Genomic DNA, 144,179 nt, shown 5'->3' with positions numbered 1-144,179 from the left:
TCTGAACAATCCTTTTAGCTTCTAGATTCTTGCCTTCCTCCGGCTTCTGTTCCCCCTTTAGCTCGTGTGACAGACTCATGCTCCAGTCCCAACCAGCCCCTCACAGTTCCCCAGGGAGGCAGGGGTCCATGGGAACCGGGATAGTTTTGGGAGCTATCACAAGTACACCAGTTCACCCAGAAGTTTCCACTCACGATCCCCAGGTGAATCACCAGAAGAACCCTCCGAGCCTCTCTCTCAGCCAGTTCTCCCTCAGAGCCAAGGGAACAGGAAAGCAGCTAGAAGAGGAAGAATGGGGGGGCGGGAGGGGGTGGAGAATAAAAGGAATCCATTTTGGGTTGTGTTCCACAAAGACCCATTCGGGTGAGCAGTAACCCACGCTAACAGGCCTTAGTCATGAAAGCAGTACTTGCCCGAGGACAGGGACACTAAGAGAAAAATAAGCAGAGGTTTCCCCGGAAAGTCCGTTGGGGAGAATAGATTACGTGGATGTGGGGCAAACTGGGTCCCAGGCCCTGGTTCTTTTTTCTGGGGTGGCGGTGGGAAGGTATGTGTTTGCAGAGTCAAGCCTTGTCCCTGCCGCAGGGAGAACAGCCTCCTTTGAGGCCTCTGAAGCAGAGGGTTGGGAAGGGGAAGGGCAGCGGCCCCCAGCTGGGAGGGCGGGGCAAATTCTAACCTTGCACTCGGCGAGATGGAATCTCATCTCCCGGCCTGAAACATTCTGGAGCCGTTTTTTTGCAAAGCTGGTGGCCTTAATTGGCTGGGAGGGACAAAGGGCCTTTCTGATTCACACAAATGATGCCGGGGTTGGGTAAACTGATTGCTGAAAGAGATCGCAGCTCAGACAAATGATAAGGTTCCAAGAGTTAATCACTCACCAGGGCCCCCCAAGTGCCAGGTGGCCCGATGAGAGCACACACTGTCTTGCCCCGATGGCATGATTTGTCATAAAGCTTTGGAGCAAGAGCCGCGACAATCTGACGCGAGCCAGGAGCTCGTGAAGGAGCTTCCCACGTCAGCTGCCACCATCTCAGGACTTCAGACACGTGGCTGGGCTGTGGCCCGAGGGGTGCAATCTGTCTTGGTCTGTTTGGGCTGTAACAAAAGCACTGTGATCTGGGCGGTTTAAACGACACACATTCATTTCTCACAACTGTGGAGGCTAGGAATTCTGAGATCAGGGCACCGGCAGACCCCGCGTCTAGGGAGAACGACTCCCTGGTTCACAGACGCTGTCTTCTCACTGTGTCCTCACCTCGTGGACCAGGGAAGGAGCTCTCTGGGGTCTCTTTCATAAAGACACCAGGCCCATCCATGAGGGCTCCAACCCTCCTGACCCAGTCACCTCCCAAAGGTCCCACATCTAAGCATCACCACCTTGGGGGTTAGGATGTTAACACTGAATTTGAGGGGATCATACATTTTCAGTCCACGGTATTCAGAATATTACCTTTATTCCTGCACATTCTTTGGAGCAGGGTAGGTCATGCTTCCCCCAGATAGCCCCAGGCTCACGCCCATAAATCCCTCCCATTTTGTTCACTGAGACCTCTGGGCACTCTTTCATTAGTCTCTCTCCCCTTCTGGAACGCAAGTTCTAGAAGGGAAGAGATTTTTGTCTCTCACAGTCACTAAGTAGGATCATGCCTAGTACATAGTAAGTGTAATAAACATCTGTCATAGGGATAAATGTCCTGCTTTCATTCAATCATCGTTCCTTTAGATGACAGGGTTCTGATAAAATTTCCTCCACCTACCTTCCCAAGGACACTGCTGTTTCTCAAGAAAGGAAACGGAGTTTCTCAGATGCAGGGGGGGGGGTTTTCCCTAATTTTCTGCATGGTTATGGAGCCTTTTCTGTTTTTCGTATTTCCTCATCAATTCATTGGAGAACCAGAAAGTCCGTGCTTGAGGATATCATTTCACTCAGAAAAAGGGTCTTTTATCTTTGACCAAAATTCCTCTCCTGACTGTTCACATCTACGTAGAACTCAAACATAGCCTTTATATGGTTCCTGATATGCCAAGTATATGAGCAATCTACTAGCTGATTGATTCTGAGTTTCAGCCATTGCTTGTTAGAAGAGTAAAATCTACCTCCTTCAATATCTGATATCAAACACAGTAGGAGGAAGAGAGTGTGTGTAAGGACCAAACCCTGAGTTAAAACTGAAACAAATCCACAGTTAAATGTTCATCACATGATCTCTGAAACCATAGCTTTCTTACTAGGAAACACGAAATGTAACCGGTCAAGGAAGTCTTAAAAGTGAGATAGTTCTATAACGTCACATGTTAGTACAAGGGAATCTTTGAAAAATAATTATTGTGTCACATTGAATAGTTATTTTTTTTTCTTTTTGTCATGAAAACCACCTACCCACCTTCTTTCTACCGGAACAAAAAGGAACATGCCAGAGGGACAGCTAAGAGGGGAGAAGTCTCTTGACTAGCTTCCCAGCGTCCTCGAGTAAAAGGATCTGCTACCCAGTAATGACCGTGTCCCTGTGGACATTTCGTTTCAAATCCGTGGGCCTCAGTTTCCTCATTTGTAAAATCTGGGGACTGGGTCTCTAAGGTGCTCTTGTGCCTACAAGTTTTTATTCTGAACTTCTCTCTATAAGTGATACTAGCAAAACCTCCTCCCACCTCAACACACACACGCACACACACACGTGCAACTTGCAACAAACACTCCTTGTCCCGCCCCCCCACCCCCCAGGATCCCGAGTCACCCTGCAGAATGTGAGGACATCGCTGGCTGTGACGTGTTTAATGCACATCGGTGTCCCAGGTACGAACGCCACCAGGCGTCCAGCTCTGCCTCAGCGGAGTAAGTTTGTCACTACAGTTTATATAGTTTAAGTCCTTCTTCGTATCGCACTAACATTCGCGCCCCAATTTGGCCGCAATCCAAATAGCCGTCCCCACCTTGGTAGGTACGGAGGTGCAAGCAGTGAAACTTGTCCCAGGAGGAGGGCCGTCAGGTTGCCCTCTCTGAGGGCCCAGGCGAGCGTGGCGTATACAGTGGCCAGTCAACACCGCAGGACTCCAGCCCAACCAGCTTCCGGCACCTTGGCAGGGACTCTGCTGGAGCCTCCTTGAGGGTGGGTCTCAATGTTTTAGGAGAAGGTGCCGGACTAGGCTTCTAGGGAAGCCACCTTGGAGACATGGCCTAAGATCTGCACCCCAAAGTGTATTCTAATCACAGAAGCAGGTGTCGTATGGCCTAAGATGCAAAGAACACCCTGGTGTAGGCCAAACTGGTCAGGCAGATCAGAGACATCCAGAGGAGACTTCCACTCCAAGGCTCAATGGAAGCGCATCTGAGAACCACCCTTGTATTTCCAGTTTTGCTCATTCCCAAATCAAGGCCAAGGGCAGGCAGCCCCGAGCAGGGCCACATTGGCATGATCATTATTTGGAGCTAAAAGCAATCAAGATGCGGGCGCCTGGGTGGCTCAGTCCGTTGAGCTTCCCACTTCGGCTCAGGTCACAATCTCGAGGTTTGTGAGTTTAAGCCCCGCATCGGGCTCGCGGCTGTCAGTGCAGAGTCAGTTTCAGATCCTCTACCTTCCCCCACTCTCATTTTCTCTCTTTCTCTCTCTCTTTCAAAACAAAAAAACTGAAAAACCATCAAGACCCAGAAGATTCAGGAATAGCTCTTTACCTCCCCAACTGCCTGCTTATACCAAGAAGAGAACTATTAACACAGATTTTTCTTTACCTAAGAAACCTATTGGCACCATACGTAGGGCAAACTTTGTTTCCCAAACATCTCTTCTCACCTTCCGGCTAACGGTCTGTTTCTCCTTTGTATCCTTAGACTCAACCCCTCTCCTTAGCTCATATAAGCATCACATCACCTCATTACCTCATTGTCTTTGCAATTTCCGTGTCTGTGTGGATTCCTCGTACATACGCATTAAACGTGATTTCCTCCTGTTAATCTGTCTCATGGCAATTCGATTCTTAGTCCAGCTAAAAGGACCTTGCAGGGTAGAGGAAATTCTTCCTCCCCGACTACCTTAAAAATGCTTGGAAACCTAAAGTCATTCCTGTACCAACATAGCAACACTCTGACTAAAACTCACATAACATAAGAAACATAAACACTCAGTTACATTTTCCAGAACCGCTTATAGTCACATAACATTGAGGCAATTTCAGGAAGGGATACATTTTTCTCCTGTGGCAGTTATATGAATCCTAATCCCACAGGCCTTCGCGAACAAGATTTTATTTGGTTTTGTAGGAATGTATTTCAGGAAAACAAACTGCCCGGCACCTTGTATACGCCCAAGCCACATCCATTCCCCGTTTACATCTGCAGCACCAGGTTGGTCTATTACAACTGGGTTTCTCCAACCTTAACTAGGTATCACCCGTGATCATGTTAAAATGTGGATTCTTTTCTTTTTTTTTTAGTATTTATTTTTGAGAGAGAGAGAAAGTGTGGGAGAGGGGTAGAGAGCGCGGAGGTAGAGAGGATCTGAAGCAGACTCTGTGCTGCCAGCAAAGAGCCCGTCGTGGGGCTCGAACTCACAGGCTGTGAGATCATGTCCTGAGCCGAAGTCGGACGCTTAACCGGCCGAATCTCCCAGGCGCCCCTTAAAATGTGGACTCTGATTCCACAGGCGTGGGGTACGGCCCGAGATCCTGCATTTCTACCAAGCTCCCAGGCGATGCTGATGCTCTTGGTCTGTGCACTGCCTGTAGAGTAACAAGGAGTCAGGTTGTGCGTGTGCAATTTGATGTGATTTTAGGTGCGAAAAGGAAACCACAGGCCCGAAATGGAATCACGTAGGCCAAGTCACCAAGGGCTTCATATGTAACAAAAGTGCAGTTGCAGCCTGTCCGGGAGATGTAGTCTCAGTTTTCTGATCAGGCACCAGTGAGACAATCGGCCATGTGGTACCCCCAGTCCCCATAGGAAGATGGAGCATGGGCTGATCTGTCTGATGAGTCCCCCTGAAGGAAGTGACCTTGCTTGAAACAATCTTTTCTTGCTTCTGCTACTAACTCCCTTGCCCCATCCTCCTTCTGATAAAAGCCTTTCATTTTGTACAGCTCCTCAGAGCTTCTTGGCTTGCAAGACAGGCTGCTGCCCCATTCTGGAATCACTTATAAAAGCCAATCAGATCTTCAAATGTACTCAGCTGAATTTTGTTTTCTACCATTGGCCCTGCCCAGCTCCTGGCAGTTTCGCTTAAGATCTCAGCACTCAGCTTTCTTGCTTTGAGGGCTCCCCACTAACACAGTCTACTTGGCCAATTAGCTAGACATTGCTAATAGAGTCCTGTCATGGAGGTCTATCTTTCTAGTCATGTAACTTTGTCCAAAATCCCAAGAGGAGAATAGGTTCAGCTCCAGCTGGGTGGGGCCACTTTGTTCACAGAGACGTTCTGTGGTTGGAAGTGGTGACGGAGGCCCCATCAGGAAGTACAGGATGAGACACACTTGACTTTCCCCAAATTCGTCCCTGATCCCCTCTCCAGCCCCCGATTTTTCCTGAGACTTGCAGTCCCCAAGAAACACAAGCTCTTTTACCCCCAACCCACAGTAGCCAGAATTCAGAAATCCCTCGGGAGCCTGAGATGTGTGGGTTTATTTGATACATTACGGGTTTTGAAAGTTAAAATAATTCCAAGTTCATTTCCCAGACAAGATGGGAACACTCTGTGCCAGGAAGTAAAGAAAACTCAAAGAATGATGGGAATATCATCCAGTTTGGGGGTCCCTGTAATAACCCCATTTTCTAGTTTCTAGTTTTAATGGTTTGACATCTGGGGCCTTGTTGACCCTGGAGGAACTGTCCCTCAGGGGGTACCTAATTCCTAAACATAGTCAGTGACTCATCTTTTCATACGCAGACCAATCATTGCAGAGCCCACACTCCAACCTCTTCCTCCATCAGGCTTTCGTGCTCAGGGTCACTGTTCCCCTGCCCTAATCACCCCAGGCCCTGGTACTAGGCAACTAAGGACAGCCCCTTTGACCCAGAGCCTGCTGAAATTATTCGAACTAGCCACTCTTACCCCTGCCTACCTTGCCTGGCCCATTCTTGCCCATGGAAACTACAGGAAAGGCCTCCCCCATTTTCCCCTCACTTCGTCTGCCTCCTTTACTGACACTGGTGCCTCCCCATGTGGCCCCATGCTGTGTCTCCTGTTTCGAGGGATCTGTGCGTATAAAAAAAATGTCTTCCTGCAAAACAGTCATTCTTGTGTGTGATGTTTTCATATCCCGATTAAAACCATCCTGAGTATCCTTAAAACACTCCCACTGGCCAAAGTGGGGACAGTTGGAACATCAGAGTAAGGAATGCCAGCAATGGCTTAAAACCCACTGCATAGACTTCCACTAGTTACTATTGATAATAATGAATAAAGGAACAAAGAAGTTGATGGGGAAAGAGGAAAGCTCTTCCTTACAGTAGAGTGCCAACCAGTGAATGTGGAGGGGACAAGGGAATCAGAAATACGTTAATACTAAATGCTGAAGCCAGTGGGTAAAGGTCTTAGGAACAGGGTATTGACATGGTCTGAAAGGATCTCCCCGGAAATTACTTGTTCATTTGAAAATAAAACTCGGTCACTTTACCGAAGAGAAACTGACAGACACCACCCTCACTCAGAAGGGACGCTGTTCAGCATGGTAGACCCTGATAAAGCAAGTACGAGGCCACGAGAAGCTTAGAAAAATCTGTAAGAAAGGTTGCCTCAAGAAGGACTTTTAACCACACTTCTGAAAATATCAGAAAAATCAAATTAAGCAGAGGATCTTTTCCCCTGAAACTCTCACTGGTTGAATATTGCTGCTCAAGTGATAGGAACTCAGATACCCTGTCATTGGGGGTAATTCTGCCATTTCCAAAGTACTTTGCCAAATATTATCTCACTCGACGCTATTTTTCACAGTAATTCCGTGACGCGAGATATTGTTACCTCCTGTTTTACGCAGGAGCAAACTAAAGCCAGAGGCGAAGAGACTTGCCCAAGGTCACACAACGGAGCCACGACCTGACCTGACCCCGTGCTGTTGGCTCAGCGCCCGCGTCCCTCCCACGCTGCACTGTCACCTGTAGTCACTAGCACCCTCTGTATCCTTTGAAAAACTCTGGGTGACTCCGCCTTACAAAGGAAAGTGTTCTTGACGGGGTAAGAAAAGCATCTTAATATTTCTCTTGAGTCTCGTTTCATAAGTACACTTAACCTGGATCGCTGTGCTCCTTTTAGTAAAATTCCTGAACACATCAGAAAAAAAAAAAAAATATCAAGAAGTAAATTACATTAACAGAGTTGTGTGTGTGTGTGTGTGTGTGTGAATGTTGGTCAAGTGAAATGTGAAAAACCCCACGGGGATGAATTTCCATCCATCTGGAGAAGCCAAGGAGACAAATATCACCATCCCCTACCCCTCAGCACCACTTTTGTCCTGACGGGCACACAAACCTCCATCAGTGTTGTTTTCCACATCTTCTGGTACCTTGTACGTGGGAAGAGTTGGTGGGAAATCAGTCCCCAGAATGCTATCTTACTCTCTCCAGATTGCTATCACAGAATACCATAAAACTGGGTGCTTTCCAAACAACAGAAATTTGTTTCTCACAGTTATGGTGGTTGGAAAGTCCAAGACGAAGGCACCAGCAGATCTGGAAGGAGAGTCATTTGCTCATAAATGGCCATCTGCTTTGTGTCCTCACGTGGCGGAAGGGGTGAGGGAGCTCGCGAAGATCTTTTTCATAAAGGCACTAATCCCACTTGAGAGGGCTTCACCCTCGTAACTTGATCACCTCCCAGAGGCTCCCACCTCCAGATACTATCACCTTGGGGATTAGGTTTCAACATGTGAATTTGGGTGGGACACGGCCGTTCAATCCGTAGCAGATACTTTTCCTGGTTGTCCTCATGGTTCATGCCAATCACAGAGCAATCACTTGTTTTCCAGAATTAATGCCTTGACTTCTTCTCTCTTTCTTTCTACTTGTAATTTTGAGAAATTTACCAAATACCAAAAAAGTCAAAATAATCCAAATGTTAAATAATATTTAACAAATATCCTTATGCCTACTTACCCAGAACTGACTACTGTTAAATTGTTGATATTTCTTTCCATCTTCTTTTTTATTAAAAAAAAAAAAAAAAGTAAAATAAAATAACAATACTATAGATAAAACAGAAGTTCTTTTTGTTGTTCTCCACCTAAATGTATTCCCCATCCTCTACAAAAAGCAAATATTAAGGGTGCCGGTGTGGCTCAGTTGGTTAAGCATCTGACTTCAGCTCAGGTCATGATCTCACGGTTCATGAGTTCTAGCCCCGCGTTGGGCTCTGTGCTGACAGCTCAGAGCCTGAAACCTGCTTTGGATTCTGTGTCTCCTTCTCGCTCTGCCCTTCACCCGCTCACGCTCTGTGTCTCTCTCTCAAAATAAATAAACATTTTTAAAAATCTTTAAAAAAAAAAAAGCACAAACATTACAGGAATTTATTTATAAAATATTGTACATACATATGCACAAACAGCCTATACTATTCTGTTTATTATCCAATACTTTATCACAGATTTTTTTCTTCGCAAGAGAAGATAAAGATGACTACATCCTTGCAGTTTTGAAGGCTTTCTGGCTAAAATCGAATCATCGTATTTCTTCCCAACACAAATAAAACTTCATGAGGTGAGTAATGATGATAATCACATGCGTGTTTATAGAAATTGTACATTCATGTATGATGTGTATACATTTATATTTATTCATATATAATATGTTATATGTTACATATTATAATAATACATTGTATTATATATTGTATATTATGTATATAAATTCAATACCCTTATTGGCTACTCATGTTTCCTGCTCCTGGGAGCACCATTTTCTCTTGTTGTCTCCATAGATCTTTGCACTCCAGGACTCCATGGCTACCTTTTGGAACTTTCCGTCCGTTAAAGCAACTAGACTCCACTGCTCCTGACAGTTCAGTGCTGCAGCTGGCCTCTGCTGGTCACGGATCCTTTTTCCCTTTTGCTCTTGGAGACTCTAATTCTGTGACCGTATCTCCTACCAGCAGCTCTGACCCACGTCTCCCTCTGAGCAGCTCAGCAGTGCTGGTGCTCCCGTAGAAGTCTTCATAAATCAGTCTCCTCGTCCTGCTGAGGGAGAGGTGGGACAGAATCGCAGACCCATCTAACGCACTCGATTCTTCAGGGTCTGCCTTGGGAACTTCGTATATGTGTGCTTATTTCAAGAGGGTAATCACTTTTGGCAAGCTACCAAGAGTCATATTAGAACTGGACCCAAGGAACATAGAAAAGATCTTTAAAAGGTTTCAGAGAGAGGGGTGCCTGGGTGGCTCAATCGGTTAAATGTCCGACTTCAGCTCAGGTCATGGTCTCGCTGTGAGTTCGAGCCCAGCGTTGGGCTCTCTGTTGTCAGCACAGAACCTGCTTTGGATCCTTTGTCTCTCTCTCTCTCTCTCCTCCCTCTCTCTCTCTCAAAAATAAATAAACACATTTTTTTAAAAAGGTTTTCAGACAGAAAAAACAGGCTATGTGCAGAACAGGAATCTGAATGACATCAGATTTTTCAACAGCCAAACTGTGAAAGTTAGATTACAAGCAATGCCTTTAAACTTATGAGGAAAAAAAAAATTATTTTTTCAATATAGAATTCTAAACTCAGCAAAACCACCAGTTAAATGTGAAGATGGTTTCAGACATGGAAAATCCCAAAATTTGCCCCTTTTGAAGAAGCTACTACTATAAATTGAGTGTTAGTGTTCAACACCCAAAATTTGTACGCGAAGCCCTAACTCCCCAATGCACCAGTACTTAGAGGAGAGACCTTTGGGAGGTGATTAGGTTTAGACGAGATTATGAGGGTGGACTCCCCACAATGGGATCAGTGGAAGAAGAAGAAGAAGGCCAGAGTGCCCTCTCTCCCTTTTTCTCTGCCTCCTATGGAAGACACGGCAAGAAGGCAGCCATAGGCAAACCAAGGAGAGGACCCTCACCAAGAACCAAATTTGCCAGCCCCTTGATCTTGGACTTCCAACCTCCAGAATTGTGAGAAACGAATGTTTGTTGTTTAAGTCGCTCGGTCTACGGTATTTTGTTACAGCAGCCTGAACTAAAACACGACCCTGGTATGTGCTCTACCATGATGAGAGACTCCCAAGAAGGAGGAAGATGTGTTATTCGCGAAACAAGGAATCCACCCCAGGAAATGAGGCAAGGAACTCCCAAAGATCTTTGGGATCCTCCAGGAGGGACATGTGCACAGGATCTGACTATGTGAGAGGACTGATCATGTAGAAACTGTTTTTGAGAAGCATTTTGTTGAACTGCTCAAGCATACAGTAAGACTTAACCAAGGAGTCAAAGAAACACACGCAATTTTTTTTAATCGACTCAATTATTAACTCCAAGAAAAACAAAAACTACATAAAAGGTTCACTTGACTCATACAAAATTGCCATTTTCATAGGTCAGAATGAACAGATATTGAAAGGCTTAACCTGACCTACTCAGAGGAGAATACTCAGCTAATCAGTGAGCAGGATTTACTTATTTAAAACGTTGGGGGGAAAAATCAACATGTTGATTTAAACAAAAGTTGTGATATAAATGTGAAGGGGATAGAAGGGAATAGAAATAGAAAAGGACTAAAATCTTCAACTATCATGATAAGAAGTCAAAGCAATGCATAATGTCTAAAATGTATGAATGAGGAAGGAAAGAGCAGAAAATAAATTCAGAGGACTCAATGTTTAAACACTATTTGACTTTTTTTTTAAGTTGATTTACTTATTTTGAAAGAGACAGAGACAGCACAAATTAGGGAAGGACAGAGAGAGAGGGAGATAGAGAATCCCCAGCAGGCTTCATTCTGCCAGCACAGAGCCCAATGTGGGGCTTGAAACCACAGAGCCATGAGATTAGGACCTGAACTGAAACCAAGAGTCAGACGCTTAACCAACTGAGCCACCCAGGTGTCCCTAATACTATTGGACTTTTTAACTACGTGCAGGTATTGCTGTGATAAAAATAGACTTTCTGAAAAGACATAATCATCTCATAGTTGGGCTAAGATAAACACATCAGTTACCTCCCACCACAGGACAAAGAGCTTGCATCCCATGAACCATGGGGCTCGTGCTGGAAGTTCAGAGCCAGGAAAGCACCCTGCAGCACCCCCACCCCACCCCGGGGCTCAATTCCACAACAAGGTTCGAGGCTCGGCAGCTCTGCTCCCCATGGCAGCCTGGACCCAGCAAAGTGGCTTTCTCTTGAACCGGGAGGGTTTCTCTGACACATCGGAAGGTTCGCACAAGAGCAGCATCTAACGGCAGAGGCCAAGTGATACTTAACTTTAATTCCATCTCTGAATGAAAGATGCTTCCAGCCTTTGGGGGAGACAGCTTGCTGTGGTTCTGGAGATGGAAGAAGTTGATTAACAAGGTAGATCCCACCCCCTGCTTGTTCATGGTTTCACTTTCCGCTGTTTCAGTTCCTGGTGGTCAGCCACGGTCTGGAAGAGACGATCCTCCTTCTGGGGTGTGGTCAGAAGGTCAGTGGCAGCCTAACGCTACCTCTCCGTGCCTACGTGACTCCCCTCCCTGCACCTCATCACGTGGGCATTTTATCCGCTCGCTCCGTGGTGAGAAGGGCGGGTGTCATACAATAAGATATTTTGAGAGAGAGGGAGATGACGTTCACATGACATTTATTTCAGGATATATTATAATTGCTCTATTTTAGAATTAGTTATGGCTGTTGATATCTGACGGTGACAAATTCATAAATTAAACTTGATCACGGGATATACGTATAGGTAAAAAAAAAAACCTATCTACGGGGCTTAGTATTATCTTCGGTTTCAGGCATCCACTGCGGGGGTCTTGGGATGTATCCCCCATAGATAACGCGGGACTTTGGTAATGAATGATCTTCCTTTAAATAATTCATGCAACAGCTGCCAGAGGCTTTTACCCTTGTATAGGAAGCAAAGTTTCTGCCATTTCCTTCTGCTTCTTCTCTGAGCGTTTCACTCTCCTCGGGAGAGTTTGTAACACCACGGCTTCAGGCTTTAGATTTTACCGGCCCTGAGTTTAGTTAGACCTACGAGAGCGAATCCCGTCATCTCCTGGAGCCTCAGTTTCCTCTTTGGTAAAAGAGGATAAAGAAGTCGAGCTACATTTGGTTATTTCTGTTGAGCGATGTAAGTACTGTATCCAGGAAGCGCTCCATAAACAGCAGCTGCTTTTTGTTAAAGTTTCTTCGCTTATTTTGAGAGAAAGAGAGAGACCGTGCGAGTGGGAAAGGGGCAGAGAGAGAAGGAGAGAGAGAGAATCCCACACAGGTTCTGCACTGTCAGTGCAGAGCCCGACGCGGGGCTCAAACTCACAAACTGAGATCAGGACCTGAGCCGAAACCAAGAGTCATCCGCTTAACTGGCTGAGCCACCTGGGAGCCCCACGGCAGCGGCTTTTAAACAAGTCGTACTTTATAGAATGTTGAGGGTGAGAACAAACCTTAGGGAGGCCAACCTTCCTTTTGTAGATGAAGAAATTGAGGCCCAGAGGTTTAAATGATTATGGGCCCAGCACAGCCGGCCCAATGGCACCCAGGGCAGCCTCTGCTTCTCACCAGGCTTGCAGTGCTGCTCCTTCTCCATGAAGAAGGCTCTATTCCCTTCATGTCACAGGAGCATCCCTCCACTGAAATCCGAGGGTACCGACTACTCCGTTCCGAGTAACTGAATTATTCTTCGTGTACACGTACGCATCTTCCCAGATGGATCCAAGTTCCTTAAGACTATGATACGGCATCACGTGCTCGTCTGATGTACTTTAGCATCCTCGCACAGTGCCTAGGTAAGGCTGGCAGTTAAAAGGAATTCAGTAAGTTCTTCCTGCTTCTGAGAAAGCAACACTGTGAAGTCACTCTCAAGTTGGCCCGAGGTCAAGTCTAGGCCAACTTCTCTGTAACGGCGTGTGCCGTTTTGAAAGGTCTCTGTTCCCTCAGCACATGGAAGCAACGTGGAGATAGTGCCTTTCTTTGGAAACTAATCTTGGTGGTTCTCTTACACGCTTTGTATTTACATTTTATGGAAGATACCTCCGCCGCCATGATTCCTGTGTCTTTCTTCTGGCAATCGCAGTGCCGGTTCTAATATTAAATCTTGCAGAGCTCGGTTTTTAGAAACTTACTGAATTCTAGTGCTACTTGTATGAAACTTCTGCACTGTCTCCTTATACCCACATCTTAAATTAAAAGAAGGTTAGAAGCCTCAGTAGGCATTTCCACATCTGTGCAGGAAGATAAAGCTTCAAAGGTAGGTTTATGCCAAACACGTGCGGGCCCCATGAACAGAAATACTGTCATGGGATGCTAGATAAGCTGTAGGTAATAAGCACATGTATGCATTAGCTCCAGGTTTTACGTACTCTGTTAAAAGACAATTTTTCGGGGCGCCTGGGTGGCTCGGTCGGTTAAGCGTCCGACTTCGGCTCAGGTCACGATCTCGCAGTCCGTGAGTTCGAGCCCCGCGTTGGGCTCTGTGCTGACAGCTCAGAGCCTGGAGCCTGTTTCAGATTCTGTGTCTCCCTCTCTCTCTGCCCCTCCCCTGTTCATTCTCTGTCTCTCTCTGTCTCAAAAATAAATAAACGTTAAAAGAAAAAAGACAATTTTTCGATAAAAATATTGAACCATACAAAATATCCATTCCCTTGATCCACACCTATAAATTTAGTCTAAAGAGAGCATTACAAAGAAAATAGTTGAATGCATAAAACTATTCCCAGCCGGAGCATTTATAATCATGAAGAATTTGTAAGCAACACATAAACCCAACAATCGAAGAAGATTCAGGAAATTACAGAATATTATCCAATGGAATTGTATACAACCATGAAAATGATAAATATGAAGACTGCATACAGGGTCACCTGGGTGGCTCAGTTGGTTAAGCATCCAACTCTTGATTTCTGTTCAGGTCATGATCTTATGGTCATAGGTTTGAGCCCGACGTTGGGCTCTGCACTGACAGCATGGAGCCTGTTTAGGATTCTCTTTCTCTCTCTCTCTCTCTCTCTCTCTCTCTCTCTCTCTCTCTCTCTCTCAAAATAAATAAATAAACTTAAAAAAAAAGACTCCATATAAAATGCAATAGTTAGGATGCAAGATCAAGATACAAAAATCAATTGTATTTCTATACACTTGCAATGAACAATCCAAAAATGAAACTTAAAAAAAGTAACCCCATTAGCAACAAAGAAAAAATGTCCCTTCTCACCACTCCTTTTCAACATCATATTGGAAGTCTGAGCTAAAGCAGTAAGATAAAAAAGAGAAATACAAGGTATACAGGTTAAGCAGGAAGAAATAAAACTTCGTTTGTAAATGACATGACAGTGTATATAGAAAATCCAGAAGAATCAATAGCCAAAACTCCTGAAACTCATAAATAATTATAGCAAGGTCGTAAGATATAAAAGTCAATTGCTTTCCTTTATACCAGCAATGAACAAATGGAATTTGAAATTTAAAACAATACCATTTACATTAGCTTCCTAGAAATGAAATAATGAGATATAAATCTAACAACATATATAAGATCTACATGAGAAAAACTAGATAACTCTGATTAAGGATGTCAAAGAATAACTAAATAAATGGAGAGATGTTCCAAGTTCACAAACAAGACTCAATGTTGTCAACACGTCTATTCTTTCCAACTTGATCTATCGAGTCAGTGCCATCTCAGTCAAAATCTCAGTGAGTTATGTTGTGGATACTGATGAGCTGATTCTCACCTTTATATGGACAGGCAAAAGATTCAGAATAGCCGACACAATACTGAAAGAGAACAAAGTTGGGAGATTGTCACTACCTGATTTCAAGGCTCACTATAAAGCTACAATAATCAAGAGAGTCTAGTATTGGTGAAGGAATAGGAAAATAGATCAAGGGAACAGAAGAGAGAACCAAGAAATAGACCCATATAAATATAGTCGACTGTTCTTTGACAAAGGAGCAAAGGCAACGCAATGGGGCAAGGATAGTCTTTTCAACAAATGATGCTGGACATTCAATGCAAAAAAAAAAAAAAAAAGAGTCTAGATCTGTGACGCATCCTCACACCCTTCACAAAAACTACCTCAAAATGGATCATAGACCTAAACATAAAATGCAAACGTGTCACACTAGGAAAAAAATCTTAGATATGGTGATGGCTTTTTAGATACAACAACAAAGCCCCAGTCCATGAAAGAAATAATTCATAAGATAGACCTCATCAAAATTAAAAACCTCTTCTCTGGGAAAGACACTGTTGAGAGAATAAAAAGACAATCCACAGACTGGGAGAAAATATCTGCAAAAGACATATATGACAAAGTATATGAAAAAGGTGCCCAACACCATAAGTCATCAACAAATTGGAAGTTCTAATAACAGTGAAACACACCTCTTAGAACAGCCAAAATTGAGAACACTAACACAGGATGTTGACAAGGATATGGAGCAACAAGCAACAGCAATTCTCATTCATCGCTGATAGAAATGCAAAACGGTGCAGACACTTTGGGAGACAGCTAGGCAATTTCTTATCGTACTCTTACCATACGATAGAGCAGTTGAACTTCTTGGTATTCATCTAAAGGAGCTGAAAACGTATGTCTACACCAAAACCTTCACATGGATATTTATACCACCTTTATTCATAATTTCCAAAACTTGCAAGAAATCAAGATGTCCTTCAGTTGCTGAATAAATAAACTGTGGTATATCCAAACAATAGAATATTATTTAGCAGTAAAAAGAAGTGAACTATCAAGCCCCGAAAAAGCGTAGAGGAACCTTAAATGTACATTACTAAGTGAAAGAAGCTAATCTGTGACAGCTACATACTGTATGATCCTAACTCTCGGACATTCTGCGAAAGGAAAAACTATGAAGACAGTAGAAATATCTATGGTTGCCAAGAAAGAGGGCTGGGGTGGGGGCGGGAGGGAATGCATAAGCAGAAAGAGGGCAGGGGGGCGGTGAAAATGCTCTGCATGATACTATAATGATGAATACAGGTCAGTATGTATCTGTCCAAACCCATAGAATGTGTAAGAGTGAGTCCTAATGTACTGGGCTTTGGATAATTGTGATGCATCGGTGTAGGTTCATAGATTGTGACAAATATACCAGTCTGATGTGAAATGTTGTTGGGGGGGGGGGTTGTGCATATGGCGGAGTGGGGGGGGTATATTAGAACTCTCTCTATTTGTTGCTCGACTTTGTTGTGAACCTAAAAGTACTCTAAAATACAAAATCTATTCAAAACAATTTCTATTCACAATAGCATCACAAAGAATAAAATATTTAGGAATAAATCTAACAAAAGAAGTTAAACACTTACACTCTGAAAACTGCAAAATGCCAGTGAAAGAAATGAAAGACAACCTAAATAAGTAGAAAGACGTTCCATGCTCGTGGATAGGGAGACAATATTGTTAAGACAGCAATACTGACCAAATTCACGTATACATTCAATGCAATTCCCAGATGCCCCCACCCCACTTTTTTTTCAGAGACTGACAAAATGATTGATATGGAAATGGAAGGAACTCAAAAGAGCCAAAACAATTTTGAAAGAAAAGAACAAACTTGGAAGACTCACACTGCCCAATTTCAAAATTTACCACAAAGTTGCAGTAATCAAGACAGCACAGGGGCGCCTGGGTGGCTCAGTCGGTTGAGCGTCTGACTTCGGCTCAGGTCATGATCTCACGGTCTGTGGGTTCGAGCCCCGCGTCGGGCTTTGTGCTGAGGCTCAGAGCCTGTGCTCAGAGGCTGGAGCCTCCTTCGGATTCTGTGTCTCCCTCTCTCTCTGACCCTCCCCTGTTCATGCTCTGTCTCTCTCTGTCTCTAAAATAAATAAACATTAAAAAAAAAAAAAAAGCACAGTACTGGAATAAGGACAGATATATAGATGACTGGAATAGAATTGAAAGTACAGGAATAAACCCAAACATCTGTGGTCAACTGCTTTTTGATAAAAGCTCCAACACAATTCAATGGGGGAAGAAACAGTCTTTTAAACAAATAGCGCTTCAAACAAAAGAATGAAATCAGACTACTTCCTTATACCGTACCCAAATTTAACTCCAATCAAATCATAAACCTGGATATGAGAGCTAGAACTCTGAGACTCTAAGAGAAAACATAGCAGCAAATCTTCATGACCTTCTATCAAACAATGATTTCTAAAATAACTACACCAAAGAGGGGAGCCTGAGTGGCTCAACGGTTAAACATCCAACTCTTGATGTTAGCTCAGGTCATGTTTTCACAGTTGTGAGAATGAGTCCCATGTGGGACTCACGTTGGGCTCAGGTAGGCTCAGGATGGGTTTGTGTTGGGCTCCATGATGAAGCCTGTTTGAGATCCTCTCCGTCTCTCTCCCTTTGCCTCTCCTCCACTTGCCTGTGCTTGCTTATACATGCATGTGCACTTGCTTTCTTTCTCTCGTTCTCTCTCACTCTCTCTCTCTCTCTCTCTGTCTCTCAAAAAAAAAAAAAGATACAGCACCAAAGAAAAAAATAGATAGATTAGACGTCATCAAAATTTTAAAATTTTGTGTTTCAAGGGATACCATCAAGAAAGTGCTAGGATAACCCAGAGAATGGGAGAAAATATTTGCAAATCCTACATCTGCTAAGGGACTTGTATCCAGAGCACTGGAAGAACTCTTAGAGCTCAATTACAAAAAAAGATAAGCCTAATAAAAAATGAACATTGGGGCGCCTGGGTGGCTCAGTTGGTTAAGCATCCGACTTTGGCTCAGGTCATGATCTCACAGTTCCTGGGTTCGAGCCCCGCATCGGCTCTGTGCTGACAGCTTAGAGCCTGGAGCCTCCTTTGGATTCTGTGTCTCCCTCTCTCTCTCTGCCCCTCCCCCACTTGCGCTCTGTCTCTCTCTCTCTCTCTCTCAAAAATAAATGAACATAAAAAAATTTTTTTAAATGAACAAAGACTCCAAACAGACATTTCTCCAAAGAAGATACACAAATGGCCAATAAGAACATAAAAAGAGACTCGACATCAGTAGCCATCAGGTAAATGCAAATCAAAACTACAGTGAAGTACCATTGCACACAGCTGGGATGACTAGACTCAAAAAGATAAGTAGTAACATGTGTTGGCAAAGATGTGGAGAAAGTGGGCCCCTCATACACTGCTGGTAGGGATAAAAATGGTGCAGTGGCTTTGGAAAACAGATTAAAAAGAGTTACTACGTGCCCCAGCAATTACATCACTAGGTGCATACCCAAGAGGAATGAAAACACACGTTCGTATAAAAACATGTGGGCCAATATTCAGAAAGACGTTATTCATATTAGCCAAAAAGCATGACGAACCCAAATGTCCATCAACTGATGAATGGACAATAAATTGTGGTATATCCATGCAGTGGAATAGTATTCAACACTAACAAGAAATGAAGCACTGATACATGCTCCAACATGGATGAGGCTTACAAACTGATGCTAGGTGAAAGAAGCCAGGCACAAAAGGCCATGGCGTGTACGACTCCATTTGTATGAAATGTCCAGAAGAGGCAAATCTATAAGGACAGAAAGTAGATTCATGGTCACCTAGACCCGGAGGAACAGGGCAAAGTGGGAATGAATGCTAACGTAATGTGTACGGGGTTTCTTTTGGAGAGATGAAAATACTCTAAAATTGATTGTGGTGATGGCTGCACAACTCTGACGGTACAAAGAAACATTTAAAGTGTACATTTAAAACCACATGAAATGGAAATGTACGCCAGTAAAGCTGTTGTTAAACGAGCTGTATCACAAGTTCAAAAAATATATAAATTATACCAACAATACAACAATTATGTATAAATTCAGCCAGGCATGTAAGATAGATAAAGAATGGAACTCATGGTCAAATCTGACCATTTTATATTATTCAAGGGGAAGATTATGGGTGTAGTTACTTTCAAGATGCTGTAGGGTTTTTTGTGGTTTTTTTTAAGGTTTATTTATTTTTGAGAGAGAGACAGAGCGCAAGTGGGGGAGGAGCCGAGAGAGAGCGGGGACAGAGGATCCAAAGCAGGCTCCACGCTAAAGTAGTCAGTCTGATGCGGGGCTCGAACTCACAAACCGAGAGATCATGACCTGATCTGGTCAGAAGCTCAACAGACTGGGCCACCCAGGCGCCCCAAGATGTTGTAGTTTTTTTTTAATAAATGCTATCTTCAGATGGTCAAGGGCTGGGGGGAGAAGGGATAATATTTCTTACTTTCTTTTTATTGGTCCAGGAAAAATGGGGAGCACCGGGGAGGCAGAAAAAGGGCCACCTGCTGACCCACTTCCTGATTACTCCTTCCCGGTACTCATAACCCACCTGGGACATCTGTATACCAGACCTTGCCCAAGTGGGCCTTCCTTCTTCCTTCGCTCCTTCTTCATTCTTTTCTTTCTGGCTGCCTGCCTGCCCTCCTTCAAAAAGCAATTATTGAGCCTCTGCCACTAGGCGGGCCCGGTGGAGTTGGACATTCCCAGACCCACACCCTCTACGTGAACCCACAGCCAAATGCTACAACTACGCAGAGTCATAACATGATCTCATTTGTGTGCTTTGGGTATGCCAGTGTCTTTGCTTGGGATACACTTTTTTTCCTTTCTCAGTCTACCAAAGTCTTTCAAGGCATGGCTTGCAACTCACCTCTTCCATGAAGTCTGCCCTGATTTCCCCGATCAAAATTACATCTTCCTGTGTTTACATTCCTCAGTCATGTTGCTGGTATCATTTGCTCTATCACTGTATTTTATTTTTTTGATGAATATGTGTTCACAAAACTTTATTAAATCACATATATTTAGGTCCTAATTTTTCTGGTTTTGATTTTACCACGGTACGCGTACCAAATACCTTAAGCGATGTACAATCTTTTGAGACCTAGTTATCAGTTTGCTGTGACATATCCAAGTTTATTTTCTCAATTTGAGTGCAGAGTTTCCATGACCCAGAATATTGTCTATCTTGGTGAGTATTCCATATACACCTTCATCTGGTTTTTATCATTTATTTTATTCTGCTTGGTATCATAATTGGTCATTGTGCAAATGCCATTGACTCTCATTAGGTATTAAGTTCCTTGAGAGCAGTTACCTCATTTAATTCATTTATTTCCCAAAACCTAGCCTAGGGCCAGACACACAGGAGCTGCCCAATAAATGTTTGTAGAATCGCCCTGCTGTTTAATCCTTAATACTTTTTGCGTGATTATTAAACATGCCTAGTGTCAGCATATTTATGCCTGTTAAAAGCTATATGAACTGTGCTCTTAGTTTTCAACTTTTCTAAAAAGTTGAGGGGTGTCTGGGTGTCTGGGTGGCTCAGTCGGTTGAGCATCTGACTCTTGATTTCAGCTGGGGTCATGATGCCAGGGCCATGGGATCAAGCCCCGTGTAGGGCTCCACACACAGCATGGAGCCTGCTTCAGATCCTCTCTCTCTCTCTTCCCCTCGGCCCCCTCTCCCGCTAGCAATCTCTCTCTTTCTTTCTCTCTAAAAAAAAAAAAAAAAAAAAAAGAACTTGACAAATTAAAATGCCAAAAGGAAATTCTGATTTCTCAAAATTGTCTGCCACATGAAAAAGAGTTATTTTCTTTAGCTCGGTAAACAATTGACAAAGACGTGTGTTTGGGAATTAGGGGGAGGGGCAGATATTTGAATAATTACGACGAAGAAACAACCTAAGATAAATGAAAATACCCTCCAAGAATTTCTTGCAGGTAATTTCAGTGTATCCTTAGCCAGGTATCCTAGTCTATAGTGAAGCATTATTACCAATTGGTTCTGATTTCCCCAGGGGAAGGAAAAAGAGCTGGAACATAGCTTTCCGTTTGGTCTTTGGACAAGTCGTTCAGCACTAGAGTAACAGAATTCTCTCTCTCCCTAGCGGTGGGCAGTCCTGGGCTAGGTCACTGGTCCCATAGATCTCCTGGGTGGCTCAGTACCCCATCACGGGTCCGCAGGGTGAAATCAGGGAAGTCCAAAGCTCCCGCTGAGTGAGCACACCGCCACCTCCTGGTCGGAAGAGATAATGCAGCCATCTGGCCCCGACCAAGGTCGCCAGGAAGAAATGCCAGAGCCCCAGGTGACTGCCTGTGGGTTAGGCCTCTTTCCAGGGCACACAGCCAGCAACCAACCAGGAAGCCTGGGTATGCAGCTCTGAGGGGAGTCTTACTAGCCACCCTTTGTGTGCTCTGAGGCACCATTCGAGACCCCGAGACTTAGCAGGGAACCAACCAGACCAAGTTTCCTGCCCCCAAGGAGCTTAAAGTGTAATGGGGAGACGGACAGCAAACAAAATATATGCAAAATATTTATAGGGAAGAAGGTACTAGTGCTTAGGGCAAAACAAAACCCGAGAGGGGGTAACAGGGGACGCTGGAGGTGCAGCAAGGAAGGCTGCAATTTTAGCAAGAGGTCAAAGGCCTCCCTGCAGCCTGCAGGAAGGTGTCCCCATCAGAGGTGCTGTGAAGAAAAGACCCTGCAGAAGAGCAAGGCCCGTGGGTGGCGTCCTCAGAGAACAGCCAGGAGCTTGGGGGGGGGGGGGGGGGGAGGGGGCTGGGGGGGGGGAGGGGCGGCACGGGGCAGACTTGGCTAGGTGAGATCGGCCTGGCATTACAGTAAGGATTTTTTACCTGACTGAGTGAGTTGGGCCTCACTCAGTTGGAGGGTCTCCTAGAGAGGGGCACGGTCTGACCTGCATTCTAAAGATTCACTCTGTGCGCTGAAAATAAACTCTGGAGGGAATTAAGAGTGCAAGCGGGAAGCGACTCTGGTAACACAGAGAAGGCATTATGGCGGCTTGGGCCTGGGTGCAGCAGCGGGTCAGGAGGAGGCCTGGAGGGTCTGGGAGCTGGTCCTCCAAGGCAGCCCCGGCTGTCTCGTGGAGCTCCAGAAAGCCGTGAGCAGGGGAATCAGGACCCAGTTTAAAGCAGCAGTCCCCCAGACTGGGACAAGAGGCCCCGCTCGTGTTCTGACAAGCACATAATCTAGACAAGTACTGGGCCTCTCTAAGCTTCATTTTCTTTATCCTCAAAAAGGGATCAGAGTTCCCATCACCATGGTGTTTTTAAGATAAGTAGGTTAAATAAAAGCACATGGATCCGTGCTCAGTAAATCATAGCTTTCTTTCGAGTGAAATCTCTTTTCACCAAGCATGCCCTCATCACGTTCTCTCTCCTTCTTCCAGGGAAGGCAGGTGAAGGCCACCTCTAGGATTCAAATCTTCAGATCGATGGGGACTCCAGAAACATCGGTTCACAGCCTTCCAGCTGCACAAGCTCGCAAGCCAGTTCCACCCGGGGAAACTTCTGTGAAGGAAAGAGCCTACTAAAAATCAAACGTCCGTGCCAACCAGAAGCAGAAAGGATGCTGAGCTCTGGCTGGTGGGTGATCACACGAGATGTCGTGTGTGACTTGTGTTTGGGGCTCAGTCTTCCCGAGTCACACTCGGGGCCCACGCTTGTGGCCTGGCGGTCTGCTACACGTTCCCCACACTTACTTCAAATCGAGTTTCGCTAACTTGAGTCTATTTTCCATTACGCGTTCTACAGACACTGACATAATTTCCTACTTCAGAGACATCGATTTTACACAGCTGGTGGCAACATTGGACTTCTTCTGTTCTGTGCTCCCTCGCACGTACCGAGCGGTATTGTGACAAGCCACTGTGCCCAACCTCCTTCAGCAGACTACTCAAATCCAGTTCAAAAGGCTCCTCTCAAGCAAGGGGTACTCTAGGTCTCACGTTTGCATTGGTAAGACATTCTGATGTCTCTTTCCTAAACAAAAAGACTCCCGCGTGGGTTTTGCTACTGTCCGCTTCACAGAAAGTTACAATGAGTTCTCACACTGAAATCGGAACTGCTGTCTCCCTGTTCGGCTGCTCCGTTACAGGAACAGGAGGCTGCATTATCTGATAATTTGGGGGAGAAAGGTCCACTCCAGGTGAATCTCCTTTAACATGAGATCAAAATGTCTCAGTGGCTCAGTCGGTTGAGCATCCAAGTCTTGACTTCGGCTCACGTCATGATCGCAGGGTTGTGGGATCAAGCCCCGCATCGGGCTCTACACTGATCGTGGAGCCTGCTTAAGATTCTCTCACTCTCTCCTGCTCCTCTCCCCAGATCATGCACTCTGTCTCTGTCTCTCTCTCTCCCTCTTAAAAAAAAAAAAAAAAAAAGTCCTGATAAAAATGGAGTAAAGCACGACAAGAGATCACTAGATCACTTAAAAAGGAATAAAACCTCAGTAGTCATTTCTTGAGGCTTCTAGGGAATGAACTCACTTTTATTTAACTACGAATAAAGGGAAATAATTGAGTATTTATTTTGTAGTCATCTATATTGTCCCCCGAGGTGACCAAACTGTTGATGAGGGAAGTTTCTCTTTCTAGAAGTATTGTGTCTATGTATGAATAAGCAATGACAACACACTGTCACATTGCAAACCCGTAATGACTCTAATGGATCTAAGCACTCAGTATCCATGGCTCACGAGAGTCACCCGGGCAGACGTGCTCACGAGGGTCTCACTCCACCTATGAAGTGTTCTTGCCGAAATATCAAACCTGAGTCTGATCAGACTTCTGGATCTGTCAATTTACAGGATACACGGGAGACAAAAAGATGTGATAACCATGTCCCCAGCAAGCAGGGAGGAAAATCAGACTCTGAGGAGTTCTGCAGGACAAATCCGATTCCTTCATCCACGGCAAGATTGCAGTGAGGGAGAGAGGGGAGGAGGAGGAGGAGGAGGAGGAGGAGGAGGAGGAGGAGGAGGAGGGCGAGGAGGTTTCCGGGGGCAGGGCGGGGGACAGGCAAAGACAGAAAGGGAGAGAGGAGAGAACGTACAGATTAAAAGAAGTTTAAGGATTCCTGTTATTTAGATCATGATTCGAACAACCTGCAAAATTTTAAACTTGTAAAACAGAGAAAGGTATGCATCAAGATATTTGCTACACTCAGGCCCTATAGCTAATTTTTAAAGTGTGATTATGGCATTATTGTTATTTTTTTCATCTCTATCTTGTAGACTTACATTCTGAAATATTTTCAGACGCAATGATAGGCTATAGAGTTGAGGGAAGGGTGGGCATGGAGAAAACAGGCTGTGTGCGTCTAGTACGTGACGTTAAAAGCCAGAACGGTCACTACTTTGGGGAAAAATAGTGGCCGCAAGGGAGCTGGTGACACGGTATCTCTTGACCCCTATGCTGACTAAATTGAATTTTTTATTTTATTTTAGTTTATTTTTTTTAGCTTATTTTGAGAGAGAGAGAGAGAGAGAGAGAGAGCAGGGAGGAGCAGAGAGAGAGGGAGAGAGAGAATCCCAGGCAGGCTCCACACCGGCAGTGTAAAATCCAATGAGGGGCTCGAAATCCACAAACCTCAAGATCGTGACCTCAGCTGCAAACAGGAGTGGGACACTTAACCGACTGAGCCACCCAAGTGCCCCCAATTGATTTTTTAAATTTGAGAAAATTTACAGGCCGTACGTCTTATGACTTATGCACTCTCCTATATATGTTTCTGTGTTTATTCAAAAAAGCTTGGCCAAAGTTAAAAAAAAAAAAGTTGGCAAAAACTGACCCCAAAAATTGGCCATGAGTTAAGAAATTGTTCAAGCCTGGTAACAGATACAGAGGAGTTGATCAAAGAATTACCTCTGTTTATGTTTTGGATTTCCCATCATAAACCAAAATCGTTATAGTCAAGAGTCCAAACATAAGATTCAACTCAAGCTTTGTCTTGAGAAACCACACTAAGCAAGCCAAAGACAACTTTGTCCGAAGTTTGACAGGATGCAGGTTAAAACTGTATCCACGCGCCAATTCTTAGAAGGAACAAAGTGAATCCTGGGCAATGACTTGATCGAGCGTGTGGCATCATTCTCGACGAGTTTCTCTCCTCGCGTGGACTGCTTGAGTTCTGTCAGATCCTCACCCGTCCGTGACTCTGCAGATGTTCTGAGCCGTTCTCAAGCACCTATTTCAACACTTGCATGAAATCCCAACTCTTTTGCAAGATCTGAAACTCACTGCTCAGTAATATGCAGTCTTGTTTGGGCTGTGGCTATTCAGAGGCCTACAGGTCAGTCAACACAGACAGGGTGACCAAGAAAACAATGGCCGGAGACCAATTCTGCTTCTTTGTGTCCCCCCCACCCCCCCCGCCCCCCGCCCACGAAAGCGAGTGAGAGTGAGGGAGGGGCAGAGGTAGAGAGAGAATCTTAAGCAGACTCCACATCAGTGTGGCTTGATCTCATGACATTGAGATCATGGCCTGAGCTGAAGTCAGGAGTCGGACGCTCAACCGACTGAGATACCCCAAGGCACCCCTTCATTTTAGATAAAGAGAAAAAGTCTACTTGAAACACAATACATAATATACTATAATTTAGGAGGAGGAAATAGAGATGATTTAGCACTGGCTGAGTTTGCATGTGGTCGGTGCATTCATGAATGTTTTCCTGCCGGTTGGCTTGGGCTTCCCTCAATTGGTTCCCTCAATAAATTCCTTCCTCAAATAAATAAATTCCCTCAATAAAACCGAGGGCAGGTGGGGGCTATCAGATAAGGAGTAGTCCGGCAGCAAGGACTTCTATGGCTAACGGGTGAGAATCTATCGCTCCTGACATTAGTGAGTGTTGAAAAATGTCCTGACAGTTTCTGAAGCATGCCAGAAGAGGCTTACCTCCATCACATACCCCCTCATTAAACAGAGTAAGAGGTCCTTCCCAGACCCTGCAGCCCCGAGAGTTATTATCACCCCCCTGTCCCTCATGCCATGTCCGCCTCTCTTGATCCCTTCCCCCATCCCCGGCTTGGCATCTCGCCTCTCCCCCAAATGAAACTCAAAACCCTCTCCCCTCTTTTATATAGAGGGGTTCAGCTTGGCCCCAGCCCTGGTCTTCAAACTGCCTTCCCATTTCTCACAACTCAAAGCACAAGAGGACTTCACAGCCACCGACGTGTCTCTCCTTCGAGGGTCATTCAGCAGACTGGACTTTTTATCTGAGTTTATCTTCTGGGGTCTCCACTGACCAAACATCCATACATTCCTTCCAGACGCAGAGAGTGCTCTGCTCATGACAGACTGGCCAATACCGTTCTCTTCACCCTGGATGTAAGGAGAGAAAACGGAAAAGCTATTTTAACATGAGTTCTCTCAGAATGGTGTCATTGTGAGACCCTTGTACTTTATTCTCTTTTTGCTTATCTGTATTGTTAAGTGATCTGTAGTATAAACATCTATTTAAAACATTTCACCTTTTGTAAAAGATTGTATCGAGCATGAAAGGTTATCATGTGTGTAATGTCAGTGAAACTGACTTTTTACCTAAAAGTTATAGCTTATAGAGAAAGACGTATACTTTTTCTCTTTATCTCAAAGGGAAGAAGCATAAATGGTTTGATATTTATTTTGTTTTTCCCTATCTATCAACTATTGTGGCTCCATTGTTTGATTTTCTCACGTCATTTATGGGAAAATGTGATTGAACAAGAATTCTGGTAAATGTAGCAGGATTGGCCAAGGGGCAGTTTGTAATCAGCCCATTGCTTATATAATCAGCAGGGTTTTAACCACTCAGGAAGGAACTTCCTGCCCTTTGTTTAATTAAAACAAGTTCTCTTGAAAAAAAAATTCCCTTTCCTGACTAGTATTTACATGAAGAATTGCCCACATTAAAAGCGGCCGCAGTCTATGAAGAGGCATCGTTAAGCCAGCTATGAGTTTTCACGGTGCCAATGACCACTGTCAACAGGGGGCATGAGAGATATCTTAACCTTGAAAAAAATAGAAAAGCCTGTCTTGGCTACGATGATAAGGAAGTGAGGCTTAGATCTCCCCACAGTGTGATAACAGCTTCTGGGAAATTTACTCTGTGCTGTGTATCTATCGCTTGTTCCCGATCCACACATTTGCAAACGATCGTGTCACATTGCTGCTGTACCCGGCAAGGTTTGATTCTCTTCCTCATCCTCCAGCCCAAATCCTCACCTGGCACAAAGGGTTAAGAGGATAGGGCAAAGAAGGCAAGTTCTCATGAGATTAATTTCACCAGTCATAGGGGCACCTAGATGGCTCAGTGAGTTAAGCGTCCAGCTTCGGCTCAGGTCGTGATCTCGTGGTCCGTGAGTTCGAGCCCTGCACGGGGCTCTGTGCTGACAGCTCAGAGCCTGGTTCCTGTTTTGGGTTCTGTGTCTCCCTCTCTCTCTGTCCCTCCCCCACCCACACTCAGTTTCTCTCTGTCTCTCAAAAATGAATAAACATTAAAAAAAAATTTTTTTTAAGTTTAACCAGTCATCTGTCCAGCAAACCTAGCCAAGGACTAATGGTTCTACCAATGGAAGTCCCTTCTACTGCTGGTGGTTACCTGTGTCTCTTCCTGAGCCCCAGCGTCAGGGCTCCACCAACCACTCTCTCACCAAACCAGATGCCCAGAAGTTACCCTTAACTCTTTCTCCTTTACCTCCCACACCCAATTAATTGTAAGTCCTGCCAGCTTAGCCTTCTAAACTTTTCTTAGGTGGTCTCTTCCTCTTGTCCTTGCCCTTGGACATTACAACGCTTCAGTTTTTACTTATGGATAGTCCATTCTTTGCAGCTAGGTAAGCTGAAGAAACCTGGGAATAAAGTTTGAAACAAAGGTTAACCAAGTTCTTTGCCCAGTAACAAAACCAGAAAACTGGCATGCCCTATTTTAGTCCCTCATTCTCTACTAGGCACATCCTCCACTGGTATTACGCTTTCAAATCCGCCATCAGATCTTCAGCATTATCCCCTTAATGAAATCTGCCGCTGGCTCACTGTGCATGACAAGACGAAATCGGCTCCTCGGTGGGGGGCTCGGGGGCCACCTGCCACTGGCCAGGCACTCTGGCCGCCCCTCTTCTCCTCTCTGCCTCACACCGCATGCTCCCTGTGTGCAACTGCCCGGGGAGCTGTGTCTCAGCCCATGTGCCCCCATCCAACTCCCCATCCACATCCCACACGCTTCTCATGTGATTTACATGAGAACTCCTACCTGCAACTGACAACCAAACCCCAGTCTCTTCTCCTTTCTTTATTGCACACCTCCAAACACACTCACAGGCCTATAAATCCCTATATGGCCTATGTGTGTCTACTATTATACTTAGCATATTGAATTCATATTATTCTTCAGTCCTCATGCTTTTCCTTATGGGGTATTTAGTGATTAAGTTCACAAGGGTCGAAGAAGAGCCACAGTGGTGTTAAAGTTTTGGCCAACAGGTTCAAGATCTTTCAGGTAGAAAAGATGAATCAGGGAGACACTTCAAGACGGCAGCTTAGGGAGATCCTAAACTTACCTCCTCCCAAGACAAATCTATGGCCACATACGGAATAGTTTCCTCTGAAGCAGTCCTGAAAATTAGGTGAACAGTGCCTCCACAACAAGGAATAAAGAGTCACACTGAGATGACTAAAAGGAGCAAAAATGGTCTCCTCTGTACGGTGACCCACAATTGGAGGTATCCTGAAACTATGAAGCTTTTCCCTAAGGAGCAAGGAGTTTGTGCCCCACATCAGGCACCCTAGCCTTGAGCCACCAAGATGGGCCCCCAAAATGTAAAACCAATGAGGATTAGGTCCAGAGGAACCGTAGAACTGTAGGGAACAGAGAACCCGTCCTGAAAGGGCTCGAGCACAGACTCAGAGCACTGCCCTGGGACCCAAGTTTGGAAAGCACGCAAACCATTTGTGAAGAAGACTCACTTACTGATTACGGTGATTGCCAGAGAGGCAGGAACCTGCTAGGACTCCCTGCAGAGAAGGAAGTGTTACGAGGAGCCCCTTTTGCGATCTCACTCTACCCTGCTAATGTTGGGGATGGTAGGTGTCACTTGGAAATCTTCCTCTAACCTGCTAGTGCGGGTGGGCGTGCCTCACTTCTCCCACAGCCTGTGGCCACAGCCACAGCCGCACCACAGCCAGCCAGGCACCCGCCTCCCCTCCAATGCACTACAGTCGCGCCACAGCCCGGCAATCGGCCTGTTCCTACACACACACACCACAGCTCTGGACCCACCACAGGCAGCAGGCATGTCCAGCCCACACGGGGGACACCTTTGCAGTGCCTGGTGGCCAGGGGATTGTGACTCTGAGCCCCATGGGTCATTTTCTATACAAGGCACTCTTTCAATCCAGGGAGAGGCAGCTGTTTCACTTAACACAGAGACTCGGGCAAAATGAGGACCCAGTGGAATATGTTCCTAACTAAAGATTAAGACAAAAACCTCAGAAAAAGACCTTAAGGGAATCAAGATAAGTAATCTACTTCATAGAGAGTTCAAAGTAATAATGCTGAGCTATGGAGAAGAGTGGAGGAAAACACAGTAAGAACTCCAAGAAAAGGATAGAAAACATAAGAAAGTGCCCGACAGAAGTCACAGAGCTGAAGAATACAATCACTGAACTAAAAAATACACTAGAGGCTTTCAACAGCAGAATGGACAAAGCAGAACAGACCAATAAGCTGGAAGACAAAGCAAGGGAACTCCTCAAAGGAGAGCAGAAAAAATGAAAAAATTTAAAAAAAAGAAAGATTTTAAAGTGCAGCTATCTTAAGGGACTTGTAGGACAACATCAAGCTGAATACCATCCGCATTGTGGGGGCTGCAGAAGAAGAGAGAAAGAAGAGGCCGGAAAACTTATTTGAAGAAATAATGGTTGAACACCTCCCTCATCTGGGCAAGGAAACAGACAAGCAGATCGAGGAATCCCAAAACACTCCAAACAAGATGAACCAAAAGGGACTCTCACCAACACACATTATAATTAAAATGTCAAAAGCTACAGACAGAATCTTAAAAGCAGCAAGAAAACAACCTGGTACTTACAAAGGAAGCCCCATAAGGCTATCAGCAGATTTTTTGGCAGAAACTTTGTAGGCCAGAGGGAGTGGCATGGTGCATTCAAAGTGCTGAAAGGAAAGAAAAAAAAAAAAAAAACTTCCAACCAAGAACATTCTCCCCAGCAACATGAGCACTCAAAATAGGAGAGATTAAAACAAATTTTTTTTGGATAAGCCAAAGCTAACGGACTTTATCACAACACTGACCTTACAAAAAAATGTTAAAGGGGCTCCTTTAAGCTGAAAAGAAATGGCTGTAATTAATGATGAGAAAACAGGGGCGCCTGGTTGGCTCAGTCAGTTAAGCATCTGACTCTTGGTTTCCACTCAGGTCATAATCTCAAGGTTCATGAGTTCAAGCCCCACATGGGACTCTGCACTGATAGTGCACAGCCTGCTTGGGATTCTGCCCCTCCCACACACTCTCTCTCAAAATAAATAAATAAACTTAAGAAAATGATGAGAACATATGCATTAGTAAAAAAAAATCTCACTGGGAAAGGTAAATATATGGTACAGTTCATGGATGAATCACTTATAAAGCTAGTATAAAGATTAAAAGACAAAAGTAATAAAATTAAAACTGCAATAATCTGTTAAAAGAGACATAAAATAAAAAGATGTAAGATGTGACATCAAAAACCTAAGACATGGCAGAGGATTAATTTTTTAAAAAAAAAGAAAAGTTGAATCTTCACTGAGGGATCCATTCTTATGATGACATTTAAAGGCTAATCAGGGGTTCCTGGGTCCTCAGTAGGTTAAGTGTCTGACTCTTGATTTCAGCTCAGGTCACGCTTTCACGGTTCATGGGATCGAGCCCCATGTCAGGCTGTATGTTGACAGCATGGAGGCTGCTTGGGATTCTCTCTCTCTCTCTCTCTCTCTCCCTCTACCCCTCCCCTACTTGTGCTCTCTCTCTCTCTCTCTCTGTCTCTCTCTCTCTATCAAAGAAAAGGCTAATCAATGAGCAAGTTATAGCTAGCGAATTTTCCTATCAGACACTTCTGGTTTTTTTTTTTTTTTTCATATTGCCAATTCCTGTTATACAGAAGACAGGGATCGATGCAGAGATTTATATAAATGGTATTTATAATTTCAGACAATTATGATAAATATTATATATTTAATTCTTGGGAGGAAATCGGGATAAATATTAAGAAATCTAGAGAAGGTTCTTCTTTCCTAATTAAGGGATATCTTTAAGAAATTAAAAAGAAGAAGTCATAGAGATACATATGGAAGAACTACAAGAGTGTCCACAAAGCAAAGGAAATTTCAACATTCTGGTATTACCCCACGTGAAGAGAAGAAATTGTGCAGAGTTAAAATATCTAAGAAGTAGAAGTCACTGAAAGAGGAACTAAAAAGAAGACAAGGGACAAAATGGAAGGACAAGAAATGTTGGAAACCACACTGGAGGGACTAAAGTCCAAGCTCATCCAGTTTTATAAAAAAACAAATCCATGTGTTCAAACAGGATATTAGCATCTGCTCTGTTGAGTCTTTGAACGTTCTGAGTGGATGGGGGGGTTGGTTCTGATTCTACTGCTGATTTCTTCCACACGGGCACCAACTGTGCTCTTCTCAACAGCAAGTTGCCCCATTAGTCATATCATGTATCTAGTGTCATGCAACAAAATACCCCAGAATTTAGTCAGTTATTGTCCAAGATTCTCTGGTTGTCAGTTTGGGCTGGGCTCAACGAGGCAGGTCTTCTGTTGGTCCCACATGGGGTCACGCATGAGAGAGAATCCCAGGCAGGTTCCATGCTGTCAGTGCAGAGCCTGACTCAGGGCTCCAACTCAGGAACCATGAGATCATGACCTGAGCCGAAATCAAGAGCTGGTCACTTAACTGACTGAGCCACCCAGGTGCCCCAAGTGGGTGTATTATTAAAAGTACCGATTAACTACACTTAGATCATAAGGTCGTCCCAGGTAGGTGGATGCAATATTCACCATCGTACAGGGAATGCACAGCTTAGCGTCTAGATAAAGTACAAAATTGTTGAGTGAATGAATGTAGCTGTAGTTTCCAATGCAGGTCTTCAGGAAAATCATAACAGCTCCTCCTTTGGCTATGTTCCCAGTCAATGCTCTTCCAGACTATCCTGAGTCACCCTGTGGAGTGATCACGGAAGGAGTGAAACTACCATTTCTGCATGATGGCAAAATTATACCCGACACCTTTTCTTCATGCTCTTTCATATCCGACAGACCCTAAAGATCTAGAAGAGAAGGGGAACTCTGTAATAGCCACACCATGGTTCAGTAGTGAGCCTGAAACCAGAGAGCCACTTGAATTGTGCTCATTCCCCCATCAAAAAAGAAGCAAAAATGGGGCACCTAGGTGGATCTGTCAGTTAGGCGTCCAACTCTTGGTTTCAACTCAGGTCACGATCTCACAGTTTCATGGGTTCAAGCCCCGCATTGTGCTCTGCGCTGACAGTGGGAGCCCACCTGGAATTCTCTCTCTCTACCTCTCTCCCTGCCCCTCCCCTGCTCACGTGGTCTCTGTCTCTCTCAAAATGAATAAATACTTTAAAAAAAATTTTTTTTAAAGAAGCAAAAATATGTACCTTCACTGATCTTGGATGAGACCTTGCAACAGAAGAGACATCGGGTAAAAACTAGGAACATATGAACGAAGCACAACCTTTAGCGAATAATAATGTGTCAATGTTCATTCATTAATTATAACAAATGTACCATATTAATGTAGGATGCTCACAACAGGGAAGATTTTGTACAGGGTGTATGGGAACTCTCGGTACTACCCTCTCAATTTTTCTGTAAATCTAAGACTGTTCTAAAGAATAAAGTGTAGAGGTATCTCGTTGGTTAAGCGTCAGACTCTTGGTTTTGGCTCAGGTCATGATCTCGCGATTGTGAAATCAAGTCCCACATCTGGCTGACATTAGGGAGCCTGCTTGGGATTCTCTCTCTCCCTCTCTCTCTGCCCCTCCCCCACTCCCATTCTGTTTCTCTCTCTCAAAATAAATAAATAAACACTAAAATATTGTTATGTTTATTTATTTTTGAAAGAGAGAGAGAGAGACAGAACACGAGGGAGGAGGGGCAGAGAGAGAGGGAGACACAGGATCCGAAGCAGCTCCAGACTCTGAGCTGTCAGCACAGAGCCTGACACGGAGCTGGAACTCACAAGCCACGAGGTCATGACCTGAGCTGAAATCGAACACGTAACTCCCTGAGCCACCCAGACGCCCCTCAAAATAAATAAATAAACTTAAAAAAATAAGGAGTAAAGTCTATCTTTAAAAATGTATTGAGGTGCCTGGGTGGCTCAGTCGACTGAACGTCTGACTTCGGCTCAGGTCATGATCTCACGGTTTGTGAGTTCAAGCCCCGCATCGGGCTCTGTGCCGACAGCCCAGAACCTGGAGCCTGCTTCGGATTCTGTGTCTCCTTCTCTCTCTGCCCCTCTCCCCCCTCAAAAATAAATAAACGTTACAACTACATTTTAATAGAAATTCTAAAAATGTATTACAAACACGCAGAATGGCGCATAATTAATATGCAGTCTAATGTGTGGACTAAGGTCACATCTCTTTTAGTATTCAAACTCAGTGACTCCTAGTGTCCGTGGGGTTAGCACAAAATGATCTTTTCCTTTCTTCTCTTCTCCTCCTAGAAAGAAACACTGGCAAAATCTGAGCAGCTCAGAGGGCCACGTCAGCTGAAGGGTCCTGCCGCAGCCACACGGGATCTTTGCTGGTGGGGGCTGGTGCCACGGCCCAGTGCCCTAAGCAATGTTGTCCTGGGCACCACCACCAGCAGCCCGGTGTGTGTGGATGTTACAGTTCCTGGGCTGCCTTCCTTGTGTGTGAAGAGGTTGTGGTGCAGCCGAGTAACGTTGGTAATGACAGTAATGATCATTGCTAACATGTCTTCAGTGCCAGGCACTGTTTTAAGCACTTTGTGTATATTAACTCACTTAATCCTCACAACCCTCCCGAGTAAAGTCCCGTTTTACTGCATGCCTGTTATGACGTTTGGCAGTTTCTAATAACATTAAACCTACACCGTTGGACCCGGCAATCCTGCTCCGACTTGTCTCCCCAAGGGAAATGAACATTTACGTTGACATCGAAACACGTGCGTGAATGCTTAAAACAGAATCATCCATCCTAGTGAGAAACCGGAGACAACCAAATTTCCTTCCAATTGGACAGATGGAAGGACATCACACAACGGAATACGCTCGGCAATACAGAGAAACCAACGAGATTTCACGTACCGTTTGCCCGTGATGTTGTTTCACGTGCTCCTCCGTGCCCCGTGTTTCCCAGAAACAGGTACTTCAATTAGTTGTTGAGACTTCGAAGAGATTCAAGTTCACTTTTTTAACAAGACTACTTCAGAAGTTCTTCTGTTAGGAACATAACGTCCAGTGGTCTCTCTTTTGTGAGGTTAACGCCATCGACGATCGTTGCTTAGATATATTAATTCACTAAGGATTTGCAAAATGAGGACATTCTAATTCTGTCATCCCTTCTGGCAGCCTTCTGCAAAGAGAAACTTCCCTTCATCCATGTCTGATTAACCACAGGCGTCTAACCTCCTCCAAAGGTAATTGACAAAAAAATGTTTCGTGTCGCTATGAACTTGTAAATGGGAATATAGTTGCTGTGTTTCGGTGCCCTGCTATTGGTATTCTCACTGATGCTCAAATCGTGTGGTATTTGACCACAGGGAACCTCCTCGAGCTGTTTCCAAGGTCACTGTGACATGCCCATTGTGTGTGTGTGTGTGTGTGTGTGTGTGTGTGTGTTTCATTAAGAAATAATTGGTGTATAACCTCATGTTGGTTTCAGGTGTACAATATAATGATTTGATATTTGGAGATTTTGTAAAATGATCACCACAATCAGTCTAGTTCCAGCGGTTTTCACTGCCTCCTTCCCTCAGTTAGAACAAGATGTCCCAGATTCATCGTGTGGATTTCCTGTTCCAGACTTGGGTTCCCTCATTTCTCCAAGGAGCTGTTATTCCTTTTAGTGGGAAAGAATATTCAGAGACCACAATCTGGGTGCTAAAAGTCATGTTTTATTTCTTAATATGACAGGGGTCTCAAAAAACTGATGTGGCCTGGGCCTCTCAGTGCATTTAAGAGACCCTCTGCTGAGTGCTATACGCATGCACACACACACACACACACACACACACACACACACCACAGAATAGAGATCTAGGACCTGCAGTTTGGGGAAAAATTCTTTCTCTCATCCACTCAAGGCCTGTACTATTTTGTCTTACCTTGTCATAAGAATATTATGCAATCACACACACAAATTGCTTTTAAGAAAATTGAAGAGCAAACTGTATATGGTGTAATCCCATTAACATAATATATAAATATGTGTGTGTCATTAAGTGAATATACAGAATACAAGACTAAAAATATGTTACCATTTGAAACTCTGAGCTTTAGTCCTATGAAGCCACATGTTGTCCACCTTCTCCCCACCATTCCACTTTCATTTTCCTCATTTTCTTCTCTCTTGCCTGAGAACCTTGAGCCACGCGGACTTTCTTCCGGTTCCCAGAATGCACTATGTCTCCATGCTTTGGTCTCCCTTCCTGGATGCTGTTTCTCCTTCCGGTCTAATCCTTCCAGTTCCTGCTCCTGTGCCATGTCCCTCCCAGTGATGCCCTGAGAAGGTAGGTGGTTCTTTTCTGCCAAAGCACCTTGTTTCTTCGTAGAGCTCAACATTTTATAATTATGTATTTGTTCATCTATTTATCACCTGATTCCCCCATTAATCCCTTAGCTTCTTGAGGGCAGAGGCCATGTTCCCTCACTATTCTATACTCTGCAAGTATTTTTTGATACATGAAATAGTGAATATATATATATATATATATATATATATATATATATATAGTATATACATAGTGTATTGTATCTAGAAAGAGCTATCAAACTACTAGTAGTAATTCTGTCTGAACTGGGATAACATTTGTCTTCTGTTTGCTTTCTAGTACTTTTCAAAATAAATTTGAGCGCAAATATACATTGCTTTCGTAGTAAGAGGAACAACGCATATTTTTTTGACTTTTGCTTTTTGAGAGAGAGAGCGAGTGCGCACGTGTGTGCACTCAAGTTGGGGAGGGGCAGAGGGAGAGGGAGAGAGAGAATCTCAAGCGGATTCCACGTCCAGCGCCGAGCCCAACTGTAACACCGTGAGATCGTGACCTTGGTACCAGTGGCCGTGAGATCATGACCTGAGCTGAAATCGAGAGTGGGACGCTTAACCAACTAACTCATTCAGGAGCCCTAATAAATGCATATATGTTTAAACTCTGAAGGCAGAAATGATACTTCAATACTTTCTTGAAGGTAAGGCCTTACGCCAGGCTGGGTATCCCAGCCTCCACCCTGGGCCCCTAGCATAATGTGAACTGCTACATCACCAGGCCGGGTCTCCAGGCTGACACGTGTGACAAAGTGCCTCATTGTTTATGATGGACGCTTGGTCCCATTTGCGGTCCAGGAGGAATATCAGGCAGGGCTGCTCAAGGCACGACATTCAGCCGCCATCATCCCTGCTGTCCCTCCCAAGCCCCCGATCATTAAAAGCCTGTGGACTTCTCCACCAGGCTCCCGGTCTTTTTCAGAGGACCAAGCTCTCCTGCCTATCCCAGAAGCCTGACCACCTGGAGGCCTACTGTTTCTGGAGCCACACGTCTGAATAAAGGGGGAGTATTCTGTAGGTGGTCCCACTTCCACGAGTAGGACGTGGCAGTTGAGATTCTTTTCCACAGAAGGAATAGAGAAGAGGCTGGTGAGTTTTCCAGACGTCCATGCTGGTCACAGCAGGCTTGCACCAGGAGGGTCACTAAATTCTGGTGCTCATTCTGGGAGCTGGGGCATGCTGCTTCCTGCCCACGCAGAGCTGGCAACAAACTCAGGAAAGGGCCCACACTCGTGAAGCTTCGTAAAACCCCCAACTAGGGCTCTATGAGGTGATGTGTTTTCCCAAACAGTCCATGAGAGACACCCAGAAGTGGAGAGGAGAGCCATCCCTGGGAAGGACTACAAAGAGTTTCATTCTGAGTTCCAGTTGGAAGACTCAAAAGGCAATGAAGTCACCCGTGAAACTCCTGGGATTTTTTTCTAGAACTGGAGACACAGATGTTTCACCTGAAACTATCTGTGTGTTTTCCTTAGTTCACAATTTCAAAATGCCTTGGAGAACTCAAAGGGGAAGTTCCTGCAGCTCTCTGGGTCAGAAATGGAAATGTGCTAGGGGTGACTAATAACTCTCCGTGGCCTGACCTCTGGGACACGAAAATGTCTAAAAATTGTGGAAAGGCAGCAACAGGGAAAGTGTCCGTAGGCTGACTGCAGTCTAGGGCAAAGGCCACAGCTCGCTCCAAAACTGCACCAAGGGAACATTCATGTTGGCTTGCCAGAGAGAAGACAGTGACTCACCAGCTTTTCAGATGAGCACAGACACTTCCTAAGCTGATGCAGTTCGAACTTACTCACCAGGCTGACCCTAGCAGTCCATGCCGTGGCATCTGACGTAATACTCAAGACACGGAGAAGCACAGAACTGCAGAGAGCTGACAGAGCATCGCTTCTGTCTGGGGCTGTTTGTTCAGCTGGCAATGGGTACATACAATGACCGATGTCACGGGTGGGTCAGGTAGCAAGCAAACGAAAAAGCAATGAAATGACTGTGGCAGAACATGAGGATGTCGTGTACAGCGAGGCCTGGCAAACACACACAGGCACACCAAAAGGTGGGAATGGAGGGGAACAGTATATTTTTGTGCGTGTGGTTTGGACCTGAACTGGTCCTAGGACACCCAGAACTAGATTCTCTTTGTGTCCAAAGGAAAATGAGCGGTAGGCCAGGGCTTGAAATGCCAAGAAGGATGAGACCAATGTTCAGTCTGGAGAAAAGAAGACTGAGAAAGACAGAAGTCCTCAAGTGTTTGAAGAGCCATCGCAAGAAAGAGAATTTGACTGTGCTCAGAGGAGGAAGCAGGGACCACTGTGAAATGAGGCAGGGAGATTTTAGCTCCCTAAATGTTCTAATAATTAGATCTCTCTGAAGTGGAAGGAGCTGCCTGGAGAATAGAGCTTTTCTGCCAGTGGGTGTGTGTAGCAGAAGTTGCACGCATGTTACGATGACTGCAAAGGCCCCATTCAACCCCATCTGAAGTCTGGATCGAGAATTCGGCCTCGTGCCTTCCTGGATGCCAGATGTCAGACTAAGGCCTTTGGTTACATAAATTGAACCCTCACAGAGCAGGTGTCATCATTCCCCCCATATTACAGATGAAGAAACCGAGGTTCAGAGAGGCAGAATAGTCTGCCTAAAGTTGCCCAGCTATTACTCAAATATCGCATGCTCCCCATCACACTAAATGAGCCATTCGTCTCTAGGCCCTTAAGGCAGAAAAGGTATTCTTTTTAAATGTTACCAAAATCCTACATTCCTAAAGTCATAAATGAAATTCTCTCAAGTGTAGAACCTAATGATTCCCCAAGCGTCTGATGGCATGCCAATGGACCCCTCTGCTGGAAGTCCTTTGGTTTCATAATTAACAAGAAGAAATAGAATGAACAGGCCCCTTCTGAAACTTCTACTAGGAATCTCAGAAATTAAGTTTGTGTTCTTCATACCATAAAATCAATGCAACACTATTTCTTAAACTAGTGGTTCATATGTTTTTGTTATCACCATGCTTGTTTTGTCTTGTGACTGCGGGGGCTCTATGTCAGTCGTTTTCAAAGTGTGGTCTAGGGACCCTTGGGGGTCCTCAAGATCCTCTTAGAGGGTCCACAAGCTCAAAGCTATTTTCAAACAAATGTAAGTACATTGTTTACCCTTTGTGACTCTCGTTCTTTTCTCTCTGTGATGGTTTTTGCAGAGGTTATGTGACCTAAGACACCACAACAGATTGCATAGAGAAGCAGATATGAAAATCCACGTGTCTTCAATGAAGCCAGATATTAAAGAGATCTGCAAAATCATAAAGCAATACTATTTTATGCAGTAGTTTTTTTGTTTTGGAAAATAGTTATTTTCTGAAAAGTTACTTATGCTAACATGCAATTGTTTTATTATTTTAAATAAGTTAATAATTTTTTTTTAATTTCTCAGTTTTAAGTTCTAATATCATGAGTATCAATAGACACAACGGCCATACACAAGAGCTTTCTGTGATCCTCAACAAATTTTTAAGAGCATAAATGTATATGTGACATGGTTTATAAACTAAGAATTAGTTTAATTAATAGCAATTTGACTTACTTTGCTTTGAATTTCACACACCATAAAAGGTGTTTACCTGGCCTCCATTTCTAACTATTGATATCCACCCTATTGTCATGCCTCTAGTGGCTTCCAGGAATCTGAATTCTCCCTGTCTCCTGCCAGATAGGCTCAGCCAAGGCACCCCAACAGAGTGACAAACCAAAGGTCTGGTGGTCTAGTAACTGTACTTGTACTTCTGTTTTACAGATGATGCTAACATTTGAAGGTTGTAAGGTTGTAAGTTTATTACTTGAGAATGTATCCATTTCATCTCATTGGTGCCTCCCTCTGACTTAACTTCTTGGCCATCTGAAAAATATGTCATTTGAATCACCATGTCACTGAGTCCCTGATGTTTCTTGTTATTCTATACGCTATATTCAAGAACTTGAACACTTTGAGATTTTACCCTATTTGCAAACTAACAGTTTCGTATGACCCAATTTCATGGATACTGACAGAAGACATGAAACTCCTGAATCAGAAACAAATGACTTTATTACTCACAGTAATAGCAATAGTCTTAGTGTCACCATTTGGGCAACTTCTCCATGTCCAAATTCCCACAAGGCAATGAAAAAGGGCCAGGTGATGCCTGCACACACACTGAGTTGAGATACAGGAGAGGAACACTGAGCTGAAGGAACCCAAATCTTTTATAATGGGCAGTAAACCAGGCTGATTTTTGTCCCAGAAGAAGACATTATCTTTATTATACTGGATACACCCTCAATCATCTGACACTGTTCACTATATAAACATCCTTGAATAGATAATATAAAACAGAAGCCGTTAGTACCTCTGCAGATAAGACATAGAGAAACACATGAGGAAGTGGAGAATTGTCTCTAACAACCACTGCTTCCATTAACACACAGTGACCAGTTCTGAGCCCAAATTTGCATCATTTTCATTTTTATTTTTTTCTTTTCCCCAGTCTTATGAACAGGCCATAAGTCCTTCTTCCCCTGTACTTATTCAGGTATAATTATCCTTCTGAAGAGTTTTCTGGGTTTTTTTTTTTTTTCCATTTCCAACCAATTCAAGGTAGATATTTGGACACCTTCTCCATGCCCACAACAAAATTCAGAAACAAATCTATAGAGATATCCAAATAAGAACTAAAAAGGGGAGGGGAGATTGCAAAGTAAACACCAAATGAGAAACTCATTCTAGAGGGGCTTGGAAGGATGTGGATAAAATGATTCCCTGCCCTTTTCAAAATGGGCATTCTTAATTTTGCGTAAAGAAACTTTCTCCTACACCAAAAAAATACGATGTTCACTCCAACATTCACCTTTTAAAATCTGCTTACATTTCTGGTAGCGTACCCAAGGAACTGTCAATAACAACTTCTTCTGGAAAGAACAACTCCGGCCCGAGAAGGAGAGAGCACTTTCACTTTATTGCATTCTACTCTGTTGACTTATATGATAATAATTTAACATTTTTATTTGGCGTTTGCTTTATTGACCCCATTGCATAGACTATCTGGCCATGGGCTTCCCAAACTGAAGCTGTTCTTTCTGTGCATCTTGACCCAGCAACCTGTTTCACATCTTCTACCTAGCTTAGCAATAAGCAAAGGAGATATCATAAATGTTTAATATGAAGAACCCTAACACAACAAATCCATTGGAGCAAGCCTGCTACTCAAAGTAAGCTGAGAATTGTTTCAAACCAATTTGTCCTGGATACTTTTCTTAAACCATCTCAAAAATGCAGACAGACCTCACCAAGACCAGGGGAATGGAAGGTGACAACACTGGACAAAAGTCTTTGTATTCAAGACAGAAATACTATGAATTTCACATTACCTCTTAGAACAAAGACAACAGGTACTCTAACAATCCTTGAAAGTTTAAGGAGACACTTCTCATGAAAGTCAAGACTTATCTATCTTTGTTATCTCCTGGAAATTAGCAATACATTATCATGGAAAGAAGCTAAAGTGAGGGATCATTAACAGCTGGATTTGCAACCCCAATTCACCGTTAATCAGTTGTGTAACCATGAGCAAGTTACCTGAACTCTCTGAGTTTCTATTTCTGTTCTGCAAAAATGGGAATAAACACTTCCACCTTTAGATAAAGAGCTTGGCACAGAGCCTGGCACACAGTGGGCGTTCAGTAAGGTGTTGTTGTGTTGACTGGCGAGGATTACAACTCATTTGTTCTCCACAGTGTCAGTCACATTGTGAGTCATCAGCTCATGTTTGCTGATGACAGTTTGTGCCCTGAATCAGAGCTCAGTGTCCACTTAGAACAGGAAGCAAAGTTGGGTGTTAAGAATGTAGATTCTGAAAAAAAAAAAAAAAAAAAAAGAATGTGGATTCTGCAGTCACGCCGCCCAGGGTCAAATCCCAAGTCCACCATTTCCTAGTTGATAATCCTGAACACATCCGTAACTTCTCTCTGCTTTAGTTTCCTTGTCTGCGAAGCAGGGGAAAACCAGCCTCACACAGTAAAATGTTGGCTTGCTTGCTACTCAGACAACACTAAATAATAATACAAATAACACTACTAATTTGTATTATTAGAAGGGCAAGTCCAGGAGTAAAGCAGAATCATTCCCCAAACCTGAAATTCAAAATGAATCAGGAAATGCAGAGGTCACTTTTGGAAACAGAAGAGTCTCGATGACTCGGGTATTTAGAACTTTCTGAGAAGAGGCAGCTGCCGGAACGGAAGGGTTGAACTCCAAAAATTTCCTGTGTTCTTTTTGTGTGTGTGGGAGAAGAAACTGATTATCTTTACAGTACGTTTTCTAATAGTCCCGCATATGAGCCTCACATTTATATAGCAGGTCCTAAACAATCAAATTTGTTGATCTGCTTTTCGCAACACATCACGAGAAGAGTTTAAACCATTACCTGCTAATGCAAAGAAGCCCTTGGAAGACCTCAGTAACTTCAATTGAATCTTTCATAAAAATACTCCAGGACACCCTTGCCATTCATGAGTAATATAAGGACCCACAAATCCTCAAACTGTTAACAACACAAGCGACACTGGAGCAGACGATGAGCTTTTTCATGCATCACGTTTCTTTGAGGGTCACGTTTTCTTTGCAGATCCCCAAACCACTTGTTAACTGTAATTTAACTTGAAGTAAGTCTTGCCACGTTCAGTGGAGATTTTTCACAAAGGAACACATCCTTTTTCAACTCATAGAGCTACTGAATGCACCGTGAACCTGCAGCCACGCTCCCCGCGTTCAATTCCTGCTCATACCTCTGCCGGAGGGACTGTGGGCATGCCACTCAGAGTCTCAGGACCTCAGGTCCCACATCCCACCATAAAATAACAGCCCCTACTTCTCACGCTGGTTGTGGGATCAAAGCACATAGACCTGTGGTCACAGCCCCACCTGTGTAAAACCTGAGCCTTGGACTTAGTTTACTACATGATGTGAATCTTCTGTCAGCTCATAAAAATAAAAAGGTATCGTAAATCTGCAAATGTCATGGTCTAACCAATAGCTAGTGGAGTAGCTCACATGTTCCAGGTGCTATGTTATTAGTTCTAATCTCTGCAGCGCTGCCCTAAGATTATTACCTTCATGTCACAGAAAAGGCAATTGAGGTGCAGAAAGATTAATTACCTGCAAAAGGTCGCCCAACCAGAAACAGCTGAAGCAGTACCACCCCACTTCCGCAGCCTGATGCCCTTTGGTTAGACCAGGTGGTCTTTCCATTAACCCTCATTCCGCAACCTGCATGGAATACCTACTTTGTAAGCAGACCCCGGTACCACACAGCTGCACAGACCCGGGCCCTGACCCGAAGGAGCCCCGTCCCCTCGGTCACCGTTTACTTCTCTTTCCTAATAATTCACGGAGGGCGCAGGTGACAGAGTTTTTCATACCCTTGATTCGTATGCTCTACAATTTGTTTGCCTCGCTCGCTGTTGCCCTGCAAGATACGTCGCCACCCGCCAGGATGAATTCACAATGGCGTAGGGTGTCTGATAAGGAATAAGCTTTATTGGGGAAAGGGAAAATTAAATAGGTCAAGGGTCAACAAGAGAGAAGGCATGACAGTTTGCTTCAAGAAATAGGCACCAAACAAAAATAGAACAAATGCAAGCAGATTTCACAGAGAATATAAGAAAGCCAAGGGTTTTGGAGGTTGGGAGTTCCAAGAGCTTGTTAAACAATACAGATTATTAAATCCAGTCACCTCCACATCAAGTCTCTTCCCCAGAAGTGCTCCAAATCAGTGATTTTTACCAAGGGATCCAAGAACAAACAATTCACACTGGCAGGGTTTGATATTCGCAAAACAATCAACATGACACGTCACATCAATAAGAGAAAGGACAAGAACATAAGATCATTCCAATAGATGCAGAAAAAGCATCTGACAAGGTACAACATTCATTCATGATAAAAAAAAAAAAAACCCTCTGCAAAGTAGGTCTAGAGGGAGCACACCTGAAGATAGTGGAAGCCTTCTATAAAAAACCCACAGCCAGCATCATCCTCAATGGGGAAAAGCTGAGAACTTTCTCCCTCAGGTCAGGACCATGACAGGAATGACCACTCTCACCACTCTTATTCAACATGGTATTGTAAGTCCGGGACACAACAATCAGACAACAAAAAGAAATAGAAGGCATCCAAATCAGTAAGACATCGGGCTCTGTGCGGACAGTGCGGAGCCTGCTTGGGATTCTCTCTCTCCCTCTCTCTCTGCCCCTCCCCTGCTTGTGCTCTGCCTTTCTCTCTCTCGCTCTCACAAATAAATGAATAAGTCAAAGTGAAGGCAAATTTCACCTCTACGTGGATCAAAACTGGGCTTTGGGGGCAAATTCTTTTTTGTTTCATCCGGTACAGTAAAAATGAAGAAATAAAACTCGATGTTGGTCTTCCACTCTCCATTACCTTCCCATTCGCCCACTTCCCCAAAAGAGTTTTGGGTGGAGAATTAGGATACTCAAGGCTAATAATCACAACATTCACCCATCTCAAAACAGAGTATATCGATCAACTTGTTAAGGTGCCAAGTGGAACACAAAACAAATTAAGACTTCCAAGTAAAACTATCACGGATGCTCTGTGCGTGGGTTGGTTACGACGCGCTCAGGCCATGAGATAGAGGGGAGTGCGCCGCATGGCTTCTTCAGAAGCTTCTGGTTCTATGAGGTTCTGTAGCACAAGTTCTGCCTGGCCAGGGTGGCTCCTTATATTCCTAGCCTTTCCAGGATTGTGTTGGAGAGAAAGACCTGGAAAGTCTGACAGTGAGCCTGAATTTTGAACACTCAGCACTAGATGGCACCAAATATTTGTCGAGGACCTGGTTTTTCTATGTTTGTAACTCCTCTCTAACTAGCAAAATGCCATTGAACTTTTTGGCGCAGTATTTTTTTTAACTCGTTGCTATCCCATCGTGACTTTTTTAAAGGGTAATTCTATCATCGGCACCATCTAAGCCTGAAGCGGGTGCAGGAGCAGGCCGTGAGAGCCCAGTGTGGAAATATGATCTCCAGGTATGTGACCTGGCTGAGGAGCAGCTCTCCGTAAACCCTGGTTATCAAATGTATAAATAACCCAGTTTCATACTTCAGACTTCAAAGGCCAAGAGCAGAAGGATGTACACAAGTAAAAGAAGCAGCACAATTCAGTTCAGAGTAACACCGTTCTGTGTTCAGAATTTGTGAAATTTCCAAGGTTGAGTCTACGCCTTTCTGACGATAGAAGAAAGTCAGGTTTTAACTGGATCGCAATGTGATGCACAGGTTATTGCTTCTCTTGTGTTTTCTCCTCCTCCTCCCCAAAGACCTTTTCTGAACGGCCAGTTACAAGGGCATGAGTCAAGCCTAAACACATGGGTCTCTGGCGGCCAACGAAACCTGGCCTCTTTCATTTACTTTGGGTGCTAAGAATGACACTCGCCAAATAAGTGCGCGGCCAAAACTATCTATAACTCTCCAAGTCTCTTGCCTGAGCCCAAATGCCCTCCACGCGAAAAATAGTAACAGCTAACATTTCCTGAACACCTTACTGCATGCCGGGTGATGTGTTAAGTCCTCTGAACGCGCGCTTCATCCTGTAAGAAGCCTTTGAAGAAGGTAATATCACACCCATTTTATGGTAAGTGAAGAGAGGCTTATTTACATAACTTTCCCAGACTCACACAGCCAGGACGAAGAGGGTCTGGGTTCAAATCCAGGTTTAATGACCGCCCCCCCCGCCCCCACAGACCAATAAACTGCCAAGAATTTTTTAAATTCTTCATGGAATTTTCCAGCAACACAGCAAGTGAGGTTAATAAGGGCTAATGCACAGGGCTGATCTTGGACTTTTTCTATAGTCTGTCTGCTCTGTGGCCTCCAAGGGGCCCAATCATGTGGCCCTTTATAAAGACCGTTATAGTACCTTAGATAAGCTGTATCCCAGAGAGCTGGGAAATGGAATATTTGCTGTTGGGATGTAGGGCCCCTTCCACATGCGTGTGCATCACATGAAGCCTATGTGAGCATAAGTAGACTTGAGTAATGGAGTGCCTTAGTCACTGAAATGGTTGCCAATTTGCTCTTTGAATTTGCGTGTCGCGAGGGGAGTCTGGCAAGATGGTGAAACCTGTGCTCCGGTTGAAGTCTCCCCCACAGGCCTGCCCCCTGCTGGCTCCTTGCCTCCAGGTCCTTGGCTGCCACTTCTCCCTGCTGTCCCAGCCCCCCCCAACCCCACCTCCACCCCCACCCACCACCACCCCCCCCCCCCCGCTGCCGGCCACCCCCCCCCCCCCCACGGTGGAGGCCTGGCAGGGGCATAAGCGTAAGATATACATGATTTATGTGCCTAGTCACACAGCGGGGCCCTGGGCATCTGGGAGGGCCTGTGTTCACCCTGCAAGTATCCAGTGCCTGAGGGAATGAGATATTAAAGAGAAAATAAAAAGCACCATGACAGGTTGAGAGAAAGACTACAGAAGGAAGGAAACCGTCCCCCCCCCCCACATTCATTTTGTAATGTTTATTTATTTTTGAGAGGCGGGCGGTTAGAGGCAGAAAGAGAGGGAGACACAGAATCCCAAGCAGGCTCCGGGCTCTGAGCTGTCAGCACAGAGCCCAATGCGGGGCTCGAACTCACGAACCATGAGATCATGACCTGAGTTGAAGTTGGATGCTTAACCGACTGAGCCACCCAGGCCCCCCTCCCCTCCCTGCTCTTAGGCCAAGAGGCCCCGCATTTTCATTTTGCACCTCACCCCGCCTCCTTGAGTTGCTCAAGTTTCCAAAAGCAACGCAGAGCCAGATGGGCCTTTGAACAGGGCCATTGCACCAGGCCAGGAAAGAGCTGTTGTCTTACAAAAGAATTCAGTCAGGCTTCCTCAAGCAACAGCCTCCCTTGGGGCATTTAGGAACAGGGTCTGGTTAAGAAACACGTTTGTGCCCATCTAGAAGGAACGTTTCTCATGACCGGGATCTTAGCCTCTTTTAGTCACTGCTGTATCCCCAGTGCCCACAGCAGTGCCTGGCACATAGTTGGTGCTCAAAAAAATACTTGTGGAAGAAATGAATGAATGACTGCTCAGGAATCGCTCTATGGGGAGGTGTTCTTCCAGAAGGCAAGGCCCGTATCTTTGTTCCTATTCCCCTTCGAGCTGAGCGCTTGGCCGAGCACCGGGGAGGGAACCAGGTTCGTCCTCGCTGGTGGCTCAGTTGGCCCTCTGATCAAACAGGCAAAAGTCAGCCATCTTTTCACCCAGGGAAGTCTCACGCACTGGGTCTTTATGGGCACCCCCTGCACATCCGATGGGTGCAGAGGGCCCCACACAGTGCTCTGATTGTCGTGCAGATGCTCACTGATGAATGACCAGGAAATAAGTTGCGGGGGCGGGGGGGGGGGGGGGGGGGGGAGCCTCCTCCAGAAGGAACGAGAATTGCTGGCTCTTCCCTCCACCTCTGTGTGGCCAAGTTCCTATTCGCCCTGGGGGGAGGAGTTGGGGGGCCAGGCACGCCCAGCCACGTGAGGCCTCCAAGAAGAGCAGCCAGGGGCAGGAAGGGAGGAAGTTACAGCGGTGAGCCACAGGAGTCACAGATTTCACAGAACATGGACGCAGCTCTCGTCAAGGGCTGACCACAGAGCCGTAGGGGCTTGTGCTCTTTGCCCAGGTTACCTGAAATGTTGTGCCCAGAGGGCAGTGACGCACGGAGGAGTTTCAGCAAGCGTGTCTGGGGGGGCCAGCCACCTGTCAGACTAATCCATTTCTATTGGAATAACGTTCAGTTACCTAGAACTGTCAGAACAAAGCCTTAATTGTGCCACCCCCAACTTCATACAGAACTAGATTTCCCTACCGCTGGGGGGATGAGGTCGCCTGCTCTGGAAGACAGATAGTAAGGCCCCGTGCTAATGCCATTTAGTGTCTACAAACTTAATCATTTTCCAAATGAGAACATGTCCATCAATTGTTCTCCATATTCACTGGGGGGCAAAACAGAAGGAAATAGGTTAACAATTTTGAAAAGAGACCTTGAGTAGATTGAGCAGGTGCTTTTTTAACGTAAAGATGACTAATACATGGAACAGGTTTCCAAGAAAATTACAAAACACCCCTCACGAGACAGACAAGGCAAGGCGCTTGTCTATTCATTCAACAAGCCCCTAACAAGTGCATAGCGCGAAGCTAGGTGCTAGGGCAGACATAAAGGAATGTGAAACGGGGACAAAAGGAGAGATGGAATTCATAGGCGACACAGTGGAAAAAGCAATCACGCCTTTACTCAACGTACGTGTAAGTGCATGCCATGCAAAATATACATGCAAGGCTCGAGAGCAGGTTATGAAATTGAGTAAGAGTCCTGCTTCTAGGTGGACTAGAAGTCCTGAAACCCTTGTGCTACAAAACCTAAAAATTTTAGATAAAATATAAAGGCTAAAATTTTAAATGAGTGGATAAGCTCGTAAGAAAACTAAGGGAGCTCACACAAGAACAAGATAGGAGAAGCACAAGTTCAAGGAGGCAAGACAATGCCGCTGGCTGATCCAGCCTAACCTCTAAACAGTCTCGTTTCGGGACGCAGGAGACAAGCCTTGTGCACCACTGAAAAGGAGTCAAATCAATGAACACCCCCCGCCCAAACGCGAACACACGCATGCACGCACACACACACACACAGCCCACACCCAGGGAAAGGCCGGATCCTCAGGAAAGGGTGAAGTGAGAAAAAAGGAAATCTACCTCCCAGAAGCACAAAGCAAAGACTAGGTCGATCTCTGCACTGGTTCTAGGGTAAGGTTTTAAAATTCTCCCTGGGTACTCATAGCCACTGATAAGCCTTCAGGTCAGAAGGGTTTGCACAGCCTGGAAAAGCCACAGATGGAGACTTTTTTTTAATTGAAGGACAGTTGGCACGCAATCTCGTATTAGTTTCAGGTGCACAGCATAGCGATTGGGCAACTCCATTCATTACTCAATGCTCGTCACGGTAAGTGTAGTCACCATCTGTCACCATACAACATGATTACAATATTGTTGACCATATTCCCTATGCTTTTCATCTCTGTGACTTATTTATTTTATCACTGGAAGTTTGTACCCCTTAAGCCCCTTCACCTATGTCGCCCATCCCCCCCCCCCAACTCTCTGGCAACAATCAATTCTCTGTATTTAAGATTCTTTGTTTTTTAGATTTCGCATATAAGTGAAATGATATGGTATCTGTCTTTGATTGATGTATTTCGCTTAGCATAACAACCTCTAGGCCCATCCATGTTGTCAAAAATGGTGAGAGACTTCTGATTTATTTTATTTTATACTGTTTATTTATTTTTGAGAGAGAGAGAGACAGAGTGCAAGCTGGGGAGGGGCAGAGAGAGAGAGGAGACACAGAATCCGAAGCAGGCTCCAGATTCCGAGCTGTCAGCACAGAGCCCGATGTGGGGCTTGAACTCGTGAACCTTGAGATCATGACCTGAGCCCAAGTTGGATGCTCAACTGACTGAGCTACCCAGGGGCCCCAAGACTACTGATTTTAAGTGGACATAATTTGAAAAAGTCTTCAGTGCCAGGAAGATACAAACACAAATCCTTTCTGATAATGAACTTATTCAAATTAATTAGGCATTAAGTAACTCCCATAGTGCAATGACAAATATCATGGGCTCACACTCAAAAATGATGACATACACAAGGAAACAAGACACCATGAGTAAGAATGAGCAGAAAGAAGAACAGAACATCTCCAAAAGCACTTTAACATTGCAGTTAACTAAAAATACTAATTGCCATAATGAAAAATTGAACAGCAAACACCAGACTAGAAACAAATAAACTGGAAGATAGTTCTAAATAAAATACCCACCATATACCTTAGAGGGACAAAAAATGAAAAATGAAAAATATTAAACAAAGACTAAGTGACATAGCAGAGCGAAAGGGCAGTCTGTAGAATCAGGATTTAGAAAGCAAAATGAAGAAAAGAAAGAAAAGAGAAAAGAGAAAAGAAAAGAAAAGAAAAGAAAAAGAAAAAAGAAAAGAGAAAGAAAAAGAAAAAGAAAAAGAAAGCAAAAATAAAGAAAGTAGGAGTGAGGCAATCTTGGAAAAGTTAAGTCTGAGAATTTCAAAAATTGATATCACATATTCAATAAATCCAGCAAATCCCAAGCAGAATAATTTTTAAATGCATGCCTGTAGAGATTTTATGCTAAACAAAACGAAAACGAAAAGGCCTTAGAAGAAGCCAGAGAGAAAAGACAGATAATGTACAAGGGAATGAAAATAAAATGAATAGCTGTTTCTCAACAGCAAAAGTAGAAGCCAGAAACTGTACATTAATATCCTCAGTATTAATGCTGAAAAAAGTGAATATCAACTGAGAATTGCCTGACCAGTGAAACGATCTTTCAAGAAAAAGAGTAAAAAAAAAAAAAAAAGTCAAATGGAGACATTTTCAAAAAAAAACAAAACAAAAAAAAAACACACCTGAGAATGATTACCATGAACAGATCCTCAAAACCAGCTCTTAAATAGACTTTAGGAAAAAAGGTATGATTACAGAGAGAAGGTCTGATATACAAAATTTTTGTGAGTAAATAAAGTGTAGGGAAATTAAGTGGGGAAATGTTACACAAGCATAGACTATATGAACCAATACGATATTTAATATGCGAAGTCCAAAATGACTGAATAGCTTTAGCATGTGAACTAGGAGTAAATAGATTGATGTTAAAGCATGCTAAGGTTCTTTGATTTGGGAGGAGAACAAAGTTGGTTAACTAACTTTGGGTTCTGTTAAGTATTCATGTTAAATCATCAAAGGCGACCAACAAAAGCAAAGATAACTTACCAATGGAGGGGAGAAATGAATGAAAAAATGCCCTACTCCACACGGACGAGTCTCAAAAACATAATTCTGCACCAAACCAAGCTCATACAGAAGAAGCGGATTTATATAAAGTTAAAAAAATAAAGTAATACATTTCTTGTTTAGAGATACATGAAAATTGGGAAAATTACAAAGAGAGGCAAAGAAGTGGTTAACAAAAATTAAGATTATAGTTAGCTCTGGGAAAGGAATGTGGAAAGATATTTAGTAATGTTTATTTCTTGGGGTAATACATGCATGTTCTTTGTTTTATGTATTCTTAGTATTATTTAAACTGTACATAGGCATTCTAGATCTGGTTCTAAAATTCAAAATGTGTTCCCACTTCAATGAGCTTGCCAACTGCTGAAAGCCACACCACACCAAAACTCAATGGTTTTAAACACGAATCATTTATAATTGCTGTCATGCATCTGCAGATTCTAGGGGCTCAGCTAATCCCTTGGGTTTGACAAGGGACAGAGAAATACGCCCTGTTGCTCGGGAGGAACTGTAAAGTCAGATGACAAAAGTTATTAATAAAGATGGAAGTGAAAACTTGAGGTCAATAACGCACCGTATCACAGCTCTTAAGAAATTAAGAAGTTCAATAACTCAACACATTTATGTTCCTCTTTACTGTGGTAAAATACACATAAAATTACCACCGTTCACCATTTTTAAGTGTGCGGTTCAGCGTATTAAGCACACTTACACTGTTGTGTGGCCATCACCACCAACCATCTCCAGGAGTCCTTCCAACTTGAAAAACGGAAACTCTCTACCCATCATACACGAATTCCTCATTCGTCCAGCCCTCTGGTCCCTGGAGACCACCATTCCACTTTCTGTCTTCACCAACTGGATTACACCAGCAAGGCACGTCCCATAAGCGGGATCATACGTTTGTGTGAGTTTTTTGTCTTTTTGTGACTGGCTCACTTCACTTAGCATAATGTCTTCCAGATTCATCTACGTTGGAAAGTGTGTTGGCATTTACTTCATTTTTTAGGCCCACATTTCATTCTATTCACCTGTCAGTGGACATTTAGGTTGTTTCTACCTTTTGGCTACTATGCTGCTCTGAATGAGGATGTACAAATATTTCTTCAAATCCCTAATTCTATTTCTTGGGGGTATATACCCAGAAGTGGAACTGCTGGATCAGAGAGTACTTCCATTTTTAATTTTTGGAGGAATCCCCATTTTGTTTCCCATTGTAGCTGCACCATTTTACATTCCAACCAAGGGCGCACAAAGGTTCCAATTTCTCCCCATGCTCACCAACACCTGTTAACTCTTTGTTTGTTTATTGATGGTGATGTTTTTATAGTTGCCATATAATGAGTGTGAGGTAATATCTCACCGTGGCTTTCGTTTTCCCATATCCAGTGATTAGTGATTTTGAGCATTTTTTTATTTGTTTCTTGGACATTTGTATATTTTCTTTGGAGAAATGTCTATTCACGTCCTTTGTGCATTTTTAAATCAGGCGTGGGGCTTTTTGTTGTTGTTGAATGGTAAGAGTTCTTTATATATTCTGGATATTAGTCCCTTATCAAATAAATGATTCCCAAATATTGCCTCCCATTTTGTGGGTTGCCTTTTCATTGTGTTGTGTTCTTTGATGCACAGAAGTTCTTAGTTATGTGGTTAACTTGTCAAAATGATTGCCGAATCTAATGCTGTGAAGATTTTCCACTATTTTCTTCTAGGAGTTTTATAGTTTTAATTCTTACATTCAGGTCTTACGTTTAGGTTTTTATTTTTTGTATATGGCATAAAGATCCAATTTTATTCTTTTGAATGTTGATATCCAGTTTTCCCAACATCATTTGTTGAAAAGACTGTCCTTTCACCCCTTGAATGGTCTTGGCATCCTTGTCAAAAGTAATTTGACCGTATGTAAGGGTTTATTTCTAGGATCTCTATTCTATTCCATTGATCTATATAACTTTCTGTAAGCCAATGCCAAACTTTAAACGTTCTGATTCCTGTATTTTTATAGTAAGTTTTCAAATCAGGAAGTGCAGGCCTCAAACTCTGTTTTGTTTCTTTTCTTTTCCCAAGCCTGTTTTGGCTATTTAGGGATTAGCCAAAATCTCTCTTGAGATTCCATATGAAGTTTAGGATAGTTTTTTTTCTTTTTCTGCAAAAATGTCGTTAGAGTTTTGATAGAGATTGCATTGAATAAGTAGGTCTCTTTGGGTACTATTGAACTCTTAACAATATTTTGTCTTCTGATTCATGAATATAGCATGTCTTTCCATATACTGGTATCTTTCATTTCTTTCGGCAATATTTTGTAGTTTTTAGTGTACAAGCATTTCGCCTCCTTGGTTAAGTTAATTCCTAAGTATTTTATCTTTTTTGATGCTGTTGTAAATGAAACTGTTTTCTTAACTTCCTTTTTGGTTTGTTCATTGATACGTTTACTTCCTTTTTTTTTTTTTAAGCATGGTGACTTAAACATATGCCCAAGTGGGTCATTCATCCGTGTACCAATTATTTCTTAAGTAAAAACAAAATGTTAATATTGAAAGTAGATATATTGCATAGTTATACAGCCCTTGAAGAAAAATAATCTATAATTAGGTATCTTAACCACAATGAAAATTCAGGCCCCCAAATTTTACAGGCACGTTTTACCAATTATTCAATTATTCAAGGATTCAAAAGGTTGAATATACCAATTGTTTCAGAGAATATAAAATCAGGAAAACTCCCTAACATATTCTATGAGTTTAGTGTAACTTCATCATTACCAAATCACACATAAGAAAGAAAATATGACTCCTGAACACAGATGCAAATTTGTATGCAAAATATGTGCAAAATGAATACAAGAGCATATTTTTTTTTTTGAGAGAGAGAGAGGGAGAGAGAGAAGGGAGAGGGGAGAGGCAGAGGAAGAGAGAATAGTAAGTAGATTCCACACCCAGTGGGGAGCCCAATGAGGGGCTCAATTCCACAGCCACGGGATCATGAACTGAGCCCAAATCAAGAGTCAGACACTTAACTGACTGAGCCATGCAGGTGCCCATAATATATTTTTAAAACATACCATGACCACTGAGTTTATTCCAGGAATGCAGCAAGATGGCTTAATTTTTAAAAAAAACATTCATATATTTCACTACTAAATACATTAAAGGAAAAAATTGTATGTTTATCTCATAAAAAGCCTTTGATCTTATAAAAACGTTTGATAAAATTCACCAGCAATGCATTAAAAAAAAAAGTCTTAGCAAATATATTAGGATCCCTGCACACTCAAATGGGGTAATTTGAGAAAAATTTAATGACTTGCAATGGCGAGGGCATAATAAAGAAAAATCAGTCGAGATATTGTATCTTTTTTTAAGTGTATTTATTTTGAGAGAGAGAAAGAGAGCATGGAGGAGGGGCAGAGAGAGAGGGAGAGAGAGAGAAGCCCAAGCAGGCTCCACGCTGTTAGCACAGAGCCTGACGCAGGGCTCAATCTCACAAACCATGAGATCATGACCTGAGCTGAAGTCAAGAGTCGGATGCTGAACCAACCGAGCCACCCAGGTTCCCCAAGATACTGTATCTTTTAGGTCAAGTTCCCTTAAAAGGCTTGAGACAGGGGTTCAGGTACATGTATTTACTGAGAGTGTTCTCAGGATAAAAGGAGTGAGGGAAGCAAGGAAAGAAGGTAGAAAAGATGTGATTTACCTAGACTCTGGCTTCAGTCTGATCCTGTAAGAAGTTCTGCAGCATCAATTGCACTGCAGTTGGTCCCACCTTTAGGCAGCCCAGGGAGTCAGATTTTTGTGCCCCTGTTTTACTCGATCTTTGGCTATAGGCTGCTCCAGCAGGGGGAGGTGGGAGTGAGAGTTTATTACATCTCTGGCAAGGCAGTTTTTCTTAGGCCAAAAGTAATTCTACCTGTTGAGGACATAAGAGTCATTGGTTGAAGGTATATCACGCATCCTGCAGCGTAGTAATCTAGCCTCACAGAGGTCCACTCCAAGTTGGAACCTTAGCTACAGCTTCAAGAGGATAGGGTGCCTGGGTGGCTCAGTCGGTTGAGCATCCGACTTCGGCTCAGGTCATGATCTCACAGTCTGTGAGTTCGAGCCCCACATTGGGGTCTGTGCTGATGGCTCAGAGCCTGGAGCCTGCTTCTGATTCTGTGTCTCCCTCTCTCTCTGCCCCTCCCCTACTCATGCTGTCTCTCTCTGTCTCAAAAATAAATAAAAACATTAAGGAAAAAAAATTTTTTTTAATTAAAAAAAAGAGGCCATTCCATCACCCTTTTGGGCTAGCCACTTCTGAATGGTACAGAATACAGTAGGACCTAAAGTCATGTGCCCATGGTCTGTGCCCGTCATCACACCTACTTTGCTGTCAAATGAATCCCTTAGTCCAAGACAATATCAAAAAGAATCCCATATCTATAGACAAGACATTCTGTGAAATATTGGATAATGGTTCTGTTCAAAGTTCTATAGACAAGGAAGGCAACCCGATGCCACTGAAACATGACGCTCTCAGTCAGGGAGAATTATTGTCCTTTCTGGGATTAAAGGGGGTTGATTAATCAACTTGCCGCCAGGGATTGGTGGTCTCTCCAAAGGCTGTTAGTATATGAGAGGCTCAGCACTGGTCTCTGTCTCTGTGAATGGCAGATCAGACACTCACCAGTGGTAGTGGCTGGGTCATCCTTGGTGACAGGGAGTCTAGGATGCTGTACTAACGTGTAGCCTGCATCTGTCTACAAGCTGTACTCTGAGCCTATTTCACCACATCATTATATTGAGGACAGGAACTAGGTGGCATTTACTGGCCAGGCAATTCTGTTCACTTGGTAATTTAGTGCCTCTTCTATGGTGAATGCTCTTTTGAGACCATTAACAAATGATGCAAAGATTCTCACATTTGGTGCCCCCGACCACACAGTCATCCACATTCCTCCTCTCCAGACCTGCATATCTTCAGTCTTGTAACCATGCTTCTCCAAAGCCCCTGACCAATCGGCAAAGCGCTTCAGTTCATATACATCGTTTCCTCTTCGTTTTGCTCTCCTCACAGCATAGATGCCCGGGTGGACTGCTTGAAGCTCTGTCTATTCAGAGGATTTTTCTTCACCATTCTTCAGCTCCACTCCTGAGTGCTACTCCAGCACAGCAGCGGCCCACTCTCCGAGTGCCCCATCCTACTGTGCCAATCCATCTATGAACTGAACCTAAGCCTTTTACTATAAGTTGAGCACAGGGAACGTCCACCCTGTGGACCACTCCCAGTGAATGCCACAGGTGTGAGCTGAGAAGACGGTGTTTGGACCAGCCCTTAGAAAGAATGAGTATCTTTCAATTGCAATGATTAATAATAAACATGTTTCCTATAAAAAAATTTTTGAGTGGTAGATGACATGAAACTTACATGTGCCTCTGGACTTTCTCCACCTCAATACCAGATGTACCTTCGCCATTTTACAAAGGATTCCTGCTGGCCTATCTGATGTTAAGACTTGGTGGGTCTGACCATGCCCAACTCGGGATGGAAAGTTTTGGCTTCACGATCATTTGGGGTCACATTGTTGGACTCTGTCTTTACCAGGACCCAGAAGCACATCAGGGAGCCCCTTTTCAAATAAGTAGAAATGTCCTCTGCTCTAGATAGTGTGTGCTTGCTGCAGAATCTTAGGAATCTCTAACCTCCTTCTAAGACTTGTTAAAGGCTCCAAAAGATATCTTTATCAGTGACAAAGACTTCTGGCATACTGAAGATCTTCTGAGTCATATGTCCTAAATTTCAGGGCTGCTTCTAATGCATCCTAGACCCGCTACAGATTGCTTTTTGAATCTGGACTCTATTCAAAACCAGCAACATCCCACATCATGTGGGTCAGAACAGTTTTCTCAAACGTGGAAGATGCTGACTCTAAAATTGAAGAGAACTACCAAGCACCATGCTTCTTCTCAGTGGTAGGAAGCACAAGGCACAACAGCCTGTCCTGTCATGTTCTGGACCACAGAACCACTGAAAACTGCACCAATGTGGCCGGTCCTTGAATTTTTTGTAGGATTTTTCTTCCACCCTCTGGAGCCCATATGCCTTACCAAAGCACCCTGATTATCTACCACTCCTTGCTCATCTGATTAGCATGATGTCATCGAAGCAATGAACCAGTGAGGTTTTCTGTGCATTGTCCAAATGGTCCGGTTTCCTTGGGACAGAAAGCAGAGAAATTGATGTAGCCCTAAGGCAAGACCATGAATGAATGTATCCTGTTGTCCATTCTTAAATGGATGCAAAGTATCTCTGATCCTATTTTCCAACAAATATCAGGAAGGATTTGCCAGATCAATAGCTGGTATACCAGAATCTGTCCATCTGGTTTAATAGATTCCACATCTGGCCCAACAACTGCAGCTGGGATTTAAACTTGGTGACGTTTGCATTAGGTCACCGTCATCCGTGCTGACCCAACTATTTTTGTAGGGACTAGAGTGGCAAAGGAGAGGATATGATGAGGATCACTATTCCTGCATTCTCTGTATCTGAGGATGACAGGGGTCGTCATTCCCCTCATGATTTTAGGGGATACTAATTAGCTTTTTCGGCTACAATAACTCTTCCTCTAAAATTCAAGAGACAAGTGTGAGTTCCAAATACTAGCAGGTGCTTCGTTCCTATCATACATTCAGGAATCCAGGAAGTAACCACTAGGTGAGTCTGTGCACTTTGTGGACCCACTGTGAGATGGACCTAAACTAGGACTCCATTTACCACCTAATCTCAATGTGCCCCTACTCTAACCCAGGTCCAGGAAGGCAGGAAACAACTCAACTCGGTCTTGTCTCCAATAGTCTCCCAAAGAGGTGAGTGTGCCACTTTCCTCAGCATACGATTACCCAAGTAAATGCTTTAAGGGAAGGACTAGGCAAATCATTACTTTATTCAGATACCATGATGTTTCGGGATCCTTTAAGGAAACGTGGCCTCCCTGTCAGCTGATATTTTTTTAAGTCTAAGGGCATTTCAAGTCCAGAAACAGAGAAAGGGGCTCTGACTTTCCATTGTGGCGACTGACCTCAGCCTTCTTTTCACTTATTGTTGAGGTCCTTTGATTTTATATATTGAATAACATCTATCTCTCTTGTCCTAGGACCAACATCCTCTATTAAACATCTTTATAGACCTCTGTGGATGAAGGCCATTCCAACTCTGCTCCCTTCTGGTCATTACATTCACCTGGCTTTGGAGAGTTAAATGTTGTCAGCTGGCATCACTTTGGCTCCTAGGGACCCCTATTCTAGAACAACATCTCCTCCCATCAGCCCTGGCCCAAGAAGATAACCTCCACTGAGCTTCTCAGCCATGTCTGTGCTCCCCTAACCAGCACATTCCTTATTATCTTGGTAAACAGGGTCTCCTACAGGGCCCCTCAAGAAACAGCATCAGCTGGTGGTTTCCCTGTCTTAGCAAATCTCAGCAAGAGGGCCCATCTCTCCAGGCCTTTTGGTCCCCTTCCTTCATAGTCTCTACTTCAGTTATCATGACCCAACACTTTTCCTGAGCAAAGTCATCCAGGCAAGTCTTTGCTTTTGGGCCCTCAGCAGTGTTTTCACTCCTATATAACAGGAGAGTGTCTTCATATTGGCAAACACTCCCTTTTCCAGTCTTACACTGATCCACCTTGACCCTGCACCCTCAAGAACTCTTCCACAGGTGCACCGAGAAACATGAAAAGACATAAAAGCAAAAAGACCAGAGGCAACCCAACTGTCCCTGAATGGGGGAATAGATAATGAAATGACAGTCTTTTCTTTTTCTTTTTTTTTTAAAGACAGTATTTTCTTATAATGAACTGCTTACCCATTACCAAGACCAATAAGGAAAATGAACGGGGGCGCCTGGGTGGCTCAGTCGGTTAGGTGTCCGACTTCGGCCCAGGTCACGATCTCGCGGTCCGTGAATTCGAGCCCCGCGTCGGGCTCTGGGCTGATGGCTCGGAGCCCGGAGCCTGCTTCCGATTCTGTGTCTCCCTCTCTCTCTGCCCCTCCCCCGTTCATGCTCTGTCTCTCTCTGTCTCAAAAAAAAAATAAATAAACATTAAAAAAAAAAAAAAAAAAGAAAATGAACGAAGTGCAGATACGTCAGTATGAATGAATCCTCAAAGCTTTAAAAGCAAATCGCTGAAGAATACATACAGTATGACCTTGTTTTTATAAAGTTCAAAATCAAGCAAAAGAAACAATGCTTACAGTTTGACGTAAACATGATGAAATCTAGAAGGAAGCAAGGAAATTCAGGAAGATAGCGCTGGTAGAGGGAAGGACTTGGGGTCAGAGAGGAGCCTCATTAATAATATCAACCTCATTAGGGGCGCCTGGGTGGCTCAATAGGTTGAGCATCCGACTTCGGTTCGGGTCATGATCTCGCGGTTTGTGAGTTCGAGTCCCGCATCGGGCTCTGTGCTGATGGCTCAGAGCCTGCAGGCTGCTTCGAATTCTGTGTCTCCCCTTCTCTCTGTCCCGCCCCCGCTCATACTCTGCCTCTCTCTGTCTCTCAAAAATAATTAAATGTTAAAAAAATATTTAAATAATATCAACCTCATTAATAACATGTGTATTAGATTTTTTCTACATATATATTAGTTCATAATTTTGAAATAAAAAATAAGACTTATTAGACACAATCCTTTGCCTCAAGCTGCTCACAGTCTCGGAAGAGAAGTCAGACTTATAAAAACAAACCCTAATACAAAATATAGAAGAAAATTGCATCAGGGAAAAAAAGTAACTAATTATAACTGGGAAGATCAGGAGAAACTGGCGGCATTTGAGGTAAGCTTTGAGTACATTTCTAAGGAGTAGAGGGAGAGAAGAAAGTTCTCTCCGAGGTATGAGCATATGAGGATAACCTGCAGAGAATGCTGGGAAATGAGGGACATGGTCCACGTTTCCATCTATTTGCTATTCCACCTTCACCCCTTAGAATAACTTCTACAATCCCCAGGGTGTACTCATTTTCTCCAGTGAAACAGAAAAAGCACAACTTTGAGCACAGAGAAAGGTGGTTTGAATTACCTTCCCACCATTCACCAACTCTTGGACGCTCCCCCGTTCTCCTGTGCAAAATGGAGACATCATAGTTACCGAAGAGTTATCTCGAGGGATGAAAAACGTAAGGAAAGGTTGGCTCCTATTCTCAAGACACATTTCTGTCAGCGGCTTGATTTCTATCATTAGCTGGATTTTATCTTTCAATTCTATGCAGAACAGACATTGTTTCCCTGACCTCAGAGAGAAGGTGGCCTCAAAGCCCACCCAGCCATGACGTATAGCACCGGAGGAGAGTTTATTTGACCTCCCTGAGCCTCGGTCTCCTTCCTTGAAAAGCAGGAGGAAAACTGAACCAGGGGTAGATAAATCAATTTCATCCCACTCAGGGGTAGATAAAGCGATCACGTCTCACTTGCCATCGGTAGGCGGTGGCTCTCTGGTCTGAGCGAGGAAGGCTTCTGAATCTGCCTTTAGCTTCTGTGAAAGAGAAAGTGGCGGCCAATTCACATCTGATCAACGGGCCTTGAGCAAGAAGGACAGCAAGTCTGCCCTCCTTCTAAATTGCTGTGGAGTCAGACGCAAAGTGAAACCGCTAGTCGGCTGGCCAGACAGTCCGAGTGATAAAGGTTATGATGAATTCCCTGCTGCCCCGGCATTTCTCGAATCTAAGTAAACAAGTCAATTTATGGTGTAGGCTGATTTCATCCCCAAAATGAGTGTCACAAAAAAGCTGAGTGTACTTTTAGGAAACGGCCCCTTTTTAGAGAGTTCCTATCTAAGGTGATGTCATGCCGAGGCTTCCAGATGAAGAGGAATCTTTTCTGGAGGAAACTTCTGACCTTTAACCAGGGGTATTCGATAGCCGATCCTCATTTCAACCGGGGCCTCTGGGTTCCAGCTTTGATAATCAATGCCCATAACAGTTCGATGTGAAACTCTGATTTGGTATATGAGTCACCATAGGCCAGTGTGGGGCAGGGGAATACCCTGTCCACTAGAAAGAAAAGTCACTGCGGCACGGGGGGGAGGCGGGTGTGGGGTGAGTCAGACCACAGCTACTCTTGAGAACCTTCATGCTGATAATTCACCCACTTATCTCAAGGAACCGAGGGGCTTTTTCCTTTAAAACAAAACAAAACAAGAAAAGTTGCCAACACCCCAACTGGGATTTCAGAAGCTAATTTCCAAATTGCTCCATTCCACATTACTTTGAGGGAATCTTTGGTTTCTTGGTATTAACATCTTGTTACGGGACAGTTTTAAGTGCTATGGAATCAGAGGGAATAAGAACACAAACTGCCTGTACTGATCCCTCAGCTTTGGCCGTTTTGAATCCATGGACGGTCTGGCTTTATCTCTTCCCCCACCTGCTGCCCACCCCATCCTCTGGGTTCTTTCAAAGTAAATCCAGCATATATCATTTTATCGGTAAATTCAGTGGGGTTTTTATACTTGTGCTTCACAAGTTGAAAAAGCCCTACCAAAACTTATCCCCCATCTGTTACCACACCCTCTTACAGACCTGGCTGCAACCTGTCCCAGGTCACAGGGATAGTAAGTGACAGAGCCAGAGGTTAAACCCGGGAAGCTCCAGCTCAGACCAGCAGATAAATTATTTAAACTCAGAGCCCTCATCTAATTACAAGCGACTCTTTAATAAAAAATACTGAGGGGCGCCTGGGTGGCTCAGTCGGTCGAGCTTCTGACGACGGCTCGTGTCATGATCTCGCAGTTCATGAGTTCAAGCCCCGCGTGGGGCTCTGTGCCGACAGCTCGGAGCCCTGAACCTCCTTCAGATTCTGTGTCTCCCTCTCTCTCTACCCCTGCTCCGCTCTCTCTCTCTCTCTCAAAAATAAATAAAACATTTAAAAAAATAAATAGTGAATGTGGAGAGTAGCTGCTAGCTTGCATAATACAGTCAACCAATATTTCTAAGCACCTACTATGTTCACAATAAACACTTATACATAAATAGTGTTTTGCAATGTACAAAGCCATTTATTTTTTTAATGTTTATTTTTGAGAGAGAGAGAGACAGAGAGACAGAGAGGATGCATGAGCGGGGGAGGGGCAGAGAGAGAGGGAGACACAGGATCTGAAGCAGGCTCTAGGCTCTGAGCTGTCAGCACAGAATCCAATCCGGGGCTCGAACTCATGACCCATGAGATCATGACCTGAGCCAAAGCTGGACGCTTAACCGACTAAGCCATCCCGGCGCCCCCGTTAAAAGCCCTTCAAACTTCCAGATGGCCCCTGAGAACTATTACAGTGTGTATCTTATGAGGTAATAAAGTTCTGAACAGCCAGCTCAAGCTCTCTAAGTTTTGCTGGTAAGCGGTCTCAAACTCTGACTTCAAGGGCAACTCCCCTTCCAATATATAGGTCATGTGTTGCTGTCAGCAAAAGTAAAGCCTGGAAAAGCAAAAAGCATTGTACAAATGTAAGTGACGTGCCTCCTTCGCTACCAACAACGATCTACTGAACAGAATAGTGAACAGTGAGCAGTGTTCCCCAAAGGAGGGCAAACAGAGTATCAACTCCTGAACTCACTACAAATTATTTGTGAGTATCTATCTGAAGGCCTCATCTTGTGGCTGACTACACCAGCAATCAGACTGTGGTAACACGCTGAAGTCTGAAAAGACGAGATGTGCTCTAGCGAAAATGAGAGCCCCCACAGGAAATTCTGCATTACTGAAAACCACTCATCTCCAGCGTGGCTCTGCCCCCCACCCCCCAAGCCCCACGGCCTGGTCCCTCCCCTGGGAGGAATGGGTTGATTGGGAAGTTAGACATTACACCAAGCCACACGGACAAAGCCTGTCTGAGAAGCAGCCTCAAGAGGGAAGAAAAAAATGCATTAGATAAAGGAAACTCAAGAGGCCACAGGGAAAAAAAAAAAAAATACAAGCACTGAAATGGCATTTCCTGTAGTTTCAGGGAAACATGCACTGTCGTCATTCTGTGAAACCTCATCCACTATTCTGCTTGCGGGCAGGGAATACGAGGAGAAGCCTGCCGGTGTTTCCTGCCTCCTCCACTCCCGCGAGCTCACAAAACCACCCATCAGAATCTTCTACCATGAGGCCTCTTGACCCAAACATTCAAGCTACTCTTTCAACAGAGTGCTCTTTCTGCACACCAAAAAACAATGCGTGCGTTAATTGTTCAGTGGACCCAAAGGAAAAAAATGTTTGCTTCACTGATGTACTTGAGACGTGTTGCCTTGAATTACTTTTGCATGGAATACTTAAAATATATTTCCAAACGGTCAAACGTCAACCATGCGCACATTTTCAAGCAATTTAGGGTTTAGTATGTTCTAGTGAACGAATTCCTATCTTGCAGATTTAACCAAAAAGAGCCCTTTGAAAAGTCTTAGTTATTTTTTCAAATAAGAGCTAAATAGTCAGTCCACTTGGTAAGTATCTTTGGCTGTGATTTTTAATTTTTTTTTTATTTTGACCTAATTTTCCCCCAGATACAAGCCAGAAAAATCTGCTTACATGAAGATAGTTTTAAGGTGACAGTAAAATTACCAATTCCAATGAGGCAGATAGGACATCGTGTCTCCTATGAGAAGGGTCTAAGTTATGGTATGTATCTTCCAGGAAGAGACCATGAGGTGGACGGGGTGATCAAAGCAAAAGACATTGCCGGAAAGTCTACACTGATAATGAATCTTGTTTATGAGTGGCATGACCTTGTTTGCATCATTGATTTTTGCTTCCAGTCCTTAGTGGTCATTTCCTGCTGGTTTCTTAAAATGAAATGACCAAACCATCCCAACCTCATTCCTGCCCCCCAAAAACTAACAGCCTCAATTCAGTTTTGTGGTTACTGTTATCCCATAGGTTCTAATTAGACATTTTTTCCCCCCTCACCTGAGCTTAGCAAACTTGCTCATTCCTGAGCTGTGGAACCAGCTGGGGACCTCTTGCCTCATGGATACATGAAGGACCAATAAATATTTAATGAGTATTTGGAGTTTAGGCTCTATCCTGAAGTTGATTTTTTTTTTTTTTATGGTGGAAAAAAAATGTATATTTAGATTTAGCCAGCTGGACTCCATCTCAATGAAGCCAATTTTGTTGGCGGAATCCAAAGTGTCATAGTCGGGACTCAGCCGAACGTATGCCTTCTTCTCTCCGTTGGGCCCGACCCGGGTGTTGACCTTGGCCACGTCAATGTCATAGAGCTTCTGCACAGCCTATCTGATCAGGTGTTTGCTGGCCTTGGCATTGGCAATGGATACAAGTGTGTTGTTGTCTTCTATTTTCTTCAGGGCTGACTCGGTGGTCACAGAGAACTCGACGATGGCACAGGCAACTTGTTTCTCTGGAGGCACTCTTTTAAGGATATTTGGGCTGCCTTTGGAGACGCCATCAGAATGGCCATCAGAATGGCCATCAGAATGTAGGTGATAGGCTGCTCTTCCTTTTTTGTGACTGTGGATGCCTTTCAGCACCACTTTCTTGGCCTTCAAAGCCTTTGCTTTGGCTTCAGCTTTGGGAGGGGTAGGGGCTTCCTTCTTTGCCTTCGGCGTCATCTTTGCGAAAGGTATCCTGAAGTTTAAACGCTGCTGACCACAAATTTATTTTTTAAATGCACTCTTCAGTAACAATCTAGATCTTGTTTGTTTTGAAGAACAGAGCTCTAGTGACTAAACAAAAATACATATACCAGATGCGCTTCTCTGTTCCAAAGGAACCAGAATGAATTTTCCAACCACATCTCCTTAAATCTCCAAACAAGGGAATGAGTGGATGACCTGGTATCTTCATTTTCCATGTAAGAGTCTGATGATCCAAGTTGGCTCAGAGAGTTCAGTCAATTTCTGAAGCCACATCTATCCCTTTATAAAACCTGGCTCTTAACCAAAATGTAGATGGCTACACACTTACACTGAGTTTGTGTACTTTATGCATTTGGGTAACTTAACATCATGCACATAGAATCTGATACTGACATTGGTCCCATATACACTTACAAATAAAAACAAGAACAGACAGCATACGATGAAGTATGGAACTTTTGCTTTTTCACAGCCATTAAGAAGGATTCCAGGCTGCGGATTAAACTGTCACGAAGAATTATCTGCTGAATTACCTGTGTGTTCAGCAACGCTTATCATGAGGAGTAATCATTCAGTGGCAGAGCACAGATAGTAAATATAGCACATTCTACTTACTATAATTCAGTAGTTCTCCACCTTCCACCAAATGCCTCCTTTACTGTTACGAAGTGAACCTGATAGAAAATAAAACCTACACGCATTAAAAAAAAAAAAAAAATTAATGTAGAGGGGCGCCTGGGTGGCTCAGTCGGTTGAGCGCCCGACTTCAGCTCCAGTCATGACCTCATAGCTCGTGAGGTCGAGCCCCCCTGTCGGGCTCTGTGCTGACAGATAGGAGCCTGGAACATGCTTTGGATTTTGTGTCTCCCTCTCTCTCTGCCCCTAAGAGACTGTCCCTCCTTTCCCTGGTGCAAGGTTTATTCTCTGGACAGAGTAGAACAGAGGGCATCTGGGCTGGGGGAGACCAAGCATAATTTAAGGTGATGCTTAGGTTTCAAGAAAAGAAGGATTAAGTGAAGACATACTGAAAGTTGAGACCCTGAGCACCCTCCACACTCGGCTCCCAGAGGCTGACAGCCAGACTTAAATCACCCACCAGCAGACCAGACAATGCAGAATCCACTTCAAAAGGAAAGATCTAGAGACACAAATACTGATACTAATAGTGACTTTTTCCCGATGAAACAGCATGTCCAGATCATGCTAAAGTGCACCCCACAGGTAGAAATCAGGCCCCTATGTCCAGCACCATTAATCAGCTCTGAGCTCTGGATTGTTAACTATGAATGGATAGCCAAGGAGCAGCAGACATTTGGAGAAACCTTTGCATAGGAAGAAGAAAAGTCAAAGCAAAATTAATCAACAATAAAAATGTTGGGGGGGGGGGGAAGTAAGAAAAAAAGAGAAGAAAACTTTAAAAAGAAACGATCATCAATTTCTTGAGAATAAAATAAGACAAGATATTCTTTCCATGAAATAAGAACAATGTTTTCAAAGAGGTTTTCCTGAGAACAACAATGTGCTTTAAAGTTAAAATATCGGGATGCCTGGGTGGCTTAGCCAATTAAGTATCCGACTCTGGATTTCGGCTTAGGTGATGATTTCACGGTTCATGAGATCAAGACCTCCATCAGGCTCTGAGCTGACAGCATGGAGCCTGCTTGGGATTCTCTCTGTCTCTGACTCTGTCTCTCTCTCTCTCTCTGCTCCTCCCCTGCTTACACTCTCTCTCTGTCTGTCTCTCTCTCAAAATAAATAAACATTGAAAAATAAAATTAAGTAAAATTAAAAGATAATCAGAGAAAAAATTTAATCTCTGGAAATTTTTGAAGTTAAAATTGAGGAAATATCCCAGAAATGAAAAAGGAAAAATAGAAGGAAATACACACACACACACACACACACAAATTATAAGATCTAATTAAGAGTCCAGAAAAAGCTAACTGAAAAAAATGAATACGAGAATAACATTAAAGAAATTATGTGTATAAATTTCCTAAATCTGAACATTAGTTTCCAAATTAAGAGTCTAGAACTCCAGAATAATGTGCTAAGGGTCATTGCCCTGAAGTTTCAGAATACTGCAGTCAAGGATCAGGAATCTGAATGACTTTAACATTGTCAAGAAGCACACCAGAAGCTAGAATAAAATAGAACAAAATACTTGCAACACGTTGAATGGAAATTACCTCTTATCTAGGCTTCTGTACTCAGCCAACTATCAATGAAGCACAAGAATGGAATAAAGACATTTTCCAAAATACAGGTTCTTAAAACTTTGCTTCCCGTGCACTGTCTCTCAAGAAGCAATGACGAAAGTACTCTAATGAAATGAAAAAGTCAGTGGGTCAGCAAGCGGCATGGAAGCCTCTTGATGGTGAAAGGAACTCCCAAGATCTCCAGCCTCATGTCATGGCTCCGTGGAGCAGAAGGTTCCAAGTTGAGCAGAGGACCTCGAGATCAACAGTCTGGGATGACAAGGGTGAGCCCCTTAGCAATTCCTTCAGCAGAGCACCTGTTGGAAAAGGGAGCTGTCAGGGACAGCCTCCAGCTACCGTGCCTGGTCATGCTGTCACCAGGCTGTTCCCGGCCAACACCCCAGCACTTCTGTCCAACATGCGATTCCTCCAGTGAGGCTCTCAGCTAGCCATGTGGAGAATTCCTCAGAGCTGTACTGCAGTTGACCCTCTTTCTTCCCCCTTCCCGTATCAGCCCCACATCCTGGTCCGAAGGCTCTCCCTGCCTCTCCTGCTTTCACCCTATATCTTTCCACAGGACTTTCCCCCCCAAATTCTCTCACCCTTCAGATATCATTTTCATGTCTACTTCCTGGAGGACCCAAACCAACCCAAATCCAGAACACAGGTTAGAAACTCCTGGAAAAGAGCCTTCAAGAAGACACAATTGGGGCGCCGGGGCGACTCTGTTAGTTAAGCGCCTGACTCTTGATTTAGGCTCAGGTCATGATCTCAGGGTCCTGAGTTGGAGGCCCGAGTTGGACTCTGCACTGGGTATGGAGCCTGCTTAGGATTCTCTCTCTCCCTCTCTCCCCCACCCGGCTCACTGTCTCTCACGCTCACTCTCTCTCTCTCTCTCAAAAAAAGAGATCAAAGTATTAGAATACTCAATATATTTTATTTCAGTGAACAACGTTAATACAAACAGAGATCTGGGAATAATCAATGATAAGTACATCGACGATGAGCCTCTTTCCCACCCGACAAAAAGCAGTAGTTACCTCCACTGAGTAAAAGCCTAGTTGGCTGCATGACACAGCTCAGAACAGAATAAGAATGTAAGCACCACACAGTAATCTACCTGAAGTTACAACTTACGTTGGAAAAACAGAGCGACAGGAAATTTCCAAAAATGCGGTAGGGATTAGTTGTGAAAGAGAACTAAATCTTCAGCTTGAATATTAAGAAATCAATAGCTAATGCCTACGACAGGAAAATGAAGAAGCAACAAGTATGTTACACAATGAAATGAGGTGAACAGTACCAAAAGAATCAGAATTGTTGGAGGTAGTTGCCCCTGGAAAACGGATAATGAAAGGGGGCAGTTTAGGAGACTGGGGTTTTTTTGTTTGTTTGTTTGTTGCATTAAAAAGCATAAAGAACAATTTAACTCTTAAACTCTGCCCAACTATAACTTCCATGAAAAAAATGCATTGCTGGGGCACCTGGGTGGCTCAGTCAGTTGACCATCCGGCTCTTGATTTTGGCTCAGACCATGATCTCATAGCTCATGAGATTGAGCCCTGTGCTAGCCCCACTAACTTGGGGCTCACAGCCTGGGATTCTTGGGATTCTCTCTCTCTCTCTCTCTCTCTCTCTCTCTCTCTCTCTCTCTCCAAAAAAATAAATAAATAAATATTAAAGAAATAATACATTGCAAAACAAAAGAATGCATTGCAGGGAAGCTCAGTGTGAAGTAAGAGGAAGGCCCTAAGCAGACCGTAAAAGAGAGGGAAGGATCAGCCATGACGAGGTGGGTGAGAGAGGCCTGGGATCCAGAACCAACAGCTTATGCTGTGTCCGAAATAGAGCGAACAATAGGTCGGCGTGGCTGGGTGTGGTGAGCAGTGAGGAGAACAGCACACGATGACCCTGGACACACAGGTGGGGACACACAGGGCCTTGTCAGCCACATTATCACAGGACCTTATCTTAGGAGCCACGGGAAGACTTTTGAAAAGATTTCTGTGGGAGGCTGTCTCACATTACTGTTTAAGATCACCAATGAGGGGGGCGCCTGGGTGGGTTCTTGGTTAAGCGTCCGACTTCAGCTCAGGTCATGATCTCATGGTTAGTGGGTTTAAGACCACTAAGTCTGGCTCTGTGCTGATAGCTAAGAGCCTGGAGCCTGCCTCAGACTCTGTGTCTCCCTCTCTCTGCCTCTCCCTTACTCGCTCTCTCTCTCTCTCTCAAAAAAAAAAAAAAAAAAAAAAACCTAAACATTAAAAAAAAAAAAATCACTGTCAAGAGTGCTGAGAATGTGTTGGAGGGACATTCCGGGAGGGTGAGGAAGAGGGGGCTGTCCCAAATGATGGCCGGTTGTCTTCTTTGAGGCCCTGGGGGGATTGGCGGTGAATTACTGGTAAAGCACACGAGGCCTATGCTGAGGAGCAGCAGATGTGGGACCAAAGATAAATTCAGTTTTAGTTACGATGGGTTGAAGGTATCTGAATCTAAGTCAAGAGGTCAAGTAAGCAATTGGAATCACAGGTCATGGGCTTAACGAAAGATCTGGCCTACACATGCAGATTTGAAGGTCATCGACCTACAGAGTGGTGGTGATTAAAATCCGTGGGAGAGGGGAAATGCTTAAGGAAGAAAGCTGGGAGTGAAACCCTGAGTGGAGCCCTGTGTTGTGCCGTGATAGAAAGGTTGAGTGCTGGAGGAGCTGCCAAAGGAGACAGAGAAAGAATAACTGGCCGGGAAGAAGGGAACCATTGGAGGGTTCGCTGGAAGCATGGGAAGATCCTCTGGGTCCACCACACACACAATTCAGACATCCAGATGGAACTCTCAGGGCTGGAGTTCAGCCACGGAGAGAGAACAGCCTCAGGAGTAGACAAACATTGAAAAAAAAAATGGCGAGAGGACAGAGTCCCCCACCAGTTGTGTGTCCCAAAAGCGTCATACTGGTCACAAAGGCTGGGGCACAAGAAGAAGGTTCAAATGCTGCAGAAAAATACAAAGAATGAGAGAGAGAGAAAAAAAAAGAGGTTGTGACCAACTAGAAACTCACTCGACTTCTGAGCGTTTCGACACCCAACTTCATAGGTGAAAAACTGTGGTAGCCAACGGGTTTATAAGAAACGGTTTGATGCACAGAAACTAATTTGTGTGTGAGTTCTCTGGCTCTTTGTCATTCATTTGGTCAGAGTGATGCAAATTCTCACATTGCTTTACCCTTGCCACTGACGTGTGTCATTTCTGGAGAGTTCCTCCCACCAGTGGGTGGCCTGGCGTAAGTATTGTCAGAGCCTCCGGTTCTGCCCCCCATGTGCCTTATCACACTCGGTGACTGAGGTCTTTCCAACTGCTGAAACCACTTCCTAAGGCTGAGAAATGACATGTTTTTCTACTCAGGTAAAAACATAAACACAAGCCCTCTTGAAAGGGTAACCGAATAATATTATGCCCCATTGGAATACCTACTTGAAAGGTGTGAAAATAATAAGCTCTTTGTTGAAAAAGTCTGATCAACTGCTGTTTTTTCTACACACTGTCTTAATAAAACAACATCAAAAAACCTGATTGGAAGGTATGATAATATTTTCCTTTAGGAAAAAAAAAATCAGCACAGCTCAGTGCGCACAAACTTCTGCTCTCTGGAAGGACTGTAGGGATATATTCTGCATATTGTCTTGATTGTTGTGTATCATAAATGAAGAGTAAATGCCTCAGGGGAAGGCTGCTTCATACTAACTCGTATGCTAACTCGTAGAAGTAAAAATAGGGTATCAGAAAAATCAGAGAACAGTGGTTTTGACCACATTGGCCACAATTTCTATGGTCGTGTGCTGCAATTCAAAGGAAATGCTTCCTTCTTTTCTTTTTCCTTCCCAAAACAATGCTTGTTAAATAACGCTTTGGGGAAAAAAAAGAAAGCAATATATATTGTTCTCTTCTCATCGATTTCTTGGCTTCTTCATTTGCATTTCATTATTTCCATGGCTTGAAAATGTAGGCTGAGGGAATGGGTGAATCACATCCAAAGTTCAGCTCCCTGGAAAGAACTGTGTGTTTTGATCACAGTTCTTGGTGGCAAACGATGAAAAGTGATTCCGGTAAATTTATGCAAAACTTATTGGAAACATAGCGAATGGCTCTCAGCATCAGAAAACAGCTAGCAGCCAAAGGAGGCCAGGCAGCTGAGCAAACCACAGGGTCAGGCTGCTTAGAATTCTGCCATTGGCCTTTGCTACCAGATCCTGGTCACTTTCCATCTTTGACTGGCCATCCTCCCACCACTCAACCGCATCCTGCCACTCTAGTAATCTCCAACTGCCCTGAGTCTCCGCTTCAACCCCTCAAGATCCCAAGTTTCAGGTAAGAACATCCACTTGTGCTAACCTTGCTAATGAGATCATACCCTGGACTCCAGGAAGAGAGGCTATAGAATATTCTCTTCCATTTTGGATTTTGTAGTTTTGGATTCTAATTGTTCCTCAACACCAGAAAGGGTTTTCCAACGTTGGGCGACCAAAAAATGACGTGATCACCATAACATGTTTCAAAGTTTTCTGACTATGATTCCTAAGAAGAAACACATTTATAGCACACATCAGCACTCACACACACACTCATACCCATGCATATAAATGAAAGTTTCATATGACATTTATCATTCTTTATCAGACCACCACCTTATGACCTTTGGGTGATACACAAAAAACACAGGGGGTGTCATCCACATGAACTAAAATGCAAATGACATTCTTAAAATGTGCAGTGCACAACCTACAAAACCGTACCTAGCTGCCTTATCTACAGTGTACCTTATTGTCTTTTTTTAATTTAAATTTTTGCAAATACGAATCGCAAACCACTAAATGGACCTCATAACTCACGCAATGAACTGAATTGTGTCCCCCACCACCACCACCAGAATTCAGATGTCGAAGCCCTAACCCCCAATGTGACTGTATTCAGACATAGGGTACTTGGGTGGTAATTAAGGTTAAATGAGGTCATCAGAGTGGGGCCTGAATTCAATAGGACTGTTGGCCTTACAAGAAGCAGAGATCTCTCCCCCACCTCTCACCCAACAGACACACACATAGGAAAGGCCATGTGACCATACAGCTAGAAGGTGAGAAGGCACACTTCTGCAAGTCAGGAAGAAAACTCTCACCAGCTACCAACCCCTGCCGGCACCCTGACCTCGCCTCCAACCTCCAAAACAGCGAGAAAATAAATTTCTGCTGTTTAAACCAGCCCGTCTATGGTATTTTGCTACAGTTGCCCTGGCCGACTAAGACAACCCTGCAGTATGAAAAACACGACATTACGCAGTACTTAGGGCAATGTATCAGAAACACGCAGACTCCCTCAGCAGTCCATTTCTAGCTTCAAAGACTCCTTGATAATTCCAGGCTGCAGTTGTTCCAGAAGAAAGCCTTCCTATTCTGCGCTCCCATGTCCCTTTTCTCTCCCTCTGGGTCTTTTCTTCCATTTGGTTCCCATTTGACCCCTCCGTTAACTCTCTATATGCGCAAATTACACAGATCTTCCTTCTTTCCTTGTTTGCTTATTTCTTTTCCTTCTTCCTTTCTTTTCTTTACTCCCTCCTCCGCCTTTGCTTCCTTTGATGAACAGATCCTTTGAGATCTCAACACTTCCTTAAGCTACAATATCTGTTGGGAGCACTTTCATGAACTCAGTCCATGGATTTCACGTGCATAAGGATCACTATTGGATACCTGGCTTTGAAAGCTTTGTCAAACTTCTCGTCATTAGCATTCTCTTATCATGACGAGCAGAATTATAGCTTCTACCAATGAAGAGTAGAAAGGCCAACTTTTTTTTCCCATCTTGAAAGCAAGCCTGGTCGCACCCCCCCGTATCGAATCAAATCTAACGTGGTCTCAATTAGAACATAGCCGAGACTGGTCTCTATCAAAGGCAATAACAAATTAAGGGAAACTACCCTAAAAATTGTGTTATCTCCCCGGACTCTGTTCGTGCTTGTCTTATTTCAACTCCTTTCAGCACTCAGTATTGGCTTGCATTCCAGAAAGAAGGTGTTTTCAATTGTCTCCTTCATTCAGTCTCTCCCTTGATGGCTTCTACGCCTTAAGATGTTAAAAGGTTGGCGAATGATCTCACCTTGACATGTACTGTGTCTCAGTTACTTTGTACGCATCATCTCACCTGATCTTCACATGCATGGGGTAAATACTCTTAACATCACCTTTTCAGGTAAGGACCTGGGGAGTCAGACCATTCGGGTTCACACTGGTGTAAGTTACGGATCCGTGTTTGTCCGATTCCAAAGTTCACAATCCTTTGCTGTATACAACATTGTCTTCCGATTGCATCATTTTATTCAGATTCAACCAGAGTACTGTCTTTCAAAAAGTCTGTATTTGGACATCGGAGTGTCTGAGGTGGGGACACCACACCTTGCTTGATCTTAGCCAAAAGGCCGAGAAGCAAACGCCTACTTCTCTTCCAGAGCTCACAAGTCCAAGTTCTGATGGTGGATACTGCACGCAACACCCTTGGATGACAGGGTTTGTCCCCTAAGAATCTCTCCAGCCAAATGGGCTTCCATTGAAGATTCTATTAAATTTTTTAAGAAAAACTCACCAGGCTGAAAGCTTTGTGGTTTTCCTATCACTGATCCAATTACATTTCTTATATCTCACTTTCAAAAATATCTATAATTTGAATCCATCCGGCCTCATCCTCCCATTGTAAACTATGACATAAGAGGCTTCTCTTCAGTGTCTTTTGGACCATGTGGCTGTACAAATAGGACAGAACCAGTCAGAAAAACCTAAGCCTTCATTCTGGTTTTGACTCCTGGCAGCTGATGGTCTTTTAGACCATCTTGGAAGATTGTCCCAGCAGCTCTGAATTAACAGAATTCTACTAAATCCTTCCTAAGGTCTCTTTTTTGCTTTGAAAGTCAGTGATCTTTTCCCCCTTATTTGCTTTTCAAGGGTTTTGTAGCCTTAGACTTTTTTCAAAATGGTGCTAAAGGGGCGCCTGGGTGGCGCAGTCGGTTAAGCGTCCGACTTCAGCCAGGTCACGATCTCGCGGTCCGTGAGTTCGAGCCCCGCGTCAGGCTCTGGGCTGATGGCTCGGAGCCTGGAGCCTGTTTCCGATTCTGTGTCTCCCTCTCTCTCTGCCCCTCCCCCGTTCATGCTCTGTCTCTCTCTGTCCCAAAAATAGATAAAAACGTTGAAAAAAAAATTAAAAAAAAAAAAATGGTGCTAAAGCGTTCTCTTTAGTTCTGAATCCCGCTATTAGTCCTGACTAGCTAATTCTAAATGCAGCAGTTTAGAATCAACACTGTTTTTCAGACTAGGAAAACTCATTTCTCCAAAGACTTAGATGCCAATGCTATCATGTTTCTAGATGGGCAGGGAAAGAAAGAAAAGGCGTGGGAAGGAAGTGGTGAGGGCAAGTTACCGGTAGTATACTCGACAAGGTAAACAGTGGTCAGTGAAGTCCAGGGGAATTTCTCTCTCGGGCCCTGCAAACAGGACAGCACGCTAGAGTGATTCCCCTAGACACCTCTTCCAGAAGTGTCCCCGGTGCCCTCCACTGAGACCTGGCTGTGGGCCTTGACTGACCAACTGGTTCCCATCAAGTGGCCAGGGGAGTGGCTCTCACTCTTTCTCCCCTACTCTCCTTTTGAAACGGAATTTCAGCTTTGCGAGCAGTAAGGCTTTGAATGAAATTTGGTACAAATCCAGAAGCTCGTGTACTTACAAACCTGCAACTTCATAAAAATGCAAGCAGATCAGTCGTCCAGAGCAACAGGGCATCGATGTGCTTGCAAGTCTTGGCGTAGCAGAGCCACTCAGAGTTCAGCTGCTTCAGGGACCTTTTTATGTGCTTGGCTAATCAAACAAACTATTTCCAAGGTACACCCAAGCTCAATATTTAACATTTTAGGGAAACTTGAAGACATAGACCAGTGAGGAAGACGAAGACAGGGGAAAGCCACAGAACTCTGGGCAGCGGCATGGACCCAGCAGAGTCCTGGACCCCGATGGAAGCCTAGAGTTGCCTAGAATCCTATAGGTGCCCGGTGGAGATCTGAGACCCCCCCCCCAACACCTCCTTCAGCGTGGACCGAACTTGCAGATGCGTGGGGGTACGGTTGCCAACCTAGTGTGCTGCGAAGGGCTTGAGAAGGATAATTATTCCTCTGTCCTTCCTACAGGACAGTCTTCCTTACAATGCCTGCAATTTTGCTACCTGTCATTTGTTCTCCTTCGTCAAGCATTGCCCTCTCTCCAATTTTCATTCGAATTATAAATACTCTCGGAAAATAGATCACACTCACTCCCTGGTACTTTACTATGAATAAGTCTACCACGTGGTACCAAAAAGCAGGGAAGGCTGTGGGGACACAGATCAGATAGAAGGGGCAGGCGGTGTCTCACTAGGAGCAAGCCTTCTGCCCACATCACAGATTTGCCCGGAACCAGCCCCATCCCTATGCCGCACACTTTACTCCCACTGCGAAGGAAAGCCTGAGATCGTGGGTGTGTTTTCTTGAATCATTAAAGCATCTCCCAAAGATGGCCTCGATCTGGAAACAATCTGGCAAAGGAAAGACACCAAGTAGAAAAACAGAGGAGCATCTCGCGTGGTACCTGTGGCTTCACGGGCGTTCAGTGACTACATGTTCCTTCCTTCTTTCTTTGGTGCTTCAGTGTCTCTGCTGTATTAATTCCTTCTCACAGAGTTAGATTCCTTCTGAGTGTAGCTTTCATGTCAGAAATGACCAGAAATTCCAAATAAGGCTCATAAGAAATTGATCTTTGGGAAGGAACCGTCGCCATGAAAATCAGGAACTCACACCTGTTCAATGTAGGCTTGGCTGCTTCCAGCTTCCAGTTTCACTGGAGGTGGGAGTGAAAGCCACCAAAACAAGGAGGTCAAAACATTCTCGAGTCACGGGGAAGGCACTGCGATGGAGCTCGCTCCTCTCTACGTTATTTATTCCTGCAGATGTCTCTATTGCCCTTTCGTTTATAAGCGCTCTCACCATACAAGGCTGATTACATAACTCAATGTGATCCTAGCTCCTCGGCTTTCCATAGTAGTTGGTACATTTAAAGGAAACAGATCTTTCTTGTTTCCTTTCATGCATGTGGAATGGAGATCCCATCTTCACTAACCCCGCGAAGGTCTTCTCCAACTGATTCATTCCAATTCCCGTGACCGAATACATGACCATGCTCAGTCTTTCCCGTCTCACATCTCCATCCCTGCAGCCTGTGCCTCTAGCCTTCACAGTGCATTTACAGCCCTCTTTCCTCTTTCACCATTTCTTTGCAGTTAATTTTTTTTAGGCCCTTGCTTGATTTTTCTGTTCTCTCTTTTCCCCGCTTTCATGCCACTTCCTGTGTTTCTACTCCTTACCCTTGCTTTTCTCCCTTAGTACGGAGACATTCATTTCTTAATGAATTCCCAGAACACACAGTAGTACATTCAGGGGAAACAGAAATGAAAGGCGCAGCCTTCCTCTAAGGGACTCACAGTTCAGGGTAACGGATGGGTGGACCACTCTTTGTCACACAGCACAAAGAACACAAGCCACAGAGGAGAGACAGAAGGTGGCAGGGACCCTTCCTAGAGAAGTTGACGCTTGAGCGGTTTCCTAAGAACCCAAATGCGTGGTGGTTAACCAGGCAGAGGAGGGGCTGGCGGGTGGGAAGGACATTCAGCGCAGAGAAATGAGTCTTGGTCAAGGCAGGACACAAGAGAAAGCATGCACAGAGCTGGTTGCCATGAGTCTCGCTGGAATGGGAAGGGCACGAGGGGGAGGGTGTTAGGAAACAAGCCTGGAGAAGTGCCAAGGCAAGGTCATTGTGCACTACGTGCAGGGTTAAGGAATTTTAATTTTATGTGGAAAGGATGGAGAGCCGTCATGCTTAAGTACAGAGAGGCTCGCTGAGAAGGACCATGGCCGGCAAGGCCTGCCAGGAGTCCCCAGACGGGAGGAGGGAAGCAGAGGGGAGTCTGATACAGGTTCAAAGGCGGCAGTGCAGGGGTGGGTGACACAAGTCAGACACAGAAGATACAGCATTTGTGGGAGGAGCTGTGGCCAAGGAGAAAAGAAGAAAAGTTTCCTTCTGATCCATCCGTGACTCACACACGATGATCCGGGTGGGGGTGAACAGAGCTTGGAAGGGAGTCTGGGCTGGAGGGACCCAGTTAGGTCTCCGAGATGGGGTGGTGGCAGGTGGGTGCAGAAAAGGTAAACCAAGGGCTCTTCTCCCCAGAGCTGGCGGCCCTCTGTGACCTGGCCCCCACCCACCCTAACTCCCCCGAGCAGGACCGCCCCAGGAGCCGCTGCCATTTCTCACCAGCCCAGGGTGGCCAACAGTACCAGGCCCTGATGCGCCCCAACTCACCCAGCACATGTTTGCCACCAGGAGCGTGATGGCTGCCTATGACCCCGGCCCCCTGGCTGCCGCCTGACCGTGGCCTTTGTGTCAGGGGCCACATGCCCGTGAGGGAGGTAGATGAGCAGATGCTTAACATCCAAAACAGGAACAGCAGCTATTTTGCTGAGTGAGTCCCCAGTAAAGTGAAAACAACTGTCTGTGACATCCTGCCCCTGGGGGCTAAAAATGTCCCCCACCTTCATGAGCAATAGCGCGGGCATCCAGGAGCCGTTCCCGTGCATCTGGAGCACTGGCACGTGGGCAGGGGCGTGGACCACATGGACTTCACGAGGCCAAGAGCCGCACGGGCCTCTGGTGGCCGAGTCCCAGTAGGACAGGACTCCCCGCGGAGGAGGGAGAGCGTGCGGAGGAGGCCGGGGAGGAGGTGGCCTGGAGCCTCCTGGTACCCGGTAAAGCACGGAAGCCACGCGAAGCCACTCACAACCTGTTCCTGACGGCCACGTGACACGTGTGGACACTCGCTCCCCTTCCCTCTGGGCCTCACACGCTGGACAGATCCACCATGCAAGCATCTGTTTAGCGAAAACAAAACAAAACAACACGTCAAACACACCAAGCTCTGTCCCACCCGAGGCCCCGCTGATCGCTATTCCGTCCGCCTGGAAAATTCTCCGGCTTGCCACCTACTTCGTTCTTCTGGTCTTTGCAGAGAGGACTTCCCCGCCCTTCCTGACAAGATAGGGGTAGCTGTTATTCTCGGTGCCAGCCCCCTGCCTGTTTCCTTCCTCGTACTCAGGACGATATGCGGTTTAGTCACTGACTGACTTCTCGGTTTTCTCTCCCTCATTTCGCTTCATGCGGGCAGGGATCCGCTCTGTCTTGCTCACCAGTGTATCCCTGCGCCTAGCACAGCGCCTGGCACACTGCAGGCCTCATCTGCCATCTGCCAAAGAAACGAACGAATAATGAACCCAAAGTCTCCACGAAAGAGGACTGCAGTCGCGAGGCCCCCGCTGGAAACAATGACAAACTGACATGAAGGGAAGTTTAACGAAGTCACTGCTTTTCAAGACGTGGAAAGAGGGTAGAGAAACCAAAAGGTGTAGTGCAGTCTGTCGGGTGAGGAGAAGTGGGTACTCCATTACCGTCTGAAGGCCCAAGGGACGCGGAGGAAGTGGTCACCAGAGCCTGGAGAGAGAGCAAGCTAGGAGAAAAGGGCCATATGGCAGCACCTGGGATCTTAGTACGAGCAGAACCAAGGAACTGAGAGCCTGAGCTTATTCTTTTCCTCGTCTCCCACTGGCCCTCTTCATCCAAATGCAACTAGGAGCCAGGAAGGAGGGTGACAAGGGAGGCCACACACGCTAATGTGGTTGTACAGGTCGGTCCTCTCAGTAGAGGGCACTCACTGGAGTGGCACCTGGAGAATGCATGGTATAAGGACCATAGGACCCAAACACACACACACACACACACACACACACACACACACACCCGGGGATTCCCTACTAGAGACTCTTATTAACCAAAAGAGCATGGCTGTATGTTCACACCCCTATTGCACAGGCTTCTAGAAGCAAAGGCAAAGAGGCACCCTCAACCCCAGAGAAAGTGGGTGTGTTCTAAGCAGCCAAGGACTAGATAGATTGCATTTCCAAAGCATTTTCTTAGATGTACATCACAAAAAGTTCTGCGTCGCCTAGAAAACGGGTACCGTAGTCAAGTAAGTTCAGAAAGTCCTGGGTTACATTCATTTTTCACTTCAAGGTCTGTGAAGCCCTTTACTATCCTAGTGTACATGGTTAATTTCCAAAATAGAGGGCTTCTCAGCAGCCTTGCATGGGCCAGTGTTTTGCTTTGTTTTGTTTTGTTTTAATGTCTATTTTTGAGAGAGAGGAAGCTGGAGAGGGGGCAGAGAGAGGGAGACGGAGGATCCAAAATGGGGTCCTCACTGAGAGTGGAGAGGCCAATGCGGGGCTTGAACCCATGAACCTCGAGATCACGACCTGAGCCGAAGTGAGACGCCCAACCGACTGAGCCACCCAGGCGCCCCTGGAGCAGTGTGTTCTTTAAAATACACCTGAGCACCGCCTTGAGAATCGGGCCACTGCAGTTCTAGCTCTTGAACTCAACTCCGCGTGGACACGGCCAGCTGCTTAACTCCCTTGGATCTCCTTCGCACTGTCTGCCCAAGTTAAGGAGTGGCTCCTAGATGGTCATCTTTTCAGGATTCAATGTCTATCCCCGAGCCGAGTTGACCGGCACCCCTGGATTTCTCAGAGTAAAAAGCATGAATCCTTCAGAGAACCTCAGAGCAACAGCCCCCTTGGGTGTCTGTCTCCTCCCCTTGACCTTGGTTAGTCCTGAACTTGTTTGCCATCAGGTCTGCACAGCTCTGGTCCTTGGCAGTGATGCATGCTGATCCGACTGTTTGCAGCAAATTACTCAGCCTCGGATTCTGCCCCGTCTGGTTCTACCTCCATGACTCATTCGGCTCCATCTGTGACACTTCAGTGTCCTCCAAGGTCATCCTCGAGGTGCCCAGGATCACATGTCCTTGTGGTTCTGAGCTCATCAGACCTCCTCAGCTGCTCCACCTGTCCTGTCCTCAACAGTGTTCTGCTGGCTGCTGGCTTTTTCCCGTATCATTTCGTTTTTTTCTTTATAGCTGCCTCTTCTTTTCCCTGCCAACAGTGGGCAGCAGCTTCATTTCTTCCCCCCTCTCTTCCCATAGCTGTCACTTTCCTCCTCCTCTGCCTCTCGCTGCTCCCTTTCTGCAGAAGTTACCAACAACGGCCACGTTGGGACCTTAAACCCAACCCCCCCTTCAGCTGTGACACGGTGGTAAGTGAGCTATTCGCTAAGGCCAGCACAGAAGCTACCATTCAAACCAGGATACTTTTGAGTCAGAAAGAGGGTGCCTTCAGTCATCATGCCAAAACACTAGGTGTAAACCAGGACTGTCCCAAATGGGGTCTTATGGTCACCCCGGTGTTTGCAGACATACGACCTACCAGCTCACGCAGACTTCATATAATTTTCTTTTATGAGATGCATTTATGTCCTAATCCTGCAGATTTGATCGCTGTTCTTGACGGTATGGTTTCTTGAGTTACATGGATTGCATGTCTCAGACCGTCCCCGTCTAAATGACAAATTCCTCAGCTAAGCGACAGCAGCACGTGCCTCCTCGCCTTCTCTCCCTTCCCCCTCCCCAGGTTTCTTCGCTGCTTCCCTTACCCACCCACCCCCCAACTTTCCAGGCACCTGCAGCAACATCCACCAGGACACCAGGACACTCCCAAAGTCACATGCAAGAACTTGTGGGTCATGAATCCCCGGACCGTCCCTCTTCTTCGGCAGCTAGATCCTTTCTGGCAAGTGCCACCCGCCTCCACCGGCCTCTGCGTACTGTTTCAGGGGTAGGGGATAGACGCCCAAGTCAAGCCAGTTTAGCTCCAAAGGGGAATTCATTGATTCAAGGACCTAAGTAAATTTTTGACAGTAGGAAAGTCAGGGATGCAGCGGAGCCTGAGGGAAGACCAGAACCAGAGATCTCGAGTGGCACCCGGACTCTGTCTGTGTCTCTTGTCCTATTTGGGGACACCAGCTTCAGTGTCCATGATGGCAAGCATTATCATTTGGCAGGAAATGTGGTTTCTGAGCTTTCAAGTGTTATTCCTTAGTGGTGTGTGTGTGTGTGTGTGTGTGTGTGTATGCACACACACGCGTGCAGACAGCCACAGGTATATTTCCATCAATTCTGCATGAAGTTGGGGCATGGCAAGTTGGAGCCCTTGAGGTCACACAGGGCTAGGAGGACACAGGAGGTGTAGGCATATCCCCTCTTAAGAGTATTGGTGAGATCTCTGCTTGGATACAGGGGAGAGATCTCTCCAAGACATTTCCTGCCTTGGTTACTTAAGGCTTCTGCGAGAAATAGGTTTTCTACACTGGTACCCTGGTGGTTTCAGCTCCTTCTCAGATTCTTAGAACTTATTTTGTTTAGCTGACGTGCTTGCTGAGTGCCCGGCACACCTTAATGCTTTTGACCCCGAGGGAACTAACTTCATGGCGGTGGGTCTCCAGCCCAAAGATCCAGGCAGAGCTTGGCTCTGACTTTACATAACTAAACACACCAGCCAGAGCTGGAGGAGAAGCACAGGGGCGGTTTCCAGGAAGGCGGATTTGCCAGTCTGAGAGGGCCCGAGGCTCCTTGGACGCTGAGTGTTCTGGACCCCTGGGGAGCCAGCCACCTCAGCTGGGGGAGCCCTTCCAGCAGCCCCACGTCTCACGCCCCACCGCCTAGGGGGTGCTTTCTCCAGCCCAGCACGAAGCTTGCTGTCAGTAGAACTCCCACCAGCTTCCTTTGGTGGTGGTGTTTTATTTCATTTGTTATCGTCAGCTGCTGCGAGGTTGTTATTTTAGGAAGGTCCTTACAAGCTGTCATTACATGATTGTCCCAGCCTAGCACCAAACAAGCCAGAAGTTGTCCCTGACACTCACCTCCACCCAGTTTCTTCCAGCACAACAAACAACTTCTCACTTCCACGCCCTTGCCGGCTTCTCCAGTTCCTGCCTCCTTGGGCGGGACTGTGCCCCTCACATGCTGGGCTAGTCAACTGAGTGTCACCTCATGGTGATTTATTCATCTTTGATGAAGTCCCAAGTTTTCTTCACCTTTGACACCTTTTCTTCTGGCACCTTGCTTTTTTTTTTTTTTTTTTTTTTTTTTTTTTTATAAAACTGGATGGTCTCTTTTGTCAACTTGCATATACCTTTCTTTGAATTTCCCTGGGGCTCTTTTTTGAGGGCCTCATTGCCTGTGTTGTGATCCACACACCCACACACTCCCCACCACACATCACCACCACCACCACCGAGGACAACCTCGATTTCTTCAGACTCCCCTTCATCCCGCCTCCCTCCTTCTCTCTGTGGATCTAAACCAAGCAAGGCCATCCTTGTCCCCGTGGGGATGATCGGCTCCAGGCTGCTCCTGTGACTTCTCCACATTACCCCTAGCATCCCTTCACATTTCATCAGCATCCACTGGTATATCCCCATTTCTGCCGAAAACCTCTCCTGCAGGCTTTGCCCTCTCACCAAGTGGTCTCCTGCCTGCCCTGTAGGCAGGTGCTCTCAGGCTCTGGCTTTCATTTCCCATCTCACTCCGTGCCTACCTCTCCTGTGGCTTGCACATGGGTAGTTTATATAAATGTCACTTCCCTCCACCCAAAGGTTACCCCAGCTTTTTTTCTTCTTAATTCAAGTCACAGTTACTGGCTCTATGCTTGAAACACTAACTCTCAACTGCGTGGTTGAATTCAAAGAGTTTCCTCTCTTATGTTACATTTTAAAAATAACTAAGTGATTCTTTGCCGTTGTAAAAATAATACATGGTTGCAATAGAAATTTAGTAATTAAAATATTAGCCCTTTGTTGTAAGGTATGTCTTTCCTGTTGTTTAAAAGGTATAGTTTAAAAAAAATACTTTATATCACGCATACAGTGTGGGTCCTTCTATTTTTACTCAGGATGAAAACTGACTCATCAAATATTCATTAAGCATTTTTTATCTGTGAGGGATTGTGCAGGCTCTAGGGATACAAGTCTCCTGACCCTCACCAGCCTACTGTCTCCTGTCAAAAGTAAGGGGACAGTTATGACACTGTGCAGAAAGCAAGTGCCATGGCCCCGGTCTAGTCTCAGAGAAGGTGGTCGGGGAAGGCTTTCTGAGTGAAGTGAGGCCCAAGCCAGGATCTGAAGAATTAGCAGGAGTTGCCTGGGCAATAGGAAAGACCCTTCTAGGCAAAGAGAATAGCATGCATGCAAGACAGAAGGGAAGCGGGACAGAAGGTTTGAAGGTTGATTCTAGAGATAACAGACCATATAAACTAGGTTACTGAGTTTGAATTTTATCCTAAGATCAATGAAAACTTCCTTTTGAGCATAATCAACCTTTCTGATCAGACATCGCTAGCTACAGTAATGGAGCATAGATCAACTCTTTTGTATAATTACTAACTCTTCCTAATACATATTTCTACTGATAATACAAGACTCATAAGTAAACATCCCATATTTACTTAATCGTTTCCCTGCTGTTATTAACATTTTACAATTACGTTGCAGTGAACATATTTCTCTTTGCCTCTCTCCTACGTAAACTAAAACTCTTTTTGGATGCCTAACCGAATAACCTCTTCTATGTAATCAGCCCTATCTATCTTTTCTTTTTTCCAATTTCAGTTCATATTTTATGCATCCAATTCGAGCCCTGCCCTGGTCTACAAATTTAGCAGGGCCTATTAGGAATAGCAGCTAGAGGGGCGCCTGGGTGGCGCAGTCGGTGAAGCGTCCGACTTCAGCCAGGTCACGATCTCGCGGTCCGTGAGTTCGAGCCCCGCGTCGGGCTCTGGGCTGATGGCTCGGAGCCTGGAGCCTGTTTCCGATTCTGTGTCTCCCTCTCTCTCTGCCCCTCCCCCGTTCATGCTCTGTCTCTCTCTGTCCCAAAAATAAATAAAAAACGTTGAAAAAAAAATTAAAAAAAAAAAAAAAGGAATAGCAGCTAGATAGGCCGTCCCACCTGGCTCATGACCATCGATGCCTACCTACCCACGTCCACTACCAAACTTCCAACGGAGCACTCCCTATCACAGGAGAGACGGTGCATTTCACATCAAAAAGAAAGCCCCATGGACCAGATTGCATGTGTTTCTGAAGTGAGCTGGGAGTCCTAGTGGGGAGAAAGCACAGTGATATAAGTTGCCAGCATATACACTGTCCAAAAATGTACTGAAAATTCACACTAACCATTTTCACACACTTCCTCTTTTTTTTTTTTTTTTTTGGACCTTTTTTTAGTTATCCAAGCTTCGTTCTTAATTACCATCGTGAGTGTAGAAGGGGAAGGAAGCAAATACCACCCTTCTTGAGTAGTTCAGCTGTTTTAGGTCAGATGTGATGGATCCACAATTGAAGCTTTGAACTAAAAGTTTTATGAAGCTTTACACTAGTGTCATAAATTACTAAACCTCATTTCTCCGGTTTGGGTGTCAAAGAGCCCAAACCACGTGTTGGCTATAACTCTTTAGGTAAGGTATCCCTCTTCGCCATGTTGTTTCCTACTCATTGCAAACTTTTTTTGCTATTTGCCTCTCTTTCTTGACCACTTAGCTTCCTCTCAAATTAAGCAAACAGGCTGTTTTTATAGTTCATAATTTTTTGCTAAGTAGGCTGTGTACAACCAAGATATTAAAAGCCACACCAACGTTTATAAATCTTCTGGAAACCTTACGCTGATAGATTATCTCATCCTTGGTAGATTATTAGTATATTTTTAAAACCCTTCAAAGTCCTATTAAGATTCCACATGCTCCTTTGTGCAGAGGGGGATTGCCAGATAGAAGAGTCCCTCATTCACTTATTCGTTCACTCATCTGTTCAAGAAATGTTTATTAAAGCACCTACTATGCGTGAGCTTTGTGATACACCCTCTCCTCTACCATAATCTAGCTAAAGCAAAACAAGATTCAAGCCCCAGCCTTAGTCTCAAAATCTGATCAAGAGATGGGGCTCCTGGGTGGCTCAGTCGGTTAAGTGTCCGATTTCAGCTCAGGTCATGGTCTCACAGTTCGTGAGTGGGTTCGAGCCCCATATCGGGCTCTGTGCTGACAGCTCGGCACCTGGAGCCTGCTTCTGGATTCTGTGTTTCCCTCTCTCTCTGCCCCTCCCCTGCTCGTGCTCTGTCTCTCTCTCTCTCTCTCTCTCTCTCTCCCGCAAAAATAAATAAACATTTAAAAAAATACTTTAAAGAGTTAAGAAGCTATTCTATGTTATTCCATGAATACCTTGGCAGAAAAGGACCTCTTAGTACAACTTGCAAAGAGAAGTCTATCACAATGGCAGACCTAACATCACCCCCAGAGCAGATCACTTTTTAACACTTACTTCCTCTCTAGGACAGAATCATCTTCAGTCATGATCGTAAAATGAAGTAAATTGTAGTTGTGACCAGAAAAGAAGCGTAGACAATGAAAAGAGTTTCTTATTAAACTTCAACTATGTAACCATGCCAGTAAAAATCAATAAAAATAAATATTACATTTAAGAAAGAAAAATGTAAAACATAAATGTCTTTAATTATATGAATGTATCTTTGAAAGAAGAAAAAACTATATTCTTTTCTGTTTCAGTAAAGAATAATAAATTACAGTCTCTGTTTTCCAGCTGTAACTCATGCAAATCATCCAATGACAGATTGACCTTTCATCAATCTTCTTTGCATATTTATATGCAATATATTCTATGTTATGGTCAGATTTATACATCTTTCTTCACTCATAGTTCATTGAAGAACAAAACTTATTAATTTAACTCTGGAAAGTCTCTTTGCATGAGATAACAGATATACACCCAGTTACAAAAATATAGTTTAACAGAGATTCATATAAATGGCATTTCACAATAAATTTCAGAAATTAGAATACTGTCCATTTTTTTTTCCCTTGGGGGTTGGTCCCGGTGACTTTCAAAAGTCTTCGCATTAAAAAATTTCCATTCTCTTGCAAATATCTTCTCCAGAAAATTCATCATAGATTTTTTTCTATATGTGCTAAAAACTTTCAAAGTTTCTTCTACAAAAATCAGAGCATGAACATTGACATGATCTGATCTACTCCTTTAGAACAAGTGTCTAGTTCTTGGGGCAAACAGTTGGGACATTCAGACATTGCCCTTTGGGTTTCTTCTGGCAATGGAAGGCCAGCATCTTTTGTCATTTCTCCACATCTTCTTCAAAATTTAATTCTATTTTCTTTTTTTTAAGTTTGTGTATTTATTTTGAGAGAGAGAGAGAGAGAGAGAGTACCTGTGCATGTGGGCGCAAGATGTGGAGGGGCGGAGAGAGAGGGAGAGAGAATCCCAAGCAAGCTCTGCACTGTGAGCACAGAGCCTGATGCAGGGCTCAGACTCACGGAACCGTGAGATCATGATCTGAGCCGAAATCAAGAGTCTTGACGCTTAACCGACTGAGCCACCCAGGCGCCCCTAATTCTGTTTGTTAGGGCAACAAGACTTGGTCACATTTTGTTGCTGCAGGGTTAAAGGCCTTCTTCATACAATCTAAACTGATCCTCCCAGTGTCAAAGTTGGGATTAATTTTTCAAAATTAGTCTTTGTGATATGCACAGCTTCATACCGAGCACTTTATTTATCTGGGAAGGGCTTTGGGGATTTGTTACCTACTGTCTGCAGAGTTTTTAATCGATGGGTGAGATTACTAAGAATGAATGAAATTTCCCATAATTCCAAAAAGGATCACATGTGAAAAAAACATGTCCCAAAGTGTAAACTACAAAGGTGCAGAGGATGATGTGCAGAAGGACCCAAATAAGAACCCGATCAGTCTCTGAGGTCTTTGCTGAACCCCGAAGCCACGTTGGGTGTGTCCACCCACATCCATTGTTCCAAGATTTCTTTGATGGTAGCAATCTTCCCTGAAATACAACTGATGCTCAAAACTGGTTACTTTAGGGGCCCCTGGGTGGCTCAGTCGGTTGAGCGTCCGACTTCGGCTCAGGTCACAATGTTGCAGTATGTGAGTTCGAGCCCCGCGTCGGGCTCTGTGCTGGCAGCTCAGAGCCTGGAGCCTGTTTCAGATTCTGTGTCTCCCTCTCTCTCTCTGACCCTCCCCCATTCATGCTCTGTCTCTCTCTGTCTCAAAAATAAATAAATGTTAAAAATAAATAAATAAATAAATAAATAAATTTTTTAAAAATTTAAAAAAAAAACTGGTTGCTTTACTGTAAAGTAATTTTCCATCTCCAATAAGGACACATCTGATCACTTCAGATATTGAATAAGTGAAAAGGATCAAAATGCCAGGATATTCTGCTTTTTTTCTTAACCTTGGCCACTATTTTCAACTTGATGTCGTTTCCCAGAAGGTAAGTGAATTGATTTCGAATATTTGAGAAATGTGCGTGAAATAAAGCTCTCTTCTGAAAGAATAGTGTGCTTACTTTTCACAAAATGTTCTTTCAAAACCAGATTGCAGTTTGAGTCTGGAAATACCCACCGGAGCCAACAAATTTCTTTTGATTCAGGATGACCTATCTGCTTCTAAACCACAAGAAAAAAAAGTTTGGTTGGGCTAAAAACACAATTTGGTTCAACTGATGATATAAAATTTTTCACAAGTTTTTCTTTCTTCTTTAAAAACATTTTTTTAATGTTTTATTTTATTTCTGACAGAGAGAGGCAGAGTGTGAGAGAGGGAGGGGCAGAGAGAGAGGGAGAAATAGAACTCGAAGCAGGCTCCAAGCTGTCAGCACAGAGCCCGACGCGGGGCTCGAACCCACAAACCGTGGGATCATGACCTGAGCTGAAGTCGGATGTTCAACCGACTAAGCCACCCAGGCGCCCCAAGTTTTATTCTTTTTTTAAGTTTATTTATTTATTTTGAAAGAGAGTGAGAGAGTATGGGCACGCACACACACGTGCGTGCACACATGAGCTGAGGAGGGGGAGAGAGAGAGAGGAGAGAGAACCCCAAGTGTAGAGCTCAGCTCACGACTCCATCTTGCCGACTGTGAGATCATGACCTGAGCAGAAACCAATAGTTGGATGCTTAACCCACTGAGCCACCCAGGTGCCCCATCTATTTTTTTAGTTTTAAAACCAACAATTACTAATGTAACACTGTGTGTCCATTGTGCTTCCATTAAAAAAAAAATAAAACTAACAATTAGGAACTAGAAAATGATTTCAATTTAAAAAAAATTTTTTTTTTAACGTTTATTTTATTTTTGAGACAGACAGAGACAGAGCATGAATGGGGGAGGGTCAGAGAGAGGAGACACAGAATCTGAAACAGGCTCCAGGCTCTGAGCGGTTAGCACAGAGCCCGACGCGGGGCTCGAACTCACAGACCTCGAACTCACAGACCTCGAGATCATGACCTGAGCTGAAGTCGGCCGCTTAACCGACTGAGCCACCCAGGCGCCCCTGATTTCAATTTTAAAGATGTCATTCAAATTTAAAATATTTCATGTATGAGCCAAAGTTTACACTTACCAAACAAAACTATTTCAGCTCACAGTGGGCCCTCTATTTTACTACTTTAAAAATTTTAAACAGAAATAAGAATTCCAAATGGTCACAAAGAACGACAGAATTAAAGTGTCTCAAGTCCTCTTTCTTTTTCTCAAAAACAGTTGGGCTGTCAATCATTGTTCATTTTGATTCTCCTGTTTAAGCACAGAGCTGTGTGAGGGGTGCCTGTGTGGCTCAGTCGGCTGAGTGACCGACTTCAGCTCAGGTCATGATCTCAAGGTTTGTGAGTTCAAGCCCCATGTTGGGCTCTGTGCTGAACACTTGCTTGGAGACAGAAAGACTGAGCATGAGCGGGGGAAGGGCAGAGAGAGAGAGGGAGACACAGAATCTGAACCAGGCTCCAAACTTTGAGCTGTCAGCACAGAGACCAATGGAGGGCTCGAACTCACAAACTGCGAGATCATGACCCGAGCCGAAGTCAGACGCTTAACGGACTGAGCCACCCAGGAACCCCTAAAAATAACTAATTATTTTTAAAAAAATAAAAAAGGATAGGTGATTAAAATGTGCTAACATTAAGCTCATATGTGTTGCTAAGAGTCAATAGTAATCACAGCAGTTGTTTAGAATTTAGACCAACGAAGGAGCATTTTATCACTGACCAGAGCATAATCGTAATCAAACGCACATAGACTTTTAGTTGATTTCATGATTGTCAGTTGTCTATAGACGCACCCCATTGTCCCCTGTGCTCTGGAGCCCCCCAGCCCCCCGCCCCCCCCCCCCCCCCCCCCCCACCGCTGGCCCAGTCTTGGTGCACCATTGTTCTGTTCTTTCATGGGTGATGACCTTGGTCACACAAGTCAAGAAGAAGAGGCGATTAAGTAGTGGGTTATCCCTGGGGCGCCTGGGTGGCTCAGTCAGTTGAGCGTCCGACTTCAGCTCAGGTCACGATCTCGCGGTCCGTGAGTTCGAGCCTCGCATCAGGCTCTGGGCTGATGGCTCAGAGCCTGGAGCCTGCTTCAGATGCTATGACTCCCTTCTCTCTGCCCCTCCCCTGTTCATGCTCTGTCTCTCTCTGTCTCAAAAATAAATAAAACGTTAAAAAAAAAATTAAAAAAAAAAAAAAAGTAGTGGGTTATCCCAAAGTCAACATGTCCCAGCCATCATCACTTCTGTCCCCATGCTTGCCCTAGAGGACCATCCACGTCACCTTCCTCTCTCGGTGAAGCACAATACCTTTCCCATCACCCAGACTTAACCATTTATGTTTTACCTGTTCGTTCCTCCAGCAATATGCAACACCTACCAATTTTCCCTTTGACGCACGTCTTATGATTATATCCCCCGCCATATTCGAATCCAGCCTCACATCACTCCATTCTGTATTTATGTAACAGTTTCCCAGCCAGACACCCTGGATCCGATTCCCCTTTCTTGTAAAATGGATTCATTGTTCTGCCTCGGCTGATCTTACTGAGTCCTGCTTTCATCTCAGAACCTTCAATAGCAACCTCTTTCCTGCCACACCAAGGGGAAACGGCCCTGCCCGCTTTCGGTGCCCTTCAAAGGATGATCCCACCCATTTACCAGTATTTCTCACAATCCTTCGACTTCTGTTGGGTCAGGATGACCCCATTGGTGCTCCACAAACTTGCCTTGCCCATCCCTGCCCCTGGGCATTTGTTTCCTCTGCTTGCCTTGCCTGTGGCTAGCTTCCCTGCGCACAGCCACATCACCCTGCAAAGGTCTCTCCCAGTGCTAGAACCTCAAGCAAGCTACATCATCTCTCATCTAATTACAAAAAAAAAAAAAAAAGGCAGGAGTGAGAAAGTCCTAGACCAGTGCTCTCTGAAACCCTATGCTATAGATTTGCCAAATGTCCCTCCAGACCCAAAGTCCTCACTTCTCCACCCAGCTTTTAGCCCCAGGGCAGAGCAGGGGTGAGGGGGTGACCTGCTTGGACTACCTCCATAGACTCTCATTCTCTGGCTTCTGATTGGAGTTGATATTTTCTGACTCCTTTGTGATATCCCCCTGGGGTTGGCCATGACTTTTGACCAAAGGTCACTGATCCCTTCAAGGTGACCTCTGCTACATGTCTATCTTTCTGAGCTTAGTCATTGCTCTCTCCCCTAATTCCTTCCAGCCTGGAGTTGATAACAGAGTGAAGGAATATCCCCCGTGGTTCCCTACATTGCTATCTCTGGAAGAGTGTCACTGTGAATAAATTTTTCTCAGATTACCTTATCTCTTGAATAGGATACTCTAGAATATCCCCTCTCTTTTGTCTTTGAACTCAGTATCAGATAACAATTTACACACCTCCTCAGATTCACTTGACCCCGCTTGTCTCCAGTGCCCTTGGTTTCTTCCTCATGGAGACTCCCCCCTACCACCGCCCTGACCTTCTCCAAGTCTCCACCAAATTCCCACATGGCCTCTCTTGCTCCTGTTCCGGTGGGAGCCACAAGCAGCTCCAATGTCCACGTCGGACAGGACCCAAGAGGTTCCGGTCCCTCCCCTCCCTTATGGGTTTAGATGAAATGATCAATTGCAGCCCAGGGAAACCGGCTTCCCCGGCAACTGCCCAAAGGTGTCTGGAGCCACAACCCAGACATGCAGGGAAGCTGACTCCCATGCAGCAACCTTGACCAATGAGACGGGAGTTAAGAGGGAGAGAGAATGAGTCTCTTTCCCATCAACCCTTCAGAGGGCTGTTCTGGGAGGTGGCATTCAGGAGGGCCCCTCTGAAGATATTCCAGGAGAGTGAGCAACCAGCTGTGTCTTTTCCTAAAGCTGTGGCCGGTTCAGTGATATTACAGTTTATCGCTTCCCGGCCTTTCCCGTTTTACTGCCCTCTTCCTTCTCCCCTCACTCTCACGGCTCTAGGATTGTGTGTCCCATAAAACATCGGCACGTAGACTCTGCCTCATGCTCTGTTTCCTAGGGAGCCTGGTCCCCAAGAAAGACCCCAGCTGATGCAGACTCCTTCCCGCTCTCATTACAGCTCTTGTTACTTTAACTTTATATTCGCTGTGGGCTCGTGCAGTACTCCGTGCCACGCAGGTAAGTTCTCAAATACACGGAGTAAAGTTTTTTATGAGCTAAGACCACATTCTCTACAGTTCTACTCGTGCTGGAGACGCAGATGTGCCCCAGTAACAAATATTATAATAATTCAAGTGACTTTATTTCTAGAGGTAGCCATAATGTAGGAGTCACAGGATTTGGATTCTCACCGTAATGAGGTTTCGTAGATTAATTTCTTGCTTCTCATCCCTCCAGTGACATATGGGGAAGCAGTTGGGGTTAGTGAGAAGGGCATGACCTTTGGAACCCGAGGGACCGGGGTTCAGATCTCAGGTCTGCCATGTTCTAGCAGCATGACCTCACATTGGTCACTCAACCTCTCGGTCTCAATTCCCTAATTTACTAACATGCCTAGACGTGATCACCCAGATGTCATTCACAGTGCCAGCACTCAGTAAATGTCAGCCTACATTTCTTGTGAGGCTGTTCCCTTACTTGACAATATGAAACCTCACACAACCGTGGTTCAGTGACTTTTGGGCCACTTCGGAGTGAACAGACTTTGTAAATCCTGAGCACAGCCTTCCCCTGCCCAGGCCAGGGCTCTGGTCGGCTTCCAGGAAACAAACACGATCCACTCTGGGCTCTGCGTTCTGAGTCTCCGCCACCCAGGCACCTGACAAAAGAAACACACTCGCAACATACCTGCCAACTCGAAGCTTAAAGTGAGTTTGGAGGAGCTTTGCTTCCAGGACATTTGGCATCACTTTGCTGAATTCACTATTGATTCTGGGATTCTACTGATTCTAAACAGAAATAATAATGCTGCGGTATTGGGATTTATAGTAAGAAATATATATTTGGTCTTTGTCCCCATTTCCCATCCTAAAACCCTTGGAATTTATGAGAGTGATAAAGGTGTCTTGATAGTCACAACAAACCCTTTTCAACCACACCTGAGTTTATGTTAATGAGGTCACTTTTGAAAAGTACCTAAGGATGGAAACCAGATGCCGGGAAGTTCAACCGTGTGGTTAGAGGGTTGTCAATTGCAGTCCCTCCCTCCCTAACCTCCAGGAGGGGAGAGGGGCCAAAGGTGAACCAATCCCCAATAGCCAAAGATTTAATCAACTGAACTTGTGTAATAAAACCTCTATAAAACCCAAAAAGGATAGGATACTGAGAGCTTCCAGCTTGGTGTACGAGAACACTTTTAAAGCTTATTTTTTTTAATTTTGTGAGGAGGAAGTGCAGAGAGAAAGAATCCCAAGCAGGCTTCGTGCTATCAGCGCAGAGCCCGACTCAGAGTTCGAACTTCTGAAACTTGAGACCATGACCTGAGCCAAAATCAAGAGTCAGACGCTTCACAGACTGAGCCACTCAGGCACGAGTTGTGTCAGACGCTTTTAGGCACCACCATGCCAGGCCCTAAACTCCAGGATGACAAAAAAAAAAAAAACTCCTTTGTTCAGAATTTCACCCTATGTATCTCTTCCTCAGGCTGTTGATTCATCACCTTTAATATCCTTTGTAATACACTGCTAATCTAATAAATAAAATGTTTCTCTGAGTTTTTTGAGCCGCTGTATTAATTGAACCCACGGAGTGGGTCATGGGGACCTCTGATTTATAGCCAGTAAGTCAGCAGGCTGGGTAACCACCTGGTCTTATAACTGGCATCTGAAGCATGTTTGTATGTGGGGGGGTGGGGTGGGGGACAGTTTAGTCGGACTGAACCCTTACCCTGTAGGATTTGACGCTGTCTCCAGGAAGGATGTGTCAGAACTGAGTTGAGTTATAGGGTGCCCAGAGGGTATCTGAGAATTGTTGGTGTTGTGGGGAAACCACCTTCTACATCGGAATTGGTGACTAGAGTTTGGTTAAATGCCAAAATTACGGTATGGTTTACAGGGAAGGAGTTTGATTTCCATAGAGTTAGTTCATTGGAATATGACTATAACCACAGCTACATCCCCAGATCTTGAGCTCACAGCTGGCACTTAGCAACACGCTTTGTTATCGACATTCGTTATTGAGCAGCTCATGGCTTTTATTTCTGTACCAAACACCGTCAATGCTTCTCCTTTACCATCACCCTGAATCTGTCTCTAGACGTGGAATCTTTTCTCCCCTGCCTCCTTTATCCCAGAACCTATTCTCATCCACGTAGATCACATCTCATGACACCAGCTAGAGACAGGATCCAGCCTCTTGGTATCAGGAGAAAGGAAACTTGATCAGTCTAGACAGATAGTTCCTATCTATTCCTCATGCCCCAAAGCTAACATGGGCGTAAACTGCTGTCTTGTCCCTGCTGTGGGATTCCCCGGGCCCTTGACAGCCAGAAGGCAACAGCAGGCGGCAGACTGCAGTGTGCTCTTGGTGGCAATGTCACAACGGGGAAGTCAGGGCTTTGGTTCCCATCCCTGCTCTCTGAACAACTACATTCAGACCTCAGATCCATTAACTTTTCGCCATTCCATTTCCTTTCCCATAAACTAAATTCTACACGTTTCGATGGCCAGAAGCAGCATTGACAGGTAGTTCTGCCCCTCATTCCCAGAGGAGAGAAGAAAAGAATAAGGAGAGCCAGATTCTTGGCAGAAGTGGTCGCGAGAGGCTTTGTCTAAGACAAATGCACGACTTACGTTAAGTAAAAGTATTCTTATTAAAATACTTCCTGGGGCGCCTGGGTGGCGCAGTCGGTTAAGCGTCCGACTTCAGCCAGGTCACGATCTCGCGGTCCGTGAGTTCGAGCCCCGCGTCGGGCTCTGGGCTGATGGCTCGGAGCCTGGAGCCTGTTTCCGATTCTGTGTCTCCCTCTCTCTCTGCCCCTCCCCCGTTCATGCTCTGTCTCTCTCTGTCCCAAAAATAAATAAAAAATGTTGAAAAAAAAAAAAATTAAAAAAAAAAAAATACTTCCTTCCGTAATCTCTGGGAAATATTTTGTTTAAAAAAAAAAAACCCAAGATGTAAACTATGTGTAAACCACGCTACCAGGTGCAGATTTTATTGTTGTTGTTTTACAAAGAAGGGTATTATATAATCACATGTTTGTAGCTGCGTAGACCGTCTTTTGCGAGCAGCAATTGCTTCTGGAGAGCAGAACCCGGCAACTGGGAGGCGCGGAGGTGTCAGGGGCGAGAGGCAAGGCTGAAATGGTGAATGAGGAAGACACCTGCCAAATCTTTCTGTTCGCTCTTGCCCGCCGGCCAGACGAAAAAAGGAACTCTGGGTTTCAGTGAGAAACTCTGAATCAATTACCACGTTTGTTCTCCTTCTTTCCTATGTAACTGAATTAAGATAGAAACAATTGGGCCTTTTGGCTCGCTGGCCCTTGGCATAGACACACGTGTTAAGTCCACACAGGGAAGTTGTAAGAGTGACAGAGAGTCCCCTCGGTCCCGAGTCCCCACCCAGCCTTCTGTCTTATTGGGACCCAAACTTGGGCAAGACCCGAATTTCCGATCAGAAGAAATGCCTGGGCCGAAAGGGGGGCAGTTGTGCCAGTGGGGGTAATGCCAATGCCTTTTCACACAAGCCCAGAAGTTGTCAGAAGACCTTGATGGCCTCCCTGTTATCCCGTAACCTATCCGTTACCCCCACTGCCCGGGGGCTCACAGCTACCCAGTCCCCACAGGCGCTTTCGGAAAAAGCGATACTGAATGGGAAGTCAACACCACTCCTAGCTCCAAGCAGGCTTTTGAAATTTACAAATGGTCCTCTACTTGTTTCCTGTGCCAACGAAATAAGCAAGACAGTCCCTGCTCTTTGAAGTTCTACGTGCCCGTGTGGGAAAGGTAGGCCCGAGGTATGTTAAGCTTCATCGAGAGAAAATTCAGCATGAGTTACAGCCAACGTTTGTACGGGAATTCTGTGACTCCTCTAATCCTTAGTGTTACTTGTGTGATGACACAATTACCAGGCCGACTCCGGGCACCTCCCTGTAGACACAGAACTGTAATAAGAGGACGCTGTGCTCTCTGGCGGATGCCTCAGTGATTTGTATTTCCAGTCGGCTTCCCCCTTCCTGGGTCTGTTCACCGGAAAGAGCAGGACCTCACGGGATCAGCTATTGCGCTCTGGGCAGCCAGATAAGCAGCTCTTATCTCTCTGTCATTTGTGATTCAACAGATATGTCTGAATTGGTTAAGCACCCAGAACTTAAACCAGCACTGATCTCACATGGGATTGCTCCCGTCTAACTCTGATTTGAAGGGAGATGGGACAGATGACCCGCAGCGAGGTTAAATGTGGGTCACATGGGAGGGCACTGTAGTCCGTGTGGAGGGATGAGCTAAACTCCAGTTGCCTGCTCCCAGGCTGAGGGCCCTTGAGCAGTGGAGTCCAGAGCATTGATTGCTGACCACACCAAGCTCTCTCCCTCTTCACTCCTCCCTGCACACCCTTTCCAGGGAGCCCAGCAAAAATCCTGGGGAGGGCGCATACAGATGAGTACAAAAAGTGCTTTGTGCGCAGCTAGTTTGCATCTCTCCTCTCCCTGGCCCAAAGTGGGCTTTTGAAACCATGTTATTGTAATCATCGCTTTCTGGTGCATTTGAGATTACATCGACATTTAAAAATCTAGCTCGCAGGAAGTAGGTAAAACAGCAAGTGAATGCTTGGCCAAAACAGTCTTTGTTGACACGGCAGGGCCCGTATGTCAAAACAAAGAATGTTCGAACAGTTGCAAGGTGGAATGCGCTTCTTTTCAGCAGGGACTGGATTCGTGAGGGGCTGGGCCCTCACTTACTTACGCTCCTTGCAGGGACCAGCACAGTTCTTTGCCCAGCGTGGATCCCCAGTAAGGCTTCAGCTCTCCACCAGAGTCGGCCTGTCCTCCACTAGATAGGTCTGCTCTCCCCCCGGTGCCTTCCCTCTTGGATACTCTGGAGGGCCTGGCCCTGGACCCGTGGCATCGAGCAATCTTTACTCCAAACCACACTGCAGAGCTACACAAAAAATTCCCCCCGGGCCCTCTAGAAAAACACTGGAGTTTTGTTCAGGGCAAATTAAGCTCAGAGACTGAGATTCTTTGCCAATGGTTTATTGGACACAGGCTCATTACGGGAATTACTATACTATTTCACAAGCCAATAGCACACCAGATAACGCCTCTTAAGAAGGCAATAAAGAAAGAACGTACTCCAAACCAGTGATAAATTAATTACACTATGGTTCCAGGCAAAGGGGAGGTGACAGAAAGAAAGGCCAAATTTCATTGAGGTGTACCTTTCTACAAGCTGGTTCTCAGTGGACTCAGTCCTTCCAATCAGGGGATCAGCTGGGGATCCCCAAGCTGGGGATCAGCTGCCAGATGAGGTCCCTCATCGTTGGGGCGTGTAGCTGGTGGGTGATGGCACCATCACTGGAAGGCAAGGGGGGGCGCTGTCCCAGTGGTTACAACTCCAGCGACTGCTACGCAGCTTGTACTACTGCCTACAAGGAACAGACTCACCAAGACGGGAATAGACGTCCCGTTTCTTCCTGAGATTGTTGCATGGTTCAACAGCACTGCTGACCAGGAATACTCTGGCCACAGTAGGAGCAAGTGTCTCAAGATCTTTGGAGAGCTAATCAGATCAGGGAACAGTACTCTCGTCAAGGCCAAACGCTCTCAAATAGCTGGTCCAACCTCTTGGCTTTTGCGGTTTAAAAGTCCCTCAAGTGACAGACGCCACTGCTGTCACTCTGGTGTCAATGACATAACGGTCCCTCCCACTCCAAGTGTGAGAGTTTGAGAACAAAGTCCTAATATCTAATCTCAAAACAATTTCACCAAAACAAGTGACTCAAAACAAGTTCAAACCACAAACAACTTTGTCCATAAAGAGCTTTCAAAACATGGAGTTGAAATCATAACACGTCTGTACACAGCAAATTGCTTTCATGTTAAGTTACACCGTGGAGATTTGCTCTTGATAAAAGATGGATTGGCTTCAGTCTGTCAGATAGTAGGCATGCACTAGGGAGGAACACGGGAGCTGACAGAAGTCAGTGTCACTGATTTCAAGTCCTACCATGGTGCTTAGCGCCATGATGGATATCTGGTGACGACTTAGCTCCAGAGGTATCGATGTAGTCACTGGCTGACCCCAGATGGGAACGATCTGTTCAAGGATGGGCAAATCCCCATGAGGTCCAGCAAATTCCTGGTAGGCAGTCTTCATCATCATGTTTCAGGTCATTTTACAGACCTCAAGGCAAGTACAAGGTGGGGGGGGGGGGGGGGGCGGGGTTGGTGATAATCAGAAGACATGGCTTTAGCTTTTGCCATGTGATGACAAGCAAGTGTAGCTATATACTAACCTATCCAACGGGGGGCTGAGGCAAGGTGATCTCCAGGACCCGAACTGGAGAGGTCCCCATCTGTCTTCCATGAAGCATTCCAATGACCCCGCACAATTAGAAAGCTTTGCTGCCTGAAACAGGAATTCTCGGGGGCAGGGCGGGGTGGGGAGAGGGAAGGACAGAAGCTTTCAGGATATGATCATTCTGTCCCCGCTACATCCAAGCCCGAAAGCCCCACTGCTTGCCTTCTCAGGAAGCAAACGGTGGATTTCCTCAGAACCAACTCAGGGCCTCCTTCTCTCAAGCTGACTCTGGTGGCCCATCCCAGGCTGCAACTCTTTGCTTCCTAGGTCAACAGCTCTTTGGGTGCTCAGCGCACAGGTCTCAGCCCTGAACCTGCCCTGCTAGCCCTCATGACCACTTTTTCGGCCACCACTGCCTATGGCCATCTTTTGGCAAACATTCCCAGATCTTTCCATGAGAGCTCCAATTTACTTAGCATGTTTTCCCTCCGAGTCGAATTTGTTAACTGGAACTCAATTCATACGGACTGTTTTAGTTTTTCATAAAAATCATCCAAAATTACACACCTTGCCCCAGGGATGGGTCCAGGTTTTGTTGGACGTGATCTAGGTAGTATAAAAGCAGGCGCAGGGCCATGGGGCGGCATGCAAGTGACGGGCCCCGAGGCTGAAGCTTCATTAGCTTGGTGGTGAGTCCACTTTTGCCCTTATTTGGAGAACTGAATTCCAGTGAGAGCATCGTGCTTTCTCTGCAGCAAGATGATCTATCTCTTGTGATGGTCTATCACTTGTGAGCAGCACAGTATGAGGAAGAAAATACACACTGGGGACAGAAAGGCCTGGGTTCTGGCTCTTAACTCGCTCTGGGATCTTAAGCATAAAGTTGTCTAACCTCACAGTGTTTCGGGTCCCCCAAAATGGAGGTAACGGTGCATCTTTCATCCACGAGTTTGTGAGGGTTACGGAGATGGCTTTAGTAAAACCTAACACACATAACACACGTAAAAGTATGTCACGCGGGTCACTCGGTGAATGACAAATCAGACTCCTATCTGACACTTGTCATTAGAATTTGTGTCCTTGACTGAAATCTACCTCACACGGCAAGGTTAGTTAATAACTAACACAAGGCAAGTTAGTTATTTACCCAACAAACGACAGACATAGAACATGCAAGCATATATTCAAAGGTAGTATAAATGTATAAAAACAAGATGCAAAATAGAACCAGGCTTGGCCTGCACCGGGGGCTAACAAGTATTTTTCTGCACCACTGTGCCGAAGGCATGCGGTGTAACCCAAGTGACAACAATGGCTTAATGCAGCAGTGATAGACGAGGAGCATACGAACCGTTTGCAAAACGCTCAGGTGTTCTTTGTTTCCTCGTGATACATGTTCTCCTCCCACCTCTATCCCAACCCCCATAACCCACCCCCAGTCCCAGCTGAGAATCGCACTCTCCACAAGAATTAAGGCAAAATACTGAGTTTATTCAGTTGATTTGACCAATCACGCTGGATAAAAGTGCCGGTTTCATTTGCCTGGTGTAAAAACGTACTTTAGGTAGGAATACTGACGTAATTACAATGTTAAAAATATGTGTACGTGTAAGAAAGATTCATGAAGGCATTTGATATAAAACATACACAGTATGCTATTTTAATATACAAATGCTTACGAGGAAGTGTTCAGGAGAGTTACAAAAGTAGCATCATTAAGAATTTAGAAAAGTTCATTTTCCTTAAAGGTCACGTTCTCATCCTTTGGGATGTACAGAAATTATGTGGTTTAACACAGTTTTATCCACATTCAAAACACCATGTTTTAAATGTTTTAAGCATAGCATATACAGTACAAAATGTTTCCATAGGAACATAACAGAACCTGTCACTAGTGGCTTCTGTCAGATGGCTCCTGAACAAGGAGCCATTTTTGAGACACCAGTTCAGCTTATTGCTAGAAGATTCAAGTTGTTCTATTCACCCAAAATATGACGACTTTAATTTATACTAGAATCTACCCACAAAGGCTCGAGGAGTTATAATATACACCCATATATACAAGCCAACTGTTCTGAGTTAAATGAAGTTCCCGTACTTAAATCAGAACCAAGAATGGTAATTTCAGGCTAACACATTATCCTTGTGGTTGGTATTTTGTAAATGGTGAGCAAAGTGCACAGTGAATGGAATCAGTCACTAGAAACGATCCTGCCATGAACCCTCAGCTCCCTTTGAGTCATGCCATCTGAGAAATGAGAACCTTTAGACCTGGCAGCTACCAGGGCGGCTTCACACATCAAACCCATGGGAGCCATGTGGAGTCACATTCATGAGTCACGGGAGCCCACAGGGCCAAGCTAACAAATGGCACAGTTCGTGATCCAGAGCCCCAGTGTAGACTCAGCAGGACCAGCTTCCAGGAGACCAACGCTGAGTCTTGATTATTTAGAGAAAATGATAACATCAGTCAGCCATATTCTAGTGTTGGCGGACCCCGTACAAAGTTGAAATAGCCAGCCAGGGCCCCAAGGTCTATGTAGAGGGAACGCTGTCTCTTTAGCATCTCTGATTCCTCAGTGCTTCCTGTGCATGAAGAATCTGAAAAGGAAAACATTGAAAAAAATAGAATAAATGATCAGGTGACATGTTCAATAATAAATACCTGTTCCTTCCGGCTGGGTAGTGGGGGGAGTGCAGGGCTGGGGGGGGGCGGGGGGTGGTACGAGGAAACTTTGGTCTTAGTGAAATAAGTGTTTGAGCTATGGTTTTATTAAAAAATGACAGACTTAGAGTTGAACATTATGGGCTAGTTTCTGTAATATGACACAGACAAAAGGGTTCGAAAAAAAGTCACCGATGACAAGAAATTAGCTAGAAATTCTGGCGTATTTTCCAATGCCCCAGATGGTTCTCTTTAAATACAGTAAAGTCAGACAAGAAGACAATGAAATGCAAATAAACATTCCAGGCTTAATATCTGGGTTTGGACCTAAATGGATTAAGAATGCCACAGATTTTAATAATAAAAATAGAAACACTCTCCGTGCATGTTCAGTGTTCCTGGAATGCATACTGACTTTCCTAAGTGGGAAAGATTCATAGCTGGCAAAGAGGTTTTAGGCAGAGGAAGACAAAAATGCAAGTTGACTTCAGACTCAGTATTTTATCTTGATGTTTCCAACCAAGGACTGATGCGGCTTTACCGTAACCGAATTAAATAAAAGTCTGTTCAGAACCAACAGCAAAACTGCCCTGCTCGATCCGTTTTTAAAGGCACATGATACTCCCTATTGCAAAAAAGCAAGTCAGAGGCAGTTCTCAAGGACTGCGGCTACCTGCATTTGTACTGAACCATGCCCAGATTTGCTGGTCGATTAGCCAATTTTTGTTTTTTTAAATGCTTTTGCTAAACTTCTTGCTTAAATTTCTCAAACAACTCTATGGCACTCGAGAAGTCACTCCAGTTTTTTGTTTCTGAGTGCTTTTGTGCACTCCATCAGAAGTCTGATGCAGACAGAAAAAGAAGGGAAGCAGGGGGGCGTCGGGCACAGGAGGGTGTCCATACCAGCAATGTTCTCTGGAAGTTCCAACTCCTTCCTGCTCAGCAGCCTCTTCCGCTCAAGGAGGGCGGAGTCCAGACTCTGACAGCGCGGCTGATCCTCTCTGGGGGGGTTCAGGGCGTCATGTTTTAACAGGTCTGCTGCCCTCGGGCGGTGATTGGGGTTCCTCTCCAAGGCGGCCTCTATCAACTCTCTCATGCTGGGACTGCAATCATCTGCAATATCTTCCAGCGGAGGCGCCTGCTTGTGGATCTAGCAAAAACAAGCTCTCTTAAGCACCAGTGGTACGAAAATACACCCTCAACAGGAAAAGCGTTCCAGTTACCAGGACCTGGAAAGTCATTTTGCCTCCCACCGCACGCCCCGCACCATTATGGTCCTGTCTTAATCACGTTTGCCCGGCATGTCTTAAGAGCCCCCAAATTAAACGAATTCTGTGGGTTAACGATGTTCAAGGGTCACCGTGCCATAACGGGGACGTATCTGCTCTCTCTCGATGGTAAAATGGAAGTTGCAGGGTTCGCTATGTGCCAGGCTGGCTTGGGGATCTATAATCTAACATGTCTTTTCTGAAAGTGGACAAAGAACAGACACAGCTTCTTTGGCTCGGAGATGTATGCTACTCGGACGGTGCTAAGTGGCACTGTAGGATGACACGTATAACAGAATAGCATGCAACTGACGCCCAGTGCAGATTTTAGTAAATTCCCAGCAATGCATTCTCTGCAGGAATGGGATTCTGCTCCACACGGGAAGAACTTTCCAGTTCCGTCTCATGGGTCACCAGTTCACATCTTCCCCTCGGGTGGGCTACAGGAGGGACGGCGGCTCTCCCGAGCGGGCAGAACTCCCCCGCACCCCCAGCCCTGGTTGACCCTCTACTTACTATGTACAGGTAGGAGGGATAGGCAGAGCGAGGGTAGCGCTTCACCCAGGGCGGGGTGCCTGTCTGCATGTGGATGAGTGTGGCCCCCAGGCTGTAGATGTCTGCTTTGGTTGAATGACCTCTGCATAGGATCACCTCTGGGCTCATATAAATCTAAAAAAGAAGCAGAAAACATCAGTCCGACTCCCTCCATTTGTCTGGGGGTCCATTTCCCTCAGCCAGTTCTGGAAGCTAGCTCCCCCAGCTTTACCGTATTTATTGCACGCTTCAGTCCTTCAGAAGACTGTGTCACTGCTGTGTTCCCTGACGCTAGGGAGAGTGACACAGACACCCTCGGGGAGCCAGCAACTTTGGCCCGAGATGTCTCTGCAGCCTAATGAAAAGCACCGCTTTTGAACATACTGAACACGCGGCAGCCAAGGACCCACCTGGGACACCCACTCGCCAAGGTTCTGGAAGGCACCCACCTTGGTTTAATTGTTCTATTAAAACACCAATTCCTTGCATATTTAAATGGACACTACAGATCCACTTTTTCACTTCATGTTTGTCATTAAACTGCCGACCCTCTAATGATCTGCAGTAATAAAAGGTAGCAGAAATACCTAGGGTATTAACACCCATCACACGGGAGAGAGAAACTTGAAATAGCATGTAATGTTGTAAAAGTGGTCCTGTCATTGATATGAACTTTTTCTTCTTCTTTTTTTAATGTTTATTTATTTTTAAGAGAGAGAGAGAGAGAGAGAGAGAGAGAGCACAAGCAGGAGAGGGGCAGAGAGAGAGAGAGAGAGAGAGAGAGAGAGATTGACACACAGAATCCGAAACAGGTTCCAGGCTCTGAGCTGTCAGCACAGAGCCCGACGCGGGGCTCGAACCCACGAACCGTGAGATCATGACCTAAGTCAAAGTTGGACATTTAACCGACTGAGCCACCCAGGTGCCCCTACGTGAACTACTTCTTATTTCTACCTACGATGTAGCCAGTGACTAAATATTAAAGGTGTGACATTTTATCACTCTGTAAGTTCTATTTGGTTTCATGCTGGAAAAGTAGGGCTAGTTTCAGAAACAGTTTCTCTAAGAAGCGTTTGCTTCTAAACTTAAAAAAGAAAGAAAGAGAGCAAATACTCGTAGCCAATGATCCATATTTATGACTGGTACAGACATAAATATAGAGTAAATATCCATATTTAGCATTAAGAAGTTTTCATGCTGTCCATCATTTGAATATGGAGAAAGGGGTAAGTGTTCCTGGAATATACTTCAGAGTTAATAAGTAAAACAACTGGCTTACAAAAACTGGGGAAATTTCCCAGTTTCCCCATCCTAACCATCCTGAACAGTATCCTACAACACACTTCCTGGCCTCCCTTGCTCATTCTGTCTGTCTGTCTCACCAAACAGGCTACACTGAGCTCCCTGTTCTCAAGCATTTCCTAAAGTAAAGGCACCACCTTTGCATCCCAACAGACTTTCTTACTAAATATCATCACAAAGCGAAACGACAGATGCAGCGGGAAGGCTTAGCTGTCGATGGAGGATGCTCGTCTCCTCCCTGCTGGCTTGCTCTCCTAGGCAAAGATCAGGCCACCTATGGCCCGTTGGCGTGGGCGACGTCAGCTCTGGAGGCTGTCAGTGGTGGATTTGGGGATGCAGCGTCCCACCCACCTGGCGACCTGACCGCTGCCCGCGCCGGGCAGGTCCCCCAGAGTTCCGTGGCTCAGAGCTCCTGCTTCCTCAAGCTCTAGGAGAGCGAGAGCGGCAGGGCATGGCGTTCGAGAACTCTTCAGGCTGGCCAACGGCAAGCATGAAACAGGCCCAGTGGGAACCACGGAAGGCTCTCGGAGATCTGCACCCCCTCAGGCCTGGGGCACTAGAGCAAGGGAACCTGTCGGTTGGGGGTCAAGGCTTCACCTCTCAACACGTGTATCAGAAACAGAAAGAGACTGTGCAAAGTGTGTGTGTGTGTGTGTGCGTGCGCGCGATGATTAATGTGTTAACCTCTATCAAGTAAGACCACAGACTCAGAAGGAAATAAGAACTTTTAAAAAAGAACCATGCTATAAAAGTTGTTCCAATTAGCTATTTGCACTCATTATTTATTCTTTCTCTCTGCCATGTAATTAAAAAACAATAGATTGAACATATGCCAGATTAGCCCTGTTCCGAATCTGAATGCTGGGAGAGAGATCAAAGACAGGTGACCAGTGTTTGCACTCGTGAGTTACACAGCAGGGATCAGAAATCATCTCTGGGGGCGCCTGGGTGGCTCAGTCGGTTGAGCGTCCGACTTCAGCTCAGGTCACGATCTCACGGTTCGTGAGTTCGAGCCCCGCGTCGGGCTCTGGGCTGATGGCTCAGAGCCTGGAGCCTGCTTCCGATTCTGTGTCTCCCTCTCTCTCTGCCCCTCCCCCATTCATGCTCTGTCTCTCTCTGTCTCAAAAATAAATAAACATTAAAAAAAAAATTAAAAAAAAAAAAAAAGAAATCATCTCTGGCTATGCAGTAGCCAAGTAATCCAAGTTCCTTTTTTTTTTTGTTTTTTTTTTTTAATTTTTAATGTTTATTTTTGAGAGACAGAGCATGAGTGGGGGAGGGGCAGAGAGAGAGGGAGACACAGAATCCAAAGCACAGGCCCCAGGCTCTGAGCTGTCAGTAGAGCCCAATGTGGGGCTCGAACCCACAAACCATGAGATCATCACCTGAGTTGAATTCAGATGTTTAATCAACTGAGGCACCCAGGCACCCCCCCCCCCACCCCCGACAAGTGATCCAGTTCTAATGGAAAGTAACTCTGCTCAGTTGACTTTGGCAAATGACATCTTATTGACTCTTTAAAGATGAAGAGTCTTGCTAAAAGCTTTTAATGGTGACTTTACCACCTTACTCATCAAACTCTGACTTGTGAGTACCATACACAGATAGTAAATGCAGATAGGCTGATTTGAAGAAAGTTGATAACTCTGGACATTAAAGTCAGTTGAGCACTCTGTAAAAAGCAATTTACATTTGCTGAAAATAACTCAATCCAAATACTATTTAAGAGCAAACGCTATGCCATTATCTCACATCCAAGCACACACACTCTGTCTGCTAGAGAATCCCAGAGAAGACATATCTTCCTCCAGCCATTGCAAAATGTTCAATTTGATCACACTGCCGGGAAGAGAAAGGTATTTTCTATCTATAATACCATAAATAGTTTGTTTCTCAAACCGACTCCAGGAAAAAGGGTAGAATGTCACGTATCTGAACTTCTGACTAATGCCAAAATATGCTGAAACATTTCCCAAAAAAAACATGTCGTAAGCATTAAGTCTTAATTAAATTTTGTGCTCTGGTGAAGTGTTCTTAAGATCTGGGGACTAAAACATTCTTTTAAAGAAGTTTACAGTTTTCTCTTGTAAATATTACTCTGCTCACAGACAACTTATCAAGGATCCTTTCTCAAGTATTTTCCAGAATAACTTCAGTACTATCAGCAATTTCTGCTGCTGCCCAGGAGAAGTCTTTGCTTTGAGAGAGTTACGAAAAAGCTCCCACAATCTTGGTTTAAGATGAAGTCTGCCTGCTTGTTTTTATACCACGGTTGGGTTCAGTGCACTGCGCCTACCAGCTGGACTAACGGTTGTCATCTGATTGAACACCAAGACTGACCCGGTGATCTTAAGGTAAAGGTGCAGCCAAGGGCCCTCTCCCCATTTGCTGGGGACATTTTCAGCAGGGAGAGAACCTGGGGCTGGGAGGCTCTAATAGTTAAGCACCCTACCGTGGTGGACACGAACCAGAGAGGAGGCTTCCATACCCATTTACCTTACCATTTGCATCCCCCCACGCCCATCATAGTCTACTATGAACTAAACTGTTGCTTTTTGAAGAATTTGGATAACTTTAAAACAGGTCCCTTCACCAAAGAGTGGGGGCTGCTGAAATACCACCAAAGGCATGGTCCCTGCTGGCCTTGTCCAATGGTCCATCCCTGATACCTACAACAGCCTGACACATAGCTATGCTCAACAGACGCTTGTTATACGAATCAACTGTTCAGCCTAATCATGCGTACGTTAAATTAAATACGTTAGCTGAAAGCTCATGCATGCATCTCATTTACATCCAGAAACGGCTGTGGTTTGGTTTTGCTTTTGCTTCACCACTGACTTAATTATAGCTAGTTTGGATCTTCGAATACAATTTATTTGCGCTATAATAAATTTGAGATTCATTACAGGTTCTCTAGAATGAAAGGTAAGCCTAAAATGTGGTTGGTCCTCAATATATACTATTAGTAACTACGTCAGTTACGGCTATACTTGAACCAAGACGGTAATACAAGTTACACTGAGAATATATATATATATATATATATTAGCTATCGTAAAAAGTGACGATATTTAGGCCCCGAAAAAAATTGGTTTAAGTACCGGATCTGTCACTTGCTGAGTAACTTTGGGCCCTTTATTTTAACCCCTCCAAGCATATTCCCTTATTGTAAAATGGGAATCCTAATAGTGTTTGCCTACGAGAACAATATTTACCAATAACGAGGTAATTTGTTACGAGGATTAAATAATATAATTCATTTAAAATGCTTAAATTAGTACTTGGCACAGAGCAAGTGCTCACTAAATATGCTCCAGTGATAATCCTATTTGACGCAATGGTTTTTCACCCCCTTTTCAGTCCTTTCTGCAAGAACGCTAGAACATTTTTTATTTTTACTCTTAAAAAGACATCGACCATCCCTGGGGGAATAGAATTACCTCTGTTCCACGGAGGTCCTTAGGAAAATAGATATCTTCAGTCATTTGAACACTTAGGCCAAAATCCACCAAAACGGCTTTTGTGGACATGAAAACAATGTTGCTAGCTATAAAAAGAAGACAATTTTTTAGTATCAAATTGTCTATATACCCATAAATAAAATAAAAACATCATCCAAAACAGTGAGTCCCAAATCAGAATAGACTAAAATGCGCTCCCTACCAGGATGATCATATTATACTCAAAAGAGCAGGATAAATCTGGGTGAGAATTTAAGTGAAAATCGCTTCAGATACGCCAAGAACGCAGTTGATGTGGGTGTAAATGGTTGCACACACTAATAATGCTCAAGATACAATGGCCACGTCATGGAAACGATTTAAGGGTACATGATGGATGAGTGGATAAAGAAAATATGATATGTGTGTATATGCAATATAATAGAACGTTACTCGGCCATAAAAAAGAATGAAATCCTGCCTTTCACAACATGGAAGAACCTTGAAGATCCAAGTGCAATGACTGAAATAAGTCAGACAGAGAAAGATGAAAGCTGTATGAATCCCACTAGTATGTGCAATCTCAAAACAACTAAACTCATAGAAATAGACAACAGATCGTGATGGCCAGGGGCTGGGGGTTCGGGGAAATGGGTGAAGGTGGTCAAAGTGCACAAAACTGCAGTGGTAAAATGAACCAGTTTTGGGGGTAAAATATACACCGTGGGCGACTATAGTTAATAATACTGTATTATATATTTAAATGTTGCTGAGTTGATCAAAAAAATTTTTTTTAGTTTTATTTTTTGAGAGAGAGAGAGAGAGAGAGAGAGCGCAAGTAGGGGAGGGGCAGAGAGAAAGGGAGACACAGAATCTGAAACAGATTCCAGGCTCAGAACTGTCAGCACAGAGCCCGATGCAGGCCTCAAACCCACAAATGCGAGATCATGACCTGAGTCAAAGCGGGATGCTTAACCAGCTGAGCCACCCAGGCACCCCAAGTCAATTTTAAAAGTTCTCACCACACACACACACACACACACACACACAAATTATAACTCTGTGAGGTGATGGATGTATTAACTAATCTCATTGTGTTAATCATTTTGCAATATACACATACATCAAATCATTACATCACATACCTTAAACTTACACAATGTTGTATGTTAATTAGATCTCAATAAAGCTGGAAAAATATAATGCTTACGAGCTTGGCTTTCAAATTCTAAGATATAAGCATATGATTATCATGCCACTTTCCTAAAATGAAAAAGTAAAATACCCATTTTTTGTTAAAGTAATAGTTTCACTAGTGCGATTTAGCATTAAATATTAAGGGTTTACAGTGGGTCTCTGTGTTGTATTTCCCACCATCTCTTACCCCTAGAAAGCAGTCAGCGAACGCCTGTTTAACGAATTATTGGCAAAATGGTGTTCAAAATTAAAAAGCCATTTGTTTTCCAAAAACGACTGGACTCTGTGTGTGTTTAAAGTAAATCACTATTTTTGAAAGCCTTATTAACAAGGGCATAGCCAGCACTCAACAGATGTGTGGCTCTAATCTTCCACAACTGGATAATCCTCCTTCCTTATGACTTTGAAAGCTTTAGTGACCCTATTGGGTTCTAAAACATGTTTCAGGAGCGCAGGGGAGGACAGTGAAAAGTGCTCCAGGGCAGCTGTCCTCCCCTCCACTGAGGATCTTTGGATTAAAGACAGGAGGAGTCCATTTGCCTCCTATCTAAGAGCCTAAAAGGTTCACATGCAAAGGTTACTCACGTTTAATATCATGATGAATCACTTTCTTTGAGTGCAGAAAATCAAGTCCCTTGAGAACATGCTTTGTCACCCAAATAATTTCAAATTCTCTCATTGGTCCACAGCTCTCCAGTTTCTCTAGGACAGACCCTCCCTCGCCTGCTTCCATGAAGAGGTGCACGGTTTCACCCCATAGGACTGCGCCATATAACTCGGCGATGTTCTCATGCCGGAAGCAAGCCTGGATTTCCACATCGGATGGCTTAAATTGATCTACTGGGATCTAGGACACAGAAACACCAGTAAGATGCTAACCAACCCAGGACAGTGAAAGAATATCTATAATAGAGGTCAACCCACAAACCAGAAGGCAAATAAATGCCCCCCAAGGATCCCTCAAGGATCTGCATGAAATTATACTGCCAAGTTCAAATAATGTTGACTTCAAACCTGCATTTACATTATGTCCGCTTTAGGTGATGGCCGGGGCCTGGGGGCTTGGGGAAATAGGTGAAGGTGGTCAAAGCGTACAAACTTGTACAATTCACAAGAAGAAAATAACAACATATAAAGTATTATTTTCATTTAAAATGTAGCAATCCAACCAAAGAATTATCCATGATTGAATCGAAAGGGTGATAATTTCCCATCCATTTTACATACACTTTCTACGGCACCTAGATTTTTAGGCTCTAGCGTCAATATTTCAACTTGTCACGAAATAATATGATGTCTTTGGATCCACAGCTCATGCTCTAGCACTGGCCATCTATTCTATGGAAAATCAAAGTTACTAATAAAGAAAAAAGTAGATCTTTCAGTGCAGATGGAAATGGAATGTCTCCAAAATCTAGCGCTAGACAAAGAAAGCAAAATGCAAAAGTACATATTTTATGCTCCCACTTGTAAAAAACTTTTAAGCTATACATACACATGTCCACAGACGTTTGGAAAGACACAGAACTCATTAACAGTAGCTGCCTCAACCAAAGGGGTCTCATTCTTCAATCTACATTCTTTTGAATCTGCTAGGGGTTGTTAATCACCCTGTATGTTCTTAAGACAAAAAAATACAGCTTAAAAATTGAATGTCAGTACTTTGAGAACAACAAAGGTATTTTTTCATGCCTTTTCTGACAAAACTGTACAACAGGGCACTTTGGTTCTAAGCTCTTTCTAAAATGTCCCCAGATTCTTTTAAGACAACTGAGACACGTCTCCTCTAAATGCAACCTTCAAATGGCTTGTGATAACACCTCCGTTTTTTCTTTTGATAACAGATACTCTAGCAAATCTCTATGAAGGAATAAATGAGTCCAGTATATTGGTGAGCTTTTAATTACAATAACATAGACTAAGGCCATAGTCAACAAATCAAAAGTGACTTCAATTTATTGCACTTCTAAAAACCTTTTAAAGTAAACCAGACATACAAAAAAGCACAAAACTGGTTAACTAGCAAATTCAACGAATTTTCAGCTGAACACACCCATGTAACCACCACCTGGATCAAGAAGCAAAACTCTACCAGCACCCCAGGAACCCCTTCCTGACCTCCGCCAGTCACTGCCTCCCAAGGGCACCCACTATCCTGACTTCCAGCAGCATGGATCTATTTAGCCTATTTTGGGCCTTTATAGAAGTGGAATCTCACAGAGCAGATTGCTGTCTGGCTGTTTTGGCTTAACATGTGTTTATGAGTTTCGTCTACGTTACTACAGGTGTAAATCATGTGTTCTCTTCACTGTACAGCATCCCATTGTATAAAGAGACCATGCTGCAACATCTAGAAACTTCCCAGTTTGGGACTATTACAAATAGTGCTCTGATGAAAATTCTAGTACACAGCTTTTGGTGACCACGTGTACATGCCTATGGGGTGTGTACCTATAGGAGCAGAATTGCTGGGTCATGGGGTGTGTATTGGTGCCCAGCTTAGGCAGGTACATGTCCAAAGCAGGGGTACCTCAGCAATGACCGTTTAATAACAAGTGATGGCACCTTTACAAGAATTGACCTATTTAAGTTCATCCCTTTATTATTTTTTATTTTCTTTTAAGTTACTATTTATTTTTGAGAGAGAGAGAAAGAGAGAGAAGGAGGGAGGGAGGGAGGGGGAGGGAGAGAGAGAGAGAGAGACAGGGCATTAATGGGAGGTACAGAATGAGAGGGAGACACAGAATCTGAAGCAGGCTCCAGGCTCTGAGCTGTCAGCACAGAGCCCAATGCAGGGCTCGATGAACTATGAGATCACGACCTGAGCCCAAGTCAGACACTTAACTGACTGAGCCACCCAGGGGCCCCTAAATTCAGCCCTTTAATCTACAGTCTTGAGAAGCCTGGCAGCTTGCCCACCTTCTGCTTCCCTACCTGGCCCCTTCCCCAGTGGGTGGGATTAAAGGAGCAGCACACAGATTTGCTCCTGCAGGATAGCTCCCCTCCACTCCACCCTACCACAAGAGGGATGATGATATCCAAGCCAGGTACAGAAGCCAGCGGCATTTTCTTTTTTATCAAGGCAAACTAGAGTAAAACCAACTATGCACTTAAGCAGAGTTAGGGGCTGAACAGCCACAGGCAGCAAGCAAATCCAAAAGGGGAAAAAAAAAAAAAAGAGAAAGGAAAAGAGGATGAAAAAGAGAAAGAGAAAGATGAAGAGAAAAAGAGAAAAGGTGACTTTGGACAGGGCACCCGTACATTAAATCCAGTCAAATGGTAACAACTTCTGAGTAATGCAAACGAGTAAGAGCCACAATGCCGAACATAGGAACATACGAATAGTAAGTACTATTTTTATCTCCATTTTACAGGATGTCTGGTTATGAAGTACATACCAATTTACAGGCCATTCTTTTCTTAGTCTTTATATCTTGTGCTAAGTATACTTTTCCAAACGCCCCCCGAGGTATGAAATCAGAGCCAATATTCCTGTAGGTCAGCTTCCAAGGGATGAGGAGAACATCAGAGTCTATTTGATAGCGTCCATTTTGGGGAGTGATTACCTACAACAACAACAAAAAAAGGTGGGAGGGTGAGAACTTCAGCAAACTCCTTTTCTAAGACACACCCTTCAGACTGGTTACTTTAGATTGCATTCCTCCACGCAGTGTTTGAAATTAATGTCACTGTTGTGTAATCCTAACAGTGTACAGAGACTATATTTAGAGCTGCAGCAAGACAGAGAAAGCATGTAACAGAAACACATCCCTGGTCGGACCTGATCGTATTTCCACCTACTGGTGAGTAATTCATTGTCAAACAAAACTTTAAAAATTATTTATCGAAGGGAGCATGACTACAGCGACCAAAAGGCTGAAAATAAAGATTGCATAAATATAAGCTGTGACTGCAAGTTGACTTGCTTCCAATTAAAATGTGCTAACCTGTTAGTCCGCATAGCTATTACTCACACATGACGCATACAGAGAGAGCGTGGAAATCAACTGGTGATCGTGGAGGATTCTGGAAAATAATGTGGTATGCCAGAGCTATGAGTTGACAGTGCTGCGTAAATAAAGTAAGGGCAGAATTATCCCTCATCTACTCGCCCACTGAATAATTCACTGAGCGCAGATTATGTGCTGGCCACTGTGTTCGGTGGTGAGGAGGCAGCTATGAGACCCTTAACCTCCAAGAGCTCCCGAGCAGGCAAACACACTGGGAGGTTTCAAAACCAATCGATTCAAATATTAAAAGAGATGAATCCCGGGGCACCTGGGTGGCTCAGCTGGTTAATGGTCCAACTCTTGATTTCAGCTCTGGTCGTGATCTCAGTTCGTGGGTTCGAGCCCCGTGTCAGGCTCTAAGCTGACAGTGCAGAGCTTGCTTGGGATTTTCTCTCTCTCTCTGCCCCTCCCTAACTTGCGCTCTCTCTCTTTCTCAAAATAAATAAATAAACTTAAAAAAATAAATAAAAGAATTGCATCCTGGTAGCAGTGTGGACTGCAAGGGTATGTGCTTTTGTCAAAACTCAACAAACTGGACAATTAAGGTCTCTGTATTTTGCTGCACATCAAGAATATCTCAATTGTAAGAGAGCAAAAAATTACAAGGGGAAATAATTATAAGTATAATGAAAACAAAGTAATAAGATAGTCCACGGGAATTATGACCTGGAGCACATGCCTAAAACAGGTTTAAAATATTCTTTCAAGGGATAAATGGTCTCAAAAATACAAATTTTTCCTCACTGCAATTAGCAGTATTAGGACTTCAGTTTAAGAATTCAGGAACTATGAAACTGTCGTGACATTAAGTTATTTCAAGTGCAGAAGAGGCCAAAGGGGAATGTGGACCACATGGGAAAAGAATGAACACCTGATTCGTGTGCAGATGCGTGGGCCTGTTGTAAGGTCACTGCTGCGGGAATAGTTCTAATAATCCCAGGGTTATTCATTCTGTCTCCATTACCGCCTATCTTAGCTGCACCCCCCCCCCCCAAACAGATGCGTGTGCTATTACTCAGGCAGCGAAGCAGAGGACAGCTCCAATACTAAGAAGTGTGAAGTCACTAAATTTAAAATGAAATATTTCCTGAGCACTCCCCGGAGCCAGCTCCTGCACGGAGTCCCAGCAGGAAATCGAATACGAATACTTACGACAGCCCATAGACTTGCCTCGTTTGAAATATGACCTCCTTTCGAGAAGTGTCTCACCTCCAGTGACTGGAGGCCTCTTTTTACAGCACGCTAAGAACGTGATAAATTTAGTCCCTTTCCACATTTAGACAGAACCATACCCACGGCACTCCACTGTACATGCTTATTGCTTCTTTCTTGTTATTAAATATTTACGTATCCCACGTCACCTAGACTCCAGTTATCCACTTCAGGGTATCATTCGCCTTCGTAGAAGTTTTACTTCTGTCCAACTTTGTTATAACCCAACCTGATCCAAGGGATAAAGGAGAATAACAGCAGCCGTATGTTGGGTGATTAATTAAAAAAAAATTTTTTTAAGTTTATTTTTGAGAGAGAGAGAGAGAGAGAGAGAGAGAGACACGGAATCCAAAGCAGGCTCCAGGCGCCGAGCTGTCAGCACAGAGCCTGACAGGGGGCTCGAACTCACGGACCGTGAGATCATGACCCGAGCTGAAGTTGGACGCCCAACCGACTGAGCCACCCAGGTGCCCCTGTTGGGTGCTAATTATAAACCAGGCACTGTGCTGCGGCCTTATCAAAGGCTCACAACGATCCTGTGAGGTAAGTACGATTTTTATCTCCATTTTACAGATGAGGAAACCTGTTTCAAGAGGTTAAGTAACTCACTAGGCAATGGCAGAGTCAGCATTCGAACTCGGGTCTGTCTGACCCCAAAGCCACAGCTCTTGCGTGCCTCTGATCTTCTAGAAGACTGGAATTAAAGCTAAGCCATGATCAAAAGCCAGTTATTAAAAGTCTGCACTCACAAGTCACTGAGCACTTAGCCTTCGCCTCTTTAGAGGGAATACCGCCAAGTTCCTCCGGCCCTATTTTGCAATCCTGCATGTTCTGGGGACCCTCCTCCGAGGGCCGGTTCTCCTTTGATGATAAACCCCGAAACACACAGTGTGATACGCAAGCACCAACTAGTCTGTAGTTCTGCAAAGTCCCTGGTTCTTCCCCTGGCCCTAGACCTTCCCTTATTTGGGTTTGCAATGTTTTTTTTTTTTTTCCTTCTTCTTCTTTTAGGGTCCCTGCAAGATAATCTTCTGGAAGTCCACACTGCTCATCTCTTGCCAGTTCTTCAGCTTACCAAAGCCACCATTAAGCGCAGACATATAAGCACGCTTTGGATATCCTTCTCCAGATCAGTGACGCTCAACAATACTGGGCCCAGCAGCAGGACTTGAGAAAAACTCTTAGGTATTTTAAGAAGAATAAACTCCGTAGGGAGCCTGTGTTTATGGCTGCTACAACACGAATACAACTTAGAAGAGGCATATGATGGGGAACACAGGCAAAGCCGGCTCTTTTCCACCCTGCTGATCACACAACAAAGGGACTGCCACTCAGGTTCTGGGCTGTAAGACAGGCACTGACCCAGGCTGGAGTTCAGAAGGTGCTGCCCAGGTGACAACGACAGTTAATGATCCAGTGAGTGACAAGTAGCACAATGAGAGGTGTTTGGGACGGAGGAGAGAAGATGTGGGGAACATTAAAGTTTCAAAATACTGGAAAGACTGGGGCGCCTGGGTGATTCAGTCGGTTAAGCAACCGACTTTGGCTCAGGTCGTGATCTCACAGTTCGTGAGCTCGAGCCCCATGTCAGGCTCTGCGCCACGGAGCCTGGAGCCTGCTTCGGATTCTGTGTCTTCCTCTCCCTCTCTGCCCCTCCCCGGCTCATGTTCCGTCTCTCTCTCTCTCTCTCTCTCTCTCAAAAATAAATAAACATTAAAAAAAATAAATAAAATATAGGAAAGAGTGTCCTAAGGAAGGAGAGTAATAGCCGTGGACAACAACGGCCATGACAACAGCTGGCATCCTTTCAACACTCACAATACATAAACAGCTCACGTGCCTTCGTTATTTGTCCCACACGACACCCCCACAGAGTAAGTGTTACGATGCTGCCCATTTTACTGTGAGTCAACTGAGCCATCGAGGGGTGTAATGACTAGCCCCAAATCACAGAGCTAAAGCCAGAGCTGAAATACACACCCAGGCACTTTCATTCATGGGCCTGCACCCTCACACTACCCAAAATATATACTTTTTTATGTTTGAAAAGTAGGACTAGGGCTAAGGGGACTCAGAGACGGATTTTAGTTCTCTAGAAGGCAGGAAGGACTTTCCTACAATCGGAACGGGCTAAGTATGAAACTTAATGCCCCGGTATGCAATCAACTCTTCGTCACGGGACATTTTCAGGCACAGACCAGAATGTTCCAACAATTATTGGATAGACCGGGGTGATTCCAGCATCAGACAAAGGGCTTGACTCAAGTATCTTTAAGGGTTTTTTCAGGCCTGAGAAGCCAAGAGCAACGAGCCCTCTGGGGCCCTGCAGCGCCCATACAATCACCAATGAGGCTGGTGTTGGCAACCCATTTTCGGTTATTCATCCCCCACTCCGGTTATGAATTGTCTGGAGTGTAAACAACTCACAGCACTGTCATACAAAGCAATGCCCAGGTTAGTCTACAAAAGCTTCTTCTCCAGGTCCTGCTGGACGTGGGTGGAATCTTTATGAATATTATTTTTAGAAAAATAGCACGCACTCGCATACGCGTGCAGGCCAATTAGATGCCTAGGCTGGGGGATATTTTTGCAATTCCTGGTCCTCCGCCCAGTCTCATTAACTCCACGGGCTTTACTGTTGTTGGTTGCCAGAAACACACGACGTCTCCATGCCTCTGGGCTTTCGTATGTGCTATTCCCTACACCTGGAACACTCTCCTCCTCTCTCCATCCCCTTTTATCTGGAGGACTCCAACTCGAGAGCTCAGGCACCAATTCCTTGTAGAAGCCTGTCTGGCATTGTCTCTTCCCCCTCCCCACCCTCACGGCTATGTAAAGTCAAGGCGTCCCGTCTGAGCAGCCCCACTGCAATGAAGGTGTAGTTGTACTGGGAAGTAGCACGCTGCATTCATTGTAATTGCCTGTTTACTTTTCTCCCACATTCACCAGACAGTAAGCTACCCGAGAGCACAGATTCTTCCATACTGGATCTATAGCACCTGGAAAAGTACCTGATACGCTGTAGATATTTGACCTACGTCTAGCGAATGAATGGATGAATACTGGAAAGGAAAGCATTCGGTCCACGTGTAGATGCACTTCATAGATCAATTTGACTTCGGAATCTATCCGGCTGTTAGATAATTAGCTATCGTTTTTTTAAAGCAAAGAGACAGCAGCAAATGAAGCCCCGAGTGGAAAAGCTTTGATAAGACTATTAGGAGGAGGGCCACAGGAAGACAAAGGTCTTACCCAGGGGATGGTTCCCAGGGGAGCACCACATGCGGATGAATGGGAGTCAAAAGCCGGCTGTCCCTCCTTCCTCACCTTGCCTCCGACTGCCAAAGACCAAGCACTGCAAATCACGATTCCTAAGCCATTATTTATAAAGCACGGGCCTGGCATAGGTTACTAGCAGTCATGGGAGGTATCCGATTCTGAAGCTTAGTGACAGAAAAGTCAACCACAGCCCCGAGAGCCACCGACCACTGGGCTGATTTGCCCAGGGAGGCCTGGTCTACATTCCTGTGGATTTTAAGGTTCTTCTGTTATTCTACTCCAGTTTTAAATCTCCTTGCTTTATGTTCTTGATCATTTTTAAATTGAAAAGCTTTCTAAAGTCTTAACGGTCCCTGCTTTTATCATCTGTCCTATTCTTAAATTTTCTCCTGAATAAGCATCCGTTCATTTATAGAGCACGGGCCCCATGGCAGGGACTGGCAACATACTACTCTCAGCCTTTGCTGATAAAATTGCTACTTCCTTTTAATGTCTTTGTTTCTCCCCTTTTCTGCATTGGCTCCCCCCCCCCCCCACACACACACACACTCAAACCCTTCCAGAAGCTATTTCTTTGTATTCTTTATAATTTTCCTGAATTCCTTTCTGTACACCCCCAATGAACTTCTATGGCCCATCTCTCATCAATCTGATGGACCGGAGGAAATGTTCCTAAGTCTCTACATATTTATAAGCAAAAGAATTTTGTGTATTCTGCATGTGTTCCTTTAAAATACCCATCTTAACATATGCGTAGATTAAAAAAACATACGATTATTTCTCATTATAGGTACTTTTTAACCAGAGCTCTCCACCTATATTTTAGTTAAGAAAACACATAGTGCTCCTAGCTGAGGATTACCTCCATGTAGAAGAAGAACTAATATTATCAAGGTAAAGTACTTCGTCAACTATTACATACAACTTGGTACGTCCAAACCAAAGCAAGTCACGCAAGGATGCAAAATATAACCTTGCTCCAAACTGAGCTAGGGCTGAACATGACTGGTCTCTAACAAAACAGTATACTACAAAGCTGACCTAAATTACTGTGTTGTTTCTTAACTGAATGTAGTACACGAAAAAAAAAAAAAAAAAAAAGAAAGCAAAACCCAACAACGAAATAATTAAGTACTTTGTCCAGACTCTAATCATTCAACACTGACCTTCCCCCGACATTATCCATTTTGCCACACAGATGCACCAAAGGAAAAGGAGTTACTTTCATCAATATACACATTTTGCACATTATTGCCTCCTCCTTTGCCAATTGTTGTTTTTAAAAAACTCAGTGACTTTTACCCAGCGCCTACATTCACCTCTGACCCACTAAGACTGCCAGAATCCCAGACCCACCCAAACACATCATCTGATCAACTTCTGTGACAAAGTAATGTCACAACATTTTGGATTATTTGCATACCTGGTATGACTAAGGAGGTATTTCATTTGTCATTCATACTTTGCCAATTAAAGAGAGTGAATCTGTGGATAGCTATTTATGGCCTGCAAACTACATTTCTGCAAGAACTCAAGTTAGCCAGTATTAACATCGGGACATTCCCAAGATGTGACAAGAGACGAGCAAAAAATTCAGCTTTCAAAAATATTAATTAAAGTCTGCATCCCCCTCTCAGATGAAGGATTCTCATTAAGGCTTTTTCTTCTGCCTAACTAACGAATGAACTTGTTAATGAATTGTTAGGTTAAAATACATTCTTCTTAATGGCCTCTTTGTACAATGGACAGATGGAAAGGTTCTTTAAGTGGAACTCCTAATGAAGACCTTTCCTGCATCTTTAACACAGAGGTGATTCTCATGGACACCACATTTTTAAAAGTCATACCTGGCAGCCAGTCTAAGCCTGGTTCAAATGCCCCTCTGCATTAAATGAAGCTGCCGTAGCAAAGCTGAACCCACAGCACTCAACGATCGGGAAAAAACATACCATATTTAATAAAATTCCAGATTCCTGTGGTCGGTGTCCGTAAAAACGCTTTGCCGTGTTGGATATATGGTTTGCAAAGGCAAGCAAATCCTCCACGGTGCCATATCTGACGGAGGACAACCAAGGCACCTCCTGGCCACTGAGCAGCAGAGATTCTGAACGCTCCTCATTTTGATTACTGTCTTGACACATGGTCATCAGACTGGGCTCATAAACCGCTGGCTCTTCACTCGTGTAAAGATTTTCCATAATGTCTATGACATCGGACACGTTCAAGTGTTTAATTAATAAATCGATCTCTTCTTTATCGTCACTTCCAGTGCTCATGTACTCCATCACTGTTACGCTTTTTAGAGAGTCTGCAAAAGAAAACACGAACGCTTAGTGACGGTGTTTGTATTTGCGTTTAAGATCAATGGGAAACGGACATAAAAGGATTGGGAACAGGCTTCCATGCGCCTGTTGGTGAAAGGAGGGCTCTGTGTCAACAGTGTAAATTCAAGTTGACAGTGAAGAAAGGGACCTTAGATAACCTCTAGTCCAGCTGTTCGCTTTACAGAGGGGAAACCTGAGATCCAGAGAGCTTACTCCTTACTTACTCACTCACTCACTCACTCACTCACTGAACTGGTGGCATCAGCTACAGCCACTGGAAACAAACCTTCAGGAAATACCAAGGCTCCTGGCCCTTGACAGCTTCCAACCCTACCGTTCCCCCAAGAGACCAACCCTCCCTGCACAGATCTCGGTGGCTTCCCAGCCTTGGGTGACTTTAAAGAAAAAGAACAATTTTATCAAATTCAGGAGCTCACTTGGCAAATACAATTCAGGCCTTGGAGCCAAAAACATGTAAAACGGATTCTAATGTGAGTAAGCTGATGGTGATGGTGATAGGTCAAGTTTCAGGAACAATTCTGATGCAAATGAGTTAAACAGCTCCTGTAGACTGGGGACCACAAGCTTCAAATCCTACCAGCCAGGAGTGTGAGAGAGGGGAAGATTTCTTTTAGCCTGTGAATCAGCCGTCTCCTCTTGAGACCAGAATTCCTTAACAGCATAAAGCGTGTATCTTAATGGCCCAAGAAAGTTAATCTAATACTTAGATTGATCACCCTCTAGAAGTTGTGGTGTTATGGAGAGGCCTGCAAAGCCGAATCAGTCCTAAGCAAGACACGGGTAAGGCCAGCTAACTACACACCTGCTAATATTGTATTTCGGTTCTTATATGCAAATCGGGGGCTACACCTCGGGATCCATAAATGAGAAAAAGAAGGTAAAGCAAGGGTAAAAAAAAAAAAAAGAGGCTGTTCCTCAGGATTTTAGAACAACTCCGTTCTAGCCAGAGGATTAAAGATAAAAGGATTTACTTAAGGCCTCTAAGAGAATTCAGAGGCATGAATGTCTCCCTGAACTATTGTGCTCCTGAAGGCACAGCCTCTCTGAAAGATGTTTCTGGTTCTTTTCTTTTTTAATATTTTTTTAGGTTTATTTATTTTGAGAAAGAGAGAGAGAGAGCGAGGAAGAGAGCACAAGTAGGGGATGTGCAGCGAGAGAAGGAGTAAGAGAGCATCCCAAGCAGGCTCCTGACTGTCAGCGGAGAGCCAGACACAACTGACTGAGCCACCCAGGTGCCCCCATGTTTCTGGTTCTTAAAAGCACAACCGTTTAACACCTTCAACACTCCATGCTAAAGCCACAGGCCTCCACCTAACTGGAGCTCAAGTACAAAGCTCCAGGAAATGTTCTACCTCGGGGACCCACCTGCAACACAGGAACCCACCGTGGGCCTCGGAGTGAATTTCATTTGAGAAAAGAACCAGGCAATCGGGTGTCGCTAGTCACTTACTCCATGACCATTTTCTGCTGCGCAAGTTGTGTCGGCAGAGAGCAATCCCACACCCTGCAGTCTGATGCTCCACTTGGCTCAGACTGCTGGGGATGGGCTCCCAGCGCCTCCTTCACTGCCTCCCGACCTTGGGCAAGCACCTGAACCACTCTGCACCTCTACTTCCCCTATCTGCAAAATGGAAGCATAACAGCACCTACCTCATAGGGCGGTTGTGAGGTTTAAAGAAGTTCAGGTGTGCAAGGTATCTGCTGCACGGTTAATAAGCTCTGTCATCTGTGGTTGCTGGTCCCTGCATAAAAGAAGTACTGAGTCAGACTCCTGGCTTTGCAGATACGCTTAGGCCTTTCTTATCTGCAAATGGGATGTGGCTACCAATCCCCGGGGCTTCTTCACGTTTTTTTTTTTTTAATGCTTATTTATTTTTGAGAGAGAGAGAGCTTGAGACGGAGAGACAAAGTGCGAGTGGGGGAGGTGAAGAGAAGAGAGGGAGACACAGAATGAGAAGCAGGCTCCAGGCTCTGAGCTGTCAGCACAGAGCCCGACGCGGGGCTCGAACCCACGGATCGCGAGATCATGATCCGAGCGGTCAAAGTCGGGCGCTCAACCGACTGAGCCACCCAGGCGCCCCCATGGTTAGGTTCTAAAGGCTGTATCTAGAATAAGAGACAAAGTTAAAAAAAAAAAAAAAAAAAAAAGGTAGAAACCTCTGAAATGCTTTGATAGCTGTTACCACCAGTATCTAGAGAGCTCCTCTCAGAGACCTCCCTGTGTCTTTGAGAGAGACTGTGATGCAGGCTCTTGGAGTCTTGAGTTACGAAAGGAATTTCTTAGGTTAATGGAGGAACATTCGCCTTTAATTTCGTTGGGCCATTCGGTTGCAGTTTCAGCCCGTAGAATTTACTGAGAAAAGGAAGTTAAAGCAAAACCAGCCTGACTGAGGACCCCCGCTGGCTTGAAAAGTTCCAAGGCTCCGGGACTTAGCAAATGGCTGACTGGAGAGAAAATAAAGTTCCTAGTAGCAACGTGACTCAGGAAAGAAAGAGAAAAAAAAGTCCACGCAGTTTACAAGTCAGATGATCCAGAGAGGAAAGACAGGTTTTGATTTTTACACTGTGCAAAAAGTCTCAAGCATTCATACCCGAAGCCTAAGAGGTTTGAGTGCACACACTCCTAAGTTTCCTGATGAGGGAGGGGGGAAGGAAGAGAGGAGGAGCAGAGGAGAGGGAGAGGGGGAAGGAGAGAGGGAGGGCAGGGGAGGCGGAGGAGTGCAGGACACTGAAGCCAGGCCTAATTCCTTAGCAACACAGCTCCTCCTGCCAGGCAAATCAGTGCACCCCAGCAACCCCAGGACCCGGCAGCCTGCTAAAGGCCCCTGCTAAAGCCTCAGCACTTTCAGGCCTTAATTAAGCAGACAACATGCTTAATGATTTCGGAGTTCTACAGATGACTACCCATGTAGAAAAAGCGTGGCTTGTGAAGCTATTCTATTTCACCAATAAAGACTCTCCCCCACAGAGGTTACTATAAAAATCCTCATGACGCCCCCACCTGTCAACGGAGTGGACAAATACAACAATCTTATATATGGAGAAATGGGCAGATACAGCCCAAATTATTTGCTTTGAATTATTTCAGAAATCAGCAAGAGGAAATCCTATGCTAAGCATTAGCGTTACCCTCTTGGCTGCTTCTATTTATGTAAACAAAAGTTGAGAAATCCCTAGCAAGTGTGAATGAAAAATGGCCAAGGTTATCGGCATATGCCTCTGCCTAACAAAGGATAATTACACCTTGTGTTACCTCCCACTCGAAAGATTTTTCTGCCAGTTTTCGGTACATTGCCCCTCGGGGCCCACCTTATTATATCTATCTTCTCCAAAAGCCCCAGAATTACACATTCTAGCTGTAGACGAGCACAGCCAATCTGCTTCCAAACCTCTAGATACCTCAACTATCCAGTTTGCCTTATAAGAAAGAAAAAGTCCTAAAGGGCCATCTGCCGGAAGTAAGGCATACAAACCTCAATCCAGCAGAGTTGGGATCAGATTATACTCCACTTGGCAAATACGTGAGACTCAGGCTACAGACGCCTAATGCAACTGTAGTAGTGTTTCTTTCCCTGTTTTTATTAGGAGCACTTCTTAATTCTGTGCCAAAATCTCTTCCCGAAAGTGAAATAGACGTTTCTCTTAAAGACACCTCCTGGCCTTCCTTGTCAACTTTTGGGACAATCCCTATGCACGCCGTTCTTTCTAAGCGTCGTTCTCCGCCCAGACACAGAAGAATTTCGGAGCTCTGATATCGCATGACCAGCGGGAAACATCCGTGAAATAACTTTTTCCTTAACACTCTCTCTTAGACCAAAAGCCCAGCATTCACGTTCTGCTACAACGACCCTTTAATCGCAGAAGAGCGTCCGGGTTACATAAGCACGAAATTAAGTTTCAGCTATTCGAAAAGTTCTCTGCTCCGCCAACCGCCAACCCCGTCTCCCCTCCTCCTATTCTCCAAAGCCCGGGAAGCCTACCAGGACTTGTAAATGATAAAAGCCCCCACGATTTGGGCGGGCGGCTGCCGGGTCTCCAGCCTCCGAAGCGCACTCGCCGGGGTCGGCGGGGAGAGTGCGGCCGGCCGGGCGGCGTACGCAGCGGGAGGCGCGGTGACAGCGGGTCTCTGCGTCCCAGCGCACTGCTCGGACCTACCCTGCTCGCGCGCTAGGGATCCGGGAAGGAGGAGGAAGGGGGAGGAGTCGGAGTCTGCACCCCGTGAGACCCTTGCGCAAGGTGCTTTCCAGCTGTGCCGGCTGCAGCTGGGGCGCGCGAACCGCGGAAGCGCAACAGCGCGGGCGGCGGCCACGCCCCCACCTCCCAGAGCCCCGCAGTTTGCCCCTCAGTCGGAGGTGCGGAGGGCGCGCCACCAGGAGGGCTGCGACCACAAAGACCCCCCCCCCCGGAAGCCCCCGAATGCAGGGTTACCTGGCGGACGGAGAGCTGCAGCCGCGGCCCCACGACGGCTCGGTGCGCCGCTGGTGGCCGGCCCACCGGAGTCGGGCGCGCAGGGGCAGCCAGATCCGGCGGCAGCAGACGCCGGAGCCAGGGCGATCGGCCCCAGAGCGTGGCGCGTCGTCCGGACCCGAGCGTACCAGTGAGCGCGGGGCCGCCAGCTCAGGCCCGTCCTGGCCGCCCTCGTCGGCCCCTGACTCACGGCGTCTGAGCCGGCGGAGGGGCGGTGCAGCGGACGCCAGCCGCCGCCTCCCCGCCTTTTCCATTTCCCCTTTCACTCCGTAAACAGAAAGAGACTGCCGCGTTGCGGGGAAGCCGGAGCCCCCGCTCTGGGAAATTCCGTCCCCCCCCCCCCCCCCCCACCGCCCCGTTTGTCCTCGGGGCGCCCGGGCGGAGCGGAAGGCGGGACTAGGGAGGAGCGGAGCGCCGCGAGGGGAGGGGCGCTGGCGGATTACTGGAGTTGGGACTCGCCACGCCACCTGGGGAGCGCTACCCTCACCCCCCCCCCCCCCATCCCGGACTGTAGCCGCGGCTCCCGATGGTGGCCTGCGACACCTAGGGATTTTCCCTCGGGCTGGGGACCCGACCACCTGGTGGCGTAAGATGCCCCGCGGCCGTGTCACTGCACCCCTTCCTAGTCCCGGAAAGAAGATCGTATTTCCTAGCGTGCTCCAGCCGTCCGCGCTACCCCGGAATCCCAGGCCGCGGCGGGGTGGGCGAGCGGCCCCACCCCTTCCCTGCGCCCATTCCCACGTTCCGGGAGGACTGAGCCGAGGTGGGCTTCTGGATTTCTTTCTCTCAGAACCGGGTCCGTGCACCCCATTGCGGGTAGCGCGGCATTCCCGGCCAGGTTTCGGTTCACGTCCACTTACAATGAGTGCCGTGATCCGTAGTAGTTCGCACGCAAGGCCTCCCGTTTAAAGGTTTGGGAGAGGTTGGCGACAGGTGGGCGAGAACGTGGCGAAGGAGCACCCGGAGAGGGGCAGTGTACCCCCCCCCCCCCCCCCAGCAAAACCTGGTCTTGTTCTCGGCAGTCTTGGAACTGGGCATTTGGTGGCACCGTTCCATTAGGAAATATACCTGTACTCCTCTCCACCTCCTAACCCCGGGTGCAAGTCTGGGGTTTTCTGCACAGCTTGGAAAGATCAAAGTTTGTTTGTAGCATTCTTCCTTCCCGAGGGGAAAGCGTTTCCTCCAGGGGAAGCGGGAAGCGAGTTCCAGGGAAAATAGCGCCTCTGTCCACGAAATCCACTTTGCCGGCCTTTCACAGTACCTGAGTTGCAACTCACCACCTTCTCGTCCCTCAATACTTCCCTAGTATCAAGCACCTACTATCAGCTAGATATTCTGCAAGACAGCCCAGAGAAAGAGAGAGAATGTAAGGTAGGAATTCTCTAGGTCTTACAGACCTGGACGTTGGGGGTCCCGGGCGTAGCCCAGATTCAAACGCCCCACGACTTTGAGTCCACGCCCTGTCCTCTCCAGTCCGCACACTCATTCTACCCCCGCGGTTTCAAAACTGCATCGGACCCGCTCTAGAGTTTTCCATGTTTCTTCTGTGGAAAGTGAGTTGCTGTTCCGATCCAAAGAAGTCGTGTGAAAATTGCTGATGGACCTAGGCCTGCTTAGGTGGGAAGCACGGCCCTCTTTGTAGGGCCTTGACTCCTGTAATCTCTTTGTGCTTCCGGTCAGGCAGGGACGAGGCTGATAAAGTGATTGACAAGTAGCTGAGCCCATCAGTAAAAATGAGCCCAGCTAGCAAATAAAACGGGCAGGACTGATTGACTCGTCACTAACCCCCCCCCCCCATTATTTTAGCTACTGCAGTGCTGTGACATGAATGATGCGGGATGTATGCGAACCTCTGGAACTGTCCAAGTGGTCCCGGGCAGTGAAGGGGTCCCCGGCGCAGGAAGGAGAAGCCCTTCTGGACGACCGGGCTTTTCTGCTCTTGGAGGGAGGGACCGACTTCGCTGCTGTGACTCGGGAGAGACAACGTGTGCAGAAACCGAAGTAGAAACTGCTCTCTAGTTTTTTCTCTGGGAACGGTTGACGCGATTGTTATCTCCAGTGGGAACGTGAAAGATGTCTCTCCCTCATCTGTTGTCTTTGAGCAGCAAGGGATGATCTTTATAAACATTTTAAAAATAGAAACATGGAACCACTCCCGCCTCCACCCTTTGAATGAGCTCATTAAAACCACACCTCATCTTCTGGGAACTAAGTATTAGCTTGTACTTCCTACAAAGAAGACTCCCAAATACAGCTGCATTTTAAGGAGCCCGTGAAATGGCTGCTCCAGAAGGTTCTGATTGGCTGTTAATGACTTCTAGGATGGTACATTTCCTCTGGTGGGGTGAATTGAGAGGAAGTATTCTATTAAAAAAAAGAATTTTTTTTTTTTAAGTCGAACAAAGATTGGATCTGGTGTCCTGAAAGAGACTGAAGAAAGAGAACAATGGAATGGAAAGAAAAAGTTTGCAGACTCCTTGCATTTTACTTGGTCAGGACTTGGTTACACGGTCTTGCAAAAGCAATCCTGCTTTTTTAGGAGCTTGATAGCCAAGTGAGGTTTAAACTTGACAAGGAGAAACCACCTGACCCAACGTGTGCACAACCCATAGGAAAGTTACCCACGAAACCATCGTGAAGTTCATTACAAAACAGGTCTTTTGAAGCTGTTCGGCAGCCAACAAAATGCACTTTAAAATTGAGTTGCAACCTGTTACAGTTTACTTGACGCTTTCTCCGCTTACAGGTCGGGACAATAATGGGTTTGTAATCTGCAGTTTGCAAATCAGAACTCATTTACTCATGGAAACAAAATGATTAACTATGGGTAGATCAGCAGTCAGAGCATTGACCTTAGGTAACTCCAATGGGGCTCTCTACTAATAAACAGAATATAGGACACTGCTTTCCAACGTTTTGCATATTCATAAAGTATAATGATTAGAGAATACTGGAATTAACTGGAATAAGTTGGGGGATATCTATAGATCACTTGGTGAAAAATGTGTTTCATTTTCTTAAATTATAATAACAGTAAAATACAAAGTATTTGAAGATAATTTGTGAATTTGAATAAAGCTTTGAATAATATTTTTTTTACATATTTTTAAATTATTGATTTATTTTTGAGAGAGAGACAGACAGAGTGTGAGTGGGGGAGGGGCAGAGAGAGAGGAAGACACAGAATTTGAAGCAGGTTCCTGGCTCTGAGCTATCAGCAGAGCCTGACTTGGGGCTTGAACTTATGAACCTCAAGATCATGACCTGAGCCGAAGTCAGATGCCTAACCAACTGAGTCACCCAGATGCCCCTAAATAAGATATTTTTAAAGTTAAGAGGAAAACTTGAGACTGATTTCATGAGCATAACTTTTTAACTTTTTTCTATATTGTAACAATTACACATATTTACCACTTACGATGTTTGAATAATGATCTGTCCAAACTTCTGATAATAAACTTCGGATGAGACCCTATACAGGCAGACATGTGAGTAAATTTAGAATCATTATACTCTTCAACAAATCTCTTTAAGTTTACTTATTTATTCTGAGAGAGAGAGAAAAAGAGTGCGAGTAGGGGAGGGGCAGAGAGAGGAGTGAGAGAGAATCCCAAGTAGGCTCGCTGTCAGTGCGTAGCCCGATGTGGGGCTCAAACCCGCCAACTGTGAGATCATGACCTGAACCGAAATCAAGAGTTGGACACTTAACTGCTTAACCGACTGAGCCACCCAGGCTCCCTGACCTTTAAAACAATTTTTAAAGTTGAAATGGTGTTTTAAAAATCCAGTAACTCTTTTCCCTTCATGGGCGTATGTAAGTTTCTTATGATAAGTGTGAGAGTTTCAAATTATAATTGGACTTTTTCGTGTTAAGTCTTTCAAAATGACAAAGCTTCAATCTGCAGAACAGCCATGCCCTGTTGAAGCAGTTAGCTTGGACAACACTAAAAAGATACATTAGCCTAAAGGATGAAGTATCCAGTAGAGGAGGAGATTCAGGGCTGACTCCCCCTGCTCAGGGACCTCCAGACCTCAGGCCCTGCCCCCACGGCCAACTGCTCTGGGGCCTTTGGCCAGGCTTCTCTGGTACCTGAAACAAACCGATTCCTCTGTCACAGCCTGGGTCACTGCAGCTGCTGGCTGTGGACCTGCTTGGCCTCACTCACCCTCTGAGGTGGATTAGGGATGCCCCTTAGACCTGTAGAGACTGCGTGGTGAGTCATTAAATTCTGCTCTGCCCCGGCAGCACCCATCCCAGATGAAACTCCATCCCTGGAGCTCTGGGCCGCTAGTATCACCTTAAGAAGCAACGGGTGAGCATCTATGATGCATTCAGGACACAACTGTGTGCAAGGCTGTGCCCTCAGCTCCTGCAGCCCTCTCCCCGGCTCCCTAGGACTCTTGGTGGGGGAGTGCAGCCAAGGATGAAAGGGACCGTGTCTCTGTCCTCCTCCTTCTTTTTGCCTTCTCACCTTTTGGAATACTGTACTCATCAACTTTGGTCAGCAGTATGCAAAGTGGGAACAGCAACTGAACAAGGAAAATGGGGCCTCACGTGGGGGGAAGGGGAGGAAAATCCCCCAGTAAGCCATGGGGAGGTAGGGGAAGTTCCGGAATACTCTGAGCTGTGGCCACTGTTTATCTATGAGGGCTGTGTGTAAAACTGGGCCTGTGTGTGAATCAGAGACCTTCTGTTCTCCTGTGCAGAAAGCTAAAACGTAGGTCTTTCAAAGTGCCTGAATTGTGTAATTCTGTGTGACATGTATTATGTTTTTATTAACTGCTTTGTGCTATGACTTCCTCAAATTTGAGGTCCTGGAACCATACTCTGAAAATAGAAACTACCCTATGCTTCTCCCTTCCACCTCCCAAATAGAAAGTCCTGGTACAGCATTTCTTAATCTTGGGCTTCCGAAATTGCCACATGGTTCAGGATGCCCCCCAGGAGCTGTGCAAAGCTCTGTCCTTCAGGCTGGTGCAAATGCTTTCATTTTTCACATTTAAAAAAAAATGTTTATTTTTGGGAGAGAGAGAGAGAGAGACTGAGACTGCAGGGGAGGGGCCGAGAGAGAGGGGCACAGAGAATCCCAACCAGGCTCACGCTGTCAGCTCAGAGCCCAATGCTGGGCTCAAAACCCCTAACCGGAGATCATGACCTGAGCGGAAGTCAGATGCTAAACCGACTGAGCCATCCAGGTGCCCCCATTTTTCAATTTTTTTAAGAGGAGGAGAAAGGCTCAGCAGTGCAGCTCCCCCAAACTGCCTGGAGGAATCCCAGGTGGATTTGTGGAGATTACCCACAGGTGCCGCCTGTCACTTGTTTTATTAACCTCAGCCCCCCACCACCCTCCCCTGCCCAGGACTGTGCAATCGCCTGCAAATGCTGCAGAGAAAAGGCCGTCCCGGTGATGTGAGGGAAGTGTGGACAACATACTGTTTGCTGAGGGAAGGCTTTGCTTCCAAAAGGTAAGTACAGGGAGGGCACTGAGTAATGGACAGAAATGTTGAATCAATATATTGCACATCTGATGCTAATGTAACATGTACATTAACTATACTGGAATTAAAAAAACCTTTTAAATATACTGGGATTAAAAAATAAAAAATAATAATCGCGAATGGAAATGCATAGTAGAAAAAACATGCTAGAATAGCATACTCCCCGCCCAAACACTTTAACACTCCTCCTTTGAAATAGTATTCTTCACACACAGCATGTTAGGAAACAGGTCGTGTTATTTCAACAGCCTGTGAGAGTTATGGCATGCTTATCTTCATGTGATTTTTTAAAAATTATTAATTTTTTCAGAGAGAGAGAGAATCCCAAGCAGGCTCTGTGCCAAGGGGCTCAAACTCACAAACCGTGAGATCGTGACCTGCGCCAAAATCAGGAGTCTCTGACACTTAACTGACTGAACCACCCAGGTGGCCCCCATGTGATTTTTTAAAATCAAGTGAGTTAAATGCATTTTGTGTTTTGCCCTTGTGGTTACATTACTGCACTAGAAATAATTGCCAACAGATTCCATTGTTTTAGTGTGTGTGCAGGGGGTGGGGGTATACTTCTCTCTCACTTTTTAATTTTTTTATCTTTATTTAAAAATTTTTTTCTAACGTTTATTTATTTTTGCGAGACATAGGGAGACAGAACGAGCAGCAGAGGAACAGAGAGAGAGGGAGACACAGAATCCGAAGCAGGCTCCAGGCTCTGAGCTATCAGCCCAGAGTCCGACACAGGGCTCGAACCCATGAACCGTGAGATCATGACCTGAGCCGAAGTCAGTTGCTTAACCGACTGAGCCACCCAGGCGCCCCTATCTTTATTTTTAAGTAGGCTCCATGCGGGGCTTGAACTCAGGACCATGAGATCAAGACCTGGGCTGAGATCAAGAGTCAAATGCTCCACTAACTGAGCCACCCTTCTTCCCTTAGTTAAAGCCATAGATTACTATTCATCACTTTTTTTCTTTAACTTTTTTTCTTAGTATCAAGATGCTTTGGTGGATGGATTTCATAATCCTGAAGTATCACTATACGCTTAGACCATATGAAAATAACGATAATAATAGCTATTGTGTTTCAAGCATTTACCATGACCTAGACACTCCCTTTAGCTAGATTACTTCACAGCAGTCCTGACGTGGGACTAGTGTCTCCTTTTGCATGGGGGGGATTTACATGCATTTAAAGAGGTTAAGTATTGTGTCCAAGGAAACTGGATTCTGACCCATGCCTGTCTGACCCCCAACCTAAATAATAACTTTCTGCATTAGCCAGCACGTGGTTACCTCCCACAGCAAAAGCACTGAGGTGCCAGCTGGAAGAAAACAGGACTGACCATAGGCAAAATTGTGAAATGCCCCAGATTGCTTTCCTATCCTGGCCACTCCTCTCCTTTTCTCCAGCCTCTGGCCCCCTTCCTCAAGATGTGAATGGATTTCAGGCATACCTCAACCAGGTGTGTGTGTGTGTGTGTGTGTGTGTGTGTGTGTGTGTGTGTCTGTGTGTGTGTCTGTGTGTTGTTTGTAAAATTTTTTAATATTTATTTTTGGGAGGGGGGAGAGGGACAGAGAGACACAGGGACACTGAATCTGAAGCAGGTTCCAGGCTCGGAGCTGTCAGCACAAAAGCTGGCACGGGGCTCAAACCCACGAACCATGAGATCATCACCTGATTCAAAATCTGAGGTTTAATGGACAGCGCCACCCAGGCCCCCCTAGGTGTTTATATTTTTAATCTTTTATCTCTAATTGTGACAGGAGAAGTTCTGAAGGAATTTTAGCTGTCTTCCAGGGGTAGAGATGTCAGGGATCGCTGAGCTCAGAAAGCCTCAAATATGGGACACCAGTTTTGCTTGCACTTAAAGTAACTCCTCTTGGGGTCTGCAGGAACCCAGAGAGACTTCCTGCCCCACTCACCTCCGTTCTGGGCGTGATGGTAGGCTTGTGGAGGTGTTGCTGGGTCCTAAAATGTTTTCAAGGCCGGCAAGCAGCTGGTTCCACTTACCCGACCATCTCTACCACAGATGTGCAGTCCCTAGGCCAGCACTGTCCCCCACATGCCGAGCAGAGCCCGTTTTTACCAGCTCACAGTGCCACCAGTATTAAACTTTTCAGGATCTGCAAGAACTGGTTGCTGAACAGTCAGTATTGAAAATAAAATTACGTGAAATCAAAAGTGAGTAAGATAGATATTAAAGACAAAGGTAAGAGATCCTAAAACCCTGAAAAACTTACCCCTGATTATTTTGTTGCACTTCACTATTTTCCAGGCTCCCGAGGTTACCCATGCCTGTTCCGTGTGTGTGGTGGAAATACTACCGTATGACGGGCTTCAGCACAGTTGTTTGCAACTCTGCGTTCGGTGGCCTCACATTGGTGGCTGAAAATAGGCTGAGGTGGGAGTATTCACACCACGGAAACCAGCAAATGCTACAAACCAGGGCAAGCTTTTGAGAAGACTGGTTATTAAATATTTAGTGGCACACCATTGCCTATAGATAAAATTTATGTTTTCGGGCACTTCGGATACATTTCAGGTAATTAATTGTGTGGGTTTTTTTATTTAAAAAAATTTTTTTTTCTTAATGTTTTTATTTGTTTTTGAGACAGAGAGAGACAGAGCATGAGCAGGGAAGGGGCAGAGAGAGAGGGAGACACAGAATCAGAAGCAGGCTCCAGGCTCTGAGCCATCAGCACAGAGCCCGATGCGGGGCTTGAACTCATAGACTGTGAGATCATGACCTGAGCCGAAGTCGGACGCTCAACCGACTGAGCCACCCCAGCACCCCATTAATTGTGTTTTTAAAAATTGTTTTACTGTTTATTTATTTTCGAGAGAGACAGAGTGTGAGCGGGGGAGGGCAGAGAGAGAGGGAGACACAGAATCCGAAGCAGGCTCCAGGTTCTGAGCTGTCAGCACAGAGCCTGATGCGGGGCTCAAACTCACAAACCGTGAGATCATGACATGAGCTGAAGTCAGAGGCCTAACGGACTGAGCCACCGAGGCGCCCCAATTAATTGTGTTTTTGTGATCTACTTTTGCTTTTTGAATATTCGGTGATACATCTGAATATCTCATTTCCACCCAAGTAGCAAAATCTCCAATGATGAAGGCTGGCGGTTGGCCTCCACCTTATGCTGGTAGAGGGCTTCCTGTATAGTTCTATCCTATTCTAACAACAGAGCTGGGAAGGGGAAAAGACCACCAGTGGCCATCAGATGGTCCAGGCACAGTGGGCCTGGTCCCCAGCAGTGGGAGAAGGCACTTTCATTCATAATCTGAACCCTCACGCTGTCCCTGGCTGGGCTTGGGATCAGCAGTCCGCATCCGCCTGTAGGAATCGCCTGAGGAATTCTCATTTAGTAGATGAAGGCTCAAGGACCTCAGTTTTGGAAAGCTCCAGGAGAATGTTACTGGGAAACACCGGGCTTTTGAGACAGAGCGCTTTTGGGGATTCAGACCTCTGCTTTGTCACTTTCTGTCCATGTGACCCTGTGCTGATCACTTCAAGTCATGGAGCCTTCGGTTTTTGTGTGTGTGTGTGTGGAAAGGAAAACAAAAGCTACTCTGTTTTCATTTTACTTTTTACAATTTCAAAAGCTGATAACAACCCACAGCTTTGACATTGGGAGAAAACTTAAAGCAATTATTATTGTGAATTTATACCACTTTACAATACTTTAGAAACAAACATAATAATAATTTCATCTACTTATCAGTTTTTAATCACTGATACAGTAACCCTGAAAGCTGCTGTAGTTTGCCCTAAAACCTAGAGATTAGTGACCCAAGTTACTCAGATAATATACCGAGCCCAAATTCTTTTTTTTTTTTAACGTTTATTTATTTTTGAGACAGAGAGAGACAGAGCATGAACAGGGGAGGGGCAGAGAGAGAGGGAGACACAGAACCGGAAGCAGGATCCAGGCTCTGAGCCATCAGCCCAGAGCCCGATGCAGGGCTCGAACTCACAGACCGCGAGATCGTGACCTGAGCTGAAGTTGGACGCTTAACCGACTGAGCCACCCAGGCACCCCCCCTTTTTTTTTCTAAATTTTTAAAAGTTTGTTTATTTTTGAGAGAGGAAGAAAGAGAGAACGCGTGTACATGAGCAGGGGAGGGGCAGAGAGAGAGAGGGGAAGGAGAAAGAGAGAATCCCGGGCAGGCTCACAGCTGTTAGCGCAGAGTCTGACGTGGGGCTCGAACTCACAAAACCATGAGATCACGACCTCAACTGAAATCAAAAGTCGGATGAATAGCCGACTGAGCCATCCTGGCACCCCCCAGAGTCCAAATTCTAACCCAGATGTGTTGCTTTCAGAATTATGTAGGCATTAGATTATGATATTCTTGCAGTTAGCAGGTGCTAAATCACTGATTCAAGAGATACTTATGGGGATTGATAGACTCTAGGAACACAACTCACGTTGTCTAGCTGCGGCTATTTATCGTCCACGGAACCGCTGGCCAGTCCGCCCTACTTCTGCTGCAGCCCTGCTCTGAGTCTACACCAGCTTGCCCCCACCTCCTTGCTTGCTCTCAAAACCTCTCACCACAAGGGGTCCTAGTCAAGTGAATTGCTGTCAGGTCAGCTCCCCTACTTCACCCATCAGATCCAGGATTTCTAAGCAAAGTCTGCGGCACAGACCTCCAAGGGGGGCTGGAATAATGAGATGCATCTTCCTACCCCCAGTGACTCAAAGATGGGGAAGCTCCAAGTGTGCCACACAGTTCCCATGAAGACCCCCATCCCAATGCACAGGTTATAGCGATCCCGCTATGAGAATACCAGATTAGCACATCAAAAGCTTGTACTTTTTAAAGACCTAAATATGATTGCAACACAATTCGTGTTGGGTAAAGACATTTTAGAAAATAGAGACAGTGAAATTTACACGGACCCCCCTACCCCCGCCCCATCCCAGATCGGAGACAATGACCGTCAGCGTTTGAGTGAACACCATTCTGATTTTCTGTGTCATTCACAGAAATTAAGATTTTGTTGCCTTTATCTCTGGCAACTGCTTCTAAAATTAACTTTACAAGTGAGAAACAAGGAATAACCACCACGTTATTTCAAAGGCAATCTGCTCACTCATTCATTCATTTAACACATCCTTGAGTATGTATTAAATTCATTTCTAACTTCTGGGAAATAGCACTAGACAAACTCAGTGGCTTTCAGGGAGCTTATAGCTAGGGGAGCAAGAGACACATACAAGGGTATAGTTTGTGACCAGCATTTCCTGAAAGAAATGAACAAGGTGGAGGAAGTTAGGGGGTGGAGAGAGGCTTATGGACTAGGCTTTGCTTAGATCAGAGAGGACTTTTCTGAGAATGTGCACCTCACATAAAGATAATGATGTAGATTATGGCAAACTGGTACAGGTCAAAAGTTGCCATGTAGGAATAACTGTTTGTCACTTAAACCCGTGCTTCAATTGTGTTATTACTTGATGTGGCCAGATTCTCAAAGTAAGCAAAGATGTTAGAGGTGATTTAATCCAACACCTTCAATTTGTAAATGATGAAAATGAGGTCAAGGGAATCACTTAGCCAGAGTCGCGTTATTGGCAAATAACAGAACTGTGTTCAGAGGCTAGCTTTTTAGACCCACAAATCCCACGTGTTATTATTGTAACACGTAGCTCCTTTTATTTATTGATTGATTAAAATTTTTTTTTATTGTTTATTTATTTTTGAGAGAGACAGAGCATGAGTGGGGAGGGGCAGAGAGCGAGGGAGACACAGAATCTGAAGCAGGCTCCAGGCTCTGAGCCCGACATGGGGCTTGAACCCACGAATTGTGAGATCATGACCTGAGCCCGAGTCAGATGCTCAACCGACTAAGCCACCCAGGTGCCCCTGGGGCTCCTTTTAGAGAAGAATAATATAAAGAAATGTTGCTTTATTTAGTTCCCATAAATATACTATAATCAAATATAATCAACTGCACAATCTTTTTTTCCTGATACTAGTCTGGGGTGAAAGAACATGATTTAGTGCTATGTAATGTCCAGATGTGTTTTTTTTTCTTTTTTTGCCTTTTATTTGCTGTGTGATTTGGAAAAGCTACTTCATCCTTCTGAGCTGTGGTTTTCTTATTCAGGAAACCAGAATGCTTAGTAAATATGGTTACTATTCCAACGTTTAAATGGAGAAAATAGTAAGAGAGGAAAATGGCATATAGGGTAAAAAAATTTAATATCCTCCACAGGGCGGGGGGGGGGGGGATAGAATAGAACTTGGTGGTGGTTGGGATTTTCTTTCACCTGAATTGGGCTCTGGTTAGGAACAGAAACCCCGGGTCAGTGCGTGGAGAAACCTGGGGAACCGATTCAGTGGGTCTAAGTAATCTTGCTGTGGCTTTTCTTTTTAAGATACCAAACCTTCCGGTTTTCTTCAGTGCTGCTTTTATTATACTTTATTTCTTGCATCATTAGTTATGTGGTAATGGTTTCATTTTTACCATGTAAACTGGATTATCCCTCTGCAAATCTCCCGAGGGTTCTTGGGAAAATATCTAAAATTGATAAGAAACAGGACATTTTTAAGGAAAAACCCAACTAAAAAATCATTGAATGTTTTACATAGTGTGCAGACGTTTTAGGAAGGTCTTGCCAGCCTCTTTAGAAAGGTCCATATAAAGGCCTAGTTTATGTCTCAGGGAACTGAATGGAGGGCTTATTTTTTAGAATACTGGGACAGATTGGAATAAGCCTAACTTTTAATGTCTCGGAGCCTGTAGCTACCAGGCTCAACAGGCAGGCTTCTCTTTTCCTAGCCCAGCTGGGTTGCCACAGACCAAGCAGAAGTGGCTTGATGAGGAGGTGGGGGGGGGTGGGGAGTGGAAATGCGGGCTCTGTCCCCAGGGGAAGGATCATACTGTTCCCAGACAATGGTCTTCATCCAGCTGGAGGCTGGTTTCCTCTGCCTTGCTGCCCGGTGCAGGCATTTCTGATCACAGGAAGACAGTCTCCCTGTAGCTTGGTGGCTGCAACATTTTCTCAGGGGTGGGCATTTCTCAGGGGTGGGCAAAGGAGCCCAGTGACAGATGGCTCTGAGAGTGAGCAACCCACAGAAGAAAGCAACGCGGCAAAGCAAACTCACTTCCCTCTTCCCTCTTCAGAGGATCTTTTCTTTGTTCTTTCTTCCTTTCCTTTTTCAAAGAAAATACAGTATTAAATGTGGCAAGAAGAGGGGCGCCTGGGTGGCTCAGTTGGGTAAGCATCCGACTTCAGCTCAGTTCGTGAGTTCGAGCCCCGCGTCGGGCTCTGTGCTGACAGCTCAGAACCTGGAGCCTGCTTCACATTCTGTATCTCCCTCTCTCTCTGCCCCTCCTCAACTTGTGCTCTGTCACTCTCTCTCTCGAAAATAAATAAATACTAAAATTTTTTTAAAATGTGGCAACAAGAGGGGCGCCTGGGCGGCACAGTCGGTGTAGTCGGTCTCTTTGGTTCAGGTCATGATCTCATGCTTTGTGAGTTCAAGCCCCCACATGGGGCTCCGTGTCGACAGCGTAGAGTCTGCTTGAGATTCTCCGTCTCCTTCTCTCTGGCCCCACCCCTTCACTCTCTCTTTCTCTGTCTCTCAAAAATAAATACAAACTTAAAAGAAAATGTGGCAAGAAGAGAAATGCGTATTTCTGCCCTGATGACTGTGTGTCTGAGTGCGTGGGCTGGTTAGGATCTAAATTCATAGAACTCCGTATTAAAGTTGGCTTCACAATCAAAATTGACATACAGTATCTACGAATCCGTAGAACTCTTTGTAATCCGAGCAAAAAAATTAGTATAAGCGAATTCAGCAGCTGTAACAGTTATTAGTATTGTTACTGTTGTTGTTGTTGTTGTTGTTGTTGTTATTCTGCATATGGCAAGAAAGCATTAACCTGTTCTCCAGGGAGAAAAGCAACAATAATCTAGCGATAACTCGACTATGTGAGGTGTTTTTCACGTGGTAAAACAACCTCTTCAGAAAAGCTAGACTTCCATGGGATCACATACACATGCAGTGATGGCCTTCAGCGGTGCCTCTCAAGTTTTAGCACACCTAACAGCTTCCAAAAAATGCAGATTCCTGAATCCCACCCCTAGACAGTCAGATTAATAAGCCTGCAGGTAAAGCCCAGAACTCTTGTATTTTAATAAGCTCACCAGATGCTTCTGAAGCGAGAAACAGGTCCCTGGACCAACTTTAGAAAGCCTATCCTCCCAAAAAGAGAAAAAACACTTAGTCTAGAATATGCAAACTCAAACTGCAGCCACATTAGGGTGACATCCCAAAAGCTGATGTTCACATTTTCAAAACATTTATTTATAAGCATTTGTACATGAGGTTAAATCTAATCGACCATTCATAGTCTCAAAATAGCAGCAATGGCTTAGAAAAAAAAAAATCATACAGGAGGGGCACCTGGGTGGCTCGGTCAATGAACATCTGACTCTTGGTTTTGGTTCAGGTCATGATCTCATGGCTCATGAGTTCGAGCCCCATGTCAGGCAGCTAAGAGGCTGCTCAGGATTCTCTGTCTCCCTTTCTCTCTACCCCTCCCCTGCTAGAGCTCTTCTCTCTCTCTCTCTCTCTCTCTCTCTCAAAATAAATAAATAAAAATTTTTTAAGAGAAAAAAATCATACAGGAAAGAGAAAAGTTGTCAATGCTACTTATTTGCATAAAGCATTTCAGAGGGTAGTGAAGAAGATACAGAACTCTCTTTTTTAAATTTTTTTAATGTTTATTTATTTTTGAGAGAGAGAGAATGAATGAATCAATGAATGAATGAGTGGGAGAAGGGCAGAGAGAGCGGGAGAAAGAAAATCCCAAGTAGGCTCTGTGCTCTCAACCCAGGGCTCAAACCCACGAGCCGTGAGATCATGACCTGAGCTGAAGTCGGTCGCTCAACCGACTGAGCCATTCAGGTGGCCCAGAACTCTTTCTTTGTAGCTCAGAGTTCTATGCAATTCATTGAATTAAAGACATTCTTATAGTCCGGATGAAAATGTTTCCTATGATTTCAGGCCTGTCCAAAAGTCCTCCATGTATTCTGAGGTGCCCAAATCACTTTAAGGATCTTAGGTAGTTTTAATTTTTTTAATATTGTTAAAATATTATACTTTTCCTTCAGAGAGAGGTAGAGAGAGACACACAGAGATCTATCAAGATGGGACTGTTGAACACTGATCACTGTTCTGTCTTTGCTTACAGTCTTTTGTTTTGTTTTTAAACATGGAGCAAATTATTTAATCTCGCTGTGCCTCAGTTTCCTTACCCATAGAACAAGAGGTAATAGCTTATTTTAGTAAGTCTAAGATAAACACTTTCCCCATATTTTAAAATCTCTGAAACCAAAGTGTGCTTACCCATATTTTAAAATCTCTAAAACCATCGACAGTGAAAAAGCATTGTTTCCCAGGTTAATTGGCAGCATTTTTCTCAGTGGTACCTAAAATAATGGAGTGTTTTATAATAATGGAATACCTATATCCTAGGGTCTTGTGGGGGTTACCTGAGTCAAGAAACAAGATACTTAGAGCTGTGACTGGCTGGTATTATTCACTTAATAAATTAATGTATTAGATTCTAAATGAATTAGTCACTCCTTGTTGAACCTCTAGATTGTCTCTAATAACCCTACATCATATACTGTGCTGAAAGCCTTGTGTGTAAACCTTGAAGTGTATCTCTAACCCAGAAGTAGAATTACTAGGTCACAAGCACAAACATATTGAAGGGATGGACTTATAATCATGGTGACTAGAAAGTCAGTCAGACCTGAGAGTGACAACTTTTCGATCTTGGTCATTTTACCTCATCTTTCCACCTGTGTTTTTGCATCTACAAAGTAGGAATAATAATAACATTCACAGGCATATTGTGAGGTTTAAGTAAGACAATGCAGTTAGACACAATATAGCATAGGTCCGTAGTGAGTTACAAATCAGTGTAAGGTATTTTTTTAAACATGTATTTATTTTTGAGAGAGAAAGAGAGGCAGAGCGTGAGCGAGGGACTAGCAGAGAGAGGGGGAGACACAGAATCCGAAGCAGGCTCCAGGCTCTGAACTGTCAGCCCAGAGCTGGATGCGGGGCTCGAACTCATGGACTGTGAGATCATGACCTGAGCCGAAGTTGGACATTCAACCGACTGAGCCACCCAGGTGCCCCAGAATAAGCTATTTTCATTAGGACATTGGGACACAGGTATGACTGCATAACCTCATGCTAGCTTTGGATGATTCTGATCTCCAGTTTTCAACAGTGTCCCCATGTGGCCATAACTGGAACAGCAGCAACAGAGAACGGGCGAGCATAGTCAGAAATGGTCAGATTCATCTGTTCTGGTGGTGCTGACAGAACATTTGAAGGCAGAAGCCTGTGCAGAGGATTCGTGCATATCTGAGGTAGACAGACTCGGGAAACAATGAATGCTGCCAATCTGAATATGAGAGCCTGAGCGATTGCTCTAAATATTGAAAGACGATCTCATTTATATCTCATAGATATATGAGAACTGGTGAAAGATTACAACATCCTTTCTATGGATACACCATAGGAACAGTTTATTTCTCTGCATAATATAACCATGAGAAATCACTTAGACAATTTTATTTGGAGCCTATAAATTCTGGAAAATTCTAAGAAGACTGAATTTTAGTGAGTGGTCGGGATAAGCATGCTGATATCCAAGCTGCAATTCATGATAGGCCTCCTGGCTTGAACTTCTGGAAAAAAATGGGATGCCTAGAGCTCAGAAAGACAACCAGAGGACTTCAACATATCTTTTTTGGAGGACACAATTCAGTCCTTAATAGTAGATACACTTAGTAAACAAAAAAATTCAGGCCACTATCTGTAACAAATATTCAGTAGTATCTGGAAGTTTGGTTCTTTCTTCCTGTATTTGAGAGAATCTATGCAGACAGTTATTGATAGACATAGAGAAACCCGAATGAACTGACCTCAGCTAACTAGAACCCCCAACTTTTGAACAAAGATTTATTTGCACTAGCCTTTTCTTTTTTTTTTAAGTTTATTTTACTTATTTTGGGGGAGAGAGAGCAAGCACAGGAGGGGCAAAGAGAGAAGGAGAGAGAGAATCCCAAGCAGGCTCCACACTGTCTGCACAGAGCCCGATGTGGGGCTCGAACTCATGAGTTCATGACCTGAGCCAAAATACAGAGTCGGTTGCTTAACCAACTGAGCCATACAGGTACCCCAGTATTAGCCTATTTAAAGAGAAGTCATTAGGGGCTCCTGGGTGGCTCATTCAGGTGAGCGTCTGGCTTCAGCTCAGGTCATGATCTCGCAGTCTGTGAGTTCGAGCCCCATGTCGGGCTCTGTGCTGACAGCTCAGAGCCTGGAGCCTGCTTCGGATTCTGTGACCCTCTCTCTCTCTGCCCCTCCCCCACTCATGCTCTGTCTCTCTTTGTCTCAGAAATAAATAAACATTAAAAAAATTAAAGAGAAGTCATTAACAATAAAAGAATCAGGTATCATGGGTATAACTTTTATTAAATATTAAGTAGATACAAAATAATATTTACAAATATGTGTATAGTAAGAAGAATTCTAATGTAGTGAACACACGTGGCCCTGCCACACAGTTTAAAAAATAAAACATTACCATATCTTTGAAATGTCCTATATGGAATTTTTTAATGGTAAAGTTAATATATTGAGACATGCTTACTGTAAAATATTGTATATAGTTAGAATTCTATGATGTAAAAATTTGAAGTCTTCTCATGACAAAAGTACTCTCTAGGCAAAGTAACTCATTCTTTGTAATAAAGGAAGAGAGTTTCATGGTATGTCTGTACCCTAGCAGATATAACCAACAACTGATACTGAAGTTATTTCCATTTTTCTGCTTTTACATTTAATGCTGCGGTGAACCTGATTGTATACATAATATTGCTCACTTGTGCAAGTCTATCTATAGGGTAAACTCCCAGAAATGGAAATGGTGGGTAAAAGTCATGAATGTGTATTTTAAATTTACATAATTTGAGTTGGTTTTCTGATATATCACATTAAAGTGCTTCCACGTAAAAGAATTATTGCAACAGTCTCTAGAAAATGATAACAAGTCAGCCCTTGAACCCAAATTTAATATGGTAGACTATAACCTAGTTGACTATACTACATACAAAGATGACTTCAGTTCACAAAGGAGATCAGGGAAAGCCCCATGATGCAGGGCCACTCGTTGGAATTTTCTGGGGCAAGTACTTTACTATTTGGATCAACCGTGAGTCATTCGTTTAACAAACATACTGTCTACTTACATCGTTTCCACAGGGTACGGATTTCTAAGTCCAGTCCCTCCACTTGGGAACTAGATTCCATCCTCTCACAAGAACTACTAGAGGACGTAGCTCAGCAATTTTCTCTTCTGTCTACCATAGCACCTATGTTCTAGCTCTGCTGGATTGCTTTGATCAGCGAACAAACATGCTATTTCTTCATAACCCACTTCTCTACTCACCTACTCACTCACCTTAGTAGTAAAATCCCTAAAACAATTTTCTGTGTTATCAGTTTTGTCTCCTCTCATTTGCATTTGAACCCATTCCAATTGGGTTTTCATTATCCATCTTCCATTAAAACTGCTTTTATCAACAATATTAGTGGCCTCCATATTTTTTGCAAAATCTTTCTCTATTCTACTTATCACCACTGACATATTCTCTATTTTAATTATATTTGTTTATTGAATGTCTCTCCCTACTAAAAGATAAGCTTCATAAGAGCTTGTTTTTGTTTTCATTTTATCTCCAGCATCTAGAACATTGCCCATAGTATTAAATCAATAATATTTGTCCAATAAATATGTAAACATATTTAATTGAGCTTATGCTGTACTTGAAGAAAAACAGGTAATAAGTAAAACAAGCATATAAATATATATAGAATGTCAGGTGGCAAAATATGCTATCAAAAAAGAGCAAGTTAGGAGGATGGGGAATACCAAGCCATATTTGGGGGGTAAAAGCATTGTTATTGTATAAGGTGATCAAAAAAATTCTTCTCTCATGAGGCAATATTTGAAGAGACATGAAGGAAGTAAAGCAGTAAGGCATATGGGAGAAAAACAACCAAGGAAGAGAATACAGCAAATGCTAATGTCCTGAGGTGCAAACTTTCTTGGAATTTTGAGAAATATCAAGGAGACTAGTATTAGAAAGAGCAGAGTAGATGGGGCAGAGAGTGACAGGAAATGTGCTCTAGAAGAAGTGGAAGGCTGGCTTACAACAGATCTTGTAAGTTTTTAGCTTTTACTCTGGAGTGGGAAGAAGTCCCTGGAGGGTTTTGAAAATATCTACACATTCAATGCAATCCCAGTCAAAATTGCACCAGCATTCTTCTCGAAGCTAGAACAAGCAATCCTAAAATTCATATCGAACCACAAAAGGCCCCGAATAGCCAAAGTAATTTTGAAGAAGAAGACCAAAGCAGGAGGCATCACAATCCCAGACTTTAGCCTCTACTACAAACCTGTCATCATCAAGACAGCATGGTATTGGCACAAAAACAGACACATACACCAATGGAATAGAATAGAAACACCAGAACTAGACCCATAAAAGTATGGCCAACTCATCTTTGACAAAGCAGGAAAGAATATCCAATGGAAAAAAGACAGTCTCTTTAACAAATGGTGCTGGGAGAACTGGACAGCAACATGCAGAAGATTGAAACTAGACCACTTTCTCACACCATTCACAAAAATAAACTCAAAGTGGATAAAGGGCCTGAATGTGAGACAGGAAACCATCAAAACCCTAGAGGAGAAAACAGGAAAAGACCTCTCTGACCTCAGCCGTAGCAATTTCTTACTTGACATATCCCCAAAGGCAAGGGAATTAAAAGCAAAAATGAACTATCGGGACCTCACGAAGGTAAAAAGCTTCTGCACAGCAAAGAAAACAATAAACAAAACTAAAAGACAACCAACGGAATGGGAAAAGATATTTGCAAATGACATCGGACAAAGGGCTAGTATCCAAAATCTATAAAGAACTCACCAAACTCCACACCTGAAAAACAAATAATCCAGTGAAGAAATGGGCAGAAAACATGAATACACACTTCTCTAAAGAAGACATCCGGATGGCCAACAGGCACATGAAAAGATGCTCAGCGTCGCTCCTCATCAGGGAAATACAAATCAAAACCACACTCAGATATCACCTCACGCCAGTCAGAGTGGCCAAAACGAACAAATCAGGAGACTATAGATGCTGGAGAGGATGTGGAGAAACGGGAACCCTCTTGCACTGTTGGTGGGAATGCAAACTGCTCCAGCCGCTCTGGAAAGCAGTGTGGAGGTTCCTCAAAAAATTAAAAATAGACCTACCCTATGACCCAGCAGTAGCACTGCTAGGAATTTACCCAAGGGACACTTGTACCCCAATGTTTATAGCAGCACTCTCAACAATAGCCAAATTATGGAAAGAGCCTAAATGTCCATCAACTGATGAATGGATAAAGAAATTGTGGTTTATATACACAATGGAGTACTACGTGGCAATGAGAAAGAATGAAATATGGCCCTTTGTAGCAATGTGGATGGAACTGGAGAGTGTTACGCTAAGTGAAATAAGCTATACAGAGAAAGACAGATGCCATATGTTTTCACTCTTATGTGGATCCTGAGAAACTTAACAGGAACCCATGGGGGAGGGGAAGGAAAAAAAAAAAGAGAGAGAGGTTAGAGTGGGAGAGAGCCAAAGCATAAGAGACTCTTAAAAACTGAGAACAAACTGAGGGCTGATGGGGGGTGGAAGGGAGGGGAGGGTGAGTGATGGGTATTGAAGAGGGCAACTCTTGGGATGAACACTGGGTGTTGTATGGATACCAATTTGACAATAAATTTCATATATTTAAATAAATATATAAATAAATAAAGTGGAGAAAAATGAAAAGAAGAATGGAATGATCACTACACTGTAGCCAATGGGATGAGAACAGACTGTATGGAGCATGAGAGAAAGGCAAACTGGTTAAGAGGTTAGAGCAAAACTACAGGTAAGCTGAATGCAGCAACATGTAAAAAGGATTACACACCATGACCAGTGGGATTATTAGAGAAATGCAAGATTGGTTTAAAGGCTGAATATTAATTAATGTTATATGCCACATTAAAAGAATGCAGTTATCATCTCGATAGATGTAGGAAAAAAACAAAACAATCCAATGTCCTTTCATGATAAAAATGCTTAACAAACAGAAAGGGAAGAGAACTTCTTCAACCTGGTAAAGGGTATTTACAAAACACCCACAACTAACATCATAAACAATACAGGAAGACTGGATGCTTTTCCGCTAAGAACAGGAACAATACAGGGTGGTCATTCTCACCACTTCAATTCAACATTTCGCTGGAGGTTCTAGCCAGAGTAATTAAGTAAGAAAATTAAATAAAAGCTTCCAAACCATAAAGGAAGAAATAAAACTGTCTCTCTTTGCAGATTATCTTGTATATAGAAAAATCTAACACAGCTACAAACAAAACAAAACAAAAACAAAAAACAAAAATTATTAAAGCTGAAACTGAGTCATCAATGCTACTGGATACAATATAAACATACAAAAACCAATTGTGTTTCTACACCCTTGCAATGAACAATCTAAAGAAAAATAAGAAAATAATTCCATCTATAGTAGCATCACAAAGAATAAAATACTTAGAAATAAGTACATTTAATAAGTACAAGACTTATACACTGAACACTGGAAAACATTGTTGAAAGAAAT

At 44.6% G+C, this 144,179-nt stretch overlaps 2 protein-coding genes and 2 long non-coding RNA genes across 9 annotated transcripts; 2 read left to right on the top strand and 2 right to left on the bottom strand.

Moving 5' to 3' along the window:
- Positions 1 to 63,818: 63,818 nt before the first annotated feature.
- Positions 63,819 to 64,157, bottom strand: LOC131483911 (large ribosomal subunit protein uL23-like). The gene has a single exon (XM_058682265.1). It carries the CDS (start codon positions 64,155 to 64,157, stop codon positions 63,819 to 63,821), a length of 339 nt encoding a protein of 112 aa, XP_058538248.1.
- Positions 64,158 to 98,666: 34,509 nt separating this feature from the next.
- On the bottom strand, positions 98,667 to 123,104 carry MAP3K8 (mitogen-activated protein kinase kinase kinase 8). 6 transcript variants are annotated; one of them, XM_058681583.1, is made up of 9 exons: positions 122,880 to 123,102; positions 120,102 to 120,193; positions 118,056 to 118,414; positions 111,004 to 111,171; positions 108,191 to 108,452; positions 106,409 to 106,515; positions 101,646 to 101,798; positions 100,765 to 101,011; positions 98,667 to 99,797 (listed from the first exon to the last, which is right to left on the bottom strand). In XM_058681583.1, exons 3-9 carry the CDS (start codon positions 118,389 to 118,391, stop codon positions 99,667 to 99,669), a joined length of 1,404 nt encoding a protein of 467 aa, XP_058537566.1. In that variant the 5' UTR covers positions 118,392 to 118,414; positions 120,102 to 120,193; positions 122,880 to 123,102; the 3' UTR covers positions 98,667 to 99,666. The 6 variants fall into 6 exon arrangements, with proteins under 6 accessions (XP_058537566.1, XP_058537568.1, XP_058537565.1 ...); XM_058681585.1 differs by lacking the exon at positions 122,880 to 123,102 and adding an exon at positions 122,607 to 122,763; XM_058681582.1 differs by lacking the exon at positions 122,880 to 123,102 and adding an exon at positions 122,432 to 122,600.
- Positions 104,957 to 114,513, top strand: LOC131483450 (uncharacterized). Its single transcript, XR_009247685.1, has 5 exons — positions 104,957 to 105,319; positions 108,295 to 108,471; positions 111,315 to 111,412; positions 113,149 to 113,370; positions 113,839 to 114,513. It is a non-coding gene; the product is annotated as an uncharacterized LOC131483450 (long non-coding RNA).
- A 185-nt stretch (positions 123,105 to 123,289) lies between the features above and the next one.
- LOC131483451 (uncharacterized) lies at positions 123,290 to 126,008 on the top strand. Its single transcript, XR_009247686.1, has 2 exons — positions 123,290 to 123,681; positions 124,725 to 126,008. It is a non-coding gene; the product is annotated as an uncharacterized LOC131483451 (long non-coding RNA).
- Positions 126,009 to 144,179: the final 18,171 nt, after the last annotated feature.

The sequence above is a fragment of the Neofelis nebulosa genome, chromosome 8 (assembly GCF_028018385.1).
Source record: "Neofelis nebulosa isolate mNeoNeb1 chromosome 8, mNeoNeb1.pri, whole genome shotgun sequence".
In the NCBI taxonomy this organism is placed as follows: Eukaryota; Metazoa; Chordata; class Mammalia; order Carnivora; family Felidae; genus Neofelis; species Neofelis nebulosa.
Note: the sequence above shows the minus strand (reverse complement) of the source record. Positions and strands in the feature narration are given on the sequence as shown.

Coding starts and splice junctions, on each gene's coding strand:
- LOC131483911 (XM_058682265.1), bottom strand. CDS start 64,157: ATGACGCCGAAGGCAAAGAAGGAAGCCCCTACCCCTCCCAAAGCTGAA.
- MAP3K8 (XM_058681587.1), bottom strand. CDS start 118,391: ATGGAGTACATGAGCACTGGAAGTGACGATAAAGAAGAGATCGATTTA. Junction 106,516..108,190: donor GATTCATCATGATATTAAAC/GTGAGTAACCTT, acceptor TTCTTTTTATAG/CTAGCAACATTGTTTTCATG. Junction 99,798..100,764: donor ACTTCCAGAGAACATTGCTG/GTATGGACACCC, acceptor TTTCCTTTTCAG/ATTCTTCATGCACAGGAAGC.